Here is a 144,179-nt window from a genome sequence, read left to right on the forward strand (position 1 = left end):
AACCAGCCCTATAGGCTACCATCAACGGGGGGAGATGCGACATGAAATATGTCAAAATGCAGCACTATCATGCACAGATCAGCCTTATAACATGTAATTTATATATATATATATATATATTAGGGATGCACGATATTATCGGCGCCGATATTTATCGGCCTGATTATGGGAAATTAATGTTATTAAATATTTATCGGTTTGATTAAATTTTAGCCGATATAAAGCCGATAATATGAAGCCGGAAATATTTCCGGTTCCGGTTGTCGCGCTCATGATGCTGCGCCTGCGTACAGCCACGCAGTGTAGAGACGAGAGCGAAACGGTGTGGACATTTTTCAGAGTTTCTGAGGCAGATAGTGCGTTTGCAATTTGCAATACATGTTTGGCAAAAGTTCGGAGAGGAGGGCAAAGGTCTACGAGTTACAACACAACGAATCCCATAAGTCACCTGAAGATTCACCATTGCAAGCACGCTGTATGGAAGGAATATGATTTTGGCATTGAATACAGCGATGAGGGAACGAAAACAGTTAACAGAAACGCGTGTCGCAGAAATGCTTCACGCGTGTCGTATATGCACATAATATGCGCACAATGCATATATGGGCTACACCACTCGCATACGTGAAACCGCTATAAATAGCTCTCTTAATATGTATACTTTGAGGAATTCGGTTGTTAAGTCTGACGTCAAACGTGACGTTTAGCAATTTCCGGGTCCAAACCAGAAATTCCCTGCACCATAATACCAGTGTACTACAGCGGTAGAATGACAGTTCAATCGTTTTTTAGACTCTGATCTATTCATACAACAAGGGACGCAGCACTTTCCCGTTTTTCCCATATTTGTCAGTGTCTTTGAGCCTCGGAAAAGCGCTATATAAATATAATGAATTCTTATTATTACTGAGTCATTTCGAAGAGAGCGCCTCCGCCAACGTTGGACCCGGAAACACGTTACGACTTAACAACCGAATTGATTCATTGTTATTGTTGTCCGGAGGTAATCGGCTATCGGTTTACATGGCTTGTAAATAGGGCTGTCCCAAACGACTATTTTTCTAACGATTAATCTAGCGATTATTTGTCGGTTAGTCGATTAGTCTACCGACTAATTTAACGATAAATTTTTTGCTGTTCGATACAAAAATAAAATAATAATAATAATATTATCATGTGTAGGCCCCTTAATTTCCACCTCACTGCTATGTTTAGCCAACTTGAATGCCAACATGGCCATTTAGAAGTCTGTCCATCACCACAACACATAGCTAGCTAGTAGCTACATAGCTAGCTAACGTTACTCTCGCTGCTATGTTATGATTAGCTAAATTGATGCTAACGTAGCATGCGAGCTACGAGCTAGATAACGTACAGTAGGTGCGAGCACCACAATGACAATAGGCTACCGTAGCTAGCCAGCTACATAGCTAACGTTACTAACACCAGAAGACAAGACATACAAACTGTGGTGAGCTACATTGCTTGTGTAACATTAGCTAGTAGCTATCCATTTTTCACTCATACACGGCCGGAAAAGTGAACAGAAATACAACGGTGACTTACGGTGGTGCTATCTTGCGGCTGTCTTCACAAAGAGCTCCAGGATGCTTTCGCTTGAGGTGCTCGTTCATTGCAGACGTACTGCTGTGATAGGCCATTTCATTTTTGCTTTTTTTTGGGGGGGTTATTTTTTTGGTTATTAAAAAAATAAAAAAATAAAAATAAATGTTTTTGATTTACGACGCACCGACGCACATTACGCAAGTCGACGAATCGTAACAGCCCTACTTGTAAATATACTTTCCATGTCACAATCCTACATTTCGTTGTTTGGTACCTGTACTGTAGCAATGACAATAAAGTCCATAAATAAAGTTTTAGGACGTGTTCAAAAGCAAGGACTGTGATCATCTCATTATGTGTAGTTATGTGTTTTTAGCATGTTGATGTTCTATCAGCATGTTGTGATGTTATTAAAATACAGTTTAAACTTTCGTAGTGCTGTGCTTTGTTAGCCGCTAGCTGTTAGCAGCATTTGTTTCCGGTTTCCTGGATGACAGCCTTTCTTACCTTCAGGTGTGCATGAACTACAGGTTATCAACTGTGAAATTATATCTGTTCTCATATCGGTTCTCATATCGGTTATCGGCCACGGGAAGCGGGTAAACATCGGTTATCGGTATCGGTTGGAAAAAATGCATATCGTGCATCTCTAATAAAGATCTGTCGTTACGACAGTCTAGAGTCTCGTTCCCCAAGCCAGAAATCTTGCGTGATCAAACGTGATCTAACGTAGTACCCTGACTAACCTGTACGAGGCAGCCATGTGCGACAGGGCAAATAAAGTGCTGAAGAACGAAAAGAAGAAGTCAGCTCGCTTCTTGATTGGCTACATTCCATCCATGTCACAATCGGACTCGGGAGCAGGGTTGCCAGATGGGATTGACACTCTCTAGGATAACCACAGTCTAAAACCGATAATTCCACACAAAAAAACGAGCCCATCTGGCAACCCTGCTCGATAGTTGTCAGGAGTCGGGAGTTGCCCACACACAAGAGGACTTTTGATCGTAAACATTGAACACGTTTAATATTTACGATTGTCGGCCCCGACCACTTTCCGAGCAGATTGTCGGGAGAAATTGAATCTTAAAACACCTCACACCACAGGATAATCTTGTAGGATAATCTTAAGAGCCATCCGATAATCGGGCATTTGCTGTCCTTGGTCGGAAGGGGGGAAATCAGCCAGATTACCTTTATGTGTGTACCAGGCTTTACAGAGAAAATCCCCAATCATTTTTCTTTGTCACTTCACTTGCTTCACTCATACCGAACCGTGGGCCAACTGAAATTAATAATCTTACTTCCCCTTTACATTGTGTGAGTCTCCATTTTTATTACGGCCAAGAGACGGTTATGATAATTTTGATATGTTATGATTATGATCATTTGTTGTCGTCATTCGAACATTTTCTTTTTTCATTGGCAATTTTCATTGTGCTATTGAAATTCTTGGTGTGCTACCAAATTTTTCAACATGGTAGCACAGTGCTACCTGGGGGAAAGGTAAGCGTCAAGCCCTGCTAAGCTAGCCAAAGCTTTTGTTACGGTACGTTTACAGGGTTTTTCCTGGCTCAAAATGAGGCGGAGGTGGTACCACAGGCGTTTGACATCGGGGGGACCCATGAAGCGGGGCTGTCTGGGGGTCCTCACACGAGCGTCAAACACTTAATTTCTTGCATTCTGGTGAATTGATATGCACCAATTTGTGCCTTTTCTGCATCAATTTATGGTGGAAATGCCATTATTTATGTAAAGGAAAACACAATATTCAGGCACCAGATGACCATTCAAAATATAATGCAATATAAGGCACTCAGGCATTCTGTACTTCCAAAGTCGAGAGCTAAAGCAAATAATATTAATAATTTAATTTGACAGTATACATGCTACTGAAAACAGCTGGTTGACTGTGCGCTGTGAAAAAGCTTGTCCGTAACGTCCGTAACACTTTACGGAGCTCCTGTAAACAGCTGGTGGGGAACAGCGCTGGACCGGAAGCTAACCAGCCGTATTAGTAGAAGTGAAGTGATTGTGCATGTAGTCTGATTATCATTATTCATGATCGCAGAGAATTCAGCTACATTTTCAATTATTAGTTCTATTCTGTCATGAGCATCAGAGAATGACTGACAGGCCGGTAGAATATGAGAATGGGATCATTTGAATAATATATTCTAATATATTAGCCTATAAGCATGTGTGTTTCATGCAATACCATTATTGCATGAAATGGTCAACATTTGAATGTTGTCAGCTACGAAGCGGATGTGTTTACTAGAACATGGAAATGCAAACGCTAATCACATTATTGCATTACAATTGTCATATTGACTCAAGTAATGCAGGAAAAAGTGGAAAATGCTATTGTGGGATTGCATAGTAATTTTCAGTTCAGAATGAACTTTTTTCAGAATGAACTTGCATACCAGCTGCATGAAAATGAAAATGCAAATCATATGATTGCATTTGATTTCGAATATTGACCGAAAGAATGCGTGCAAAAGTGGAACATGCAATTGCAATCTCAAATTGCATTAACATTTCAATTTAGTCCACTATATGCTTCCATACACTGGTAGCACTGATTTTACAACAGGGCAATTACACTCACCAATAACAAAGACTTACCATCCATCTCACTGTCTTTCATCCCCACTCTTCCTCTGTCCTCTTCTTTTACCATCACTCCCTCCTCTCTCATTTGGTCTCCTCCATCCTCTTCTTTTACCATCACACCATACTCCTCTACATCTTCTTCCTCCAGCTTCACTGCCACCATCTCTGGACCCCACTGTGGGCTTTTCAGGGCTGGAGAACCACAGCCAGATCCGGGGGACTCGGTGCATTCTGGTCCATAAATGGTTACATGAGCTGAAGAGGACCTGCGGCTAGAAACACTGGAGGCACAAACAACGCAGGGTCGATTAGAAATGACAGACAAACAGTTCACTAAACTCCCATCTAGACTGACAGGACACGTCCTGTAAATGCAATAATCTATGGATTACTGATTGCATTTGTTATAATTAAAGGGTCTGGAAAGTAGACATTAAATGGTTCCAATTGTATTTTGTGTCCAGGAAACATGTTAACACAAAATAAACTATGGAAATAAGCTTCTTGTTAGGCTCAACTTCCTGGTCAGACAGTTCTGAGGGCTGTATGGTTGTGGACTTTGCACGCTTGACTGGCAGCTCCCTTTCAAGCTAGCTTGCTGCGATATCATACATGACATTCATCTATTAGATGTGCTTATAGTTCTGCCCTTTAATTACCAACTGTTTAGCTACTGTTGAAATGTGTTACTGAGCTAATTCAATTACAAATCGACTTATTAGTCATGCAACTGGCAGTATTATTCACCATATCAATTCAATGACCATCATTTGCATACTTGACACCTGGCAACCTATGGTGAATTATTGAACACAATACTTGTGGACAGGATTCACAGCATGTGTGTGACTTACTGATCAGTTGGAGCACAATGGTGTTGCTCTCGTCTTCTAATTTGCTGCTGTATTGTCACAATATCCGCCATGTTTACTTTCTTCCCACACTGGACGTAGCACTGGCGCATGTCGTCATGACCACAACCATGTTTCGTTTGCCCAGAGATTTGCCCTGCCGCTGTCCTTCTCTGCTGTTCCTGTAATCCAATCACTGAGCTGCTCTTGTGACCACCTGACTCACATCCAGCAAGTGATTGGTCCGCCCTAGCGTGGCCTGTGGTTGGCCTTTGTTGAGAGGAATTCCTACCATAGCACTCTTCGATCTTGACCTCTTGACCTCTAGTCTTGACCTCTGAACTGGCGTTACTGTCACTATCCATGTCATTCGCTGCTTCAGAGAGTCGATGCCTCTCTTTAAGAGCATGTGCATCTTGCCCTGAGGCATTTGTGCTGAGCATCTCATCTTTGGCCTTTTGGTTTTTGATGTAGTCCCGTAAAAACCTATCCCATGGTGTGTCGTACTCTTCTTTAATGTTGGGAGAGTGATGGTTCCTACTGTGGGTGGGAGTTGGTGGTAATGGTGGTGGCTGGAGCCTAATAAGATTGTCCTTCCGGTGGTTCTGTCCTTCTGTCTCTGCATCAGGGGACCCAAGGTGTGTCCTCTGGCTCTCTGACACTGAATAAGCAGAAGCATCCATCTCACTGCCCAGATGGAGAGTTAATAGTGCAGGGAATCCTACGAATAAAGATGATCAAAATATTAAAACAAGAGTGAAGAAATGTATCAAAAGGTCTATCAGACATCAAAAGGCTTGCGGACATTTTTTAAAAGACATTTAGGCCGAGGCCTCTCTTTATCAGATGCTCTAAATGTTAAATGTCTCATCCACACTCATTTTAGTTTTTATTTTGATTCATATTTATTTATTAGCCTATTAGTATTAGGCTATTATTTGATCGGTATGGGCAGTAGCCTATATCGGTCGATATTGCTCATAGATTGTAGGTGATCCATATCAGTCGCAAAAAAACTGTGTGGGGGCATCCCTAGTCTGTCTGTTGTTTGGTTAAATCTGACCATGACACGTATCACAGCCTGAACACCAGAGGATAATCGTGATAGCAGTGAATTGTAATAAATCCGCTACAAAATATTAGTATGAAAAAAACGGAAAAGTTTGTGCCATTTATCTTACATGGAATAGTACTGCTCTGCTGTTGTCCACTAGTTGTTACGAAAACCACCATTGTGAATGTCTAGGAACAACTAACTAGATTTGACTCATTGTATTTGATTGTAATTAATAATTATCTATTATACAACAGTTAGATCCGATTAAGTAATTTGATTGGACAAGAGGCATTCCATGAGTGCCAATACACAGTATAACAGCACTGGGACTTTTAACTATCTGAATCATTCCGCCGTACAGGTGTTCTATTAAATGACCGTTAATTAGACGACATTAACAGTCGTTATCTATCAGATTATCTATGTGTGTTGGTTTCAAACAAAGATGGATATATTTCCAAATATAACATTTGAGTTAAATAATTAATGGTCATCAGAAGAGGGCGAATGTGTTTAGGTCTGAAAGCTCGCAGATGGAGCAATGTACTCAGTGGTGTAGTCTACGTGATACGCAGGACTACGCCATATACCCACTAGGAAAGGCCAAGGATTTCCGTATACCCACTTTAAAATGTGTGAGGATACGTAACAGCATTTTGTGACAGAACTTTCACTTTCATTCATAAAATTCACCCCGTCTGTGTTACGAAGCACTTGACTTTTGGACCATTGGGAGTGACTATAGCGTCATATAGGCTACCATCAACGGGGGGAGATGCGACATGAAATATGTCAAAATGCAGCACCATCATGCACAGATCAGCCTTATAACATGTAATTTTATATATATACACAGCAAAGGCCTAAGTTCTGGGCCCAGGACAGTCCGGACGGATTGTATGGCAGCTAGTGCTGAGGCACAAACATGTACATTTCAAGCCTGCAAACTGTGACACTTTAAAATAACGTGAAAAAATACTTTTGTGCAATATGACAACCCTAGTTGACTATCTGTGCAGTATAGTACAGTGGATTGTGTACATAGCCTTTATTTATGTAAACCAGCTCCTTACCTTCTTGTGATTTTATTCTTTTCCTAAATGTGTTTTTTTCCCCTTTCCTAACACCAGGGGAGCCACCCCTCCTAAATTTCGTTGTTTGGTACCTGTACTGTAGCAATGACAAATAAAGTCCATTCCATTCCATTCCATTCCATATATTAGGGATGCACGATATTATCGGCCTGATTATGGGAAATTAAAGTTATTAAATATTTATCGGTTTTATTACATTTTAGCCGATATAGAGCCGATAATATGAAGCCGGAAATATTTCCGGTTCCGGTTGTCGCGCTCATGATGCTGCGCCTGCGTACAGCCACGCAGTGTAGAGACGAGAGCGAAACATGGCTTCCCCGGTGTGGACATTTTTCAGAGTTTCTGAGGCAGATAGTATGGAGGGTGTATCATGCCGTATTTAAATACAATACAAACATCGGAATGCAATACACACATCGGAATGGAATACACGTGTAACACCAAATACAATGCAAAAATACGGAATGTTTGTGCCAAAATAAAAGCAATGTGTATTACATTTGAGCGCAGCGTATTCCATTCTAGCATGTGTATTGTATTTGGTCACGAGTGTATTCCATTCTGCATGTGTATTACATTTGAGCGCAGCGTATTCCATTCGGTCATGAGTGTATTCCATTCTAGTGTCGGATACTAATTTGCATTGTATTTGCAAGTGCCATAATACCTACATCGGAATGGAATACAATGCAAATTACACCGGATATCGAAAAGCAATGCAAATGAGTATCCGCCCATATGCAAATTAGTATCCGCCCATAGGTTCTGCCCTTTCCGGCCATAGGATTCGCGATGCCAACGATGACGACAGTTTCTGTAATAGCTTATTAATAAAGATTCGAAAAATTATGCTGACCATCGTATTATCTTAGTTTAATGTCATTTCAATGAATCATATAACTTTTATTTACAACAAGCACAACACAAAAATCGCTATAATGTACCGTCTTTGTCCGCGAATAACACCGGCTGTGGAGGTGGTACACACTTTGCTAACTTCACCATCTGTCTACGGTCATTTTGAGCCCTTAACCACCGCGCTGACACCCCGAGAAGTTATGCTTTTAACCGTAAACTCGATGAACCGGGAGTTGTCCAGTTGACAGCAGGGGAAGAGAATAATTCTACCCCGGAATTCCATTCAAATGCCCGCGTCAGTCAGCCTTTTCCGTAGAAATACATCGCTCCGTTATATATCTAACGTTACATGTTTTAAGGCTGATCTGTGCATGATAGTGCTGCATTATGTTGATCTATTTATATCGATCTATAAACGCGGAGATTGGAGCCCCAGACAGCGCTGCACTCGTATCTATCTTGAATGCCGATGCTGTGGTACTGTGCTGAATGAACCATTCGCTGACTGTCTTAATAAATCAAGTACAGAGATTCCAACCCGTGTTGAACATTCTATTTCCTTGTCAAATCGTGTATGCTGTCATTGCTGTGCACCATGAGATGACAACGCATTTAAGATCACAATCCTCAATAGATTGATTCCATCGTTTTACCGACAAGAAGATTCTACAATCTATCAGCCTTTCCGTAGAAATACATCGCTCCCTGTATAACGATATATATCTAACGTTACATGTTTTAATAGTAAGGGCATTTTACCAGATATTTGACCAATCTGCGAAGTAAATCGTTACCAATAAATGTCTTCACCAATGTGTTTCTAAAGGTGTGTAATAACATGTCCTAAAAGGTTGAAATTCAACTCCTGTGGGAAACCTCATAAAAAACTGCTCAAAGTTGGGGTACCGATAACCGATTTTCGAAAATTCGAAAATGCTTAAATTGGACTTGAGTAACTTTTGAGGGGTCAAACTAGGCATTTTTCATGATTCTGAGTTGATTGCAAGCATTTATTTGTCACCAAGAGCACTTCCTGGTGCAACCCCCAAACCCCCCCCCCACCCCCATTGGTGGTTGGCATTCAAAGTGAGGAAGTTTGGAGGTAACAGGTAACATTAGACAACATTAGACAGCACCAGCAGAGAGGCACTATCATGGGCATGGACACTTAGTCATAGGCCTCACTACATGTGGAACAATAGAACCAGGCTGCTTGAGCTACTCACACAGCCCAGCAGAGAGGCACTATCATGGAGGTCATAGCTCCAGAAGAGGGGTGACTGGTAGACAGCTAGGCCCAGTGAGGGCTCTCCTAATCGGACTGGCAGTGTATCACATAGTACCTGGAGGTCAGAGCTCCAGAAGAGGGGTGACTGGTAGACAGCTAGGCCCAGTGAGAGCACTCCTAATCGGACTGACAGAGTAGCAGTTAGGCCCTGGAGGTCAGAGCTCCAGAGGAGGGGTGAATGGTAGACAGCTAGGCCCAGTGAGAGCACTCCTAATCGGACTGACATAGTAGCAGTTAGGCCCTGGAGCTCATGTGACCTCCAGCATAGGGCCACAGGCCTAGTCACAGCACCCATGGAAGGTGTGTTGTCTCTGGGCTGTGTGTCTAGCTGAACACCTCTGGTAGTCCTTGGTACATCTCATGTTGGTACATCTCTTCCACAATGGGAGGTGAGAGCTTCACTTTCATCTCCCTTTTTTTAGGCCTCCATAACAGGTAAGTTACTGCCCATGATAGTGTCTCTCTGCTGGGCTGAGTGAGTAGCTGAAGCAGCCTGGTTCTATTGTTCCACATGTAGTGAGGCCTATGACTCTGTTTCCATGCCCATGATAGTGTCTCTCTGCTGGGCTGTGTGAGTAAATGAAGCAGCCTGGTTCTATTGTTCCACATGTAGTGAGGCCTATGACTCTGTTTCCATGCCCATGATAGTACCTCTCTGCTGGGCTGTGTGAGTAGCTCAAGCAGCCTGGTTCTATTGTTCCACATGTAGTGAGGCCTATGACTAAGTGTCCATGCCCATGATAGTGCCTCTCTGCTGGGCTGTGTGAGTAGCTCAAGCAGCCTGGTTCTATTGTTCCACATGTAGTGAGGCCTATGACTAAGTGTCCATGCCCATGATAGTGCCTCTCTGCTGGTGCTGTCTAATGTTGTCTAATGTTACCTGTTACCTCCAAACTTCCTCACTTTGAATGCCAACCACCAATGGGGGTGGGGGGGGGGGGGGGTTGGGGGTTGCACCAGGAAGTGCTCTTGGTGACAAATAAATGCTTGCAATCAACTCAGAATCATGAAAAATGCCTAGTTTGACCCCTCAAAAGTTACTCAAGTCCAATTTAAGCATTTTCGAATTTTCGAAAATCGGTTATCGGTACCCCAACTTTGAGCAGTTTTTTATGAGGTTTCCCACAGGAGTTGAATTTCAACCTTTTAGGACATGTTATTACACACCTTTAGAAACACATTGGTGAAGACATTTATTGGTAACGATTTACTTCGCAGATTGGTCAAATATCTGGTAAAATGCCCTTACTATTAAAACATGTAACGTTAGATATATATCGTTATACAGGGAGCGATGTATTTCTACGGAAAGGCTGATAGATTGTAGAATCTTCTTGTCGGTAAAACGATGGAATCAATCTATTGAGGATTGTGATCTTAAATGCGTTGTCATCTCATGGTGCACAGCAATGACAGCATACACGATTTGACAAGGAAATAGAATGTTCAACACGGGTTGGAATCTCTGTACTTGATTTATTAAGACAGTCAGCGAATGGTTCATTCAGCACAGTACCACAGCATCGGCATTCAAGATAGATACGAGTGCAGCGCTGTCTGGGGCTCCAATCTCCGCGTTTATAGATCGATATAAATAGATCAACATAATGCAGCACTATCATGCACAGATCAGCCTTAAAACATGTAACGTTAGATATATAACGGAGCGATGTATTTCTACGGAAAAGGCTGACTGACGCGGGCATTTGAATGGAATTCCGGGGTAGAATTATTCTCTTCCCCTGCTGTCAACTGGACAACTCCCGGTTCATCGAGTTTACGGTTAAAAGCATAACTTCTCGGGGTGTCAGCGCGGTGGTTAAGGGCTCAAAATGACCGTAGACAGATGGTGAAGTTAGCAAAGTGTGTACCACCTCCACAGCCGGTGTTATTCGCGGACAAAGACGGTACATTATAGCGATTTTTGTGTTGTGCTTGTTGTAAATAAAAGTTATATGATTCATTGAAATGACATTAAACTAAGATAATACGATGGTCAGCATAATTTTTCGAATCTTTATTAATAAGCTATTACAGAAACTGTCGTCATCGTTGGCATCGCGAATCCTATGGCCGGAAAGGGCAGAACCTATGGGCGGATACTAATTTGCATATGGGCGGATACTCATTTGCATTGCTTTTCGATATCCGGTGTAATTTGCATTGTATTCCATTCCGATGTAGGTATTATGGCACTTGCAAATACAATGCAAATTAGTATCCGACACTAGAATGGAATACACTCATGACCGAATGGAATACGCTGCGCTCAAATGTAATACACATGCAGAATGGAATACACTCGTGACCAAATACAATACACATGCTAGAATGGAATACGCTGCGCTCAAATGTAATACACATTGCTTTTATTTTGGCACAAACATTCCGTATTTTTGCATTGTATTTGGTGTTACACGTGTATTCCATTCCGATGTGTGTATTGCATTCCGATGTTTGTATTGTATTTAAATACGGCATGATACACCCTCCATAAGATAGTGCGTTTGCAATTTGCAATACATGTTCGGCAAAAGTTCGGAGAGGAGGGCAAAGGTCTACGAGTTACAACACAACGAATCTCATAAGTCACCTGAAGATTCACCATTGCAAGCACGCTGTATGGAAGGAATATGATTTTGGCATTGAATACAGCGATGAGGGAACGAAAACAGTTAACAGAAACGCGTGTCGCAGAAATGCTTCACGCGTGTCGTATATGCACATAATATGCGCACAATGCATATATGGGCTACACCACTCGCATACGTGAAACCGCTATAAATAGCTCTCTTAATATGTATACTTTGAGGAATTCGGTTGTTAAGTCTGACGTCAAACGTGACGTTTAGCCATTTCCGAGTCCAAATCAGAAATTCTCCGCACCGGAGTACCTGTGAACTACAGCGGTAGAATGACAGTTTAATCGTTTTTTAGACTCGGATCTATTCATACAACAAGGGACACGGCACTTTACCGTTTTCTCCATATTGTCAGGGTATTTGAGCCTCGGAAAAGCGCTATATAAATATAATTTATTATTATTATTATTTCGGCATCTCGAAGACAGAGCCTCAGCCAACGTTGGCCCCGGAAATACGTCACGACTTAACAAGCGGAAGCGCTATAGGCCGTTACCGTTAGCAACACATTCCAAGCGCTAGCTAGCTAGCAAGCACATCAATGTTTGTTTGCAACAATGAACCATGTGCTTGCCAACCAACATTGATAAAGCCACATTTAGAACAGCCACAGACAGTTCCAAGCCAACTACTTAAATTATTAAATGTTTTAGAAAGCCTATCACATTTTCCAGGACAACACAAGATTTCCATGTTAATGTTCAGTTTTGCTCAGTTTCCATGCCTTTTCCAGGTATGGAACAGGGCTCAATAATTTCCATGTTTTCCCTGTTTTCCAGGTAGCGTGGCAACCCTGAATGACTTACGCCAAATTGGTGCAACCCAGCTCTGTACTGACCATTGTATCTAGCAGCTCTCTGCTTCATTCATCAATCACTCCAACTCCTACCGTCAGGTCGGCCCTCCGTTGTTGTTCAAGCTAGTGTCGCTTTCCCAGTCTTTGTGTAATAAGTGAACATACTGTAATGTTTGCCCTCTGGCACAGTTATAAACGTCATAAATGACTCGTGTTGTCTTCGGTCTCAGCACTGTGTGCGTTTACTGATCCGCCATCTTTGTTTCACATCCGGTTCCTTCTTCTTCTTCTTCTTCTGTTGGGTTTAACGGCAGCTTGCATACTTCGCGTTGCACTACTGCCATCTTCTGGATTTATCCAATTCCTACATTGTCCATTTCGTCACAGTCTCCCTATCAGGCCAGTTCTCATGAGAAATGTGACCAGACACTTCCTGCCCTGTCCACTCCCACCACACTCCAATACTTTTATTTATTTTTTATTTAACCTTTATTTAACCAGATAAGTCAATTGAGAACCAATTCTCATTTACAATGACGATCTGGCCAATTGGCAGAACAGAGGCAAGTCTATACACAAAACACAACACAGTATATACGATATAGAACACAACCCAATATATACAATATAAAACATGAATGCCATACACAAGTATCAAAAACATCTATATATCACAACACAATATGTAAAAGACAGCAGGGACCAGGGGGAAGTTAACTTAAAAGCAGGTGCAGTGATCCGAAACAACATCTAAAAGTGAGTGTTTAAAAGTGGGTAACGTGATTAGAGTGGTGAGTTTTAGTGTTAACTGCAACATATTCCAGTCAGTGGGGGCAGCAAACTGAAAAGAATGACGGCCAAAGGAGGTGCGGACCTCCACACCTTCTCTCGTCAGTCCCCATCTGTTCAGTCCCTCCATCATTTCCTGTCTTTCTGACGCATATTTCCTGCAGTTAATAAGAACATGCTCTACTGTTTCTATTACAGGACAATAGTCACATAAACCTGTCGGGTGTTTTCCTATATTGTGTAGAGTTCCATTCAGATTACTATGCCCTATTCTTAGTCTGGACATTACCACCTCCTCTTTTCTATTCCCTCCCCTGATTCTCACACCACCCACTCTGTTTTGTAATGCATATAATTGTCTTCCCCTTGTCTCCTGGTTCCACTGTTGCTGCCACTTTTTATTTGCTTCCCTCCACACAATACTTTTTCCCTCTGATTTTGATATTTGGATGTCAGTGTCTGTTTCCTTTTTTTACCGCTTGTTTAGCTAGTTTGTCTACTCTTTCGTTTCCCATGATACCCATATGTGCAGGGACCCACATGACCACTACCACCACTCCCTGCTTCACCACCCTTGAATGTACATCCATTATACTGTGCATTATCAGCAGTGACAGTGCCTCATCAGCACCCAGGTCCTTTTTCCTGTCAACACAAATCTCAAAACACGAGTATGGTGTAATGGCCTAGTGTTCCTAGTTCTATAATGTCCAATGTCTCCCTTAGTAGCAAAAGGCGACATTGAATAAGTAGGTTTTGAGGTCTTGCTTAAAAATGTCCTGAGTTTTAGACAACCTCAGGCCCTCAGGTAGGGTGTTCCACAATCTAGGAGCATATATGCTAAAAGCTGATCCTCCAAATCTCTTAGTCCTAGCCTCTGGCACTATTAGAAGTTCCGTGCCACTAGACCTTAGGGGTCTAGCTGGTGTGTATCTTATGAGCATGTCCACCATGTAATTGGGTGCATCGCAGTGGAGTGATTTATAGACTAGTAAAAGGATCTTAAAGTCTATTCTATAACTGACAGGGAGCCAGTGTAGTGATCTCAAGACAGGTGTGATGTGCGCTCTTCGTTTGGTCCTAGTAAGGACACGAGCAGCAGCATTCTGAACCATTTGTAGTCTATTAATCATTTTTTGGGGGAGACCTGTCAGGAGAGCATTACAGTAATCTAGCCTACTAGTAACAAACGCATGCATTCATTTTTCGGTGTCTGCCTGGGAGAGAAATGATTTTACCTTAGTGATGTTTCTTAAATGGTAGAAGGATGTTTTAATAGTATTATTAATATGAGTTTCAAAATGTAGATCTGGGTCAATTATGACACCAAGATTCCTAGCCTGACACTTAGTGTTAAGAGCTAGTGTTTTCAAGTGTGCAGATAATTTCTCTCTCCCAGTTTTCTCGCCAATGATCAATACCTCTGTTTTTTCTTGATTGAGTTGGAGAAAATGTTGTGTCATCCAAATATTAATATCAGCAATACAATCTATCAGGTGGTTGATCATCTTGTAGTCGTTGGGAGTTACTGAGATATAAAGCTGAGTGTCGTCAGCATAGCTGTGGTAGTTAACGCATGTATAGGCTAAAAAGCAACGGTCCTAAAATGGACCCCTGGGGAACTCCACAGGTTGCGCTATAATTTTTTGACTTATGGTCACCAAGGGCTACAAAGTAGTCTCGGTCAGCCAGGTAAGTCCTGAACCAGTTTAAGACCGGACCTGAGAGGCCAACCCAGTTTTCAAGTCTCTCAATAAGTATGGAATGGTCTACCGTATCAAAGGCTGCACTTAAGTCTAAGAGTACAAGAATCGAGAGGTTTTTCGAGTCTGCATTTATCCTAAGGTCATTAGTTACCTTAAGCAAAGCGGTTTCTGTGCTGTGGTATGATCGGAAACCTGACTGAAGTGGGTCATACCTATTATTTAAGACTAAGAATTCATGAAGCTGTTTGTACGCTGCCTTTTCAAAAATGTTGCTTAGAAAAGTGAGATTGGATATTGGTCTACAGTTTTTTGGATCAGAAGGATCTAGGTTACTTTTCTTCAGGGTGGGTCTAACCAGGGCAGTTTTTTAAGCACCGCTGGAAATATCCCTTTAAGTAGGGAGTGATTTACAATGCCTAGTATGTCATCAGACACAGATTCAAAAATGTCCTTAAAAAAGGTGGTAGGAATAGGGTCAAGAGGACACGTAGACGGTTTAAGCTGTGACACAATTTTACCTAATGTTTCAGTACTAATCATGGTGAACATGCTCATAGTCATGTTCTGTGGTGGCGGATCTACAGTGTTACACAAACCTAGTCTTTCCTGAGTAATACACATTCTAATATTTGTTATCTTATCCCTGAAGTGGGCTGCAAATTCCTCGCATTTGGTGACAGAGGCTGCGCCGTCTAGAGTTCTAGGAGCAGGGTTTACAAGGCAATCAATTGTCGAGAACAAGACCCTGGGGTTATTCTTGTTTGTAGATATTATATTTGAGAAGTGATTTTTCCTAGCATTTCGCATTGCCAAGTTAAAGGCAGATAGATGTTCTTTAAAAATATTCTGATCAACCTGTAATTTGCTCTTTCTCCATCTGCGCTCAGCTTTCCTACATGTTCTCTTAAGGAGATTTATTTCACTGTTACGCCATGGTGCTCTCCTCTTGGCTCCAACCTTTTTGAGTTTGGTAGGTGCCAGGGAGTCTAGGGCCATTTTTACTTTATTGTTAAAGGTAGTTACTAAGTCGTTTCATATAACGTGGGAGTTGTGTGATTACTGTTCATTAAAGCTTTGAAATTCTCAGCCACTGCAGGGGTAAGATAACGTTTTTTAACAACACGTTCAGCATCGCTTTCAGCTTTACGTGTTACAATGGTAAAGAAAATACAGAAATGGTCAGAGAGGGCCAGGTCGCTGATACCTGATATTGAGACCTCAAGACCCTTTGTAATCACAAGATCAACGGTATGGCCATGATTGTGAGTGGGTTCATTGACATGTTGGATAAAATCCATAGATTTCAAGAGGTCAATAAAATCCCTAGCCCTCAAGTCAGCCTCATTATCAACATGAAAATTAAAATCTCCAGTGATAATAATCCTATCATAGTTGGGATGGATAATGGATAGGAACTCAGAGAAGTCAGGTAGGAAGGTAGGGGCTGGTTTCGGCGGCCTGTATACAGTTACCGTTAGAATAGGTGGTTGGCATGCCATAACTGTGGCATGATATTCAAAGGAGGAGAATATATCAAAGGATATGCTCTTGCAGTTTAGATTATTTGAAGCTATGGTAGCTGTTCCTCCCCCCTTTTTTCCATTTCTGATTGATTGGAAAAAACTGTAGTTGGGGGGAGATGCCTCAATAAGGGCTGCTGCTCCATTTGTATCTAGCCAGGTTTCTGTGAGTAGCATACAGTCGAGTTTTCTATCACAAATGAGCTCATTTATGATAAATGTTTTTTTTGTTCGACAGGGACCTGATATTCAAAATTGCCATGGAGATGTCATTTTGACACTGGGACTGACTCGAGGGAATACTTAATGAAATGGGTAATAAGTTTCTCATATTTGCGCCATGTATTACCTTATTTGTGGTGGTGGGAGTCCGATGGGAGACAATAGTCTGGATGGCATGTTTGGTGTTAGAGGAATGGATCGGACTCATCCCACATCAGGTTCGACTGGGCACCGGCCAGGTCCAGGGCTGGACAGCGAGGTCCATGGACAGGGACAGCAGGCGGGCACCATACCTGTTTGGGTGAAACCTACCTCTCGCAAACAGATCTCTACGGTTAAAGAATGTGGTGAAATTGTCTATAAATGGGATTTGCATACGACAGCAGTATCCCTGTAGCCAAAGGTAAAGACTTCGAATTCTACTGTATTTGGTGTCGCCATACCTGGGACTCGGGAAGGGGCCCGAAATGATGCAGGTCTTACCTGTGTCTTTGACGGTGGTGATGAGGGCTCGGAAGTCGTCCTTCAGCTCCTCCGACCTCTCCCGTCCGATGTCGTTGGCACCCACGTGGATGATGACGGAGGTGGCCTGGGGGTCTTCTTCCACCATCATCGGGACGACCGCGGCGACGTCCCTCACCTTGGCACCTGGGATGCAGAGGGTTCTGGCCTTCGGGACTGCAACATGGCGGACCATGGACGAGCCTATTACAAGCACAGAGGGGGGGGGGGGGGGGGGGGAGAATAGCGGGGGCGGGGGGGGGAGGAGACACGAACTGTAGTTTCCTCTGCTGGCGGCGTGATGGACCTGTAGGGGGCACAGGGTGGGAGAGGGGGAGAGAGAGGGAGGGGGGGACGTGGTGCAGGCCCTGGCTCTCTTCGCCTTCGGTGTGGACTGGTGGCTCTGCAGCGCCCCGAAGCTGTTCCGCAGCAGGAGGGGCTCAGGGGGGTTGGTGCCAGAGGAGTCGAAGGTACGACTCCTCTTCCTGACGGTGGTCCAAGTCCCTAGTGATGTAGGGACAGAGTGAGTTTCACCTAGGATGGGGCTTACAGGTGGAGGTGGAGGCTTTGATGTTGATGTTGTGGTCTGTGTGCTTTCTGTGTCTGTAATAGATAGTATCCGTTGTGTCCAGTATGTATTTTAAATATATGATATGAAAATGAAATGATAATGTTGTACCTTCATGTACCGTAGGTGTATGTACTGTATCAGACCTTTTGGGTCAGACCTTCAGCCTTTAACTTCTCTTCAAAAAAGGAGACAGTCAAAAATGTATGCTCCAGTCTCTCTCCCCGTTATGAGTGACTCAATTAATTTAGATAGACCAGTTGAAGTTTTCCCAATTGTCCCATTGTGATGCAATAATCCGTCACACCACAAACGTTTACAAAATTTGCTAAATTTGACAGTGCGACAAAAATCGGGGCCGTGTGCATTGGGATGAGATTTTCTCTGAGACTTCCATTCAAACTTCAAAATCGAATTTTGTCCGGCGACAAAAAATGCACGCCGTGTGCATTGGCCTTAAGGACGTGTCTATAGACATGGGTCTTAAGATGTCTTCAGATGTCTTGGAAATATGAAGATGTCTTATAATGTCATAGTACTCAGCATTTTATTATTTAAAAAACAACATATACAAATACATAATCATACTGTGGATTACTAATTGATAAAGACATTTACAGGATTGCAGGAATTATTATAAATAGGAACAAAATGATTATGTGTACAACATTATTATATGAACAAAATTATTATATGTACAAAACCTTTTGTAGGTAGGACACTATTGGACCTCGGCCCAAATCTAGTACTGAACCTGACCCCCCATGCTAAACCATTTGGAAGTACAGTATACTAGGACTCCAATTCAGACACACTGGGGGGCTGTCACAAATCTACTAACTCTAATTATGTAAAATACAAATAAATAAATAAACAAGAATGTGTTGTGTAACAACTCCCCCAAGATTCCCCTCCACCACAGAGAGACTCAACTGACATGTCCTTCTGAAAGAGACTACACTGACATCCTCCATCCCAGACAGACTACAATGACCACCATCACAGTGTGACATGGGAGAGTTACTCCATATGAGAGTGGAGAAACCTACTCTTCAGGTAGCATGTGTTCCTGATGTTGTGGACTACTCTTTTATCAAAATTTCACAGTATTGCCCATTGGTGGCAGTTGACTTCATACCTATCCCAACAAGTTGGCGTGGTTCCCAAAAACATTTATGATGTAGGAACAGGAGGGTGTCAGTGATGGCTGAGGGTGGGAAGAGAAGCGTTGCTCCCTCCTTGTACTCTTCACAGCCTGTCAGGGGATCTTCTCTGTGGAGTGGCAGGAACACGGTCCCTTCAAACAGGAGCTGTGGATTCTCTGAAAATAAAAGACATCAAGTATTAAGGTAGGCTATAGATTCCCATCAATATTTTTTATACAAGGTCTTTCAGTAAGACTATTTTACCTGACATGGTAGCCCATATGCCTGTGATTTTCACCGGTTGCCTGTGGTTCCTGTCTTCACCAAGTAGGGTTGGGTTGAGTTGGGTTGGGGTTGTCTCCACAAATTACCCAACTCTGATAGTCTTTATATCAAATCTGAGAATGAAATTCAGTATGCTAATTATGAAAGGGGTATGCTATTGATAATAGCATATCATTTAGATTGTTTTTTATTTATTATTTTAGATAATTCATTATTTTAAAATATTATTTTCTTTAGATAAACAACTAAAATAAAAAATCTAAATTAGATGCTATTGATACTGCATAGAAACACATTGATATAATATACTTGTATGTTTCAGGGGACAATGTTGCACTCTGATATTTAGTGTGTCTCTGTGCTGCTTGCCCAGCAAGAGGGTTGTCAATATTTTGGATGACAGGCTTTCCCCTTTTCCAAACCTAGGAAATAAAACAGAATGCATATGATTCAAAGAATGCTCTCTTACAAGAAGTTAAAACTGACTTATTTGATAATAATTGTATTAAATATTGTATTGTAATAATTAATACATTTATGATCAACCCCACCCTACCATACCTTTGGTCCGAGGAAGACCTGTTCCTGTGTCAGGATTCTATTCTCCATCCTCTCCATTAGATCAGGTTGCCGCATATTTTTTGAGACCTGTAGTTTTGACAGCTCTGGCAACACCTCGTTTCCATGCTGCCTTAAGCCTGTTTTGGAACGAGTTATATTTTGGTACCAACATTCTAGATATCTTTGGTATAACTGACATGCAGGAAATAATACTGTACATGATAAATACAGATAATACAGTTACTTAAGTTAATAAACACATTTTGAAGTAGATGTTCCTACCAAGCCCTCGTCTTTGCCGAAGATCAGTGGCCGATACCAATGCGACTGAACCAGATGCTCTGTATACAGGGGCATAGCCTGGCAGCCCGTGTACAGGTGTATTGTCTGCCACATGATTGGGTGCTGACAATGTGGTGATGGAATCCAAGACTGCAATCCTCTTGACCATGGTCTTCTCCATACTAACACCATTCTTGTGAGCGATGACTGAAGTAGTAGGGGTAGTGGTGGTCTAGTGGATAGTGAGTTGGACTTGTGATCGGAAGGTTGTGAGTTCAAATCCCGCCTGAAGCCACACCACTACTAGTGTGCCCTTGGGTAAGGCACTTAGCCCTCAGTTACTCCAGGGGGAATGTCCCTGTAATTCGTAATTGTAAGTCGCTTTGGATAAAAGCGTCTGCTAAATGGCAAAATTATAAATTAAAATTATTAAGTACAACATTCATATAAAACAATTAGCTTTAAGCAGCTATATGGCCTTGCAAATTAAATACTGTATGTGTAGTTACATTTACCCATGTCCTTGACCCTGTGGTGGTATCGTTCAAAGCGGTTGCAGTCTCCAATCATGGGGTGGCCCAGCACATCTGTTTGCTCTCCAGTGTGATAGCCACAATGAATGTTGGCACGGTTTGCAACATCTGCTTTCCATATCTTGAAGAAAATATGACACCAAAATGTACTTACTTCTGCTAAATGGTGTTAATATGAGTTAATATGTTAATATGAATTAATATCTAATCAAACCACACTGTTTTGATGCAAAATCCTGTAAGAAAAATAATAATAATTATATCAATAATAACTCACCCTCTCGAAAAGTTTGTGGTGGTCACATATCTCGACCTGGAGTTGCCTTGCTTCGTCATCCGTCAAACTAGCTGATCGGATCAAAGCCAAGTATCCACTCAGCAAGATGTTGGCTTTAGTCACTAGTCGGCAGGTGTTGCGGCCAATGTATTCAACAGAGGCTGCTGTAAATGCCTCAGGGCAACACATGACATCTCTGGCTATGATGGGCCACATCTGAATGAGATGGAGTACCTCACAGCCAGTGGCACATGCCAAGTGATGAACATCTGGGAGCTGAAAGTATAATGTGGTGTGTAATGCAATTTCATTCAGAGCTGTTCACACTTCTCACAGGACATGGACTTTGATGACAAAAATGTACTATTTAGTGATCTTAAAACAGTTGCTTGTTATAATAAGTGTGTTCTTCACTTCAACTTCCGTAATATGGAGAAAAAAACCAACAAATTCTAGCGCAATTCAGGATTTGCAGAGAAGAGGACCAAATCACCAGCGGCTGTCACATATAACATACAGGCAGACTATTAGAGAGAAAGCTAGTTCCCATTGACTTTGGTTGTTCTTTACTGAAGTCAATGGGGACTAGCTTTCACTCAAGTAGTGCTGGCAACCTCCCTGTGTGTTATATGGACAAACTGCACCTGTGTTTCAAGTGGCATGTCGGTGAGTAGATTTTCATTTTTGGGTAAACTGTTCCTTTAACAATTAAATACACCGGCGTCAAAATGTATAACTGTGACTTACCTGCTTGAGCCAGTGTGGTCTGTCAATTGCAACAATCCGATTGGATACGAACAGTTGCAATTGTGTCTTGATGTTGCCCCAAATTAGACTTATTTGGAGTCTTCCAACACCAAGGGCATCTAAGTGGAAGTGATCGATTCTTGTCTGTAACAAAATACAAAGCCAACAGTTGTATTGCTTTTACATTACATTTACATTATATGCTTTCTATTTGAATCATTTTTAACACAAGGCAGAGCAGGAGATTTTCAGTCCATTAGTATGTTTTTCATAGTTGCAACCATTTCCAGCAACATGGCAAAAACATATACCTTGCTCTGAGCTTCATTAGGCATAGGTAACATGCATGTATAGACAGAGCTTACATTAAAACATTTACCTGAATGTGCGGTTCAATGACAATGTCATCAGAGAAAAGCTGGTTGTTTTGGCTGAACAAGGTCCCAGTCTCTGTTTCTTGTCGTTTCCTCTCCACTACACCCATCTCAGACATGCCAGCGATAATGATGTTGGTGTTGGCCTTTGTTCTGCGGGGTGCTTCACTGCTGGGTGGTGAAAGATCTCCTCCCCTCTCTCTCTCTCTCTCTCTGATTCTCTCTCTGTATAGTCAACTTTTTAAGTGAGACTTAATGCACAATATAATGGATGTACATTCAAGGGTGGTGAAGCAGGGAGTGGTGGTAGTGGTCATGTGGGTCCCTGCACATATGGGTATCATGGGAAACGAAAGAGTAGACAAACTAGCTAAACAAGCGGTAAAAAAGGAAACATAGACACAGACATCCAAATATCAAAATCAGAGGGGAAAAGTATTGTGTGGAGGGAAGCAAATAAAAAGTGGCAGCAACAGTGGGACCAGGAGACAAGGGGAAGACAATTATATGCATTACAAAACAGAGTGGGTGGTGTGAGAATCAGGGGAGGAAATAGAAAAGAGGAGGTGGTAATGTTCAGACTAAGAATAGGGCATAGTAATCTGAATGGAACTCTACACAATATAGGAAAACACCCGACAGGTTTATGTGACTATTGTCCTGTAATAGAAACAGTAGAGCATGTTCTTATTAACTGCAGGAAATATGCGTCAGAAAGACAGGAACTGATGGAGGGACTGAACAGATGGGGACTGACGAGGGAAGGTGTGGAGGTCCGCACCTCCTTTGGCCGTCATTCTTTTCAGTTTGCTGCCCCCACTGATTGGAATGTGTTGCAGTTAACACTAAAACTCACCACTCTAATCGCGTTACCCACTTTTAAACACTCACTTTTAGATGTTGTTTCGGATCACTGCACCTGCTTTTAAGTTAACTTCCCCCTTTTCCCTGCTGTCTTTTACATATTGTGTTGTGATATATAGATATTTTTGATACTTGTGTATGGCATTCATGTTTTATATTGTATATATTGTGTTGTGTTCTATATCGTATATACTGTGTTGTGTTTTGTGTATAGACTTGCATCTGTTCTGCCAATTGGCCAGATCGTCATTGTAAATGAGAATTGGTTCTCAATTGACTTATCTGGTTAAATAAAGGTTAAATAAAAAATAAATAAAAGTATTGGAGTGTGGTGGGAGTGGACAGGGCAGGAAGTGTCTGGTCACATTTCTCATGAGAACTGGCCTGATAGGGAGACTGTGACGAAATGGACAATGTAGGAATTGGATAAATCCAGAAGATGGCAGTAGTGCAACGCGAAGGATGCAAGCTGCCGTTAAACCCAACAGAAGAAGAAGAAGAAAAAGAAGAAGAAGAAGAAGGAACCGGATGTGAAACAAAGATGGCGGATCAGTAAACGCACACTGTGCTGAGACCGAAGACAACACGAGTCATTTATTACGTTTATAACTGTGCCAGAGGGCAAACATTACAGTATGTTCACTTATTACACAAAGACTGGGAAAGCGACACTAGCTTGAACAACAACGGAGGGCCGACCTGACGGTAGGAGTTGGAGTGATTGATGAATGAAGCAGAGAGCTGCTAGATACAATGTAGGGTGTTCACCAGTGTTGGGCACGTTACTTTAAAACAGTAATTAGTTATAGTTACTAGTTACTTATCCCCAAAAGTAACTGAGTTAGTAACTGAATTACTTCATTATAAAAGTAACTATTGCGTTACTTTTTAACACGGTGCAGCGGGCTAAGTTAAGGTCAGTCAGCCAAATGTGACAAGGAAAAGCTTACCCACTGCCATAATAGAAGATAAATGTGACAAGGAAAAGCTTACCCACTGCCATATTAGAAGAGAAATGTGACAAGGAAAAGCTTACCCACTGCCATAATAGAAGATAAATGTGACACGGAAAAGCTTAGCCACTGCCATAATAGAAGATAAATGTGACAAGGAAAAGCTTACCCACTGCCATAATAGAAGATAAATGTGACAAGGAAAAGCTTACCCACTGCCATATTAGAAGAGAAATGTGACAAGGAAAAGCTTACCCACTGCCATAATAGAAGATAAATGTGACACGGAAAAGCTTAGCCACTGCCATATTAGAAGAGAAATGTGACAAGGAAAAGCTTACCCACTGTCATAATAGAAGATAAATGTGACAAGGAAAAGCTTACCCACTGCCATATTAGAAGATAAATGTGACAAGGAAAAGCTTACCCACTGCCATGTTAGAAGATAAATGTGACAAGGAAAAGCTTACCCACTGCCATAATAGAAGAGAAATGTGACAAGGAAAAGCTTACCCACTGCCATAATAGAAGATAAATGTGACAAGGAAAAGCTTACCCACTGCCATATTAGAAGAGAAATGTGATCTTCTTGTGAAGATAGATTTTTTCTGAGCAGGTTTCAGCAGGGAACTTTTCATATTTATTGCACTTCAACAGACCACAGCTGGTAGACATATTGTACTTCAAGTATTTTCTTCATTACAAAAGTTAACAGTTAAACAATATGAAGTGCTTTTAAAGTAGTACTGAAATAGTGCCTGTACTTCCACCGTGAAAACGCCACGTTCACCTCAGAACACTCGGGACTCGCCATTGCTGCGTGTCTCTCTGATAGTTACAGTTACAGTATCATATATATATATCATTGCTGCGTGTATCTCTCTGATAGTTACAGTGTAATATCTATTATATATCATATATATCATTGCTGCATGTCTCTCTCTGATAGTTACAGTGTAATATCTATTATATATAATATATATATCATTGCTGCGTGTATCTCTCTGATAGTTACAGTGTAATATCTATTATATATCATATATATATATATCATTGCTGCGTGTATCTCTGATAGTTACAGTGTAATATCTATTATATATAATATATATATCATTGCTGCGTGTATCTCTGATAGTTACAGTGTAATATCTATTATATATAATATATATATATCATTGCTGCGTGTATCTCTCTGATAGTTACAGTGTAATATCATATATATATCATATATATATCATTGCTGCGTGTATCTCTCTGATAGTTACAGTGTACTATCTATTATATATAGGGATGCACGATATGCATTTTTTCCAACCGATACCGATACCGATATTTACCCGCTTCTCGTGGCCGATAACCGATACCGATATTATTATTATTATTTTATTTTTTCTTTCCTAGCACCAGGGGAGCCCCCCCTCCCAAATTTCATTGTTTGGTACCTGTACTATATCAATGACAATAAAGACCATTCAGATATAATTTCACAGTTGATAACCTGTAGTTCATGCACACCTGAAGGTAAGAAAGGCTATGTAGTAGGGGTGCAACGGTTCAGTTGGCCCACGGTTCGGTACGGTTCGGTATTTTGGGTCACGGTTTTCGGTACGGTTCGGTTCAGAAACAAATGCTACTATTTATTTACAAACTGTTACTTTACTTTATTTTGCTTATACATAATATGGAACTTTAACATACACATGTATATGTATATAATGTATATATAATTGTATATAAACAAAAAACACTTTCAAATGTCCAAAAATAAATAAACAATTTCGAAAGTAAAAGTGCACTTTAGCCTTGACAGCTGGTAGCCCGTATACAAACAGGAGGAAAACAAATTCACACTACAAAAGTAACACTTTCCACATAGCGTTCCAACATGTCATGTGTTGTATTCCAACGAGTTGCGACATCGTGGATTAATTTGTGTTTTGGTAAGTCTAACATATCTTGTTTAATTGTCAGAATATGGTGGGCTGTGGTGCTTTTGTGGAAGAAAGTGACTGCATGTCTGATCTTACCCAGGAGGCGGGACACCGGGGTTATTGCCACTGCCTTCTTGGCGGCGAGATTTACGACGTGCGCAAAGCAGCCGATCTGTGGCCCCAGTCCACCAGCTTCATGGATCGCATTTACGATATTTGCTGTGTTGTCTGTTGTTACGGGAATTGTTATGTTTGGCCTCTCCAACTTCCACTCAGTCACTGCATTTGATAGTTCCTCTGCCAGGTGCGCGCTGGTATGGCTTTCGTATAGTGGACGAGTTTGCAGTACTGCGCTCTTCATCTCCCAATCCGGTGACATGTAGTGGACCGTGACAGTGAGGTAACTCTCCGTTGCCCGGGAGGTCCAACCCTCCGTAGTCAGTGCAAAGCTCTGTGTTTTTGCCAAATCGTCTTCAATGCCTCTGCGCGTTGTTTGGTAAATACCGGGGATTATTTTGGTGCTGAATGATGTACGGGAGGGGACACTGTAACGGGGCTCGAGAGTTTTTATCAGATTTCGAAAACCCAAATCTCCAACCACCGAAAAGGGCTGCAAATCCTTTGCAATGAACATCCCCACTGCATTGGTTATTTTTTTGTGTTTCTCTGAAGTGGTAGTGTACGTCTGTCCGAACGCATCAGAGAGAGACTGCTGTCTGCTCACTGACGCTACCTGACTGGCTTTCCTGCTCCCAGTCAGTGTTATCGTTGAGTGGTAGCGGCGAATATGCTGGTTCATGTTAGAGGTGCAACCATTTGCATATGGCACACGCTTTAAGCAGAGCTTGCAGACAGTAATATTTCTGTCCACTGTTTCCCCCTCTTATTGTCGTATTCAACGGGAAAAGCGAAATGACCCCACACCGCAGACTTGTAGGAATCCGGGGCTTCCTCAAACTGTTGCGGCGCTCTCAGAGCTAATTTACGAACGCAGCCAAATCGCAGCATAAACCGAAAACCGTCACGGTTCACTAGTGAATTGAGCCGTGGAACGCAAACCGTACCGTCCGTAAAAAAACCGAGAACCGTTGCACCCCTACTATGTAGTGAGCAAAGATTGATGATTTAATATTCCATAGTGATCTCACCAAATTTAACTTACATCACTATTGTTAACACAACAAAGAGAACACTTCTGAGTCTTCAAATGTTCATTTATTATTTCCTCTAACAAACAGAATCTGTTATAGACAGTGCACAATGCTTTTTTTAGCCAAAGTTCATAAAGATCTTATGTTAACCGTAGCTTTAGACAGTATACTGTATGTTTACATGTATATGTTAACCATAGCTTTAGACAGTATACTGTATGTTTACATGTACATGTTAACCATAGCTTTAGACAGTATACTGTATGTTTACATGTCATGTACATGTTAACCATAGCTTTAGACAGTATACTGTATGTTTACATGTATATGTTAACCATAGCTTTAGACAGTATACTGTATGTTTACATGTCATGTACATGTTAACCATAGCTTTAGACAGTATACTGTATGTTTACATGTACATGTTAACCATAGCTTTAGACAGTATACTGTATGTTTACATGTCATGTACATGTTAACCATAGCTTTAGACAGTATACTGTATGTTTACATGTACATGTTAACCATAGCTTTAGACAGTATACTGTATGTTTACATGTATATGTTAACCATAGCTTTAGACAGTATACTGTATGTTTACATGTACATGTTAACCATAGCTTTAGACAGTATACTGCATGTTTACATGTACATGTTAACCATAGCTTTAGACAGTATACTGCATGTTTACATGTATATGTTAACCATAGCTTTAGACAGTATACTGTATGTTTACATGTCATGTACATGTTAACCATAGCTTTAGACAGTATACTGTATGTTTACATGTCATGTACATGTTAACCATAGCTTTAGACAGTATACTGCATGTTTACATGTATATGTTAACCATAGCTTTAGACAGTATACAGTATGTTTACATGTATATTCATTACATGTAAGTTCATGAAATCCACAATGGCTTTTTTTTCGCGGCTAGGCTAACGTGTTCTGCTACAACGAGTGCTTGATATTCCTTCCATACAGCGTGCTTGCAATGGTGATTCTTCAGGTGACTTATTAGATTCGTTGTGTTGTAACTCGTAGACCTTTGCCCTCCTCTCCGAACTTTTGTTGAACATGTATTGCAAATTGCAAACGCAATATCTGCCTTAGAAATTGTGAAGAATGTCCACACCGGGGAAGGCATGTTTCGCTCGCGTCTCGTCAAAACAAACTGCGTGCCTGAGCGCGGAAACCGGAAGCAGAGCGCGGAAACCGGAAACCGGAAGCAGAAATATTTCCGGCTTCATATTATCGGTTAAATATCGGCTAAATTTTATAATAAATACCGATACCGATAAACATTAATTCCTCAATATCGGGCCGATAAATATCGTGCATCCCTAATTATATATCATATATATATATCATTGCTGCGTGTATCCAGGGCTCTACGCTAACCTTTTTTACTAGGAGCACATGTGCTCCTAAATGAAAAAATTTAGGGGCACACAAAGAAATTTAGGAGCACAGTGAAAAATGTTATAATAACACATTTTTATTAGTGATTTTGCCATTTTTGCACCGAAATCACACATTGGCCCATGCCTACAGCCCTACTAGACGCAGAGGGTATCAGTTGTCCATATGCTTTTATATGTTGGCCGTCTGGCACGCTTAGAGGTCAGCCAGCGGTCCACGGCAGGAGTGGGATCGAAGTCCTCGACAGAAGGCCCCTCCAGGCTGATCCTCATCAGGTCTTCGGTGGTGGAGACTCCAAGGCTGCTTCTTGTTGAATTCTTAATGCGGTTCTGCGCAGAGAAGCCTCGCTCACACTGGGCGGCTGAAATGGGCAGCACCAGCATAAGCTGCACCAACTCCAGTATGTTCTAGGGAAAATATGATATCTTTCAATTTCATATAACTCCAACAACCATTAACTTATTAAAACCAACAACAGATGGATACCATACATAACCACTCAGTACTGTTGGTCTACCTTGTAATCCTGCCTGTAGGGGTCCTTTGTCAACATGGTCTCCCACACCCCGATCTGCAGGATTGAACAGAGTAAGTGAGTTTGCAAATATGCAAACATAACATTGTCTCATATGGCAAATGCAGTGTCAAATACATTCTTACCTCTCTAGAGGCTCCTTGAAATGCCTCACCAGGTATGCCACATCATCATCAACAAAGGTGAGAAGGCTGGTCTGGTCTTCTGGCCATGTGTCGGGGTTTAGCACTCTAAAAGACACCACTGGCGTCTGGACATCCTCATCCTTCAGCAAACCACCAAACCTGGCTTTGAGATCATTCACTCCAATGTTGATGGCCGTCTCCATGTGCTTCTTCAGCTGGGGATTGGTGAGGTCCGTGAAGCCTGTCAGATTCCCCTTCAGTGTTATTCCCTTTAACAGAAATAGCACACACACACACACACAATTAAATGTATGTTGACTTCTCCACTGCAATTGTTCTATTGTGCAACGCATAGGCCTACATTGATTCTCACACTAACTCTTAATCATAATGGTTTCTCTTACATCCTAACAAACTCTAATCCTAACACACCTGGAATCTCCTCCCATCATCATCCTGCTGCTGAGCAAGCATGGTCTGAATCTTCTCCAGCATGCCTCCTGCCTTTGCCCTAGACTTTAGTGCTTCAAGTCTGGTCACTGTCTTCCTCAACTCTGACGTGGCTTGGGGGAGGATCAGGTCATTCTTTTGCAGGGTGAGGCTAAGTGAGGATAGCTCCTCAAACATGTCTGAGAGAAAATGGCAGAATACACAAAATAGTGCATTCTCCATTTCCCTCTTTATCTGTAGCGAGTAGATACACAATAAGTGTTAGTTAAAATTGTTTACAGCCACCTCACCTGTCAATTACTTGATTCTGAAAGTTAATTTGAGTCTTGAACTCAACCCTAACCCTATTTTTTAAAATGTACTGCGTAAAACTGACCTTCTTTGCCCGCCCCTGAACCTCCGCTGTTGTTGATGCTACGGCCAGGTGCTCCATGTGCTGCAGAACAACGGAGTAATTTAATTAATTTTAATTTTGCCATTTAGCAGACGCTTTTATCCAAAGCGACTTACAATTACGAATTACAGGGACATTCCCCCTGGAGTAACTGAGGGCTAAGTGCCTTACCCAAGGGCACACTAGTAGTGGTGTGGCTTCAGGCGGGATTTGAACTCACAATCTTCCGTTCCCAAGTCCAACTCACTATCCACTAGACCACCACTACCCCTGACTAGTACTGGCCTTCGTCAGTGGCGAGGTCCTTGTCTTGTCCATGCCGCAGGAACACTTTGAGGGCTCTGTGGACATGGGGGATCCAGCGAGTTCCCTTGACGCTAGACGGTTTGCATATATCCACACCGAGCTCTTGCCCGATATGATATAGCTCTCTTTTGGATTTTCCGCTGAAGTGATACGTCTTCCATATCAGATGCAGAAGATCATACACCAGACACACCATTGGCTCTTTCTTTTGGATGGTCAGTATTGCCAGCTCTAGCCTGTGAAAGTCAGAACAGAATCTTACAAACAACTCACCATCTCTTCTCTCCCTCTATCTTGTGCCAACAGAAAACAATAATTCTGTTAGGTATTCCATTCCAGCACTTAAGAGCGTGTGCGCACACACACACACACACACACACACACACACACAGTATTGTTTAACATTCTCTGCTAGCAAATAAAACAATATTTAAAACTTGTTTCAGTTACAAACCTATGTGGCATACAGTGGATTGGGATTATATGCCCCCCTGCCTCTCTTTGCAGGTGGGCAATCACTCCCCCACGGTGGCCCATATTCACAGAGGCGCCATCTGCCCTGAAGGAGATGCACTTCTTCATCCATGACCCTCCATCCTCCTCTGGGCAAACAGTGTGAAATGCAGCCTTGGTTGCATCCAAAACACCTCGAATGACAACACAAAAAACTATTAAACAAAAAGGCTTTTTGACAAACTAAATTATATCTCCATTATGAATAAATGATTAAACTACACAAGTATAAAGCCTATAAAGAGAAACGACTTACCAATGGCATGGGAGTGTTTAAGAGTCTGTTGTCCGACCAGGAGATTGACTGGTTTCCCACCCTCCAACAAGCGCACGTAGACAATCTCGCATTCGATGTTGGATATGTCTGTGTCTCCGTCTATTATAACGGCTAGATACTTAGCGGCTTTCAGCTTCGCTGACAGGTTCTCTCTCATGAGGTCAGCAATTTGACCGATCATCTCAGCACATCTTACATCATTGTCGTATGTGGGATTAATGTCAATTCCGTTTTTTTTGTGGAGACGGATAAGTGGCCCAAATTTGACGAACGGTTCTTCTTCTTTTGCAATGAAGTATGCAATGTTCATCTTTATTTTCAGCTGCCTCCTCTTCTCCTCCTCGGACAGCAGCACTTGTCTCCTCACGGCTGCTGTCACCGTTCTCGATGGTTTGTCCTGTCTCAACAGGTACAGATCTCTGCAAATGATATGCCGCTTCGAGATGTTATGTTTCGTGACGCTATCCCTTTTCAGATGCGGGTTTCCTGATAGGAACGTCGACTTGCCAGCCTGTTTCTGCCCTCTACAATATTTGCAGAACATGACGTTGTCTTTAAACTCTAGCCATGGGAAGATTTCCAGCCACTTTGGATTAAATCTATATGTTTTCCCTCCGCCGGCTGCAATGGACGCTGGGGTGTCGTCTTCGCTAGTAACGTTAGTAGGCCTACTAACGTTGTTTTCAGCCTCACTGTCACTACTAGCCGTCTCACCCCCATCTCTCTCGTTGGTTGAAACAGCTTGCGAATTACTTGGGCCCTCACCGGATTCCTCTTTTTCTTTGTTTTTTTGACTCGCAAAATAGAAATGAATGGGCTTCATTTTCTTCATTTTGAGTCAAACTTTCGATAGCGCAGCTGTTCTTCTCAGGGAAAGTTCACACCACACGTTATCACAGAGAGCTGTGCTGTGGTTGGCGGAATCGGATTGTGGCTTGTGGAATGTGGGACTTGTAGTTTAAAAAATATATATGTTGTAGTGTAGTGACCGCTCGTTAGCAAGCAAAGTATTCAGAATTCACGGCGTATGTTGACTCAATCACCCAGGCTGCTTAGCGGGTGATATGACGGGATATAAGTGGAGAGAGATACGCATGCAGAGAGTGAGAATAAAGCGCACATGATTGTTTTTCTACCGGCAAAGCGACTACATCGTCAAATCTTTCACTCGTGAATTATTTTCCCGGTTCGCGCAGATTTATTTTTAGAATAAAAAAAATATATATTTATTTTTATTTTTTTATAATAATCTGTACTCGCACGTGTGCTCGTGAATTTATTTCTCTAGTCGCACAGATGTATTTTTAGTCGCAAATGCGAGTGAAATGGTCGCACTGTAGAGCCCTGGTATCTCTCTGATAGTTACAGTGTAATATCTATTATATATCATGTATATAATATATCATTGCTGCGTGTATCTCTCTGATAGTTACAGTGTAATATCTATTATATATCATATATATATCATTGCTGCGTGTATCTCTCTGATAGTTACAGTGTAATATCTATTATATATCATATATATATATCATTGTTGCGTGTATCTCTCTGATAGTTACAGTGTAATATCTATTATATATCATATATATATATTAGAGATGCTCCGATCTGATCGGCGCCGATCAATATCGGCCGATATGGTTTTGATCGGAGTTCTCAAAACGGCCGATCAAACACGGCCGATCAGTTTACATAGAGAAATGGCGTCGCCAGTCTGGCAATATTACACAGTGTCGGAAAGAGACAACAAATATGCAGTTTGTAATGTCTGCCTCGCGGAGGAACGCACGCAAGGTCTTTCAATACCACGAATATCATACGGCATTTGCTGCGTTCGTCGATTCGCTCCGAGAGCGAGTGTCATAAAGCGACCGAGTGCTTTGATTGGACGAGAGGCGTTCCACGAGTGCTGGTCAGAGTTCCAGCGCGACTTCACAAGCGTAGTGTAGGTAGTGTTCAGCGACGTCATGTGACCCCGCGAGCAGGAAGTCACTAAGCTAGGCTAAGGCCCATAGCACGAACTATTAGCGCGCGAGTTTTATGTCTTCCTCTGTGCACCTTGCACAAGTGTAGATAGCGAGCAACTTTTCAGCATAGCAGGACATATTTTAGATGATAAGAGGAACAGGCTGAGTGCCAAAAACGATGCTTGTATTTCTCAAGGCTAATCTGCCAGTGATGCTGCTTAAACAGAAGTAAGGTTTCAGTCTGAAATCTCCTTAGGTGCAATGTTTTGTTTTTTTGTTTTATTGATTATTGCTGACTTGCTGTCTTATCTCCTCCTAAATATGACTTGAAACTGACTGACTTGAAACAGTATTTTATATTTGGCTATAGCCTGTTTATGTTGCAGTTTAGTTTGGGTATGTTTATTGTTCCTCAAGTTCTCTAAGAGCCCCTAGTTCCTCTCATTCGAGTGGAATGTTGCACATTTGATGTGACAGTGTACATTTTATTTATTATGATTTTTATTTTCACATTTTATTTGTTTTTCCTGAAGTAAGCTACAGGTGGTTGTGAATTCAATAAAACAGATGGTTGTCAATTCATGATACTTTCTCATCTCCTAATTTCATTTGAATACTTAATATACAATGTCAATGGTGTTAAGAATAATTAAAAACATAAATAATGCTACACAATAAATAGAATGCTTCAATTGTCATTTTCGACGCTGTGATCGGTGATCGGTGATATCGGATCGGCAGATCACTGATTCCAGTGATCGGTGATCGGTGATCTGCACCAAAAACCCTGATCGGAGCATCTCTAATATATATCATTGCTGCGTGTATCTCTCTGATAGTTACAGTGTAATATCTATTATATATCATATATATATATATCATTGCTGCGTGTATCTCTCTGATAGTTACAGTGTAATATCTATTATATATCATATATATATCATTGCGTGTATCTCTCTGATAGTTACAGTGTAATATCTATTATATATCATATATATATATCATTGCTGCGTGTCTCTGATAGTTTGAGTGTGTGTGTGATGCTGTGCGCGTGTGTGGCTTGTGTGTAGAAACATCCGCACAACACTGAACTATGGTTGGCTTACCATGACATTTTCTCTACCATAGCCAATCATGATCACTTAACTCAGGGGTCGGCAACCCGCGGCTCTGGAGCCGCATGCGGCTCTTTTGCCCATCTTCAGTGGCTCCCTGTGGCTTTGACCACAAATGGAAATTAACAACGATTATTTATTTTTTACGTTGCCGCGGTGTCTCTCCTTGAACTACAACTCCCTGCTTGCTTACGCTGTAATGTTGTACGAGGGCCAATAGGATTCGGATATGTTGGCACATGACTAGTATTTTGACTGGACCCAACATGATGTGACAAGTTTTTTTCAAGAGTAGACCTATATCCACAGGGATTGACGAAGTACTGCGGCAGGCAAAGCAAGAAACTATCCTTATTGTCTACCACTTTGGCTAGATTTATAGACGGACATCGGCGACGCACATCGATGAACGGGAGCTTCCCGGTGAGCGCTATTTGCCTACTTTTAAATGCAAAAAGCGGCTTGTCTTTAGCTCAAACCGTTTCAGAATTATGAACTTCTAAAGAAGGTATGATATTTGGGAGTGCCGGCGTTCCTGTGGGTCTGAGAGGGTTTAACTTAAAATAGTGAAAAGAGGACGAGGGAGGCTAGTTTTCATTTGGTACTGGAGTCTACAGTCTGTAGATTTGTCTATTTTTTGGCTGACGATCTCTTGGTTTGCTCACTTCCTCCGGATGAAATTACAAACGTATCCATATTTTTTCTCAGGCTAGTATAGCCAGATAAAAGTATCAACCCACTTGTTAAAAGGCACCCGAATACACGAAATTGCATCTACTCTGTTAAAAAAATGTTTGGGGGGGAACCCCCCAGACCCCCTTTACGCTATCCTAGTGTTTCACTTTTGTAAAGCACAATACGTTTGCATTCGGTTGTATGCATATGTGCTAAGGCTTGTGTATTTGTAGCCTACTATTTTGATAGTAGGCTAATATATAGACACTTACAGCATGTGTTGCCTTCATTATAAGGCTTATATAAGGCTTTACATTTTTTGCGGCTCCAGACAGATTCGTTTTTTAGTTTTTTGGTCCAATATGGCTCTTTCAACATTTAAGGTTGCCGACCCCTGACTTAACTCTACCATAGCCAATCATGATCACTTAACTCTACCATAGCCAATCATGATCACTTAAGCGGTTGTCTCGCCCCTCCCCTCCCCTCCCCAACAAACAAACAAACAAAAACACCTTTGCAGCTGTGACTGAGGTCGGATGACAATGAGAAGCTTCAGTAGTAACGCGCCGCATTGAATTACCGGTAACGGTAACGGCGTTATAACGATGGAAAAAGTAATCAATTACATTACCCGTTACTGAAAAAAATGACGCCGTTAGTAACGCCGTTTATTTTAACGCCGTTATTCACATCACTGGTGTTCACACATATAATTTTGCACTTTAGATTAAAATACATCCATCTCACAGATAATTTCATGAGAAAAACAATGGTCCAAACCCCATGGTGATGTGTCATTTATTAGTTAACAGTAGTGATGTGTCATTTATTAGTTAACAGTAGTGATGTGTCATTTATTAGTTAACAGTAGTGATGTGTCATTTATTAGTTAACAGTAGTGATGTGTCCTTCCGTGTCGATAATTAACCCTGCGTTGTTTGTGCCTCCAGTGTTTCTAGCCGCAGGTCTTCTTCAGCTCATGTAACCATGGTAACCATGTATGAACCAGAATGCACCGAGTCCCCCGGATCTGGCTGTGGTTCTCCAGCCCTGAAAAGCCCACAGTGGGGTCCAGAGATGGTGGCAGTGAAGCTGGAGGAAGAAGACGTAGAGGAGTATGGTGTCATGGTAAAAGAAGAGGATGGAGGAGACCAAATGAGAGAGGAGGGAGTGATGGTAAAAGAAGAGGACAGAGGAAGAGTGGAGATGAAAGACAGTGAGATGGATGGTAAGTCTTTGTTATTGGTGAGTGTAATTGCACTGTTGTAAAATCAGTGCTACCAGTGTATGGAAGCATAGTGGACTTAATTCAAATGTTAATGCAATTTGAGATTGCAATTGCATGTTCCACTTTTGCATGCATTCTTTCGGTCAATATTCAAAATCAAATGCAATCATATGATTTTCATTTTCATTTTCATGCAGCTGGTATGCAAGTTCATTCTGAAAAAAGTTCATTCTGAACTGAAAATTACTATGCAATCCCACAATAGCATTTTCCACTTTTTCCTGCATTACTTGATTCAATATGACAATTGTAATGCAATAATGTGATTAGCGTTTGCATTTCCATGTTCTAGTAAACACATCCGCTTCGTAGCTGACAACATTAAAATGTTGACCATTTCATGCAATAATGGTATTGCATGAAACACACACGCTTATAGGCTAATATATTAGAATATATTATTCAAATGATCCCATTCTCATATTCTACCGGCCTGTCAGTCATTCTCTGATGCTCATGACAGAATAGAACTAATAATTGAAAATGTAGCTGAATTCTCTGCGATCATGAATAATGATAATCAGACTACATGCACAATCACTTCACTTCTACTAATACGGCTGGTTAGCTTCCGGTCCAGCGCTGTTCCCCACCAGCTGTTTACAGGAGCTCCGTAAAGTGTTACGGACGTTACGGACAAGCTTTTTCACAGCGGACAGTCAACCAGCTGTTTTCAGTAGCATATATGCTGTCAAATTAAATTATTAATATTATTTGCTTTAGCTCTCGACTTTGGAAGTACAGAATGCCTGAGTGCCTTATATTGCAATATATTTTGAATGGTCATCTGGTGCCTGAATATTGTGTTTTCCTTTACATAAATAATGACATTTCCACCATAAATTGATGCAGAAAAGGCACAAATTGGTGCATATCAATTCACCAGAATGCAAGAAATTAAGTGTTTGACGCTCGTGTGAGGACCCCCAGACAGCCCCGCTTCATGGGTCCCCCCGATGTCAAACGCCTGTGGTACCACCTCCGCCTCATTTTGAGCCAGGAAAAACCCTGTAAACGTACCGTAACAAAAGCTTTGGCTAGCTAAGCAGGGCTTGACGCTTACCTTTTCCCCAGGTAGCACTGTGCTACCATGTTGAAAAATTTGGTAGCACACCAAGAATTTCAATAGCACAATGAAAATTGCCAATGAAAAAAGAAAATGTTCCTATGACGACAACAAATGATCATAATCATAACATATCAAAATTATCATAACCGGCTCTTGGCCGTAATAAAAATGGAGACTCACACAATGTAAAGGGGAAGTAAGAATATTAATTTCAGTTGGCCCACGGTTCGGTATGAGTGAAGCAAGTGAAGTGACAAAGAAAAACTATGATTGGGGATTTTCTCTGTAAAGCCTGGTACACACATAAAGATAATCTGGCTGATTTCCCCCCTTCCGACCAAGGACAGCAAATGCCCGATTATCGGATGGCTCTAAAGATTATCCTACAAGATTATCCTGTGGTGTGAAATGTTTTAAGATTCAATTTCTCCCGACAATCTGCTCGGAAAGTGGTCGGGGCCGACAATCGTAAATATTAAACGTGTTCAATGTTTACGATCAAAAGTCCTCTTGTGTGTGGGCAACTCCCGACTCCTGACAACTATCGAGCAGGGTTGCCAGATGGGCTCGTTTGTGTGGAATTAGCGGTTTTAGACTGGTTATCCTAGAGCAGGGGTGCCCACACTTTTTTGAACCAAGATCTACTTTTCAAGTAGCCAGTCTGCCAAGATCTACCAGTCTAGTTTAAACATTGCAAACGTACACGCACGTACTACAAACACACACACACACACACATACACACACACACACACACACACACACACAGTTCCCAGCCTGCATAGTACAATACACTTTCTCTCTCTCTGTCACACAGCCACACAGGAGAAGACCATCACAAACCCTCCCTCTTTGCTATTCTCACACACACACACACAGACACAGACACACAGACACAGACACACACACACACACACACACACACACACACACACACACACACACATTTGCCAGTGTGCATAGGGAGCCATAGCACAAACCCTCCCTCTCTCTCTCTCCCCCCCTCTCTCTCTCTCTCTCTCTCTCTCTCTCTCTCTCTCTCTCTCTCTCTCTCTCTCTCTCTCTCTCTCTCTCTCTCTCTCTTACACACACACACACACACACACAGTCACTTTCTCTCACTCACACACTGACAGCCAGTCTGCAGTACCATAGCCAACTACTGATCCAACAAACAGAAAAGTAAACCATATACAAAACAGGTAGTTCCCTAGTTTGAAAGGAGGAAATAAATGCATTTCTCTACCTTAGTGGGAGACCTGGCACTGGGAGGAGGCAGCTAGTTTCTAGTAGTCAGGGCTGTAGGAGCTGGTTGCAAGGTGTAGGCAGGCTGCAAGGTGTCATCAGCCACTGTGGATCTGTCATCGAAAAGGCAATCTGCAGCCTCGAGAAATGCTTTTTTCACAATTTCGCCGTCTTTGTTTTCTTCTTGTGTTTAACAAGAACGCTTTTTTCACAATTTCGCCGTCTTTGTTTTCTTCTTGTGTTTAACAGTGACTGACGCGATAAGAAGCTATCGTTACAGCCGTACGTTTTCGCTCTTTTGCCACATTTCCCTTCTTCGAAACAGCCTTCATAGTCGTACATTTGCAGATCAGACAGACGCACTTCCAATATCACATCGTGTAAAAAAGTCCTCCTCCCATTCTGGATGGAAGTTGTACGTTATTGGTTTCTTACTTGGTCCAGCTTTCCCACTCATTTGTATACCCTTTCTTTAGTATTATATAGTAAATAGTAGAAATTGGAAGGCTAACTAGTTAATTAGTCTCGCCGGTATTTAGTATTTTGTAGTTGGCGCTGTTGACTGCGCATGTGTGGTGAACCGTGTGTTAGGTGAAAAGATCAGATCGCAGACTGGCTTACCTGTATGTCAATCAAGTGGCAAAAGCCATAGTGAGGATGGATGATAGGCGTTTTTTTTTTTTTTTTTCTCCTTTTGGGTTTTGTTCAATGCCATGCGATCTACCCATACTACCTTTGAAAAGACGGTTTGTCCGAGCGAACTGACCGTTCGTGCATTTACGAACGTACCCGGAATAACACTGCTGACAGCTGTTTTTCATGAGAAAAATACTTTATGCGTGACCGCCCCCCAAGAACACCTCAACGCCCCCCTTTTAAAAATATTGGTTCCAGCGCCCCCCGATGTTGTCTGAACGCCCCCGTTGAGAAACTATGGTCTATATAACATGGGTCACCAACAGGCGGCCCGCGGGCCAGATGCGGCCCATCAAAGCTTTCCATCGGGCCCGCTGAATATTCATGTTTTTACGTTTTTTTTTAACGTTTTTTTAATTTTATTTATTTTTTATTAGAAAAATAGAAAAACATATATATTAAAAAAACATATATAAAACATATATCATAGATTCATATAGTTCTTACAATGCAGGAGGAGTCAGACCTACCTCATTCACAAAGCTGCAGCCTTGCTTCTGGTTGGGCACTGAATAGCAGTAGCGAAGCTGAAACTAATTCCCCTCTTTTTTTAAATGGAATGCGGCAGACGTAGCGCTATTCTCATGCAAGAATGAGGACAAATTCATAGCTCTCATTTAACATTTCGTTGTATTTTATTTTTTCACATAGCCTACTCATAGGCCTATTTAACATTTCGTTTTATTTTATTTTTCACTCTTTGTTGCTCTTGTTTAACATTTCGTAACATTAACAGTGACTTAAATAACTAACTTCTCAGTCAGAAAATGAAAAAGATGAACATCACTTAAATAAAAAAAATAGCATGGCAAATGATAGGCCTTCATTGCCAGAAATGTTGTTTTCAAGTCGGTCAGTCAAAAGTTCACCGCGGCATCCTGGTATCGCCTGGCATCTGTAGCCTATATCAAATAAAACGGTAATAACCAGGTCATTAAATTACACTTTAACAATGAATAAACCATGCCATTTAACATAGCAAAAATAAAATCCTATGTCTGCAATACTCACATTTTGTTAATGAGAGAACTGACATCTCCCCTCTGACGCCAACTTCTTAAAATCAGGCTGGACAGTTGTTAGGCTTATGCGCAAGCAGTCCTCCAAAGACTCGTTTGACAGGCTGTTCCTCTCATGCGTCTTGATAGCGTTCATCTTTGAGAACGCAGATTCGCACGTATAAGTTGACCCGAACATGGTGAGCACATACATAGCCAACGTCTTCAGTGTGCCATAGTCTTGGGGACAAGCCACCCAAAAAGTGCTCACGCTTTCAGCACTACGGAGAGCAGCTTTCATTTCGCTGGAGGCCTGGATGTCAACTAGTTCACTTTGAATTGCGGCTTCGTCCAGCAGCATCACCTCTTTCGCATTAGCGGAGAATTCTCCGCCTGGGCTGATCGTGAATGGGTCACGCACAAACTTGATGATATCCCTAATCCCTGGAAATGCCAAAGTCATCAAATCTGTGAGAGAAATTCTCCCGCAGCTGTGTGATGAAGTCCTTCATACTCTCTGTGACGTCGCTCACACCCACTGTCTTCAGTGTTTTGAAGTGCAACAACTTCCCTGATAACAAATCCGCGCGGAATAGATGCAGTTTGTTCCCAAAGGCATCAAGCCTTTCCACCATATCCAGCACGGATTTTCCTTTCCCCTGTAGTTGCAGATTTAAATGTGAAAATATGTCTGCTAAAAATGCAACGTTGCCCATGTATTCTTTGTCTTGAATGATGTGCAGGTGGCCAGCTGCCCCTTGTGATTTGCTCTGCTTCAGAAAGTCCACAACCTGATCCCTGAATAGAATAGAATAGAATAGAATAGAACGTTTATTTCACCATATAGAACCAGTAGTAGGCTACGGGATTCTTGTTCTCGCTTGTCCTTGGCTTATCAGTTATAATTAATTCCTCATTTCAGTTCCTAGGTTCACATCTAAACAGCATAAAGTTCACAGTCTGGTAGTTTACTATACCTGAGTTCAATGAAGCGTTCCAAGGCTTTGCCCTTACTCAGCCAGCGCACGTCACTGTGGAGTAGGAGGTCCTCGTGAATGGCTTCAGATTCCAGCACAAACTTGCGGAACAGGCGATGCTGCGTACTGGAAGTTGCTCTGATGAAGTTAATTATTTTCATTGTTTTGTCCATAACCTCTTTCAGATCCCCACTTAGTTTGGCACACAGCACGCTTTGGTGAATGAGACAGTGAAGTGCATTAATTTTGGGAGCGACATTCTTAATTCTGCTAACCAGACCCCTGTTTCTGCCGACCATGGCAGGAGCACCATCTGTGACGATTAGGTTGACTTTTTCGAATGACAAGCCATGCTTATTAAATAGCTCCTCCAATTTTCCAAAAACTATCTCACCAGTGGTATTACCTTCCAGCGGAATCAAAGCCAAAAGTTCTTCTTTGAAATCTTTCCCATCAAAATATCTGACAAAGACGCACAACTGGGAAATGTCAGTGTTGTCAGTGGACTCGTCAATAGCCAGGGATATGTGTTGCGCTTCCTTGACCCCATCAAGTACACATCGTTCGACGTCCTCTGCCAAGACGTGGACACGGCGGGCGGTAGTTGTGGAAGACAGAGGTATTTGCTTAACAGAGGCGATTATCCTGTCCATCGATTTGTCGGTGGCAAGTTCCTCCAAAACAGTGACCATGCACTCCTTAAAAACCTCAGCATCAGTAAATGGCTTGTTATGCTTGGAGAGAACCCAGACAGACCGAAGAGATGCACTAGTTGCCCTCTCTTGTTCAGTTGACGTTCTGCTAATAATTCCACTAGCATGTCCATATGCAGCTTTTAAGCTCGCAATCTTTCTGTGACGGGCCTCTGACTTTTCAGGGTATGACTCTCTAAAGGCTGCATGCCTTGTGTAATTGTGACGGCGAATATTGTATTCTTTTTCTACAGCTACCGTTTCATTGCAGATGAGGCATACAGGTTTTGCGTTATAAAAAGTGGGCAAGATGAATGCGTACCTTTCAGTCCATTCCTCATTAAAGCTGCGGTTTTCCACGTCAATTTTACGTTTCAGCTTCTTTGAGAGTGACATTTTGTCTGTCCTCACAATTGTGTTCGGAGCCGTTGGTTAGACAGATAGTTAACAGAATGAGATAGCTAACAGATAGCAGAATGAAGCTCCAATTACCAAAGGCAATGAATAATAACTGCAGGTGGAACACTAGAGTCAGAACAATCATTGAAAATTAGGTATGAAGTGAAGCCAAAATATCTCGATTGCCCCCTGGTGGCTGGTTGGATAATAGGTGTCAGGAGTCTGTTCACACTGATAATAGGCTAATAATCATTAATAACATTAATTTAGTAAGAAAATGAAAATATTAAACAGTAATATGCTAATAGTACTATATACAATAGTATGCCTAAATAAAATAATTATATATATATATATATATATATATATATATATTAAAGTCCGGCCCCCACAGTGTATGCTTTGAAAAATTCTGGCACTTGGACAAATATAGTTGGTGACCCCTGGTCTATAAGGTATTGCACTTGAACAGTAGAAAGGTTGATGCAGGCTCACTAGTCAGCTATAGCTTCATGTTGGCATAGCCATTTTATATTAAAACACCTGCTAGCATGCTAATTTCACACATAATTATAACTGCTAATGTTGCGGAGTTGGCTAGTTAACCCACATCACATCAGCCAAAGTAGTGATGCATATAATTCCATAACTGGATGCTACGTTGTTTCCAATCATAGCTAGCTGGCTTACTTACTTAGCTAGCTTACTTACTTATCAAATGTAGCTTTTATGTTTATACATCAGGCGGTCACTAGCCCGAGACCCCTGGACCCCACATACGTACAGTGGTTAGGTCCGTTCAGCCCAATTTATACTTCTGCGTAACATCTACACCGTAGGCCCGGAGCCTCATACCCTTTTATACAGACGACCCATAAACTAATGCCACCTGTGTGCCACCTACCCAGCCAGGGCATGCAGTCGGGGGGTCCAAGTGCAATGCATATGAAGCATTTACATTTAAATGTTTGTAGTTAGTGAATCATCTATCCATCAGTCATAGCAAGAAAAAGTAGCCTAATCTATGTAATCTAAGTTAGAATGCTAGAAGAAGGATTTATTTATTTATTTATTTTATTATTATTTACAATAGAGAAACTGTACAGGGAGGTAGAGGGGATGTAGAGATCTCAGTTAAGGTGTAGCCAGAAGAGATTCAGAGTCTTCAGTCTACGGTGGAAGATAGGGAGTGACTCTGCAGTCCTGACAGAAGTGGTCAGCTCGTTCCACCAGCAGGGTGGCATCACAGTGAAAAGCCGTGACCGGGTAGCGCGACTGCTACTGAATAAACACCGCCTTCACCTGCTCAGTCTCACATATTGGGTCTGATTATCTACCCGCTGTCAGAATGGTGCACTTGTTCATGAACCCCCTGTGCATTCAAAAGCATTGGATTGGTGCAAGCATGAGACTCCACCATGTTGCTTAGACCAGTCTATTCCATTTAAGTCCATGAGGGGGAGTGTAGAGTGCACCATTCAGCCAGAGGGGTAGAGAATCAGGATGCAGACCAGCCAATGTGAAAGACGCTTTACAATAACAATTCATAGTAGTGCATCTATCCTATCTGTTGTTAGGTGTTTGTTAATCTGAATGGTTGTGAAATTAACTCTCCACTATGTGTGGCTCTTCCTTTGTTTACATTACACAGATCCACCTCACAGCCCAGCTACCATGTCTGAAGCCAAGTCCACAGAGTCCCTGGGTTCACAGCAGGGTCCAGACATGGTGGCAGTGAAGTTGGAGGACTGCAGTCAAACACTGGAACATAATGTGGTAGTGAAAGAGGAAGAAGAAGAAATTATGGTGAAAGAAGAGGAGGAAGGAAGAGAGGAAGTGGATGAAAAAACAATGGTGGTGGTGGTGGTGAAAGAAGAAATGGAAGAAGAGGAAGTGGAAGAGAAAGATGTGATGGTGAAAGAAGAGGAGGGAGGAGAGGTTTTACCGAAGACAGATAGTGAGTTGGATGGTAAGTTCATGAATATTATAATTGTATTTATTGTACATTATTGCCCTATGGCAGGGGTCGGCAATAGGCGGCCCGTGGGCCATTGCTGGCCCGTCACCAATAATATTTGGCCCAGCAGATTATTTTGAGAATCCCCCTTTTTTATTTTTTTATTTTTATTTTTTTACAATATCGGACCGACAGTCCAACACCGCGCCTATAATGTCCGAATAGAGAATCTACCTCCACCTGAATAATGCGTATTGTACTTGTATCCATGTTGAGAGTGAATGACACAGGGACAGACAATCAGGCAGCGGGGTGCACCGAAGCGCACTGACGCTGAACCCCTCATAGTGAATCATAAGTAGGTGGACAAGGCGTGGTGCTGAAATAGCCAACATGCGGTGTGTGGTTTGAAAAAAATAACATCAGCTCATTAAATCATTCAAACGTAATGTTTACGTATGTGACTGCAACACACATGAACAGTAACAAAGCAAATTCTGTTTAATTTTCTGAAAAACATTGACAACAAAATCGGCGCAAAGTGGTGGTAGGCCTATGCTCCTGAAACGACAGAGCAAACGCGCTATTAGGGATAATAAGTACAATGAGCCATTCATTCAAAATATACAAAATACAATTAGGTTATTAAATACAATAACGACAGGCTTGGTACTCACTTAATGTGAAAAGTGGCATCTCCCATCGGTCACTATTTGCTTGATATCTGGTGATATTGACGTCACTTTAATCCGCAGGCAGTTTATTTATTTTTTTATGCATCAATCGATTCCTCTCGTGCGTCTTTATCACATTCATTGACGAAAAGGACGACTTGTATAGAAAGGGAACATCGTGAGCACGGAAGATGTGAGTCTCACAACGGCTCTGCATTGATGAAACCAGGTAGGATGAACCAGGGTTTCCGTTAGAAAAAATTGCCGCCGGACATCGTGTCCGGGAAGATTTCGATTTACCGGACAAACGTGATATATTCCGGTCATCATATTAAAATAAAAAAATAAAAAAAATAAAAATAAAAATCTAATATAGCTGTTTGTCGCGGTGATTACTGTTGTGTAGCGGCCTATATATGCCATTTAATGTCTATTTCTCATCCGATACGATTAGATGCGAGCTATATAATATATCATAATATAACATGATTCGCATGCGCGCTATGCCATTATGTCCAGCGCTGAACGGGCGCCTCACTGGGAACTGAACAGACAGCATCGATCAACGAACAGACTCCACATTACGTTAACTGAAGTTTGTTAAATTGTTTGGGATTAATGTGAGTTTTCTATTTTCTCTTTCCAGTTTTACCCTTTTTTTAATCAATAAAACAACGTCATTTCTATAACCAGGTCTCGCTGGTTGGGAAGGCATTTCGTTTAGCTGCCTGTCAAATCATACTTAATCGGACTCGGGAGTATGTCAATGAGGAGAACATAACTGTTTATTGAGAAACAATAGGCAGGCTGGGATACGTATATAAAGAAATACCACAATGTCTAGATGTATAACATTTTATTGAACAGTGCAAGCATGTAGGCTTCTGGCGTGACATCGTACCCCTAACGTTCTTAGGGCTTGTTTGAAAAGCTTAGACTGAAAGTTAGTGCCCTGGTCAGATTGTATAACAAGAGGAAGACCGAATGTGGAAAAAAACGTTGTTAAAGCTTTCACCACTGAGCTGGCTGATATGTTACGCAACGGAACAGCTTCGGGAAAACGAGTAGCAGCGCACATAATAGTAAGCAAATACTGACTTCCACTTTTAGTCCTAGGCAAAGGTCCAACACAATCAATTATTACACGTTCAAATGGCTCCCCTATAGCAGGAATGGGATGCAATGGTGCGGGTGGAATGGATTGATTAGGCTTACCCGCCATCTGACAAGTATGGCAACAGCGGCAGTGCTTGGCAACATCCGCCTTCAGTCCGGGCCAAAAGAAATGTTTCAATATCAGCTGATAAGTTTTAGTTATACCTAAATGTCCTGACCACTGGCTCTCATGTGCTACAGATAACACCTGTTGTCTATAACCCACAGGCACAACCACTTGTTTTACAGTATTCCACTCACAACCATTTGCATTAGGAGGAGACCATTTACGCATTAATATCCCATCGTTAAGGAAATAAACTACGTTGCCCCCTATTTCAGATTCCTCACTAGCTGCATGTAAAAAACATTTGTTTAATGACTGATCAGCTACTTGAGCGACACGCAATCGCTCGCCGGTTACAGGCAGAGATAGGCTGTCAGCGGATGGTATGGTAGGACTCGGGGAGGATGGTAACTCTACCACTTTCTCCCTGGGAGAAGCTGAAACAATCGGGTTCTCATCCCTTTCAGAAAAGGCTTGCATAATCACACTATCACAGAGAGAAACATCACTATCCTCCTCTCTGCCTCGACTCGATTGTGCACGAGTTATAGCGCACACCGGAAACAACCGCTGTTTCGCATAGGCAGCCTACACATTAGGAGTCATCATCATGCCGGTGTCAAATCATATCATAATAAAATAAATACATAGCCTATATATTCGTCTTTTTTAAAATAGAAGGAATCAGAATGTGAACTTTAGCGAATTGTATTCAAATTGTGCTTAGAGGGAATTATTTTCACCGGACATTTATGTCCGACGAGTTTTCAATTTGTCGGACTTCAACAACTTTTACCGGACAAAGTCCGGGAATTACCGGTTAACGGAAACCCTGGGATGAACGTATAGTTCGCTGTCCATTCCTCTTTAAATGCCCTGTTTCCACCGTCAACTTTCCTCTTTAGACCTTTGGAGAGTAACATGATGTTTCTCTTGCTAGCAGGTTAACTGTTTAGCTAACTTCACCCGGCACGCAAACAACCAATCCAATAATAAATAATGTGACCTTGTCTGGGAGGAGGGGGGAATAATTCAGAATAAAACGATGTTAAATAATTATTAGAATAAGTTAGGCTGCGATACATCGTCAGTCCACATATTTATTATTCAAAACTATGGAAAAGGGTGAAACTACGTTTCAACGTTGTTGAGAATCACAACATAAACTTGCTAGTCAAGCCTAATACTGCAACGTAATGGATTGGACTGCTACCTAGTTAACTAGAACACTACTTTACATTGTTAGCAGGTTCACAAAACAAGCTGTGTTAGTTGACTAGCGATGTGTACATTTTTCGAAAGAAAAGTCAAAGCATTAGAACGTGTCACATTTTTTAACAATCAATTACTTAAATTAGCCTTTGATTTTGTTCTGGCCCGCCATCTAGTGGCTCAAAAAAAAATTGGCCCGAGGCCAAACCTAATTGCCGACCCCTGCCCTATGGTGTTAATTGTGTATTAGGGATGGGTCCTTATTTATTATTACCATCACCTACTTGTTCAGAGGTTATCTGGATCAGGTTCATGTAGCTGTATTGAATATTATTTAACAGACAGAACGCAGTGTGTCGTAACTGATGGGGTTAAATCAGGTTTTTCGCACATAACAAAGGATCGATTCTTGGTCAGGTTCTTTTTTTGTCTATTGATCAGAAGCTTCTAAAGCCGTTTTTGTTTTTTTTTTACAAGCTGTTTAAAAGCACAGTCAACTTAGTGTATGTACACTTATTTATAATCTGTTTGTAAATTATTGTTCGGAAACGTTACATGTGTCATGCACAAAGAATATGTCCTAACCTACTTGCCAAAACTATATTTTGTTAACATGAAATCTGTGGTTAAAATAGTTTTTATTAAAATCTGTGGAGTGTTTAAGAAATGAGTTTTAATGACTTCAACCTAAGTGTATGTGAACTTCCAACTTCAACTGTACATGCCATTGTTGTATATGTGACGGCGATTGGTGTGCGTAGCAACAACCTGCAAATGACAAAGCCTCGAAAATTAAAGTGAACGTTCTTTTGTCAAGAAAATCTGTTTTTCTTTTTTTTTCATGATACGCAACTTGAAGTTTTGAAGTACCCACTCAATATAACAAATAACAGTTTTAGGATCACTAAATACTTATCATTTGTGAATTGGATTCACTGTGTCATCTGCATGGCTTGTAAACAAACTTTAGTTTTAAGACGTGTTCAAAAGCAAGGACTGTGTGATCATCTAATTATGTGTAGTTATGTGTTTTTAGCATGTTGATGTTCTATCAGCATGTTGTGATGTTATCAACATGCAGTTAGATGTTTGTAGCGATGTACCTTCTTAGCTGCTAGCTGTTAGCAGCTGTTTTGCACGTGTTGATTCAGAGCGAGGTTCTCCCATTCTCCGTTGGAGTCAACATTTAAATACGCATATTGTCTTCACCTTTTTTCCGATTTCAATGTATGACATTTGAAAGCTTACAATCTGTCGTTTCAGAATATGTAAAAAACTGAAAATGACCTTGGCTACTGGTTATTCAAAACACATACAGTCTGCATTCATTGTCCTATAAAAAGCTTTTAAAAATTGGTACTTAATGCTGGAAAAACCAAAAATGTGTTATATATAGGGCTGTCAATGTTAACACGCGAACGCTCGCGATTAATCTGGAAACCTTAATGCGAAAAAAAAATCTTAGACCAGGGGGGTCGAGAATCGGGCCACAGCCCAGCCAATATGAAAGACGCTTTACTATAATAATCATAGTAGTGCATATTCCTTGTTAGGTGTTTGGTAATCTGAATGTTTGTGTAATTAACTCTCCACTATGTGTGGCTCTTCCTTTGTTTACATTACACAGATCCATCTCACAGCCCAGCTACCATATCTGAAGCCAAGTCCACAGAGTCCCTGGGTTCACAGCAGGGTCCAGAGATGGTGGCAGTGAAGTTGGAGGACTGCAGTGAAACACAGGAACATAATATTGTAGTGAAAGAGGAAGAAGAAGAAATTATGGTGGAAGGAAGAGAGGAAGAGGAGGAAAAAGATGTGATAATGAAAGAAGAAGAGGAAGTGGAGGAGAAAGATGTGATGGTGAAAGAAGAACTGGAGGGAGGAGATGATTTACCGGAGACAGATAGTGTGTTGGATGGTAAGTTCATGTACTTGGTTAATATTATAATTGTATTTATTGTACATTATTGCTCTATGGTGTTAATTGTGTATTAGGGATGGGTCCTTATTTATTATTACCATTCTGAATCAGACTTCATGTAGCTGTATTGAATATTATTTAACAGAGAGAACGCAGTGTGGCCTTTTATTGTGACCAAGCTAAGGCACACCTGTGCAATAATCATGCTGTCTAATCAGAAACTGGAAATGCCACACCTGTCTGGTGGATGGACTAACTCTGCAAAGGAGAAGTGCTCACTAACACAGATTTAAACACATTTGTCAACACAATTTGAGAGAAATGGGCCTGTTGTGTACATAGAAAAAGTATTTGGTCTTTCATCTCGTGAAAATTTGGAGCAAAAACAAGTGTTGGGTTTATATTTTAGTTTTTTTGGACATAACAGAGGGTGTCCCACACGTAATATATATAATACGTAGCCTAATAATAATGTATACTACAGTTGAAGTCCGAAATGTATATACAGTGTTGCTTGAAAGTATGTGAACCCCTTGTGTAATTATCAAAAAAAAAAAAATCATCATGAAATCTTTATTTAATCAGAACCAGTCTTTTTTAATTGACATAACAGGTAGTGATGCTCCGATCTGATCGGCGCCGATCGGTATCGGCCGATATGGCCTTGATCGGTTTTGATCGGAGTTCTCAAAACGGCCGATCAAACACGACCGATCAGTTTACAAAATGGCGTCGCCAGTCTGGAAATATTACACAGTGTCGGAAAGAGACAACAAATATGCCGTTTGTAATGTCTGCTCAAAAGAAATACCTCGCGGAGGGACGCACGCAAGGTCTTTCAATACCACGAATATCATACGGCATTTGCTGCGTTCGTCGATTCGCTCAGAGAGCGCCGAAGCGCACACTGGGCTCGACGTCATAAAGGGACCGAGTGCTTTGATTGGACGAGAGGCGTTCCACGAGTGCTGGTCAGAGTTCCAGCGCGACTTCACGAGCGTAGTGTAGGTAGTGGTTCGTCGATTCGCTCAGAGAGCGCCGAAGCGCACACTGGGCTCGACGTCATAAAGGGACCGAGTGCTTTGATTGGACGAGAGGCGTTCCACGAGTGCTGGTCAGAGTTCCAGCGCGACTTCACGAGCGTAGTGTAGGTAGTGTTCAGCGACGTCATGTGACCCCGCGAGCAGGAAGTCACTTGGCCCATAGCAACAACTATTAGCGCGTGAGTTTTAGGTCTTCCTCTGTGCACCTTGCACAAGTGTAGATAGCGAGCGACTTTTCAGCATAGCAGGACATATTTTAGATGATAAGAGGAACAGGCTGAGTGCCAAAAACGCTGAGATGCTTGTATTTCTCAAGGCTAATCTGCCAGTGATGCTGCTTAATCAGAAGTAAGGTTTGAGTCTGAAATCTCCTTAGGTGCAATGTTTTGTTTTTTTGTTTTATTGATTATTGCTGACTTGCTGTCTTATCTCCTCCTAAATATGACTTGAAACTGACTGACTTGAAACAGTATTTTATATTTGGCTATAGCCTGTTTATGTTGCAGTTTAGTTTGGGTATGTTTATTGTTCCTCAGGAAAGCTACAGTATAAGCAAGTTCTCTAAGAGCCCCTAGTTCCTCTCATTCGAGTGGAATGTTGCACATTTGATGTGACAGTGTACATTTTATTTATTATGATTTTTATTTTCACATTTTATTTGTTTTTCCTGAAGTAAGCTACAGGTGGTTGTGAATTCAATAAAACAGATGGTCGTCAATTCATGATACTTTCTCATCTCCTAATTTCATTTGAATACTTAATATACAATGTCAATGGTGTTAAGAATAATTAAAAACATAAATAATGCTACACAATAAATAGAATGCTTCAATTGCCATTTTCGACGCTGTGATCGGTGATCGGTGATATCGGATCGGCAGGATCGGTGATCGGTGATCGGCACCAAAAACCCTGATCGGAGCATCTCTAATAACAGGTTTATATTTACCAATTCCATATGTTGGTTTAGAGCAGGGGTGCCCACACTTTTTTGAACCAAGATCTACTTTTCAAGTAGCCAGTCTGCCAAGATCTACCAGTCTAGTTTAAACATCGCAAACGTACACGCAAACACGCACACAAACACACACAGTTCCCAGCCTGCATAGTAAACTCACAATACACTTTCTCTCTCTCTCTGTCACACAGCCACACAGGAGAAGACCATCACAAACCCTCCCTCTTTGCTATTTTCACTCACACACACACACACACACACACACACACACACACACTTGCCAGTCTGCATAGGGAGCCATAGCACAAACCCTCCCTCTCTCTCTCTCTACCCCCCTCTCTCTCTCCCTCCCCCTCTCTCTCTCCCTCTCTCTCTCTCTCTCTCTCTCTCTCTCTCTCTCTCTCTCTCTCTCTCTCTCTCTCTCTCTCTCTCTCTTACACACACACACACACACACACACACACACACACACACACACACACACTTCCTCTCACTCACACACTGACAGCCAGTCTGCAGTACCATAGCCAACTACTGATCCAACAAACAGAAAAGTAAACCAGATACAAAACAGGTAGTTCCCTAGTTTGAAAGGAGGAAATAAATGCATTTCTCTACCTTAGTGGGAGATCTGGCACTGGGAGGAGGCAGCTAGTTTCTAGTAGTCAGGGCTGTAGGAGCTGGTTGCAAGGTGTAGGCAGGCTTGCAAGGTGTCATCAGCCATTGTGGATCTGTCATCGAAAAGGCAATCTGCAGCCTCGAGAAACGCTTTTTTCACAATTTCGCCGTCTTTGAATGACTTCTTGTGTTTAACAAGAACGTGACTGACGCGATAAGAAGCTATCGTTGCAGCCGTACGTTTTCGCTCTTTTGCCACATTTCCCTTCTTCGAAACAGCCATCGTAGATTTGCAGATCAGACAGACGCACTTCCAATATCACATCGTGTAAAAAAGTCCTCCTCCCATTCTGGATGGAAGTTGTACGTTATTGGTTTCTTACATGGTCCAGCTTCCCAACTCATTTGTATACCCTTTCTTTAGTATTATATAGTAAATAGTAGAAATTGGAAGGCTAACTAGTTAATTAGTCTCGCCGGTAATTTGTAGTTGGCGCTGTTGACTGCGAATGCGTGGTGAACCGTGTGTTAGGTGAAAAGATCAGATCTCAGACTGGCTTACCTGTACGTCAATCAAGTGGCAAAAGCCATAGTGAGGATGGATGATAGGCGAATTTAAAAAAAAAAAAAAACTCTTTTTTTTTCTTTTTCTTCTCCTTTTGGGTTTTGTTCAATGCCATGCGATCTACCCATACTACCTTTGCGATCGACCGCGATCGACGTATTGGGCACCCCTGTCCTAGAGAGTGTCAATCCCATCTGGCAACCCTGCTCCCGAGTCCGATTGTGACATGGATGGAATGTAGCCAATCAAGAAGCGAGCTGACTTCTTCTTTTCGTTCTTCAGCACTTTATTTGCCCTGTCGCACATGGTTGCCTCGTACAGGTTAGTCAGGGTACTACGTTAGATCACGTTTGATCACGCAAGACTTCTGGCTTGGGGAACGAGACTCTAGACTGTCGTAACGACAGATCTTTATTAGGGATGCACGATATGCATTTTTTCCAACCGATACCGATAACCGATGTTTACCCGCTTCTCGTGGCCGATAACCGATATGAGAACCGATATGAGAACAGATATCATTTCACAGTTGATAACCTGTAGTTCATGCACACCTGAAGGTAAGAAAGGCTGTCATCCAGGAAACCGGAAACAAATGCTGCTAACAGCTAGCGGCTAACAAAGCACAGCACTACGAAAGTTTAAACTGTATTTTAATAACATCACAACATGCTGATAGAACATCAACATGCTAAAAACACATAACTACACATAATTAGATCATCACAGTCCTTGCTTTTGAACACGTCCTAAAACGAAAGTATATTTACAAGACATGTAAACCGATAGCCGATTACCTCCGGACAACAATAACAATGAATCAATTCGGTTGTTAAGTCGTAACGTGTTTCCGGGTCCAACGTTGGCGGAGGCGCTCTCTTCGAAATGACTCAGTAATAATAATAATTCATTATATTTATATAGCGCTTTTCCGAGGCTCAAAGACACTGACAAATATGGGAAAAACGGGAAAGTGCTGCGTCCCTTGTTGTATGAATAGATCAGAGTCTAAAAAACGATTGAACTGTCATTCTACCGCTGTAGTACACTGGTATTATGGTGCAGGGAATTTCTGGTTTGGACCCGGAAATTGCTAAACGTCACGTTTGACGTCAGACTTAACAACCGAACTCACATATTAAGAGAGCTATTTATAGCAGTTTCACGTATGCGAGTGGTGTAGTCCATATATGCATTGTGCGCATATTATGCATATACGACGATTCTGCGACACGCGTTTCTGTTAACTGTTTTCGTTCCCTCATCGCTGTATTCAATGCCAAAATCATATTCCTTCCATACAGCGTGCTTGCAATGGTGAATCTTCAGGTGACTTATGGGATTCGTTGTGTTGTAACTCGTAGACCTTTGCCCTCCTATCCGAACTTTTGCCGAACATGTATTGCAAATTGCAAACGCACTATCTGCCTCAGAAACTCTGAAAAATGTCCACACCGTTTCGCTCTCGTCTCTACACTGCGTGGCTGTACGCAGGCACAGCATCATGAGCGCGACAACCGGAACCGGAAATATTTCCGGCTTCATATTATCGGCTCTATATCGGCTAAAATGTAATAAAACCGATACATATTTAATAACATTAATTTCCCATAATCGGGCCGATAAATATCGGCGCCGATAATATTGTGCATCCCTAATATATATATATATATATATAAATTACATGTTATAAGGCTGATCTGTGCATGATAGTGCTGCATTTTGACATATTTCATGTCGCATCTCCCCCCGTTGATGGTAGCCTATATGACGCTATAGTCAGTCCCAATGGTCCAAAAGTCAAGTGCTTCGTAACACAGACAGGGTGAATTTTATGAATGAAAGTGAAAGTTCTGTCACAAAACGCTGTTACGTATCCTCACACATTTTTAAGTGGGTATACGGAAATCCTTGGCCTTTCCTAGTGGGTATACGGCGTAGTCCTGCGTATCACGTAGACTACACCACTGAGTACATTGCTCCATCTGCAAGTTTTCAGACCTAAACACATTCGCCCTCTTCTGATGACCATTAATTATTTAACTCAAATGTTATATTTGGAAATATATCCATCTTTGTTTGAAACCAACACACATAGATAATCTGATAGATAACGACCGTTAATGTCGTCTAATTAACAGTCATTTAATAGAACACCTGTACGGCGGAATGATTCAGATAGTTAAAAGTCCCAGTGCTGTTATACTGTGTATTGGCACTCATGGAATGCCTCTTGTCCAATCAAATTACTTGGTCGGATCTAACTGTTGTATAATAGATAATTATTAATTACAATCAAATACAATGAGTCAAATCTAGTTAGTTGTTCCTAGAAATTCACAATGGTGGTTTTCGTAACAACTAGTGGACAACAGCAGAGCAGTACTATTCCATGTAAGATAAATGGCACAAACTTTTCCGTTTTTTTCATACTAATATTTTGTAGCGGATGTATTACAATTCACTGCTATCACGATTATCCTCTGGTGTTCAGGCTGTGATACGTGTCATGGTCAGATTTAACCAAACAACAGCCAGACTAGGGATGCCCCCACACAGTTTTTTTGCGACTGATATGGATCACCTATAATCTATGAGCAATATCGACCGATATAGGCTACTGCCCATACCGATCAAATAATAGCCTAATACTAATAGGCTAATAAATAAATATGAATCAAAATAAAAACAAAAAAAAACTATTTAGAGCATCTGATAAAGAGAGGCCTCGGCCTAAATGTCTTTTTAAAAATGTCCGCAAGCCTTTTGATGGCTGATAGACCTTTTGATACATTTCTTCACTCTTGTTTTAATATTTTGATCATCTTTATTCGTAGGATTCCCTGCACTATTAACTCTCCATCTGGGCAGTGAGATGGATGCTTCTGCTTATTCAGTGTCAGAGAGCCAGAGGACACACCTTGGGTCCCCTGATGCAGAGACAGAAGGACAGAACCACCGGAAGGACAATCTTATTAGGCTCCAGCCACCACCACTACCACCAACTCCCACCCACAGTAGGAACCATCACTCTCCCAACATTAAAGAAGAGTACGACACACCATGGGATAGGTTTTTACGGGACTACATCAAAAACCAAAAGGCCAAAGATGAGATGCTCAGCACAAATGCCTCAGGGCAAGATGCACATGCTCTTAAAGAGAGGCATCGACTCTCTGAAGCACCGAATGACATGGGTAGTGACAGTAACGCCAGTTCAGAGGTCAAGACTAGAGGTCAAGAGGTCAAGATCGAAGAGTGCTATGGTAGGAATTCCTCTCAACAAAGGCCAACCACAGGCCACGCTAGGGCGGACCAATCACTTCCTGGATGTGAGTCAGGTGGTCACAAGAGCAGCTCAGTGATTGGATTGCAGGAACAGCAGAGAAGGACAGCGGCAGGGCAAATCTCTGGGCAAACGAAACATGGTTGTGGTCATGACGACATGCGCCAGTGCTACGTCCAGTGTGGGAAGAAAGTAAACATGGCGGATATTGTGACAATACAGCAGCAAATTAGAAGACGAGAGCAACACCATTGTGCTCCAACTGTTCAGTAAGTCACACACATGCTGTGAATCCTGTCCACAAGTATTGTGTTCAATAATTCACCATAGGTTGCCAGGTGTCAAGTATGCAAATGGTGGTCATTGAATTGATATGGTGAATAATACTTCCAGTTGCATGACTAGTAAGTCGATTTGTAATTGAATTAGCTCAGTAACACATTTCAACAGTAGCTAAACAGTTGGTAATTAAAGGGCAGAACTATAAGCACATCTAATAGATGAATGTCATGTATGATATTGCAGCAAGCTAGCTTGAAAGGGAGCTGCCAGTCAAGCGTGCAAAGTCCACAACCATACAGCCCTCAGAACTGTCTGACCAGGAAGTTGAGCCTAACAAGAAGCTTATTTCCATAGTTTATTTTGTGTTAACATTTTTCCTGGACACAAAATACAATTGGAACGATTTAATGTCTACTTTCCAGACCCTTTAATTATAACAAATAGATTATTGCATTTGCAGGACGTGTCCTGTCAGTCTAGATGGGAGTTTAGTTAACTGTTTGTCTGTCATTTCTAATCGACCCTGCGTTGTTTGTGCCTCCAGTGTTTCTAGCCGCAGGTCCTCTTCAGCTCATGTAACCATGTATGGACCAGAATGCACCGAGTCCCCCGGATCTGGCTGTGGTTCTCCAGCCCTGAAAAGCCCACAGTGGGGTCCAGAGATGGTGGCAGTGAAGCTGGAGGAAGAAGATGTAGAGGAGTATGGTGTGATGGTAAAAGAAGAGGATGGAGGAGACCAAATGAGAGAGGAGGGAGTGATGGTAAAAGAAGAGGACAGAGGAAGAGTGGAGATGAAAGACAGTGAGATGGATGGTAAGTCTTTGTTATTGGTTAGTGTAATTGCCCTGTTCAGTGTTTCCTCCAGGAATTTTTACATTAGTGGCGGAGAGCCCTGTCCGCGCGCGATGCGTGCAATTTTTTCCCGCGTGCACGGGCGCTCAAAACAACGACCTAATTTCAACCAAAACTAGAGGGAGGATGGCAAAAAATAAAATAAAATAATATACAGAATATAAACTGATACCGGTTTCCATCCATCAGCTCTGAAGGTTTACGTTACTCACGGATCCAATGTCCTTCCAAACGAGCAGTCTTGGCTCTGTCTCAAACACAACAGGAAAAGTATGTTCAACTTGGCGAAAGTTTCCGAGTATTTCCAACTTGCGCAATCAGCGCCTTTTTACATACAACCCTATGGGAAAAGGGAAAAAACGTGCCGCCGTCTTTTTCAGTTGAATTTATTTAACTTTTCAGAAAGACGCTGTATGTCGTCAAGCGCCTTTCTGACAGCTGACCAATCAGGACGAGGAGAGTACCTTCCCTAGTAACCAACTTCCCAACAACCGGTGCTCCAAGATGTCAGACCCATCACAGGGGTGCAAACTTGTCACCTTTCTGCTAAATTAGCCGTTTTTATCTCAAAATATGTCATCCATGTGAATCGTGTAGATCTGCAAAATAAATATTTTGGGTGGGGAGGGGGGGGGGGGGTCTAAGTCTCATCCAAGTCACATGATGCCCGAGCTAACTAATCTCCCTGTTTGCTAAACTCTGCTGCTGTTGAAATAACTTAGCTTCAGGGAGCTAGGTACAGTTCCAGACAGCATAGAGAACACAGTCACAGTAAACTGTTTTTGAAGTAATTCTGCAGGTGTTAAGGTCAGTGCTGCCGCTACTTACACATGCATCGTTGTTAGACCACCGTTCGTGCTAGCGATATCTATTTAACACCATTAGTGCTAGCGCTATCCCCCCTAAGGTTAGCCACAAAAAAATGTATGTGTCACCTTTTTGGGCCATCACCAGTTTGCACCCCTGCATCAAGATGTAGCACAATGTAGCACATGTTGTAGGATGTAGAACAACTTGTGATTGCTACTGGTGTTTCATAACGTGGTTCAAGTGTTAGCAGCATTCGGCAGAAATCTTCATTTTCCACAACACTGTTGCAAATATACCCAGTTCAACACAACACACCTTGCAAATATACCCAGCGATAGACTTGGTAATAGTCGTAGCCTCGGGGAGTAAAAGGGAAGCCTTGTCTGCCTCTTAGACATGACTACATCGTAATGATTACAAAGATGCCACTTGAAATGCATGAAATCCAAGTTTATTACATATTCACCTAGTATTTGACTGACTGTCAGTCACGAATGGTCCCAGTATTGTGGCTTCAGTTGGGTTGTAATTGTGCTTGCTGCAGAGCACAATGTTATTGCTGATATTTTTGTTTTAATCCTGTTCTTTTACCAACTGTTAACAATAAAGTAAACTAGTTACTTTAGCTAGCTAAAGATATTGGCCCCCCAAATCATTTTACAACTTGTTATAATTATGTTACGATGTTTCTCCGCATTGAAGGGAGCAACGCAGGGTGCGCTCGTAAATCCGCTCTGAGAGCGCCGGAGCGCACACTGGGTTCAACGTCATAAAGGGACCAGGTAATTTGATTGGACAAGAGGCATTCCATGAGTGCTGATCAGATTTCCAGGGCGAATTTACGAACGCAGCTAGCGAACAAAAACCGTCAGATCATATATACTGTATACAGGTTATTTTGATAAACTGGACACATTTTGGGAATATATATGGTTACTTTCTCGCCTGAAAACATATTAAAACTTCATAAAATGACATGTTAACACTTGTATTGCCAAAATTACAGCTTTTAGCCAATGGAGGTTAAAATGGACGATTTAAATTGCCCGCTGCTAGCCGGTGCGAAATGCATTCTGGGAAAAAGGCGGTGAAGGCTGCGCTTTTTTCCCGTGGGTTGTACCGTATGTAAAAAGACGGCGAAAAGGCGCTGAAGGCGGCGCTTTTTTCTAAAAAAGACGTCAAGTGTGAACACCCCCTTAGATGGTTCACATTTAGACCAATCAGGAGTAGCCCTTGTGTCACGTCGTCAACTGAATGTTTAATGTCATTAATCTGATTTTGGATCAGCGGTTAGAGAGAGATGGGTGTGGATTTAGGTGCACTTTTAGTCAACATCCATTATAGCGCTGATCTAGGATCAGATATATTTTAATCAGCTAAAATGTTCAGAGGTGGCCACCAATAAATGCATATAGAGGAAACACTGCTGTTGTAAAATCAGTGCTACCAATGTATGGAAGCATATAGTAGACTTAATTCAAATGTTAATGCAATTTGAGATTGCAATTGCATGTTCCACTTTTGCACGCATTCTTCCGGTCAATATTCAAAATCAAATGCAATCATATCATTTGCATTTTCATGTAGCTGGTATTTAAGTTCATTCTGAAAAAAGTTCATTCTGAACTGAAAATTACTATGCAATCCCACAATAGCATTTTCCACTCTTTCCTGCATTACTTGAGTCAATATGACAATTGTGACGCAATCTGATGTAAATGGACACCTCTCGGAAATGAGAAAGACGTCAAATTCGTCTTTAAAGTATTTTTTTTTTTTTTTTCAGATTTCCGTTTTTTTAGCTAACATTCAACTCGAAGATGTGAAGTACCCACTCGTTATTTTTCCGAACAGTTTTACGTTCATTAAATAAGTGTAATCTATAACACAATGACTTCGTTTCTTGTTGTTTGATGGGGATTCATTATCTTTGATGGGGATTTTCTGTGCTTAGTGATTTCCGGTGTAGCAACTTTCAAATACTCATGTCGTCTTCAATTTGTTTCCGATTTCAATGTATGATGCATCATTTGAAAGCTTACAATCTGTAGTTTAAGCACATGTAAAAAACAGAAAAATGATTTCGCCTACAGGTAGCCCTTTTCATTGGGCTGTGTCACAATTGTAATGCAATAATGTGATTAGCGTTTGCATTTCCATGTTCTAGTAAACACATCCGCTTCGTAGCTGACAACATTAAAATGTTGACCATTTCATGCAATAACGGTATTGCATGAAACACACACGCTTATAGGCTAATATATTAGAATATATTATTCAAATGATCCCATTCTCATATTCTACCGGCCTGTCAGTCATTCTCTGATGCTAATGACAGAATAGAACTAATAATTTAAAATGTAGCTGAATTCTCTGCGATCATGAATAATGATAATCAGACTACATGCACAATCACTTCACTTCTACTAATAAGGCTGGTTAGCTTCCGGTCCAGCGCTGTTCTCCACCAGCTGTTTACAGGAGCTCCGCAAAGTGTTACGGACGTTACGGACAAGCTTTTTCACAGCGGACAGTCAACCAGCTGTTCAGTAGCATGTATGCTGTCAAATTAAATTATTAATATTATTTGCTCTAGCTCTCGACTTTGGAAGTACAGAATGCCTGAGAGCCTTATATTGCATTATATTTTAAATGGTCATCTGGTGCCTGAATATTGTGTTTTCCTTTACATAAATAATGACAGTTCCACCATAAATTGATGCAGAAAAGGCACAAATTGGTGCATATCAATTCACCAGAATGCAAGAAATTAAGTGTTTGACGCTCGTGTGAGGACCCCCAGACAGCCCCGCTTCATGGGTCCCCCCGATGTCAAACGCCTGTGGTACCACCTCCGCCTCATTTTGAGCCAGGAAAAACCCTGTAAACGTACCGTAGCTACAAACAAAGCTAGCGTAGCTAACAAACAAAAGCTTTGGCTAGCTAAGTGCACACTGAACATAGTGGTTTCAGCTCACACTCACAAAGCTAGCTAGTTAGTAGGGGTGTAACGGTACACGTATTTGCACTGAAATTGGACTGTAAGTCGTTCAGTACACGTGTGTACTAACATATAAACAACTTTGGCTACTTCCCCAAAACACCAGCAGCTGTTACACATGTCAAAACATCTTTCGATGTGCAAGCTGTGAGCAGTGGAGGTTAAATTTAGTGGAAACACCACAAATCTACGGAACCACTTATTGAGGCATCACCCTGACGTGAAACATCCACGCCTGCGCCCCCCAGTACCTAACTGACCCCCCCCCCCAACATGAATGAATGAATGAATGGACTTACTTGTCATTGCTACAGTACAGGTACCAAACAACGAAATTTAGGAGGGGTGGCTCCCCTGGTGTTAGGAAAGGAAAAAAAAAAAAAAAACTTTTTAAAAAATCACAAAGAAGGGAAGGAGCTGGTTTACATAAATAAAGGCTATGTACACAATCCACTGTACTATACTGTACAGATAGACGACTAGGGTTGTCATATTGCACAATAGTATTGTTTCACGTTATTTAAAGTGTCACAGTTTGCAGGCTTGAAATGTACATGTTTGTGCCTCAGCACTACACCTGATTTTTTCAGTCCAGCAGCTGCCATACAATCCGTCCAGACTGTCCAGGGCCCAGAACTTAGGTCTTTGCTGTGTTCAGGGCCTGGACGGCCCTGTGGTAGAAGCTATTCTTCAGTCTGTTTGTCTTAGCGGCCAGGGTCCTGAATCGCCTTTTCGAGGGCAGCCTGGTAAAGTGTACGTGCCCAGGGTGGGTCGGGTCCCTGGAGATCTTGGAGGCCTTCCTGAGACAGCGTGTGTTGTACAGCTCTTCCAGAGAGGGGAGGGGGGCGCCGGTGATCTTCTGTGCTGTTCTCACGACTCTCTGTAGCGCATTTCTCTCCGCTGTTGTGCAGCTGGAGAACCAGTTACAGATGCCGTAGGTGAGGATGCTCTCCACTGCGCCGCGGTAGAAGGTCACCAGTATCTCCTGCTTGCTGTGTTCCTTCCTGAGGCATCTCAGGGTGTATAGCCGCTGTTGTGCCCTCTTGATGGTGCCTTTTGTGTTGTCCTTCCTGGTCAGGTCATCCCGCATGTGATGTCCCAGGAATCGGAGGGTTGAGACTCTCTCCACGCTCTCTCCGTCGATGAGCAGGGGCTGGATCTCGGACTTTTTCCTCCTGAAGTCTACGATGATTTCCTGGGTCTTTGACTTGTTCAGCAGCAGGTTGTTAACCTTGCACAGCTTGCTCAGTTGCTCTACCTCATCCCTGTACGCCGCCTCGTCCCCCCCCGAGATACATCCCACCACGGTGGTGTCGTCTGCAAACTTTACGATGTAGTTGCTGGGGTGGACGGGGGTGAAGTCGTAGGTGTAGAGGTTGTAGAGGATGGGGCTTAGCACGCAGATCTGGGGGGACCCAGTGCTGAGGCTGAGGGCTGTGGAGGTGTGGGGGCCCACCCGCACCCTCTGGGGGCGGTTGGTCAGGAAGTCCTTGATCCACGCACATATAGTGTGATAGACCCAGGTCTAGTAGTTTGGTCACTAGCCTGTCTGGAAGGATGGTGTTGAAGGCGGAGCTGAAGTCCACGAAGAGCAGTCTCGCGTAGCTGTTTCCCCTCTCCAGGTGGGATAGAGTGGCGTGGAGAGTCGTCGCGATGGCGTCCTCTGTGGACCTGTGGGCTCTGTAGGCGAACTGGTATGGATCCAGGTTGGGCGGGAGGCGTGTGAGTATGTGGGCCCGGACTAGTTTCTCGAAGCACTTCATGATGATTGGTGTGAGTGCCACCGGGCGGTAGTCGTTTAGGCAGCTCACCGTGCTTTTCTTCGGGACTGGGATGATAGTTGAGCTTTTCAGGCAGGGTGGGACGGTGGCCTGGGACAGGGACTGGTTAAAGATGTTGGTGAAAACCCCGGCCAGCTGGTCGGCGCAGTCTCTCAGCACCCGTCCCAGGACGCCATCCGGCCCCGAGGCTTTCCTGGGGTCCACCGCCTTCAGTACGCGTCTCACTTCATGCTCTGTGAGGGTGAGGCTGCTGAGAGCTGGAGAGAGTGGTGTTTGTGTTGCGGTTACCTCCGTTCGCCCCTCGTCGAACCGGGCGTAGAAGGTGTTCAGCTTTCCCGCCAGCAGGGGGTCGTCCTCTGCGGCTGTGAGCCTGTTGGCTCTGAAGTTTGTCATCTGCTGAACCCCCTGCCACATCCGCCTGGAGTCGTTGCTCAGGAGGCATTCCTCAATCTTCTCTCTGTGCTCTGCCTTAGCCGCTTTGATTCCGCGCTTTAGGTTGGCCCTGGTGGAGCTGTACAGCGGTGTGCTCTTCCCTGCGAAGAAGGCGTTGTCCCTCTCGTTGATCAGTTTTTGGACCTTCCCAGTCATCCATGGCTTCGTGTTGGGGTAGACCCGGACCCGTTTGTCCACGGTGACTGAGTTGGTGCAGTTCACTATGTGGTTCAGAACCGACGACGTGTACTGTTCCAGGTCCTCATGCTCATATTCCTGCCATAGGGTGTCATTTAGGCAGATCTGCAGTGGAGCGGACCCTTCTGGCCAGGTTCTGACAGTCTTAGTGGTGATGGGAGCACTTTTCCCCATGGTAGTGTATGCAGGGATCAGGAGGATTGACACATGGTCAGACATGCCTAGATGAGCTAGCGGACTAGCCTTGTAAGCACGTTTGATGTTGGTGTATACCTTGTCCAGTGTTTTTTCTCCTCTTGTTGCACATTTCACATGCTGATAGAACTTGGGTAGTACTGCCTTCTGGTCGACATGATTGAAATCTCCTCCTATGATGTGAATAGCCTGTGGATCAGTGCTTTGTTGGCCACTGATGACGTCATATAGCCGCGCCAATGCTAGGCTGCCGTCCGCGCTAGGCGCTATGTACACACATGTTATAAACACAGCGTTAAACTCCCTCGGGAGGTATGTGGGTCGGCATTTAACAGTCAAGTATTCCAGGTCTGGGGAGCAGTGGCTACTTACAGTTTTCGTGTTTAAGCACCAGCTATCCTTCGTCGATATTATGATCCCACCCCCGCGGGACTTGCCGCTAAGCTGCGTTCGGTCCGCGCGATGTAGGGTCCGTCCCTCCAAGCTAACAGCTGAGTCCACAATAGTGTCATTTAGCCAGGTTTCGGTCGGAATAATCACACAGCTATCCCCCACGATGTTGTTTTTAGCAACCTGTAGTCTCAGTTCATCCATCTTGTTCGTCAGGGACCTGACGTTGGAAAGGAAAATACTCGGCAAAGCAGGTTTGTCAGGGCTACGTCTTAGCCTTGCTAGCAGGCCTCCCCTTCGTCCTCGGCGTTGTTTACGGTCTCGCCTCCGTCGCTTACGCCTTAGTGTTGGGATCGCGTAGTACTTTTCACCCGGCGACCGCGCGAGGTCTAATGGGATCCGTTGTTGTTCCAAGAATTCCGCCGTTACAGTCCCCTCGTTTTTCGCCCCAACTTCTAGTAAGTCTAGTCTGCTGTAGGTACTATTTACACAACCGTTCCCTATAAGTACTAAAATAAAAATGTACATACAAATGTACTTAAAAACACTAAAGAACACCAGCGGTGAAGCCACTCCAAGCCTCGCGTCTGAGCGCGACGCCATCTTGAGATACCCCTTCCCGGAACCTGCGGTCCGCAGACATGGGCCTGCTGTCCACCCCCCGCACCAACCTACGGACCTTTGGGGACAGAGCCTTCAGCGTGGCCGCACCTACTCTCTGGAACTCCCTCTCCACAGTGATTCGCAATGCCTCCACCCTGGACTCCTTCATATTAGCCCTCAAAACCAGGGCTCGACAGTGCGACTGTTTGTCGCATTTGCGAGTGAATATATTTCTGTGCGACTTGGAAATACATTCAATCGCACCAGTGCGACTAAAAGACTGCTGAACTACTGTCATGCGCAGTCAAACTTATGTGTGTAAGCGATGAGGGAATGAAAACAGTGAACAGAAACGTGTGTCACAGAAATGCTTCACGCGAGTCCTATATGCGCTTAAAATGTGCTCGTAGCGCTGTGTTTTGTTAGCCGCTAGCTGCTAGCAACGTTTGCTTCCGGTTTCATTACAAAGAGGTTAACCCCATATGTGCCTGACGTCTAACAACATTCAAATGACTCTAACGTCATATTTTTTCGGATTTCAATGTATGACACATAATTTGAAAGCTTATGATCCGTAGTTCCAATCCACAACACGTCACATTTGAAAGTGTTTATGTAATTTTTTTACATTTGAAAGTGTTTTTTGTTTATATATATTTATATTATACAATATACCAGTCATATTCTGGAATGTGTCTAAATGTTAAAGCAGTGATTTTCAACCTTTTTTGAGCCGCGGCACATTTTTTACATTTACAAAATCCTGGGGCACACCACCAACCAAAATGACACAAAATGACACTCTAACACAGTACATATAATACATATAGTTTTTTATGTATTTATACTCACTTAGTGTGAAACCTGGGGCTGTTTCGATGAACACAAAATGGATATCCTGGCAGTAATGGTAGAAAGACACACACAAAGCTCTTCCTCAACAGCTCTCAGTCTCTCTCTGTTTTTAGTTTTTATCGCAGTCAAGCTTAAGAAGCTCAGCTCACACAGATATGTGGTTGAAAACGGGAGCAATGTCAAAATAGCTTTGTTGGCCAGAATGGGGAACTCCTTGGCAACAGATAACCAAAAACTGTCCAAAGGAAGATCAGCAAAGTTTAGCTTTAAACCACGATCTTGTTTCAGTTCAATGAGTTCCTCTTGCTCCTTTAAAGTCATGTCCTTTCCAGCAACGGATGCTGAGCTGTATGGGTCCCTAACCCAGTCAAGGCATTCTGTGAAGGCTGAATAGAAATAAAATGACAACTTCTCCTCAAGAGTTTTCAAATGTGTGCCAATCACCTCGCACATTGCAGCAGTGTTGCCATCATGCAGTTTCTCAGTGATTGGGAACATCTCAAGGTTGCCACGCTGCACATGTTTATTGCCAGAGCTGCACCTTTAAACGGAATCCGTTCATTTTATCAGTGCTTGTAAGCAGGTTTTCATTTCGGCCTTGCATCCGTGTGTTCAGTTCATTCAGATGATGAAATATATCAGCCAGGTATGCCAGCTTTGCACACCACTCATCACTTGCAAGCAGCTTTGAGTAATCGGACCTCTCGTTTGTCAGAAAAACTTTAAGTTCCTCTCGCAGCTCATACACACGGGCCAGCACTTTGCCGCGCGACAGCCACCGGACCTCCGTGTGGAGCAATAAGACTTTATGTTCCGCTCCCATTTCCTCACACAAAGACGCAAATAAGCGACATTTCAAAGGTCGCGTCTTCACATAGTTCACTATGCGCACAACATCATCCAACACAGGAGCTAGATCTGCTGGTAAGGTCTTTGCAACGAGGGCCTCACGGTGCAAAAAACAGTGCGTAGCAATAACATTTGTTTTTTTTTCTTTGACCCTACTTACGAAGCCTTTGATGCGCCCGACCATGGCTGCGGCTCCATCAGTGCAGACACCTGTGCAGTTTTCCCACGTAAGCCCGCTTTTGTCAATATATTCCGACGTGACCCGAAATATTTCCTCTCCTGTTGATTGTCCTGGCAGTGCCTTGCAAAATAGGAAGTTTTCCCTAATGCTTTCTCCATCCACAAAACGCACGTTGGCCAAGAGCTGACAATGTCCACTAATATCCGTCGACTCATCAAGTTGCAAGGCACATTTTTTACTGATGCGCATCTTTTCTAAAACAACAGTTTCGATATCCGATGTCATCAATACGTCTGGCAATTGTGTTATCTGAGAGAGGCACTTTAGCGATCTCTTTGGCCGCGTCAGGGCCGAGCATCGCATTTACAATGGCTTTACAAGCTGGCAGTATTAATGTTTCTGCCACAGTGTGGGACTTTTTTGATTTAGCTACGAGTTCAGCAACAAGGTAGCTAGCTCTTAGGGCTCTCTCGTTAACCTTTGTGGTTTTTCTCAAAAAAGTTGCCTGTTTCTCATTGTTTGTACGTAAGCGTACAAAATAGTCCATCGGCTTGTTTTGAACGGAAGGGTGTTTCGTTTGGAGATGGCGTTTAAGCTTGCTTGGCACCATGGCGCTATTGGATAGCTTCTCACCACACACCAAGCACAGCGGAGTCGGTGCCGTTGCATCCCCGGTGAAAGTAAATCCAAATGAAAGATAGCTTTCGCTGTATTGCCTCGAGCTCACCGTCTTTTCTTTTTTCTTTTGTCGACCACTCATACTAGGGCCTTCATCTGGGTCAGAATTTTTCTCCAGGGCCCTGTTCGGCATTTGCATTTTCCCTTCTCAAAAACTTCTCCATCACTGTCACTTGGCGCCATTTTATTTTTTTTCTGTAATAAACGTGCTTAACGCAACTCTTTCACGTTGCGTTCAGCCAATCACTCAACCCGTTAGTTTGAAACATTATTACATAAAGGCCAATGATTGGTGTTTACGTCACTGTCTGTCACTACTGTAAATACATTTGATTTGATTTGACCTGTCACTCATTTGATCTTGATTTCTGGCGCTGAAGCGTCTTCAGCCTATCAGGAAACAACATTAATATTCCCATGGCAACGGACATTGCTTCACGTGGACATAGGGAGCTGGCTGCATGTGCGAACCACCCGCTGACTCAAAGGGGTCGGAAAGTGAAACTTTATTGTGTCAACACATAACACCAACTTGAAGTTTTGAAGTGGCGTTGGGCTAGGGTTGGGTATCGTTTGGGTTCTATCCGGTACCGGTACCTAACCGATACTTTAAAAACGGTACCGGTACCGAAACGGTACTTAGTTCGGTACTTTCGATTTTTAAAAATCGTGATGATATCATAATAACACGGTCGACAACATTAAACAGCTTTTCACTTTTTTATTGCTGAGGCACAATATATATTAGTTAAATATACACTCAAATTAAAATAAATGAAAATAAAACTCCTGCTGACTGAGGCACAATATACATATATATATATAATATTACAGTTAAATATACACTCAAATAAAAATAAAACTCCCATCTCAGCAATTCTTTTGCAAAAAGATCAGCATATTTGCCTTCTCTGGCAAAATACGACACCTCTCTTGACTAATTGCATGACCTGCACATGAGACATGAACCAGGGATCTCCGGAGTCGGGAAGAGTTACTCTGAAACTCTTATGTCTTCGACCACTAGTTCGTTTTGTGGCGCTCTTCCGACTTTTAGTACTTCAGCAAGCGGAGAAGTAGTCTCTGAAGACTAGAAGAAGTCTGACATGAAATTTAACAGGCGATGTCACGTCACGACTCAGTGACGTGTGGTTGACTCTTGCATGACACTGGACACCACAGGGGGAAAAAAAGTAGAAAAGTACCGAAATGAGGTACCGAAATCTCCTTTGCAATTCGGTACGGTAAATACCGAATGTAAAGTAACCGGTACTTACCGGTACCGATTTTCGGTACCCAACCCTAGCGTTGGCGCTGTCTGGCGAACGATACAGTGGTATGAACGCGGGCTCGTTCGCCAGACAGCGCCAATGTTCAGAGGTTTCCGAATGCGAACGCGAACCGGCACGGTTCTTTGCCGGTGTGAAAGCCCTATGAGCGTACTATGAAATTTAATCCTGCCGACGCCACTGTCACGCAGCACTAACTCTATTGTCTTTACAGGCATTTATAGCCCTCTGCTGCCACCCACTGAAATAGAAGAGTATTACATTATCTGCCACACTTTATTACAGCACAGACACCCGACAATGGTTAATTAGGTGACATTAGATAATTTCCCACGGCACACCTGATGATCTCTCGCGGCACACTGGTTGAAAATCACTGTGTTAAAGTTCCATAAGTATAAGCAAAATAAAGTAACAGTTTGTAAATAAATAGTAGCATTTAAAAAAACACGAACCGTGAACCGTGACCCAAAAAGAACCGTGGGCCAACTGAAATTAATATTCTTACTTCCGTTTACATTGTGTGAGTCTCCATTTTTATTACGGCCAAGAGCCGGTTATGATCATTTTGATATGTTATGATTCTGATAATTTGTTGTCGTTGTTTGCGCAATTTGCGCAATTTTCATTGTGCTACTGAAATTCAACATGGTAGCACAGTGCTAACTGGGGAAAAGGTAAGCGTCAAGCCCTGCTCAAAACACATCTGTTCTCCAAGGCCTTTGGCCCCTAGTCAATGTTTCAGTGTTGCTTTGTTTGTTTTCTGTTTTGTCTGATCATTCCCTTGAATTGTAAATTGAATTGTAAAGCGTCCAGTCGGTGGTTGCCAGCGTTCTGTTCTTCGCCGTGGCCTGCTGGGGTGGAAACATCTGTGCCAGGGATGCTGCGAAGCTAAACAAACTGGTGAAGAAGGCCAGCTCTGTGGTGGGGACCGGGCTGGACAGCCTAGAGGTGGTGGCAGAACAGAGGATGGGGAAAAAACTGGCGGCCATGCTGGCCAATCCCTCCCACCCGATGTACTGCGAGCTGGCGGGGATGAGGAGCAAGTTCAGCCACAGATTTGTTCTCCCCCGTCAAAGTACAAAAAGATTTGGACAGTCCTTTGTTCCAGCTGCACTCCGACTCTACAACCAGGCCCTGCAGGGTGGGGGAGACCTGGAGCTGGAACTTTTGGAACTTTTTACTTATTGAGCCTGCACTGTTTTATGTATTTTATTGAATGTTTTCTGCTTTCCGTATTGAATGTTTTCTGCCCTAACTGAGCTGTTTGACAACAAAATTTCCCCATTGGGGACAATAAAGGTTTTCAATCAATCAATCAATCAATCAATCAATTAAGTTTTTTGAAAGGCGCTATATAAATTAAAGTTATTATTATTATTATTATTATCTTTCGACGCAACATGGGCTAAAATTACAGGAATGCCATGTTGCCACGCTGGCACAAATATACTATGCTAATAATGTTAGCACCACGCAGGCAGGCTTAGCATATTTATTTATTTTTATTCATTTAATCTTTATTTAACCAGAAGGTCCCTTGCAATTAAAATCAATTTTTCGAAGGCAGACCTGGCCAACAGCACAACAGTTCAAGTACAAGTTTACACAATTGGAGAATAAAACATAATAAAAACAAACAAGGGACGAGAGATAAATATGATAGAAAATCCATTTTAGGAATAGCAACTGTCTACTAGCACTCTACTGCACTCTACTGTCACACAATTAATCAGAGCTTTTGAACTCCCCCAGGGAGACGAGATTATTAACTCGACAACAGCCATGGGTGGGGTCATTTGACCTAGTAAGTCAAAAAAAATAAAATAAAATAAACTCACCTTTTCAGGACCCTCCTTTCATGACTTTTCCTAGATGCGTTCTACCACCCAGTATCCTTACATTTTCTAAGTCTACCTTGTATAAAGCTATTTCTACAACAGGGTTTACCCAAGTTTCATACGCAATATTGATAGGATATTGTATGTCTATGTACAGACAATTATGAATGAGAGACTGTACAGTAGGTCTCCCAGTTGAGTGTTGCACGCTATAGCTACCGCAGCAAAGTAATTGCAACAACCTACATTTGATTAATTTAATTTTAATTTTGCCATTTAGCAGACGCCTTTATCCAAAGCGACTTACAATTACGAATTACAGGGACATTCCCCCTGGAGTAACTGAGGGCTAAGTGCCTTACTCAAGGGCACACTAGTAGTGGTGTGGTTTCAGGCGGGATTTGAACTCACAACCTTCCGATCACAAGTCCAACTCACTATCCACTAGACCACCACTACCCACCCTATGATTATGTCTGTAATCGTCAACGAATTTCCATGCAACATTGAACAAATACAATTCAATTTATAATACAGTATATCATGTAATCAAGTGTATTTTCGCAGCTTGATAATGTATTTGATAGTGAGTGAGTGTGTGTGTGTGTGTGTGTGTGTCTGACATGGGTTTCAAACGATGCGAAAATTTCCCCGGTACCTCCCCGCTCCAACATGACAGGTTGTCGGGTCAACAAGGTTCGGGAAGTAGGCCTGTTCCGCTAGATAGTATAGGTATGTAGATAGTATACAGGGTTTTTCCTGCATAGAGAATTATGAGGCGGCCGCCTCCGTCATATTTCTAGCCGCCTCCAGCTCTCGACAAAACTCTGACGGTCGTATTTTCTACAAGGGTTGCACTCTGTGGATTTCTGTCATTTCTAACTGCAATTGCGGCATTGCGCCGACGTGGTGGCGGGGGCGCTATTTAGCAAATAAGTTAGCTTTCATTTTTGCTAGCGGAATAGCCGATAGTTGATGTTGACTGCTCAAGGAGAATACATATTTGAAAGTACAGAATGCCTGAGAGCCTATATTTTGAATGGTCTTCTGGTGCCTGAATATTGTGTTCTCCTTTACATGAATAATGACATTTCCACCATAAATTGATGCGTCTAAATTCACCAGAATGCCCCGTTTCAGGGGTCCCCCTGATGTCAAACGCCTCTGGTACCACCTCCGCCTCATTTTGATCCAGGAGAAACCCTGGTATAGGTATGTAGATAGTATAGGCATGTAGATAGTATAGGTATGTACAGGGGTGCACATAACTTTTTTGGGCCAGTGCTCAGAGGAGCACCTAGGGATGCTGCTTGGTGCTCCCCGAGCTCGCGAGTCACGACCCGTCCCACAGGATGGATAAAAAAGGGATACATGGATAACTTATATTAGCAAAACGACATTTATTAATAAATAAAGATGAACGAACAAATTATTGTGTGCAAAACAAAAGAAACAAATGCAAAATCAAATGACTGCTCTTTAAGCATGAAAGTCTGTCAGACTCCTTTAAACACAATGAAATCAACTGACATCTCTTTAAGCACTGCTCTGTTCTGTAAACACTGAAATCAACTTTTCAACAAAAAGTTACAGCCTAAGCATTTATTAATGCTACAAGCTTAATCATCATCATCACTGCTCTCTTGACTGCTGTTATCACTGTCCTCAATTTCAACCATGGTAGAGGATGTTGTAATGTAGGCTATCACTTTAAATAGCTCATTATGTTGATTGTGCAACAACGTTTTTTTTTAATGTTCTAATAGAATTCCCAACCATATTCCCTGGGTCAGGGGTCGAGGTGCGATAATGAAGCTGTAAAACAAACGTCTGAACGTTTGAAAGCTTCAGAGAAAAGAAACGTGTCCCTTGGTGTTGTTTTTCCTTTTAGCGACGAGTCGTTCGGGACAGAATTTTCACGTGGCGGCGTGATAACCGTGCGATACGCGATACGCGGAATGAAAGTATGAGTTACGATACTTTCCGAATGTTTTCGTGAGGGGAGTCGCTGTGGTCGTCGTCGGTCGACTGTTGTGATGGATTACTCGTCGGTGGGGGACGGCAAATAGTTACTTAGTTGGGCTTGCAGTGATGCAGCAGTTGGATTTTGAGGAAGTAAATTCCTCTCCCAGCCCTTCCAGCTGTTGGTGTGCAAGAGCGCCTTCATGCGGCTGATCTGCCGCGCAGCATGCTTTTTGGCGACGCATGCGCACTGGCGCACCAGTTATGTGCACCCCTGGGTATGTAGATAGTATAGGCAGGCAGGGAGAAGGGGCATGCTCACTTCCCAGGGGGCTAACATCAAAATACACACATCCCCGTGTTTACCAGGGCCAGGGGAATCTAGCAGGGGTGGGATGCAAACGGTGGGTTGTTCCAATCAAATGCGACACATGGGTGAATGGGTGTATGGAAATAGCGTTCCACACACCCGGAATATTTGCATATTCATGACTATTGTTTTTTAATAATGATAATCAACTTCTTCTGCATCATACATGGAGCCACTACCCGTGATAATCTGAGACCGTAATCCTGTATCAGGGCACGATACTTGAACAAGGTGCAGAGCTTTATATCTCTGAGAGACATACTTGGATAGAGAGCACTTTTATCTATGTCTTTTTATTCATTGTTTATTATCTTGTTAAATGTTTATCTATTTAATTTCTCTCTTTATTCTTGCTGTATTTTTTAATGCTGTATGTAAAGCACTTTTAATTGCCCCTGTTGTATCAAATGTGCTATACAAATAAACTTGCCTTGCCTAAACTTATATATTAAAGTTAAACTTGCCTATGTAACCCTGTATATGTTCCTATTCTTACAGACCAGCAGAGCTACAACCCAGGTTCAGACAGCGAGCCCAACTCCACCACATCAGGAAACCATAAACCACACAGGAGCTCAAGGCGGAAGAATCACCATAAAACACACCCACAGACTTATACAGGAGAGAAGATCTACCGTTGCCCACTGTGTGGAAATAGTTTTAGTACTGCAGGAAACCTGAAGATGCACCAGAGAATACACACAGGAGAGAAACCATACCACTGCTCCCAGTGTGGGAAGAGTTTCATTAATGCAGCAGACCTGAAGAAGCACCAGAGAATACACACAGGAGAGAAACCATACCACTGCTCCGATTGTGAGAAGAGTTTTAGTCGAGCAGGAGACCTGAAGAAGCACCAGAGAATACACACAGGAGAGAAACCATACCAGTGCTCCCAGTGTGGGAAGAGTTTCAGTCAAGCAGGAAGCCTGAAGAAGCACCAGAGAATACACACAGGAGAGAAACCATACCAGTGCTCCCAGTGTGGGAAGAGTTTTAGTCGAGCAGAATTCCTAAAAATGCACCAGAGAATACACACAGGAGAGAAACCATGCCAGTGCTCCCAGTGTGGGAAGAGTTTCATTAATGCAGCAGACCTGAAGAAGCACCAGAGAATACACACAGGAGAGAAACTATACCTCTGCTCCGAGTGTGGGAAGAGTTTCAGCAAAGCAGGAAACCTGAAGAAGCACCAGAGAATACACACAGGAGAGAAACCACACCACTGCTCTGATTGTGAGAAGAGTTTTAGTCGAGCAGGAGACCTGAAGAAGCACCAGAGAATACACACAGGAGAGAAACCATACCAGTGCTCCCAGTGTGGGAAGAGTTTCAGTCTAGCAGGAAACCTGAAGAAGCATCAGAGAATACACTCGGAGATAAACCATACCAGTGCTCCCAGTGTGGGAAGAGTCTCATTCATGCAGGAAACCTGAAGAAGCACCAGAGAATACACACAGGAGAGAAACTATACCACTGCTCCCAGTGTGGGAAGAGTTTCAAGCAGGCAGAACATCTAACTAAACACCATAGAATACACACTGGGCTCACCGCAAGTACCCACTCAATATAATAAACAACAGTTTAATGATCATTAAATATGTATCATTTGTGGATTGGATTCACTATTCTCATTTGCCGGAGGCTACCGGTAAGGGAGACGTTTGTAAATACTTTCGTTTTGGGACGTGTTTGTGTTTGGGGCTGTGTGATCATCTAATTATGTGTAGTTTTGTGTTTCTAGCATGTCGATGTTCTATCAGCATGTTGTGACGTTATAGAAATTAAGAAGATGAATGGCTGAAATGGAAAAACAAATATAACTGTTAACTATGTTAAACCTGAATTCAGGTTTCTGCTGAATGCTGCTAACACTGAAACCACGTTATGAAATACCAGTTAACACAGATATCCTGACGTATCGTTGATGAATTGTCTTACAATGTATAGATCATTGCAAAATCCATGTACTGTGATACTATCGGTACGGGTGGCAAAATATCATACGGTTATCGTATCGTGAGTTACCTTGTGATTTCCACCCCTACTAACTAGTTTTCATTTCCAATATTTTGATTTGTAAAGCTGTTTTTATCTTTGTTTCTCAGTCCAAAGTGATGATATATTGACCCCTGTTAGGGACGTATAGCCTTACAAAAAGAGCTCAGTGAGAAATATGTTTAAAGTATGTTTTGATTTATAAAGCTTAGTTCAAACTGACTGTTTAGTGTATGTTATGTTTGGGGTAAGAAGCACACAACACACGGCAGCATAGCGTCACCGTTTTCTTTACTGAGTATCAACAACCAGACAGGAGCAATACATCACAGATATATAGGCACTATATCACTTAGGCTTCACATCACAATCACAGAGCAATCGATCATACATGCATCACCATAGTAACAAGCAATCCAACCCCCGAGTATCCCAATTACCCCTATGTGTGGACACAACAGTGTCTTCTGGCCTATCCCAATACAGATATTTAAACAGATATTTTTATGGTTAAACTAACAGATAATTACGTCTCGTTACACCCCTGCTACTGAACCAGTCAAAGACCCAGGAAATCATCGTGGACTTCAGGAGGAAAAAATCTGAGGTCCAGCCCCTGCTCATCGACGGAGAGAGCGTGGAGAGAGTCTCAACCCTCCGATTCCTGGGGGTGCACATACAGGATGACCTGTCCTGGAAGAACAACACAGCAGCCATCATCAAGAAGGCACAACAGCGGCTCTTCTTCCTGAGAGTCCTCAGGAAGGACCACAACAAGCAGGAGATACTGGTGGCCTTCTACCGCTGCGCAGTGGAGAGCATCCTCACCTACTGCATCTGCAACTGGTTCTCCAGCTGCACAGCCGCAGAGAGAAATGCGCTAAAGAGAGCCGTGAGAACAGCCCAGAAGATCACCGGCGCCCCCCTCCCCTCTCTGGAAGAGCTGTACAACACATGCTGCCTCAGGAAGGCCTCCAAGATCTCCAGAGACCCATCCCACCCTGGGTACGAACACTTTGCCCGGCTGCCCTCGAACAGGCGGTACAGGACCATGGCCGCAAGTGTAACCCCTCACAATCCGGACAGACCAGGCAGGCACACAGGTTCACTTTCAAGCTGTTTATTTATCTGAATGTGCAAACAAAATGGTGGTTATTTAATGGTAGGCTCCAGCACAAAACAGCTCTCGCCCCATCTCAACAGCTCACAAAGACGAAAGGGCTGATCTTTGTCATAACATCAAATAATTATTAGTTATCATACCATTCATATCATTATAACACACAAGACTAAACCATACCCATGGATACAACATACATACAACATACCTGAATGTGCAAACAAAATGGTGGTTATTTAATGGTAGGCTCCAGCACAAAACAGCTCTCGCCCCTGCATGTCAGCAAAACAATACATTCAGAACACGCTACATTGCCGCCATCTTAGCTCACGCTAAGATGGCTGTTAGCTAGCTGTTAGCTAGTTAGCTCACAACTTTATCCATCCATAAAATACAAATAAACAAAACATAACTCAAAAGTAATGCCATAAAAACCAATGGTAAACATTAATCTCAAATAATACATTCGGTTTATATTAGTGGCAACTCTTTATCAAAGGAAATATAAAACGGGACCGGAGCACAAAATCTAACCTACCATCTCAACAGCTCACAAAGACGAAAGGGGTGAGCTACGGTGGCCTTCGTCAAAACATTAAATGCGGCCAGTCCAACCACCACTAGGGGCACTACACACCGTATGCAGCCATGGGTAAATCAATTCAAAACACTTAACCAAATGATAAAAAGCAAACGATTTTGATGAACTTCAACCTATAACTTAAATATAATGTATAACCCTGTTACACTAGGACAAACAGACTGAAGCTCAGCTTCTACCCCAGGGCCATCCAGGCCCTGAACACAGCAAAGACCTAGGTTCTGGGCCCTGGACAGTCTGGACGGATTGATGGCAGCTGCTGGATTGAAAAATCAGGTGTAGTGCTGAGGCACAAATGTGTACATTTCAAGCCTGCAAACTGCGACACTTTAAATGAATGTGCAATAACACTATGTGCAATATGACAACCCTAGGGTACATAAGGTGGCAGAGAAATAGGAAATGTTAGAATAGGTATAGCATAGCATAGAGTACAGCACAGTGTTTTATATGTACAGTATAGTATAGTGGATAGTGTACATAGCCTTTATTTATGTAAACCAGCTCCTTTCCCTTCTTGTTTTTTTAGTTTTTTTTTCTTTCCTAGCACCAGGGGAGCCACCCCTCCCAAATGTCGTTGTTTGGTACCTGTACTATAGCAATGACAATAAAGACCATTCATTCATTCATTCATGGAACGGAACTTGAGCTGAAATTATCGTTAATTGTCAAAACTAGTCTATCTTAGCTCTAATTGTGCTTGGAGGAACAGCCCCTAGTCCGGGGAAAGCTGGGCTTTTACGCGGCCCAGGAGAGTCTTCTCCAAGACCTCCATGGGCCGGACGTGAGCAAAGTTAAGAAGGGCAGTTTGGTTATTTTTTGACAGCAGAGGCTTCTTCCGAGCAACCCTCCCATGAATGCCATTTTGATTCGTGTTCTTCTCATTGTTTAAGCATGCACAGTTACCTGAGATGCAGCAAAATATTATGTTTGGGTTGGTTTTTACCAGATTTGGGGGGGGGGTTTGTGGCTCTTATTTTTTATTTTTATTTTTTTCTTATATTTTGGAAGGGTGTCCACTTCTAGGCCCAGTTGCTGTCATGTTAAATGCTCCCCATTTGTAAATGATTTGCCTCACAGTGGATTTGCCTCACAGATATGGAGTTCTTATCTTATATAGCTTTCCGCAGACTGATGTGCTCGTTCTAACCTCTTCCTGATGTCCTCTGAGATCTCCTTCCCTCTCGGCATGGTTACATTTGGAAACCTAGCAGTGAATTCATCTCTCTCTCCACTCTGAGTAAGTAGACTATCTAGTAAGCTGGACTTCTGATAAGTTGATACCTGTCTTGTTATTAGTAATAGAGTAAATAGCTGTCTGTTTTAAGGCTATCTAGTTAAAATTGGACTACTGATACCTGTCTGTTCATTAGTAATAGTGATAGGAAAAGTAATAGGGTGATTGCTGTCTGTTTTAAGATTATCTAGTTAAGCTGTCTGTTTTCAAAACAAAGGCTTCAGAGTCATTCTGGTGAAACTAACCAGTTTCTGACCTAAGTAGGTGTTAACTTGTAGTAGGAGGAGACTTCTAGCTCCCCTATATAGTGGATAGACCAGGGAGGTCATACAGGCGACTTGTGAGAACACCTGTCAGTCGTTGTCATTAGTGCTCGTTAGTGGGGAGTGGCTACAAGCCTGCTAGAGTCCATAAATATCTGGCCTGTCTGAGAGCGACAGCCCCTGCGACAGCCACCTGGCACTAAGACTCATGACAACAAGACAAGGGAGTCTATCTGTGGGAGTCAAGACTCGTGACAACAAGACAAGGGAGTCTATCTGTGGGAGTCAAGACTCGTGACAACAAGACAAGGGAGTCTATCTGTGGGAGTCCATCGAGGAAGGCCTGAGAGGAAGCCAGGGTACTTAGTACCTTCTCTTCCAGTGTTTGTAGTGTTGCTGTCTTCTCTTGGCACATCGGTCTACTGATAGGGCTTTCACACCGGCAAAGAACCGTGCCGGTTCGCGTTCGGAAACCTCTGAACCTTGGTGCTGTCTGGCGAACGAGCCCACGTTCATACCAGTGTAACCTGAACCATCCGCGTCATCAACGCTGGGTGATGAAGGGGCGGGATAAACAAAACAATTCACAACTAGATGGCAGCTACTTCACTGGAAAAGAGGATAATATCTTCCACTACTACAGTATCTGAAATAAACAAAATTTTCTGTGAAACAAAACAAAAGACACTTTCTATATGCGTTCTTTTACTAATCAGCTGCTCCATTACTGGAATAGAAATGGCTTACGAAATTCGCGTTCGCGCATGTCCGCACGCGTGTGCGTGTGTGTGTTTGCTGAGCATGTGAGGAAGATAGAGAGAATAATGACACTTTTGATATTGTTTTTGATCACTAATGATTAGATTTAGATTAGATTACATTTTGTCTACTTCCTCCTTGCTGGTCTCTGCAGCCTAGAATAGGACACACCCACTGACGACGTGACTGTCTCTGGACTGTTGCCCGCTGCGAACCAACTTTTTAGGTTCCGAACCAATTGAGCTTCGGTCTGAACGCGCAGGCCGGTTCCAGACTTGGTTCGCGAACGCGAACCGGCACGGTTCTTTGCCGGTGTGAAAGCCCTATCAGTGCACTTAGCTACCCCTACTTCTGTTGGTTCATTAGCCCTCTTCCCCTCTACGGACCTATATCCCAATGTGCTTTCTCCCTATTCCTGTTCTTCTGACACTCAGGAGGACACCTAGATGCTACACCCCCCCTCGCAACCCTTCCAATCTCATCTACCCACCTTTTTCTACTGACCATGACTTTATCGCCGCAGGCGGCCTCTGGAATTGCCAGTCGGCGGTCCGGAAAGCTGACGCTATCTCAGCTTATGCATCTCTTATGGCCCTCAATTTCCTTGCTCTCACTGAAACCTGGATCACACCAGAAAACACAGCTACACCGGCAGCCCTCTCTGCCGCCTTCTCCTTTTCTCATTCCCCTAGACCCTCTGGTCGAGGGGGAGGCACAGGACTCCTCATCTCGCCCAAGTGGTCACATACTGTCCTTCCCCTGGCACACTTGTCTATATCCTCCTTTGAATTTCATGCTGCTTTCGTCTCCTCCCCGGTCAAACTCCACATTGTTGTCATCTATCGCCCCCCAGGCCAGCTCGGTGACTTCCTAGGCGAGATGGATGGCCTTCTCAGCTCCTTCCCTGATGATGGCACTCCGCTCGTACTACTAGGTGACTTCAATTTCCAATCTGAGAAGCTTCTCTCATCTGGAGTACTTGACCTTCTCCTCTCCTTCGGCCTTACCCTGTCCCCCTCTCCTCCGACTCATAAGGCAGGCAATCAGCTCGACCTTGTCTTCACCAGATCTTCCCACACTTCCAACCTTACCATTACCCCTCTTCCAGTTTCTGATCACACTCGGAGCATTGGTATGGTTTCTCTCCGGTGTGTATTCTCTGATGCCTCTTCAGGACCCCTGCATCAATGAAACTCTTCCCACACTGGGAGCACTGGTATAGTTTCTCTCCGGTGTGTATTCTCTGATGAATCTTCAGGTGTCCTGCTTGACTAAAACTATTCCCACACTGGAAGCACTGGTATGGTTTCTCTCCTGTGTATTCTCTGGTGCTTCTTCAGACTTCCTGCTTGACTGAAATTCTTCCCACACTGGGAGCACTGGTATGGTTTCTCTCCTGTGTGTATTCTCTGGTGCTTATTTAGGGAATCTGCTCGACTGAAACTCTTCCCACATTGGGAGCACTGGTATGGTTTCTCTCCTGTGTGTATTCTCTGGTGCTTCTTCAGGCTTCCTGCTTGACTGAAACTCTTCCCACACTGGGAGCACTGGTATGGTTTCTCTCCTGTGTGTATTCTCTGGTGCTTCTTCAGGTTTCTTGCATCAATGAAACTCTTCCCACACTGGGAGCACTGGTATGGTTTCTCTCCTGTGTGTATTCTCTGGTGCTTATTTAGGGAATCTGCTCGACTGAAACTCTTCCCACACTGGGAGCACTGGTATGGTTTCTCTCCTGTGTGTATTCTCTGGTGCTTCTTCAGGTTTCTTGCATCAATGAAACTCTTCCCACACTCGGAGCAGTGGTATGGTTTCTCTCCGGTGTGTATTCTCTGATGAATCTTTAAGTGTTCTGCTTTACAAAAACTCTTTCCACACTGGGAGCACTGGTATGGTTTCTCTCCTGTGTGTATTCTCTGGTGCTTCTTCAGGTTTCCTGCATCAATGAAACTCTTCCCACACTGGGAGCACTGGTATGGTTTCTCTCCGGTGTGTATTCTCTGATGAACCTTCAGGTGTCCTGCATGAATGAAACTCTTCCCACACTGGGAGCACTGGTATGGTTTCTCTCCTGTGTGTATTCTCTGATGGTTCTTCAGGTCTCCTGCTTTACTAAAACTATTTCCACACAGTGGGCAACGGTAGGTCTTCTCTCCTGTGTAAGTCTGTGGGTGTGTTTTATGGTGATTCTTCCGCCTTGAGCTCCTGTGTTGTTTATGGTTTCCTGATGTGGTGGAGCTGGGCTCGCTGTCTGAACCTGGGTTGGAGCTCTGCTGGTCTGTAAGAATAGGAACATATACAGGGTTACATAGGCAAGTTTAACTTTAATATATACGTTTAGGCAAGGCAAGTTGATTTGTATAGCACATTTGATACAACAGGGGCAATTCAAAGCGCTTTAGATACAATATTTTAAAAAATACAGCAAGAGGAGGATAGTAAGATTTTTTTTTTTAAATAGATAAACATTTAACAATATAATAAACAATGAATAAAAAGATATAGATAAAAGTGTTCTCTATCTAAGTATGTCTCTCAGAGAGATAAACCTCTGCACCTTGTACAAGTATCGTGCCCTGATAGAGGATTAAGGTCACAGATTATCACGGGTAGTAGATAATCAAGAAGTTGGGTAGTAGATAATCACGGGTAGTAGATAATCAAGAAGTTGATTATCATTATTAAAAAACAATAGTCATGAATATGCAAATATTCTGGGTGCGTGGACCGCTATTTCCATACACCCATTCACCCATGTGTCGCATTCGATTGGAACAACCCACCGTTTGCATCCCACCCCTGCTAGATTCCCCTGGCCCTGGTAGCCCTGGTAACCACCCTAGTAAACACAGGGATGTGTGTATTTTTATGTTAGCCCCCCGGGAAGTGAAGCATGCCCGTCCTGCCTGCCTGCCTATACTATCTACATGCCTATACTTAGGGCTGGGTATCGCCACTGATTTCCCAAAACGATTCGATTCCGATTCACAGCTCCCGATTCGATTCGATTCACGATTCGATTCCGATTCGATTTAGTTACAATATAAATTTTCCTTGAATATGAAGAGATTCTCAGAACTAATGCTATAAATGGTTCAAGGAACCCTATAACATGTAGCATTGTTAAACATATCAATGTTTACATTAAGAATTGACTCCAAAGCAGTTACATGAATGTACTTCTTATTGGAACATAAATTAACATCATTGACCAACATTTTGCTAAATCAGACACTACAAAAAGTGATTTTTGGGGCTACAAACATAGCCTATCGGTAAACAAGACATCACATGTCCCTCAGGACTGTCTCAAATAGCTTATTTGCATAATATATATATATATACAAAATAAAAATGTGCAAAACTTAAACGAAAATAGTGCAATAGATGAGGGTATTTTGGGGAACAAAAAAACACATTGTAAACCATAATGTCCATGAAACTAAAGCCCTTCATTACTGCTTTCTCACTTTTTGGAGATTGGAAGATTTTATTCAGGAATAAACATAATTGGAAAATCAATGATTATTAAAATACTGTAGTATACAGTAACAATAAGTTAGTGGAAACACCACAAATCTACGGAACCACTTATTGAGGCATCACCCTGACGTGAAACATGGAAAAGAGGATCCGAAACAAGCCTCGCTGATAAAGTGGCAAGTGATTGTCAGGTACGAGTCCATTGCTCTGGATGTCCAGCTGTCACACGTTATGGCAACTCTCTCTGCTGGCTGGAGTGAAGTTGCAATGTCACGTTTCACCTGCGCGGACATGTCTGGGACTATCACTTCACTCAACTGTTTGCGTGTCGGTAACACGTAGCGTGGTTCTAGTACACTGACGACGCTGTAGTAATTTGTTGGGCACGCGGAGAATTTGATTGTCATTTGCAACCAAACGTCTTTATCAGCGAGGCTTGTTTCGGATCCGCCTTTCCATGTTTCACGTCAGGGTGATGCCTCAATAAGTGGTTCCGTAGAACTATACTATCTACATACCTATACTATCTACATACCTATACTATCTACATACCTATACCAGGGTTTTTCCTGGATCAAAATGAAACAGGGCATTCTGGTGAATTTAGACGCACCAATTTGTGCCTTTTCTGCATAAATTTATGGTGGAAATGTCATTATTTATGTAAAGGAGAACACAATATTCAGGCACCAGATGACCATTCAAAATATAATACAATATAAGGCTCTCAGGCATTCTGTGGGAGGCGGCCGCCTCATAATTCTCTATGCAGGAAAAACCCTGTATACCATCTACATACCTATACTATCTAGTGGAACAGGCTTACTTCCCGAACCTTGTTGACCCGACAACCTGTCATGATGGAGCGGGGAGGTACCGGGGAAATGTTCGCATCGTTTGAAACCCATGTCAGACACACACACACATACACACACATACTCACACTCACTCACTATCAAATACATTATCAAGCTGCGAAAATACACTTGATTACATGATATACTGTATTATAAATGGAATTTTATTTGTTCAATGTTGCATGGAAATTCGTTGACGATTACAGACATAATCAAATGTAGGTTGTTGCAATTACTTTGCTGCGGTAGCTATAGCGTGCAACACTCAACTGGGAGACCTACTGTACAGTCTATCATTCATATTTGTCTGTACATAGACATCTATGGGACAATATCACTATTGCGTATGTAACTTGGGTAAACCCTGTTGAAGAAGTAGCTTCATACAAGGTAGATTTTAAAAAATTAAGGATACTGGGTGGTAGAACGCATCTAGGAAAAGTCATAAAAGGTGGGTACTGAAAAGGTGGGTCTTGAGTTTTAAAAAATATAGATTTATTTAGTTACTAGGTCAAATGACCCCACCCATGGCTGTTGTAGTGTCAATAATCTCGTCTCCCTGGGGGAGTTCAAAGCTCTGATTAATTGTGTGACAGTAGAGTGCTAGTAGACAGTTGCTATTCCTAAAATGGATTTTCTATCATATTTATCTCTCGTCCCTTGTCTGTTTTTATTATGTTTTGTTGTCCAATTGTGTAAACTTGTACTTGAACTGGTGCTGTTGGCCAGGTCTGCCTCGAAAAAATTATTTTAATCGCAAGGGACCTTCTGGTTAAATAAAGATTAAATGAATAAAAATAAATAAATATGCTAAGCCTGCCTGGTGCTAACATTATTAGCATAGTATATTTGTGCCAGCGTGGCAACATGGCATTCCTGTAATTTTAGCCCATGTTGCGTCGAAAGATAATAATAATAATAATAATAATAATAATAACTTTAATTCATATAGCGCCTTTCAAAAAACCCAAGGACGCTTTACAATTCAAGGGAATGATCAGACAGACAAAACAGAAAACAAACAAAGCAAAACTGAAACATTGACTAGGGGCCAAAGGCCTTGGAGAACAGATGTGTTTTGAGGGCTAATTTAAAGGAGTCCAGGGTAGGGGCATTGCGGATCACTGTGGGGAGTGAGTTCCAGAGAGTAGGTGCGGCCACGCTGAAGGCTCTGTCCCCAAAGGTCCGTAGGTTGGTGCGGGCGGTGGATAGCAGGCCCATGTCTGTGGACCGCAGGTTCCGGGAAGGGGTATGCTGGGGGAGGTCAGTTAGGTACTGGGGGGCGCAGGCGTGGAGGGATTTGTAGGTGAGGAGGAGGATTTTGTAAGTGATGCGGGACTTGACCGGGAGCCAGTGGAGATGAATGAGGGTGGAGGTGATGTGCTGCCAGGGCTTGGTGTGGGTGAGGACCCCGGCAGCTGAGTTCTGCACGTACTGGAGCCTGTCCACGGCTTTGTTGGGAACCCCGAACAGGACTCCATTACAATAGTCCAGACGGGAGGTGACAAAGGCGTGAATGAGGGTTTCGGCAACGGAGTCAGTGAGGGAAGGTCGTAGTCTGGAGATGTTTCTGAGGTGGAAGAAGGCGGATTTGGTGAAGGATTTTATGTGGGACTGGAAGGAGAGGGTGGAGTCCAGGATGACGCCCAGGTTACGGACTGGATGGGGAGATGGAGCAGCCGTCGAAGTCCCCAACCTTCCGTAGCAGCGCCTTGGTTGCCAGAACCATGAGTTCTGTTTTCTTACTGTTGAGTTTGAGTGTAGCACCCTATAATGTCATAATTTCCTGATAATGTAATAACACCTGATAATGTAATAAAATGTCCACTCCATCGAAAATGTAATAAAACCCAATAATGTAATAATTGACCAATAATGTAATAAAATAACCTGACTGATATTGTAATAAAATGTTTACTGATAATGTAATACCTTATTACATTATTGGGTGTTATTACATTATCAGGAAATTATTACATTATAGGGTGCTACAAGGAGGTTAGATGTCATCCAGGTTTTATTTCGAGCAGGCAGTTGATGAGGAACTGGGGGGGGAGCGGAGAGGATGGGGTGGAGCTGAGGTAGATTTGGGTATCGTCGGAGTAGCAGTGGTAGTTAAAGCCGTAACGACGGAGGATCTGTCCGAGTACAGAGCCTTGCGGGACGCCTTGGTTGACTGGGGCTGGGGGGGAGCTTGAGCCGTGGATGGAGACAAACTGTTCCCTGTTGGAGAGGTATGATGTGAACCAGGAGAGGGCTGTACCAGTGACACCCAGGTGAGTGGAGAGGCGGTTGAGGAGGATGGTGTTGGAGACAGTGTCGAAGGCAGCAGAGAGGTCCAGGAGGATGAGGATACTGATTCCATTGTGTGTGTGGTGTGCGCCGATATTCCCAATACAGCACACCACATACATAAAGATTAGGGATGCACAATATTATCGGCGCCGATATTGGGAAATTAATGTTATTAAATATTTATCGGTTTTATTACATTTTAGCCGATATAGAGCCGATAATATGAAGCCAGAAATATTTCCGGTTCTGGTTGTCGCGCTCATGATGCTGCGCCTGCGTACAGCCACGCAGTGTAGAGACGAGAGCGAAACATGGCTTCCCCGGTGTGGACATTTTTCAGAGTTTCTGAGGCAGATAGTGCAATGTAGTGCAATTTGCAATACATGTTCGGCAAAAGTTCGGAGAGGAGGGCAAAGGTCTACGAGTTACAACACAACGAATCTCATAAGTCACCTGAAGATTCACCATTGCAAGCATGCTGTATGGAAGGAATATGATTTTGGCATTGAATACAGCGATGAGGGAACGAAAACAGTTAACAGACACGCGTGTCGCAGAAATGCTTCACGCGTGTCGTATATGCACATAATATGCGCACAATGCATATATGGGCTACACCACTCTCATACGTGAAACCGCTATAAATAGCTCTCTTAATATGTATACAGGGCTTAAAGTGGGAAAAAAATCCTGTGCCTGAAACGTTTTCTTGGGGAGGGGGGTCACAGTTTGAAATATTGGGAGAGCGGGTACAGAAGACAGCTTCTTGTCTCAATGTTTAAATGCATTAATACTATTTTATATTCAATACAAAATATATGTCTCAATGTTAAAATGCATTAATACTGTTTTATACTCAATACAAAATAAAATAATATATTTAGATGTCTTTAAAAGGCCAAACTGATTGCATCCCTTATTAAGCCACTATCACTATAACAATACAGAATAAAATATATACATGTCTTGTATTGTATCTTGGCACCACGTCCCATAAGGCTTCCCGTCACTACTCAGGGTTTTTCCTGGCTCAAAATGAGGCGGAGGTGGTACCAGTGGTGTTTGACATCGGGGGGGGACCCATGAAGCGGGGCTGTCTGGGGGTCCTTAAACGAGCATCAAACACTTAATTTCTTGCATTCTGGTGAATTGATATGCACCAATTTGTGCCCTTTCTCCATCAATTTATGGTGGAAATGTCATTATGTATGTAAAGGAAAAAACAATATTCAGGCACCAGATGACCATTCAAAATATAATGTAATATAATGCAATATAAGGCTCTCAGGCATTCTGTACTTTCAAATATGTATTCTCCTTGAGCAGTCAACATCAACTATCAGCTGTTTCGCTAGCAAACACGAAAGGTAACTTATTTGTGAAACAGCGCCCCGCTACCACGTCGGCGCAATGCCGCAATTGCAGTTAGAAATGACAGAAATCCACCGAGTGCAACGCTTGTAGAAAATACGACCGTCAGAGTTTTGTCGAGAGCTGGAGGCGGCTAAAAATATGACGGAGGCGGCCGCTCCATAGTTCTCTATGCAGGAAAAACCCTGCTACTCTCCTCTATCCATGCCCAGCGCCATTTATTCCTTACTCCTCGTTCTAGTATAGCTGTGTCTTCGCCAGGTTTAAGAAACTTGGCTTCCATTTTAATAGACTCTTACTAAAGTTAGCGAGATAGCGGGCTGCTAAAAGCGAACGTCTCTACAAGCTAACATTACACTCATTCAACTTCTTAAGGCCCGCCCCACTACTCTGCCTCCGATTGGCTAGAAGTCGTTGGTTGGCTTGAGCAATGTGATACCATTGGTAGGCGGAACTGTCTCTTTGCTGAAGATGACTTTAAATTACAATGTAAACAAATAGCATGTGATTTTACATTTTATTTTTTCTCAAAATTCCCCCGCGCCGGAAATCCGGCACCGTGCCGGAGAACTTTAAGCCCTGTGTATACTTTGGAATTGATTCATTGTTATTGTCCGGAGGCTATCGGTAATCGGCTATCGGTTTACATGGCTTGTAAATATACTTTCGTTTTACAGCTACGCGAGACTGCTCTTTGTGGACTTCAGCTCTGCCTTCAACACCATCCTTCTAGACAGGCTAGTGACCAAACTACTAGACCTGGGACTATCACACTCTATATGTGCATGGATCAAGGACTTCCTGACCGACCGCCCCCAGAGGGTGCGGGTGGGCTCCCACACCTCCACAGCCCTCAGACTCAGCACTGGGTCCCCCCAGGGCTGCTTGCTAAGCCCCATCCTCTACAACCTCTACACCTACGACTTCACCCCCGTCCACCCCAGCAACTCCATCGTAAAGTTTGCAGACGACACCACCGTGGTGGGCTGCATCTCAGGGGGGGGACGAGGCGGCGTACAGGGATGAGGTAGAGCAACTGAGCAAGCTGTGCAAGGTTAACAACCTGCTGCTGAACAAGTCAAAGACCCAGGAAATCATCGTGGACTTCAGGAGGAAAAAGTCCGAGATCCAGCACCTGCTCATCGACGGAGAGAGCGTGGAGAGAGTCTCAACCCTCCGATTCCTGGGGGTGCACATACAGGATGACCTGTCCTGGAAGAACAACACAACAGCCACCATCAAGAAGGCACAACAGCGGCTCTACATCCTGAGAGTCCTCAGGAAGGAACACATCAAGCAGGAGATAATGGTGGCCTACTACCGCGGCGCAGTGGTACGGCATCTGCAACTAGTTCTCCAGCTGCACAACCGCGGAGAGAAATGCGCTACAGAGAGTCGTGAGAACAGCCCAGAAGATCACCGGCGCCCCCCTCCCCTCTCTGGAAGAGCTGTACAACACACGCTGTCTCAGGAAGGCCTCCAAGATCTCCAGAGACCCAACCCACCCTGGGTACGAACACTTTACCCGGCTGCCCTCGAAAAGGCGGTACAGGACCATGGCCGCAAGGACAAACAGACTGAAGCACAGCTTCTACCCCAGGGCCATCCAGGCCCTGAACACAGCAAAGACCTAGGTTCTGGGCCCTGGACAGTCTGGACGGATTGATGGCAGCTGCTGGACTGAAAAAAATCAGGTGTAGTGCTGAGGCACAAATATGTACATTTCTAGCCTGCAAACTGCGACACTTCAAATGAATGTGCAATAACACTATGTGCAATATGACAACCCTAGTCGTCTATCTGTACAGTATAGTATAGTGGATAGTGTACATAGCCTTTATTTATGTAAACCAGCTCCTTCCCTTCTTGTGTTTTTTTTTTTTTTCTTTCCTAGCACCAGGGGAGCCACCCCTCCTAAATTTCGTTGTTTGGTACCTGTACTATAGCAATGACAATAAAGACCATTCATTCATTTAGGACGTGTTCAAAAGCAAGGACTGTGTGATCATCTAATTATGTGTAGTTATGTGTTTTTAGCATGTTGATGTTCTATCAGCATGTTGTGATGTTATTAAAATACAGTTGAAACTTTTGTAGTGCTGTGCTTTGTTAGCCGCTAGCAGCATTTATTTCCGGTTTCCTGGATGACAGCCTTTCTTACCTTCAGGTGTGCATGAACTACAGGTTATCAACTGTGAAACTATATCTGTTCTCATATCGGTTATCATATCAGTTATCGGCCACGAGAAGCGGGTAAACATCGGTTATCGGTATCGGTTGGAAAAAATGCATATTGTGCATCCCTAATAAAGATCTGTCGTTGCGACAGTCTAGAGCAGGGGTGCTCACACTTTTTGGAACCAAGATCTACTTTTCAAGTAGCCAGTCTGCCAAGATCTACCAGTCTAGTTTCAACATCGCAAACGTACATGCACGTACTACAAACACACACACACACCAGGGTTTCCGTTAGAAAAATTTGCCGTCGGACATCGTGTCCGGGAAGAATTCGATTTACCGGACAAACGTGATAGATTCCGGTCATCATATTAAAATATATATTAAAAAAAAATATATATATATTTTTTTTTTCCAAATCTAATATAGCTGTTTGTCGCGGTGATTACTGTTGTGTAGCGGCCTATATATGCCATTTAATGTCTATTTCTCATCCGATACGATTAGATGCGAGCTATATAATATATAATAATATAACATGATTTGACGCATGCGCGCTATGCCATGCGTCAAATCCAGCGCTGAACGGGCCCAGCGCTGAACGGGCGCCTCACTGGGAACTGAACAGACAGCGTCGATCAATGAACGGACTCCACATTACGTTAACTGAAGTTTGTTAAATTGTTTGGGATTAATGTGAGTTTTCTATTTTCTCTTTCCAGTTTTACCCTTTTTTAATCAATAAAACAACGTCATTTCTATAACCAGGGGGGTGTTCCATCAACGTCGCTAAAGGAAAACAGGGTTTCTGCAGGTTTCAGCAAGTTCAATTTAAGACTTTTTAAGACCTTTTAAATGCCACTTTAAATGGAATTTAAGACCGAAAAAATATATATATGCGATGGTTAGGGGATTCCACTGTACTACAATACAAGCATAGCATGTCAATCAATGAGACTCATTCAAGTTTACTTGTTTTGTTTATTGAACATAAAAGCTCTGGTTCAATAACTTAATTAAATTAAAAGTGCAATTAGTTGGTCGGAAACATCTAACAAAAAAACCCCATCTACTTAACACACTCACGGCATGAGCCTCAATTCTGTGGCCTTACTCTCCAGTTCTGCCTCTATTTTTTTCAAATCACACATTTTTTCTTTGTATCTCTTCCTGAGGACGTTAGACTTTGTGATGAGCTGAGCCATCAAGGTGCCGGACTTCCCCTCAGCTTGCTCAGCAAACTTGTCTGCATCCTTCTCCAGAGAATCAGATACCACTAGAAGAGTTTGCTTCTTCCTTTTCAGCTCGATGATGTGCTCTTCTGCTGCTTTTCTTTTCTGCCCTTGTGCAGCGCTTTGCCTCTTCCTCTTCTCCAGGTCTAGGTGTTCTCTGTACTTTGACCTTGCTGATCCCACCGAAGTTAGCAGCTCCTTGGTGAGAGGGACATTGGCAACCCCCCCACAAACTGCAACATAGTCACAGACCAGTCTCTGGGCAATGACAGTGTCCTCCTGAATGTTAACGGTCTCCACCTCCTTGTTAATGGAGAAGCCTCTCTCGACTGTCGCCTGCCCATGGGATAGGAGAAGAAGCTTCTGACAGAAACCCCAGAGCTCAGGGTAGGGTTGGCTGAGGTAGCCATGCAGGAACACGTCAAGCCTGGTTTCCATGGGCCGGAAGGACAGGAAGTGCTCGTTTTTAGCCTCAACAGACAGGAAGTTCCCAAACTGTTGGATAATCACATCACCTATAACAAAACAGATGAAAGGAAATATGTGAAATATTATTTACATGATTAATCCTGATTAGCAGACAGGCTTATGTCCAATTGTCCATTGGCTAATAATCAGGGACAACATTTCCAGCTTTTCTATTAACTATTCATACCAGCAGAGACACCTCCAGACAACTGCTTGTCTTGCAGTAACTTCTGCACTAGACTTTTCATTCTTCCCTGGCATCCGTCTGGGTTGGCGTACATGACTGTGGGGTCCAGACATGCCATCTGTCTCACGATGGGGTACTTCAGGGGGCTCCTGTCCTGGACTTTCTTTAGGATATTTGACATACCCGTCATGCAGTCCTTCCTAAACTCTAGGGCAGTGAGCTCCCCTACGGTCCCCTTTCTCTGGAGGTCCTGACAGATGGGTAATGTGTTTTAAATACAACTGAATGGCCTAACACAGTATTCTCTCCTGCCTGTATATGGACCATCATTTGATATAAAGTTAAGTAATACATCTAAATTACCTTGAGGGCTGCCTCAGCACCCAGGCCTATGTCGGCTTCCTTCGGGTTGACCCAGCTCTTCTGATCAGCGACATCCAGCCTGACCAGCTGCAGTGGAGTGATGTCATTGAGATGCTCCCTCTTGACGAAACGCCTCAGCACACTCTGAAAGGGTAACAAGAAAATGCATGATGATTGTAAAGCAAGTACCTTTGATAACCACATTAACCATGAAATGCATTTCTATATAGTTATTTAAAATAATATCATATCACATATGCAATATATCAATAACAGTATGATAAGTAACCTTTACTTAGCCAAAAAAATCTTTCAGTAATTTTATGTATTGACTAAGGACGAGTTTAATTAATCAAGCCACCCAGTAGCATCTGCCATTTCTCCCTGCTCACACACACATTCAGCATGCCCACACACACTCAACTTGTTTTGCTTTTGTTGTTGATTGTTCATTATTAATTTGATTACCTTGGACAAGTCAGCCAAATCTTTGCCAAGGAATGGCATGACTGGTGTGTCAGTCTGGTACTTTGTGAGAAAGGGAGTGAAGGTCCTTGAGATGGCCATGAAGAACTGTAGCTTGGGCAAGATGAGCGGATCTCCCTGGGCTGCTTCGATGGTGTCAAATGACGCTGTCCCAGGGTTTGGCAACTTTTTTGTCTTCACTGCATCCACATACTTCACCAGTGATGGCCATACCTTTAATTCCACCATGTGTATGTATTATTTTATCATGCATGTCTATTTTATCATACATTGTGCAGCACCTTGTAACTTTGTTTAGAAAGGTGCTATATAAATCAAGATTTTAATTACCTCTATAGCCCTCTCCACAACTGGCAGGTTCTCAATCCACCGATGGCCACAGAATGGTAATGGGAAGACTGAGGATTTGGTGAGGGCAATGAAGTCATCCCTCCTCGCTGGTGTATTGTGGAAAACAAAGTGCATTGCTCTCAACACCTTGGTGGGAGAGAGGAGAATGCTGAATTAGCCATCATCTCTCATGGGGAATGACACAAAGTGTGTAAGGGAGCAATACTGCAGGTCCTTCCTCACTGCCCTATCAGACTGCTCAACCAGCAGCGCTCCCCAGTAGACCACACACACACAGACACATACCAGAACTAAACTGACAGAATGACTGAACTGTACACATAATGTGTGCAGACACTTTTGATTGCATAAACCCTTAGAAAAATAACTTAGGAGTTAATAGTATGAAACATCTGTAAATTCATGCTCTCTTTAAATCCTGTCAAGTGTCCACTTGCTGTAATATTCCAATTTGCCTTGTGGGACAAATGAAAGATTACTTCTCATAGTTATAATCATCTTACCTTCTCCAGTTGCCACATGGAGAATCCACACTTGAATGCGTTGTGTAGGGTATGGAGCCCACAGCTACCCACAACAACCAGCTGGGCACCACCATACTGCTCAGCATGCTCTTGCTGTAGAAGCTCCAGAAACTTCCAGTTAACATTGGGTCCATCCATGGAGATGGACACCATGTTCCTCAGGTTCAGTCTCTCCACACACTCCTGAGAATGACATGAATATGATGAGAATAATAACAATAATAATAAATGATGATGATAATGATGATTATAATAACAATAATAATAGCATGATTGCCAATGGTTCAATGTACTTTAACATTCTGTCTGCACACATCCTCAGTTAACAAACTATAACTCATCCATCTACTCCCTCTCCCTACGCCCTTAGATACTCTCTCTCCCCACCATCCCCCCGCCCGCTCCCGCGTCCCCTCTCCCTCTCTGTGGCTCTCTATAACGTGGAAATGACTAGACTACACCGCATCATTCCCTATGGTACGCCTACTATTATACTGAATCTACATGACATTGCCAGTATCTGCCAAAATTAATGTAAAGCTAATACTTTGTCATTGACAAAATGCACTTACCTTGAAGTGTTGCAGTAAATCTTGAGCTTTAGCGTGTCCCATGAACTGCGAGCCCAGGTAACGCGACTCCACTTGATCGCCGACCCAATACCGCACGTGCACGTCGAGTTGCTTGTTTTTTGTGGCATGATTCAAACTCTCGTCAAACATTAGAACAAAAACTGACTCGTTCACATTCGCGATCAGCTCGTTTCTGACGTAAGGAGCTAATCCGAAACGTATTATGTATGACGCCTTGTCCTTTCCACAAGCAAATGTAGTGGCGATTTGGGAGTCGGGAAACATAATCCGAAAGATATCTCCAATCCCCTCGTTGGAGGAGTAGGACTGGTGCTTTACCACTGTATTGAGAACCCACACAATCTCCGATTTCAGTGTAGGTGTTCCACCAAACGTTGCTCTGAGATCGCTAGCAGTGCTGCTAGCAGCGGCAGCCGTTGTCTGGGGCGCTGAGCCCGGGGCAGACACGCAGAACTGGGAGATTCCTGGCGTCTGCTGTTGGCCTTTAGCAGCCGTTTTATGCCTCTCGCTTTTTAGGTGGCTCTCAACCGCCTTAATGCCCATGGTGCCGAGTTTGAATGTTTTCCTACACACAGTGCATCTTGCTTCTTCTGGGTAGCCGGTGGACTTAAGCCAATCGCAAAATCTTCTGTCGTCAAGCCACCTCTCGTTGAACTTGCACTTCCCCATCTCGCAGACTGGCTAATGCTAGGTAGCAAGCACTGCAGCTGACTATAACCAAAGGAACGCAAGGGGGAGGAGTCTGCGCGCTACTCAATGAAATTAAACGTTTGCTCAATAGAAAAATGCCGCGAGAAAAAGTAAAATTAAATAGTCCTGCCCCGACAATTTTAAGACGTTTGGGTAAAGTATTTAAGACCAGTTTAAGACATTTGTAATGAATTTAAGACATTTTAAGGCATTAATTTTATATACATGAATTTAAGACTTTTTAAGACTTTTTAAGGATCCGCGGAAACCCTGGAAAATCTAGGCTTATTTCGTTAAGTCTCGCGAGACTCTTAAAAAGATCCAGGCATATCTTGATAGATATCGCGAGACTTGTCAAAATAAGCCAGGATTTTCCTTTAGCGACGTTGATGGAATACCCCCCAGGTCTCGCTGGTTGGGAAGGCATTTCGTTTAGCTGCCTGTCAAATCATACTTAATCGGACTCGGGAGTATGACAATGAGGAGAACATAACTGTTTATTGAGAAACAATTGATAGGCAGTCTGGGATACGTATATAAAGAAATACCACAATGTCTAGACGTATAACATTTTATTGAACAGTGCAAGCATGTAGGCTTCTGGCGTGACACAGCTAGCCTAATTTCCGTTCATATGCCTTTTATCAGATAAGATAAAATAGAATAAAACTCTTTGAAAATAAATAGGCTTTAAATTAACTTGCAATGCGTATAGGCTAATTTCCGTTCGATGTTACAGCCTAGGCTATGCCTTTTCTCAGATAGATAGGGGATAGCCCTGTAAGCTCATACGGGTCTGTATGTCGTCCTGAAGACCGGCTGTTAGATCATATCGCTGAAGTTTGTCTCCATCTTAGTGTAAATGTTGTCCGTTTCGTTTGTTATCCTTGTTATTGTGCGATAAAGTTAAGGCGCTCCGCTTCGGGACACCATTTTCAGCTGAGCACCAAACACACACGCAACACTGCCCGAGAGAGAAGGACCCGCCCCCTTTAGTTAGCCTATAGCCTATAGTGTGTGTGTTTGGTGTGTGTTTGGTGCTCAGCTGAAAATGGTTAGAGGGAATTATTTTCACCGGACATTTATGTCCGACGAGTTTTCAATTTGTCGGACTTCAACTATTTTTACCGGACAAAGACCGGTAATTACCGGTTAACGGAAACCCTGACACACACACACAGTTCCCAGCCTGCATAGTAAACTCACAATACACTTTCCCTCTCTCTGTCACACAGCCACAGGAGAAGACCATCACAAACCCTCCCTCTTTGCTATTCTCGCTCACACACATACACACACACACACACACACACACACACATTTGCCAGTCTGCATAGGGAGCCATAGCACAACCCCTCCCTCTCTCTCCCTCTCTCTCCCCCTCTCTCTCCCTCTCTCTCTCTCTCACTCTCTTACACACACACACACACACACACACACTCACTTTCTGCAGTACCATAGCCAACTACTGATCCAACAAACAGAAAAGTAAACCAGATACAAAACAGGTAGTTCCCTAGTTTGAAAGGAGGAAATAAATGCATTTCTCTACCTTAGTGGGAGACCTGGCACTGGGAGGAGGCAGCTAGTTTCTAATAGTCAGGGCTGTAGGAGCTGGTTGCAAGGTGTCATCAGCCACTGTGGATCTGTCATCGAAAAGGCAATCTGCAGCCTAGAAAAACTTTTTTCACAATTTCGCCGTCTTTGAATGACTTCTTGTGTTTAACAAGAACGTGACTGACGCGATAAGAAGCTATCGTTGCAGCCGTACGTTTTCGCTCTTTTGCCACATTTCCCTTCTTCGAAATAGCCTTCGTAGATTTGCTGATCAGACAGACGCATTTCCAATATCACATCGTGTAAAAAAGTCCTCCTCCCATTCTGGATGGAAGTTATACGTTATTGGTTTCTTACTTGGTCCAGCTTCCCCACTCATTTGTATAGCCTTTATTTAGTATTATATAGTAAATAGTAGAAATTGGAAGGCTAACTAGGTAATTAGTCTCGCCGGTATTTTGTATTTTGTAGTTGGTGCTGTTGACTGCGCATGCGTGGTGAACCACGTGTTAGGTGTAGGTGAAAAGATCAGATCTCAGACTGGCTTACCTGTACGTCAATCAAGTGGCAAAAGCCATAGTGAGGATGGATGATAGGCGAACTTTTTTTTTTGTCTTTTTTTTTTCCGTTTTGTTCAATGCCATGCGATCTACCCATACTACCTTTGCGATCGACGTATTGGGCACCCCTGGTCTAGAGTCTCGTTCCCCAAGCCAGAAATCTTGCGTGATCAAACGTGATCTAACGTAGTACCCTGACTAACCTGTACAAGGCAGCCATGTGCGACAGGGCAAATAAAGTGCTGAAGAACGAAAAGAAGAAGTCAGCTCGCTTCTTGATTGGCTACATTCCATCCATGTCACAATCGGACTCGGGAGCAGGTTTGCCAGATGGGATTGACACTCTAGGACAGTGGTTCTCAACCCTCTCCTCGGGGACCCCCAGCCGCTCCACATGTTTGATCTGTTCCACCACCAGCTCACCTGATTCAACTGATCAAGTACAAACCATAATTTGAATCAGGTGTGCTGGTGGTGGAACAGATCAAATATGTGGAGCGGCTGGGGGTCCCAGAGGAAAGGGTTGAGAACCACTGCTCTAGGATAACCACAGTCTAAAACCGCTAATTCCACACAAAAAAACTAGCCCATCTGGCAACCCTGCTCGATAGTTGTCAGGAGTCGGGAGTTGCCCACACACAAGAGGACTTTTGATCGTAAACATTGAACATGTAAAATATTTACGATTGTCGGCCCCGACCACTTTCCGAGCAGATTGTCGGGAGAAATTGAATCTTAAAACACCTCACACCACAGGATAATCTTGTAGGATAATCTTTAGAGCCATCCGATAATCGGGCATTTGCTGTCCTTGGTCGGAAGGGGGGAAATAAGCCAGATTATCTTTGTGTGTACCAGGCTTTACAGAGAATCCCCATTCATAGTTTTTCTTTGTCACTTCACTTGCTTCACTCATACCGAACCGTGGGCCAACTGAAATTAATATTCTTACTTCCCCTTTACATTGTGTGAGTCTCCATTTTTATTACGGCCAAAAGCGGGTTATGATAATTTTGATATGTTATGATTATGATCATTTGTAGTCGTCATAGGAACATTTTCTTTTTTCATTGGCAATTTTCATTGTGCTATTGAAATTCTTGGTGTGCTACCACATTTTTCAACATGGTAGCACAGAGCTACCTGGGGAAAAGGTAAGCGTCAAGCCCTGCTTAGCTAGCCAAAGCTTTTGTTACGGTACGTTTACAGGGTTTTTCCTGGCTCAAAATGAGGCGGAGGTGGTACCACAGGCGTTTGACATCGGGGGGACCATGTTCGCACAGACAAATAGACTGAAGCTCAGCTTCTACCCTAGGGCCATTCAGGCCCTGAACACAGCAAAGACCTAGGTTCGAGGCCCTGGACAAATTAGATGGCAGCTACTAGATTGTAAACATAAGTGCAATATTGAAATACAACTGTGAACATTTCAAACCTGCTAACTGCGACACTTTAAATGAATGTGCAACAACACTATGTGCAATATGACAACCCTTGTGTACATAAGGTTCAGATATAGGAAAAGTTAGGATATTTATAGCATAGAGTACAGCACAGTGTTTTATTGTATAGTATAGTAGTATAGTATAGTAGATAGTGTACATAGCCTTTATTTATGTAAACCAGCTCTTTTCCCTTTTTTATTTTACCCTTGGCCCTCTTGTTTTTAGACTTTTTTCCAAGCACCAGGGGAGCCCCCCCTCCTAAATTTCGTTGTATGGTACCTGTACTGTATTAACTCATTGACTGCCAAAGACGCCAATTGGCGTCTTATAGAATAGTAACGTTGACTGCCAAAGACGCCAAATGGCGTCTTTTTATTTATTTATTTTTTCCCGCGGGGATCGCGTTATTGACATGTTCTACACCTAGTGTGTGAATTTCAGACTTGGGTGTAATGTATTTCGGTCCCAGATGGGGGCAGTAGTTCGATTTAGCTCAGCTCTAAAAGCCTGGAGAAGGAAGTGGCTTGCTGTGGGTTGTAGTAATGGCGAAACGGATCAGGGTATGTGCCAAACGCGGCGCGGAGCATTGCGGCGCGGAGCATTGCGGCCATCGCGCGACTCTTCAAACAGTTCAGAGTTGGACGATACAGAAAAAGTGCAGAAAAAAAAAAAAAAGTTCTGCAGAAAAAAGCTCGTTTTCTCTGTTTATTGGTCAAAATCAGGTGTTTTTGCTGAAACCACCCTATGTTCTACGGCCGATTTCTAAACACTCAAAGAGGCTAGAAACAAACTTTCTTTTTCTGATGAAAGAAGAGAGTCTAAAGTTTTGGTAGATATGTTCAATGTTTATGTAGTCCGAAAAGTCAATATTTGGTGGGTCTTCAAAGTTCAGCGAAAATGCCCCAAAAGTCTGGCAGTGTAGAGCTCTCCGCTCTGAACATGGCTGGCAGTCAAACAATAAAGACCATTCATTCATTTATTCAACAGGGCAATTACACTCACCAATAACAAAGACTTACCATCCATCTCACTGTCTTTCATCTCCACTCTTCCTCTGTCCTCTTCTTTTACCATCACTCCCTCCTCTCTCATTTGGTCTCCTCCATCCTCTTCTTTTACCATGACACCATACTCCTCTACATCTTCTTCCTCCAGCTTCACTGCCACCATCTCTGGACCCCACTGTGGGCTTTTCAGGGATGGAGAACCACAGCCAGATCCGGGGGACTCGGTGCATTCTGGTCCATACATGGTTACATGAGCTGAAGAGGACCTGCGGCTAGAAACACTGGAGGCACAAACAACGCAGGGTCGATTAGAAATGACAGACAAACAGTTCACTGAACTCCCATCTAGACTGACAGGACACGTCCTGCAAATGCAATCATCTATGGATTACTGATTGCATTTGTTGTAATTAAAGGGTCTGGAAAGTAGACATTAAATGGCTCCAATTGTATTTTGTGTCCAGGACATTTTTTAACACAAAATAAACTATGGAAATAAGCTTCTTGTTAGGCTCAACTTCCTGGTCAGACAGTTCCGAGGGCTGTATGGTTGTGGACTTTGCACGCTTGACTGGCAGCTCCCTTTCAAGCTAGCTTGCTGCGATATCATACATGACATTCATCTATTAGATGTGCTTATAGTTCTGCCCTTTAATTACCAACTGTTAAGCTACTGTTGAAATGTGTTACTGAGCTAATTCAATTACAAATCGACTTATTAGTCATGCAACTGGCAGTATTATTCACCATATCAATTCAATGACCACCATTTGCATACTTGACACCTGGCACCCTATGGTGAATTATTGAACACAATACTTGTGGACAGGATTCACAGCATGTGTGTGACTTACTGATCAGTTGGAGCACAATGGTGTTGCTCTCGTCTTCTAATTTGCTGCTGTATTGTCACAATATCCGCCATGTTTACTTTCTTCCCACACTGGACGTAGCATTGGCGCATGTCGTCATGACCACAACCCTGTTTCGTTTGCCCAGAGATTTGACCTGCCGCTGTCCTTCTCTGCTGTTCCTGTAATCCAATCACTGAGCTGCTCTTGTGACCACCTGACTCACATCCAGGATGTGATTGGTCCGCCCTAGCGCGGCCTGTGGTTGGCCTTTGTTGAGAGGAATTCCTACCATAGCACTCTTCGATCTTGACCTCTTGACCTCTAGTCTTGACCTCTGAACTGGCGTTACTGTCACTATCCATGTCATTACTGTCACTATCCATGTCATTACTGTCACTATCCATGTCATTCGGTGCTTCAGAGAGTCGATGCCTCTCTTTAAGAGCATGTGCATCTTGCCCTGAGGCATTTGTGCTGAGCATCTCATCTTTGGCCTTTTGGTTTTTGATGTAGTCCCGTAAAAACCTATCCCATGGTGTGTCGTACTCTTCTTTAATGTTGGGAGAGTGATGGTTCCTACTGTGGGTGGGAGGTGGTGGTAGTGGCTGGAGCCTAATAAGATTGTCCTTCCGGTGGTTCTGTCCTTCTGTCTCTGCATCAGGGGACCCAAGGTGTGTCCTCTGGCTCTCTGACACTGAATAAGCAGAAGCATCCATCTCACTGCCCAGATGGAGAGTTCACAGTGCAGGGAATCCTACAAATAAAGATGATCAAAATATTAAAACAAGAGTGAAGAAATGTATCAAAAGGTCTATCAGCCATCAAAAGGTTTGCGGACATTTTTTAAAAGACTCTTAAAACATTTAGGCCGAGGCCTCTCTTTATCAGATGCTCTAAATGTTAAATGTCTCATCCACACTCATTTTAGTTTTTATTTGTATTCATTTATTTATTAGCCTATTAGTATTAGGCTATTATTTGATCGGTATGGGCAGTAGCGTATATCGGTCGATATTGCTCATAGATTATAGGTGATCCATATCAGTCGCAAAAAAACGGTATGGGGGCATCCCTAGTCTGTCTGTTGTTTGGTTAAATCTGACCATGACACGTATCACAGCCTGAACACCAGAGGATAATCGTGATAGCAGTGAATTGTACGTTTGTGCCTGCCATTTATCTATCTTACATGGAATAGTACTGCTCTGCTGTTGTCCACTAGTTGTTACGAAAACCACCATTGTGAATTTCTAGGAACAACTAACTAGATTTGACTCATTGTATTTGATTGTAATTAATAATTATCTATTATACAACAGTTAGATCCGACCAAGTAATTTGATTGGACAAGAGGCATTCCATGAGTGCCAATACACAGTATAACAGCACTGGGACTTTTAACTATCTGAATCATTCCGCCGTACAGGTGTTCTATTAAATAACCGTTAATTAGACGACATTAACGGTCGTTATCTATCAGATTATCTATGTGTGTTGGTTTCAAAGAAAGATGGATATATTTCTAAATATAACATTTGAGTTGAATAATGAATGGTCATCAGAAGAGGGCGAATGTGTTTAGGTCTGAAAAATCGCAGATGGAGCAATGTACTCAGTGGTGTAGTCTACGTGATACGGAGGACTAGGGCTGCAACTAACGATTATTTCAATTATCGATTAATCTACCGATTATTTTTTTGACTAATCGATTAATCGGAGAAATGAAAAGGACAGATTTCTTTTGATAAAAAATTTTTTATTTAAACTTTTTTTTTTTTTGTTTTTTTACATTTGTTTTATACATATACATGTGCAAAATAAATAAAAAATATAAATAAAAAAGGCTTTGCTACATCAAATAGGTTTAACAACCTAGATTGTTTCAATAGAAGTAGTTGAACGTAGTTGAACTCTAGCTAGAACAAGAAAATGCTAGTTTAAAAATAAAAATAAAGTGTTCTTGTGTCTCAGTGGTTTTCAAAGTGCTTTCAACGAACAATTTCAACAGTCTCAACTGCACAACTTGAACCTCAAGTCTGTCTAATCCACTCTCCTCTTTCTACAGGAACTTTGCATTGCAATGCAGAAAGGTTAGCATGTCCACATGCTCCTGGCTAAGACTAGCTCTCTTCTTGGAAGCTATGTTGCCTGCTGCGGAGAAAAGCCGCTCAGATGGTGTTGAGGTGCCAGGGATGCATAAGTAGGACTTTGCTAGCATAGCCAAGGTGGGATATCTATCCTGGTTAGCCTTCCACCAATGTAATGGACTTTGTTCCTTGGCAAGGGATTTCTCTCCAAAGTATGCGAGGACTTCATTCTTCACTTGGCTGGTGAGATCTTCATTTTCCCGCTCTCTACTCTCTTCTTCACTGCTGTTTTCAGAATCGAGGAGTGAGTCAAGTAAAGAGACATTTTTAGGTTCAGCAGCTGTAGTAGAACTGGTGGTGGAGGAGGCAAGGGTTTGGTCGCTGAGACTGTCATGCTGCTCCTGCTGCTGCTGCTTCTCATCCATCATCTCCCTTCTCACTAAGAGTGCCAGTGTTTGGACTTTGCTTTGCACATTCAGGACTTCTTCAGGTGTTAAAAACTTAAGTCTCTTGAACCTCGGGTCCAGGGCAGTGGAGAGGATCACTGTGTTTGGTGCCGTGCCTGAGAAAGAAGTCTCCCTCTGCCATCGCTGTTGGAGCTGCTCTGTAGCAGTGCGTTGGAAAGCCTGCACCGGAGCTGACTCGATGGTTGCACTCTGGGTGGACTTCAACAACCCCTTCACAAGTGGAGGTACTGCAGAGATGGTGATGTACTTCTCCCCACTCATGAAAACTGTGGCGCATTCAAAAGGCTCAAGGGCTGTGGAAAGCTCTCCCAGCAGGTTCCACTGTTCTGGTTTCAAATCCAGGTACCTTTTGCCCCTCTGAGTGACAGATGAGTCCGACAGCGTTGCTGTGACAGGCCACCTTTGCTCAAGCAGTCGGCTTATCATGTAGAACGTGCTGTTCCATCTTGTGCTTATGTCCTGGACAAGCCTGTGCTCAGGTGCGGCCATTTGTTGCTGTTTCTCTCTTAGCTTAGTGCAGGCTAGCTCGCTTCTTTTAAAATGCTCCACCAGACACCTTGCAGCCCCAATAGCTTTGTCAATGCTTGGGTGCTTCAATGCAGAATTGATCACGAGTTGCAAGGTATGGCCAGTGCACCGTACGGACATCCACCCATGCTTCTCCTCCAGTATGTTAGCTGCAGCCACAACATTGGCTCCATTGTCATGCACAATGGCGATGATTTTGCTAGGAGGAATTTCAAACCTGGTGGCTACTGCCTCCTCCAACCACTCTGCAATGTTGGATGCAGTGTGTCTGTCATGCAGTGGCATGGTGGTGAGGCAAATTGACTCCATCTTCCAATCATCTTTGATGTAATGACATGTGATGCCGAGGTATGCTTCAGTGGCTACACTTGTCCACACATCAGTGGTGAGAGCAATTTTGCTTTTGTTGGCCTTTATTGCAATCTTCACTTCCTGGGATGTCTCTTCATATTTCTTCTCCATCAGCTTGGTAAAATGGGTCCTAAATAATAATAATAATAATAAATGTATTTGTAATGCACTTTACATTCTAAACAAATCTCAAAGTGCTACAGAGAAAAAATGTGAAAATGTAAAAGTTAAAAGTTAGAAACCCTACCTTGAGGGTAGAGTGTAACCAGGGTGGAGGGTCTTGACCATTTCTCTGAAGCCGTTATCTTCCACCATTGATAGTGGCCTCATGTCAGTCACTATCATCTTGAGGACAGATAGTGTCAAATAAGCTGCTTGCTGTGGTGTGCATGGAGCTTTATTCCCAGTCAAGTAGCCAGTCATAGTGAGTTGTTTTTTTCTGAAATGAGACAGTATGCGTATGCATAATATAGCATATTTTAAAACTCAATGCATGCATTGTTTTAGTTTGTTGTATAGCATGCAATGTTGAATTCATGAATGCGAGCAAACACTCACTGGCTATCGCATTACATTAGTCATTTAGCTGACGCTTCGCCAGACCTCACAAGTGCGTCTCCTCCATACTAATACAAGTGACTATGAGCATACTCCGGTGCTGAAGGCATAGAATGCGAATAGCAGCAAGCTAAAAATACAATAGGTCATTAAGAGGGAGAATCTATTAGATAAACGATAAGAACTAACAGCCTACAGCTGTGCCAGTGAAACGAACGATCCTCACTTCAAAACGCAACGTAATATAATTACCCTGCTGAGGCTGAGCTGTCTTCATCCATCACTGTCACGTGCTTTCTTTTGAGGTGTTCTCGCATCACCGTTGTGCTCCCGTGCCATGAAAGGTCGGTTTTGCATATGTTGCAGCAAACACATTTTTCTGGAGCTTTTAAAGTGAAGTGCTCCCACACCTTGGACGTCTTCGTTCGAGTAGTTTTCTCCGCCATGATTTAAATGGAGCCGGGTCGAAAACTCCGGTACTTACACCGCCGCGACACACCTGGCACTGATTGAGATGAGATCACTTCTTCTTCAGGGCAGACTACGCAGTACGCAGGCTAATGTCGCGCAGCTGCTGCCTCTCTGTTGGACTCCGCTACTGCACGTTACTCACGAGACAGCTCCGCAAGACACAGGAAGTAGGTTTGAATGAATGAATGAATGGTCTTTATTGTCATTGCTATAGTACAGGTACCAAACAAGTTGAAACAACGAAATTTGGGAGGGGTGGCTCCCCTGGTGCTAGGAAAAAAAAAAAAAAACGAAAAAAAAAACAAAAAAAAAGTTCTGTTATGGAACAAGACCCAACGAATCGATAATGGAATTCGTTGCCAACGAATTTCATTATCGATTATTATCGATTTAATCGATTCGTTGTTGCAGCCCTACGGAGGACTACGCCGTATACCCACTCACTGGTTGCACAATAAATGGAAACGTACAGATACATGTACACGATACAAAGTAGCTAGCCTGCGGATGTTTGAATACATTACTTGAGAAGTTACAAAGCCACTTTACCTAACTAGTTTGCAGTGTAGCTTCATGTTCATTCCATTCGATGTTCACACAAATGTAGCTGTGTTGTACCATTAGATGACGTCATTCTATCTATTTCTAGGCTTCCTGCCTAATCTTCCCATAATGCATTGCACCGTGCTTGCTGCTTACGTCAGAGGCGCAAGCTCAATAAACAAACAAATCATAATCTGTAGTCGCTTATTACTGTTAACTAATAAATGGCGCTGCCAGCGGCCTCGCATCTACGACCGAATCACAGCCGTGCTGATGTTCAGTATAACAGCACTCCCTCTCGTGTGATATGTGTTAAATAATGACCGTGTGTCACTAACGCAGCTCCACCTATGAGCGGCTGCAGCTCAGGGGTCATTCTTTGTTTTCCACTTTCATTCTTTCTTTTCCACATTCATTCTTTCTTTTCCACTTTATCAGACCTGTATGCAAATATCTGGGGGCGTATCTTGCATGTTGTCCACGCCCCTACGCATTTTCATTGGTTGATACCGCGTGTGATGTGTGAAAGCAGCGACGCAGTTATCATCACAGACGGGTAGAGTCTATAGCCCGTTCTCACACAGCCTCTTTCTCCCTATAATTTCCATGGAATCCCAAACTATGTCGACATCCCAAGCTATTCCCGTGTTGTCCCCTTTCACACATGTCAGCAATGGTCTATACTAGTGTATATTTATTGTTAATTTTGACAGACTTGGTCCTCCATAGCCCTTGGTCAAATCAGAGAAATCATAAACATAACATTACACACTTGACTTATTGTACTTTACACTATTATTGTGATTTCGTATCTTGCTATAATGCCACGGCTGAGGAACTAAGCCAAGGAATTGTGCTCTGTACATTGAGATGTAATAAAAAGTGCTATACTATAAAAGTATAAGAAAGGTGCTATACAAGTAAAAGTTATTATTATTATTATTATTATTATTATTATTATTATTATTAAAAGCAATTCTGATTCTTATTCTGAGCAACGTTTTATTCCTCTGAGCTGTTACTGTTACAGTCTGCAGCTGACATCAGTAGGTAAAGACACATTGAGGTAGAGAACAGGTGAGGTAGAGGAACAGGGGAGGTAGAGAACAGGTGAGGTAGAGAACAGGTGAGGTAGAGGAACAGGTGAGGTAGAGGAACAGGTGAGGTAGAGGAACAGGTGAGGTAGAGGAACAGGGGAGGTAGAGGAACAGGTGAGGTAGAGGAACAGGTGAGGTAGAGAACAGGTGAGGTAGAGGAACAGGTGAGGTAGAGAACAGGTGAGGTAGAGGAACAGGTGAGGTAGAGAACAGGTGAGGTAGAGAACAGGTGAGGTAGAGAACAGGTGAGGTAGAGGAACAGGTGAGGTAGAGGAACAGGTGAGGTAGAGAACAGGTGAGGTAGAGGAACAGGGGAGGTAGAGGAACAGGGGAGGTAGAGGAACAGGTGAGGTAGAGGAACAGGTGAGGTAGAGGAACAGGTGAGGTAGAGGAACAGGTGAGGTAGAGGAACAGGGGAGGTAGAGGAACAGGGGAGGTAGAGGAACAGGGGAGGTAGAGGAACAGGTGAGGTAGAGAACAGGTGAGGTAGAGGAACAGGGGAGGTAGAGAACAGGTGAGGTAGAGGAACAGGTGAGGTAGAGAACAGGTGAGGTAGAGGAACAGGTGAGGTAGAGGAACAGGTGAGGTAGAGGAACAGGTGAGGTAGAGGAACAGGTGAGGTAGAGAACAGGTGAGGTAGAGGAACAGGTGAGGTAGAGGAACAGGTGAGGTAGCGGGCTAGGCTAGCTATGGAGTAGGGCTGCAACAAGCTGCAACAGGCTGCAACAGGCTTCGTTGGCGACGAATTCCATTATCGATTCGTCGGGTCTTGTTCCATAACAAACCTACTTCCTGTTGACGCACGCCACGCTTGTGTAGGCATCGCGAATCATAGCGAATCATAGCGCTACCTATGGCCGGAAAGGGCAGAACCTATGACCGGAACCGGAAAAGTGGGAAAATCCGGTACCTACACCGGCGCGGCGGCTACATTTAAATCATGCTACTCAAAAGCCTTGAGAGTGAAGCTGTCTGCTGTCTGGACATGCTACTGAGTTAGCTAGCAGGGTTAGCTCGCTGCTGCCGCTAGCTGACTGTCACTACGCTGCTCGTCCAGCTGTAGTCTGCGTAGCTGTGCTGATAACCAGAGCACTAACTATGTTTCTATAGAGGAGGGTTACAGCTAACTTCCTATTGTTTTATTATATAAGTACTGCTGGGCTCAACCCTTCCATGGTCTCCTGCTCTCCATGCAAATGCGTTAGTGTGAGTTCTGGCGTCAGTGGTAGAGCAGAGGTGATAAGCTAAAGGCTAGCTAGTGGTAGCCTACCAAGCTACCCGTGAGTTAGAGTGAGGCACTGACCAGTGTTTCCTCTACATGCATTTATTGGTGGCGGGCCGCCACGAATGAATTTCCTCCGCCACGAATTGATTGTCCACAAAAAAAAAAAAGTTCTAAAAAAAAAAAAAAAAAAATTATCTGAACATTTTAGCTGATTAAAAGATATCTGATCCTAGATCAGCGCTATAATGGATGTTGACTAAAAGTGCACCTACATCCACGCCCATCTCTCTCTAACCACTGATCCAAAATCAGATTAATGACATTCAGTTGACGACGTGACACAAGGGCTCCTGATTGGTCTAAATGTGAACTGTGGTATTATTGTTATTGTGTACAGGCCACCGTAGTGACATCAGGGGGGTATTCCATCAACATCGCTAAAGGGAAAATCCAGGTTTAGTCTGATAAATCTCGCGAGAGTTCTTAAAAATATCCAGGCATATTCTGATAGGTCTCGCGAGAGTTATCAAAAATAAGCCAGGATTTTCCTTTAGCGACGTTGATGGAATACCCCCCAGGTCAGGTGGGCAGGTTACGACGAGACAACAAGAGACCGGTATTGTAGAGCTTACAGAGCGAGTTAAAATAAAGACACTTACATTGAAATACAGAAGGACTCACGTGTATGTTTAATAGAATAACACGACATGGTGTCAGAAGTCCTGTAAGTGAGTGTTAAGAGTTAGATCGGCCGACAAGTGTCATTTGAGCTCGTGACGGTGAGAAGGGAGAAGAAAAGATGGATGCTAATGCTAACGCGGGAGCAGCTGCAGTCCAGAGAACGGCGCCAGTTTCAAGTGCTACGTTAGCAGACATTAGCAAGTCAAAAAACGATTCTTATGTGCCGTCACTTTAGCAACGACACAGTATTGTCAAGGGGGAAAGAAGGGGAGACGATTTTTTTATTGACAACGGAATTACATGCTGGAAAAACATGCAGCTAAAATTCAGGGAACATTTGGACAATAAGAGACACACGGGAGAAGTACGGGAAAACAGGGCTCATGTGGGTCTCATCAAAGGTAAGAGTTTGTTTTCTTTAACTCAGCTGATACTCAGCTGTTTACCGAATGCTCCATCTGACTGTGATTTTACTTCTGTAAGGTTGAGAGTATTGTTCCGTCCGCAGTTGATTGCGTAGTACCCAAGTTGTTTAGACTGTTCTATTTACTGCTTGAGTGTGTTGTTGACAATCGTTCATGTCCTTCATTAAACGTTTAGCTTTGTCATTTGATACGCCGCCTACGACTACCATCTCTCTGCACTACAGTAAACAGTTAATCAGTAACGTTAGCCGCTTTTGTGCTCATGTAGGCCTACTTCGTATTATATTATAGCTGATGATCTTTGTGTGTGTGTATGTGACTGTCAGTCACAAGTTTATATTCAGTATATTCATTAAAAAAAATTTGGCCATCCTCTAGTTTTGGCTGTGTTTTGAGCGCGCGTTGTTTTGAACGCGTTGTTTTGCGTTGTTTTGAACGCCACCAATGCAAAAATTCCTGGAGGAAACACTGCTGACTGTAGCCTAGCCTATTGTATGGAGTGAGAGGACACATTGCATTGTTTTGGAGCATATCTGTTATATAAAAACATTAGTGTCTTGTCTGTAGCCTATATTGCACTTTGGGTTACTGACCTTTACATTAAGCAAAGTTATTACCTAAAACAATGCATGTATTGAGCTAGAGTTCAATTACTTTATTGAAACAATCTACCGCCATAGTCCATGGTCTGTTGTTAAACCTATTTGATGTAGCAAAGCCTTTTTTATTTATATTATTTATTATTTTTTATTAATACTTGTTCATTTTGCACATGTATATGTATAGGCCTGGCTGATTTAGAAAACATAAAATAAAATTAGCAAAATCAATCTTTTTTTTCTTCTTTTTTTGTATCTTAATCGAAAAAATAATCTGCAGATTAATCGATTATCAAAAATAATCGTTAGTTGCAGCCCTACTATGGAGCTGCTAGCCAACAACGTTATCCGCTAGACAGCTGGTTAGCCCCACACACACACACAGACACACAGACACACAGACACACACACACACACACACACACACACTGCCGTTAGATAGCTGGTTAGCCCCACACACACACTACCGTTCAACATCAACATCAACTCCACATTAACTGAACGGAAGTTATATATATATATATATATATATATATATATATGATATATTGGTTATCTGTCACGTGATCAAGTAACGGCTCACATGTTGGTAGTTTGTTACCTGCCCGGTGAAAATAAAGACACACACACCCACACACAAATAAACACACACACACACACACAAATAAACACACACACACACAAATAAAGACACACACACACACACACACACACACAAATAAAGACACACACACACACACACCGATCCCTGCCAATTTTAGTCAGCAGTCTGGTATTGCCAGGGGTAGTTTTGGCTGCTGGTAGAATCTTGTTATCTTCTTATCCATGCTTATGCCCTAGGGTTCTGATGACAGAGAGACAGGAAGTTAGGAGGGTTCTGATGACAGAGAGACAGGAAGTTAGGAGGGTTCTGATGACAGAGAGACAGGAAGTTAGGAGGGTTCTGATGACAGAGAGACAGGAAGTTAGGAGGGTTCTGATGACAGAGAGACAGGAAGTTAGGAGGGTTCTGATGACAGAGAGACAGGAAGTTAGGAGGGTTCTGATGACAGAGAGACAGGAAGTTAGGAGGGTTCTGATGACAGAGAGACAGGAAGTTAGGAGGGTTCTGATGACAGAGAGACAGGAAGTTAGGAGGGTTCTGATGACAGAGAGACAGGAAGTTAGGAGGGTTCTGATGACAGAGAGACAGGAAGTTAGGAGGGTTCTGATGACAGAGAGACAGGAAGTTAGGAGGGTTCTGATGACAGAGAGACAGGAGAACAGGAATCAAAATTCATAGGCTTCGGTTCCTGACATGGCAGCACAAGACATAAGGCAATAGGCATAATACAAGATAACGGTGACAATATTACAGCTAAGACAGGATACACTAGTGATGCAACTAGTAATAATAGATAGTTCAGTAATCTGTGCGCTTAAAGTTTTCGTAGTCCGTATACATAGGGATGGGGTGTAGGCCTACTTGGGGATGATAGTCAATTGTCTACAGTGGGCCTGTTCATGTTCTTCACTGTATGGATATTGCAATCATTGGACTTATCGGGAACGTTACCCTTATGAAGACGTACATTACTGTGAAGTCAATGCGGACGGTGGTCAACCTCGCGCTACGTGCAATTAATATTTATGTAAAAAGTAAATATATTTGCATGAATATCAATATGATATGTACAGTAAAGATATATGTATATAGTGTGATGCGTACAGGACAAGGACGAATAAGATATGTGCAGTGTGCACGTATCCTTTGTGTGCACTCCTTCATAATACGTGAGAGGCAATATTTATTATGTCGTTGGAAATGGTATCCATTTCAAAGCGTTTCTCCTCTTTCATCCTTCTGCCAGCCGAGTCGCAGTTGCTCATTTCTCCAGTTTCTATGCGTACGCATGGGTCCCAGTGTGCTTAGAGGTGTGCACAGTTTCACGCCAAGTTCCTGTTTTATAAATCCCAAATTTGCGGGAGGATTTACGTACGCATGTACGTACGCAAGTCACAGAATCAATCAATCAGATTCTAACCTCTCCATCATGGGCAAGACCAAAAAGTTGTATAAGGACGTCAGGGACAATATTGTAGACCTGCACAAGGCTGGAATGGGCTACAAGACCATCAGCAAGCAGCTTGTTGAGAAGGAGACAACTGTTGTGCGATTATTTGAAAATGACAGAAAGACAAAATAACCATCAATCGCCCTCGGTCTGGGGCGACGATCATGAAATGCATCTGCGTTTCCTTGTCTTAGTACTTCTCAATGACAATAAGGTTGAATCTAATCTAATCTAAAAGAGAAATGATTTAGTATAATATCTACAAAGCGAGGTATCTGTTTTTGCAAAACAACCTCTCAAATGTTGTAGTTTAATCGGGAATCATATTTAATTGGATCTGTACTAGGCTAATTATTATACATATTATACCAATACTGATGTTATGACATTATCATTAATAATAAGGTAAACAGTAGGACGAATCACGTTTAAACTGATTCCGTTGTCGATGCAGTCTGGAACATGTTATATATGGTCTGGCGAGAACGTTTGTTGCGCGGAAATTGACTGATTGGGTGAAAAGTAAAAAAAAATCGGCGTTCTGTCGGGCGTTTGACTGACCATTTAGAGTGCGCACCGTTTTATAAATCCGAATGTTGGCGAAGTAAATGTTCTTGCTTTGCAAAGGTGCGTAGGTACGCAAAGCTTTATAAATGAGGCCCCTGTACTGACCATTGTTTCTAGCAGCTCTCTGCTTCATTCATCAATCACTCCAACTCCTACCGTCAGGTCGGCCCTCCGTTGTTGTTCAAGCTAGTGTCGCTTTCCCAGTCTTTGTGTAATAAGTGAATATACTGTAATGTTTGCCCTCTGGCACAGTTATAAACGTCATAAATGACTCGTGTTGTCTTCGGTCTCAGCACTGTGTGCGTTTACTGATCCGCCATCTTTGTTTCACATCCGGTTCAAGTATATCCAGCTGTGGACATCACGCGCATCACCCGGACGCGAATTTGCGAAACCTAGGATGGTAGGGGGAGGCAGGGCAATACCGCTACCTGATTGGTTGGCGAAGCACTCCCTCATTGGCTGGCGAGTCTACCATCTAAAGCCAGACTCCTTGCTATAAGCTAGCAATATTGGGCTAACGTAAACGCTAGCATGCGGCGTGTGAACTGGTTGAAATGCACGCCCAGAGAAGTTAGAAGTCATATGGAAACATGTTTATTGACTGGGCAACACAGTGTAAAAATACACAGCTTCATAAAATAAACCAGAAACACTCATTCTGCAGTCTGCACGTTTTATTCTGATATTTGATTGATTGATTGATTGAAAACTTTATTAGAAGATTTGCAGAAGTAGGTACATGAAAGTACATATTACATACAAGGTCAACTAACAGGATAAAAACCCAAGAAAGCCACTGGCTTATATCAATTGGGGTCCTTGATTCTCAATTCATCGTTACATGTAAGACCGACAAAAATATTAACCAGCTATACCCACAAACCATATTACTGCATAAGCAACCACACAGGGGAAATACAATATCAAAGGAGCAGTACATTTCAGGAACATTTCAGAACTTTAGGAGTTGTTTAAACTTGAACTCTCAGATTATATTCAAGCCGATCTTCAGCTACTGGCAAACATCTCCACGTTCAGCTGCGTCTCCACGTTCTGCTCCCTCCGGACTCTTCATGACAAAGCATTATTGGATGTGTACACACACACACACACACAATGTAGAAAAAGAACATAATACATCGATTGCAATTCAATTGTTTCTTTTATTCCTTTTACAATGTGAACCACGTAGAAAAAGAACACCCAAATGTAAAAGTCTGTTTTTGTCTTTAATTAAACATAATACATCGATTGCAATTCAATTGTTTATTTTATTCCTTTTACAATGTGAACCACATGTATCATACCAACACCTAAATGTTAAGTATATAGATTAGCCATTTATTACTTTTTAAACAAATAATTATATAGGTATCAGGAAACAGTATAATAGTGTTGGCTCTAGAGAGATGGAACACCAGGAGGAGGAAAAGAAGCAAATGAATGTGTGTATAACAGGGGCCTATTCACAGGGTTCAACTCACCACCCGCCCCCCCCACACACACACACACACAACTTGGTTGATTCTGACTTTTTAGAGGGGGACCCTCATTGATACTTAAATTCTAGTGGCAGGGCCCTGATCTGTTATGGGGGCATCTAACCCCCCCCCCCACACACACACACACACACACACACACTCGAACCCTGCCTATTCAGTGGAGCGATAGAACTGTAGTGTACGGAGAGAACACGCTTCCCTATTCTGCACGACCGACAGAGCACAGTGTCTGTTCTAGACAGCACATTTCTATCTGAACGTAACTTTGTTGGGCGTCCCCACTGAATAGGTCCAAGTTGTTCCAAGAACTGATCTAAGGTTGCGTTGCATTGTGACCTCCTACAGGTTTAGGTTAGTATTGGGTTTGGGGGTTAAAGGTAAAGTTCGCAGAAACCAGACCAGTACTTAGGAACAACCTCTAGGCCAGCCAGTCGAAGCTTTCCACATCAACACATTTCAGTAATGCACACCCCTTTATGAAAGGCTATAGAGCAGTGGTCACCAACCTTTTTAAGCCCAAGATCCCTGACCTCGGCCTTGGTGAAGGCAAGATCTACCTATTGAAGCGTTGAGAGAAAAAGACAGCCAAGATAGTACTTTAAACTTACCGTAATGACGTTTATTTGCCTGTATTTTAATTAGATGCAATGCATTGGTCCAACATTAAAATTGATGCAACAACAACAAAAAAGACTGTATCAAGCATATCAGGCAGCTGTCTTGCTTTAAGAATTGTACATAACTGAAATTCAATTCAAAGTTTGATTATGTCATTTCATTACAACACAAAAAAATAAAGGCATGGAATGGAGGAATGTATGATAAAATCATTTTGTTCATAGTAACATTAGCCAACGTTAACAAATTGACATTCTTGACATTTTGACACTTGACTGACTTAATTATTATTCTTACTTATTAACATTGACAAACATATTTACAATTAGCATTTTATAAAGTAGAACTGTAATGTGTACTTTCTCAGTCAGTGCTAAGTGCAGTCATCTTATGCAGCATCACTTTTCACATCAAAACAAAAGTAAAACTAATGTGTACTTTCTCATATTATTAACATTGACAAACATATTTACAATTATAGCATTTTATAAAGTAGAACTGTAATGTGTACTTTCTCAGTCAGTGCTAAGTGCAGTCATCTTATGCAGCATCACTTTTCACATCAAAACAAAAGTAAAACTACTGTGTACTTTCTCATATTGTTTGGCTAATCCATGGGAGGGTAGTCATTTGGAGGTTATTTTATTTGTTTGATTTGTGATTGGTTAAAAGTATGCATGCGGAGAGTGATTGGCTTAGATAGAAATGGGGGCGGGCTTAATGAATGTAATCGGGGTGACAGGGGAAACGGAAGGTTAGTTGTAGAGAGAGATGGGAGTTGGTGAGTTGAGCTCTGAATGATTGTGTTTTGTTAAATCTTTTCTGTTAGTTCGTTCACTGTTTGGTTGTTATATGTACTAATGGATCAATGTGTTTTGTCAGTTTTACAATCTGTTTAATAGAGGAAGAAGGAAAACCAAATCGAATTGTGTCAAGTCTCATCATTTCACCCGCACTGCCGGAGTAAGCAGAAGATTCACCCATTCAGCTAACTAGAGGGAGAGCTGAACACATATTATTAACATTGACAAACATATTTACAATTATATCATTTTATAAAGTAGAACTGTAATGTTGTGTCTCAGTCAGTGCTAAGTGCAGTCATCTTATGCAGCATCACTTTTCACATCGAAACAGTCATGTTACTCACTCAAGTCAGTGTGATGGTTGTGACTGGATACTGTCTACAAGTGCTTTGTAGTTTGGCTCATAGCTACTGACTGCCAGTCTGAGACAGTCTGTGAGGTGTCTGTCAGTAAGGCGGCTCCTGTACTTTGATTTGATTATTTTCATCTGTGAAAATGACATTTCACAGAGATACGTGGATCCAAAGTAGGCACTCACTCTTAGTGCACATGCAGTGAGAAGAGGAAACTTCTCTCTGCTGACAAGTCCCCAAAAGTCACTGTCCCTTGGTGTCCCTTGGTGTGGCGTGACAGTTGGATGTCTGAGGCCATCTTTTTCAGTGTTTCATTTGGAGAAAATATTTCCATCACATCAGTGATGCATTTCTTAATAAACTCTCCTTCATTGTATGGCTTTTTAGCACGTGCAATGTTCCAGGCCACTTGATAGGACGCAAGTGTCACTGTCTCTGATTGCTTAACCAATATTTGGAACAACTTGGTCTGTGTTTGTGTCTGGCTTTTCAAGCTGTTTAATTTACCATTGCGAAGTTCGGTGTCTTTTGGAAACTCCTGGTCAATGTTAGCATGCGTTGTGCTGAAATGGCGCTGGAGATTGGAAGCTTTGTAATGTGCCAACGATGTTTGGCATATCAGGCAGAATGGCTTTCCATTGCGCTCCACAAAGAAATATTCACTCTCCCACTCGGCTAAAAACTTCCTGTGCTCATCTCCATATTTGCGTTTAGCTGTACATTTTTATTTTGTTGTTGTTATCCGTAATTTGTCAATAAATGAACTGTCAAAAAGCTGTGTTACGTGACAGCTTCTCCTCAGAACGGACAATTAGGGAACAGTGTTGCCTGATTTGGCCGATTCCAGCCCAATCGAGCTACTTATGATCACTCTGGGTGGGTTTTTAGACTCTGGTTGGGCTGAAAAATCAATCCAATCTGGCAACACTGTTAGTGACTCGAGATGATCCTTGAAAAGGGTTACAGCAGCGTGCAGCAAGACAGAGGCCGCGTTCGTAAATTCGCTCTGAGAACGTTGGTGCCTCCACGTCTCTTGTCCAATCAAATTACTTGGTTCCATTATGACGTTAAACCCAGTGTGCGCTCCGGCGAATTTACGAACGCGGCCTGTCAGAGAGAGCGCTACACCAACACTTTTAATGAATGGATTGAAGAGCCGCACACAGACAGCCAAAGAGCCGCCGCGGGTTGGCCACCCCTGATCTACAGGGAAAGTCTCAAAGATCTGGGTTGGTGACCACTACTATAGAGTCTACGTCCCAATGTCCAACACTCGCACACTACCGAGTACGAAGCGAGCTGGCCGTGCCCACTTAATAACAGCACGCCAAGTGTGGACAGTGGGATGTAGGCTCTGGAAGAACAATTATGGGTAGAATCCTAACACGGCACACGCAGATGTAGAATTCCACCCTCTGTGAACAATTCCCTCCTAGGACAAGAGGCATTCCGATATACAGTATAACAGCACTTGGACCTTTAACTATGTGTATCGCTCCGCCACACAGGTGTTCTATTAAATGACCGTTAATTAGACATACACAAACTGTCTGATGTTAATTACACATACAGAAACTGTCCGATGCGGGAATCGAGGTGAGGGAGATCATGGCAGTGAGCGGGCATAGGTGAGATTACGATCTGAATTGTGATTTATATTCATTTATAATGAATGAGTAGCGGAGCATACACATTTAAACAAAAAACCAACAGGACAGCTACAGTGTGTGTTGACGCAACTTCAGGGGAGTGTGTTCATTTTCTGCTGTGTTGGCCACCCAGGGACACACCATCAGACACACACTGAGAGAGGGAGTGTGGTGCAGATCTTTTGGGCAGTGCACCGCTCCCCTCTTTCACTTTCCCATAGTCATGCTCCCTCCGGACTCTTTTAGGAGGCCGCCCGGTGATCAGTGCCCGTCTGGCCCCAAGTGGTGTCTTCCGACGAGCCACAGCTGTAGGCTGGACTACAATCTGCGTGCTTGTTTGCAAGCCTTTTCTTGGTCTAATTTTGATACGCTTGGCTGCAGCACCCCTTGTCTTACCGAAAGTGGACAGCGCTGAGATCAGCCCACTGTCTGTAGTGGTCTTTTCGTAAGAAGAGACGAGCGATTGGATGGGGGCTGTCATCCCGTCTCAGCTTGTCCATCAGTCCGTCAAACATCATTTTGAGGCGATCTCCGAGATGCTGATTGGCTGACGCTTCTCCAGGTGCGGGGGCTTCTCCAGGTGCGGGGGCTTCTCCAGGTGCGGGGCCAGTTTGCTCTCGGGTGCCTATTTCGCAAGAATACACAGTGTTAATATCAGTATGTTAATGCAAGCATGGTGTTTTATGCATTTTTCCAATAGGTACACATATGTATGACGTAAGTATATCATACTGTAAGTGGGCCCACTGTTCAGTTTAATCAGCTGGCCTGAGGTGGCCTTGAATGTGATAATGTCCTGCTGAAAAATACTCACTTGCATTGAGTTGAGTTTCCTCAAAGTCTTCCTCCCTCTCAAACTCCAAACCCTTAAACCAGTTGTCTGGTACGTTGAGCTTTCCTTTTTGACAGACAAGAGGTACACAGAGTCATGAAGTAAGCAATACTGTTCATTTTTGAGAGACTGTGTATAATATATCAGGCGAATGGACAAGTACTATACCTGTGGCAATCTCATAAAAGCACTTCCTTGCAGTGGATGACATCACTGGAAAGGAGTGGCTGCCTTGCACGTTGAAGGCCTGCATTACCGCATGCTGGTGCTTGCAGAGAGCCCCATTGTTGCCAACTGGACAATTTATAATTTTAATTTTGCCATTTAGCAGACGCTTTTAATCCAAAGCGACTTACAATTACGAATTACAGGGACATTCCCCCTGGAGTAACTGAGGGAAAAGTGCCTTACTCAAGGGCACACTAGTAGTGGTGTGGTTTCAGGCGGGATTTGAACTCACAACCTTCCAATCACAAGTCCAACTCACTATCCACCAGACCACCACTACCCCTGGTGCACATGCCCACAGAGACATTCACCAGGTACACAGCTTCTCCAGATTCACTGGGAACCGCATAGTTGGATTCATCTTCCTAAAATATGAAAAGAGATGAACGTTGAAGATAATATTACAAAAAAATAAGCTCAGGCGTTACAAAATAAATGTAAAATACTTTGTGATCAACATTTTGTCTTTATGTACAGTCCCTGACAAAAGTATTGCAAAGAATACCTCTGTGTCATTGGCTGCTATAGGCATAAAAGGAGAGAAACTCATGGTGTGGCCCCCATCTTTCCTGACCTCAACCCTATTGAGAACCTTTGGAGCATCCTGAAGCAAAATATATATGAGGGTGGGAGGCAGTTCACATCAAAACAGCAGCTCTGGGAGGCTATTCTGGCATCCTGCAAAGAAATTCAAGCAGAAACTGTCCAAAAACTCACAAGTTCAATGGATGCAAGAATTGTGAAGGTGATATCAAAGAAGGGGTCCTATGTTAACATGTAACTTGACCTGTTAAGATGTTTTTGTTTGAAATAGAGAATATGACCTCCTAATATGACCTCCTAACCCTAAATTCATCAAATTACCATTTTTAGTTCTTTACAACCTATAAAATGTTTTGAAACTCTGTTGTGCATAATAATTTGGAACAGTGCATTTTGAGTTTTTTATTAAACCTCATTGGGAGGTTTGTTCAATAAAATTTGAATTATGCTCTAACGGTTGATGACTTGAAAATTATACTGATTGTCATTTGCATCGACTATTTAGGAAAATCTGAGAAATATATAATTTGCATAATAATTTGGAACGAGGTGTATATATTTGCCACCCTCCCTCCCAACCCCCTTTTTGGTGAAATTACGTCTTTGTTTTCATGCGCGTGCACGTGACAAAAATGCGCGCACTACGCGCACCAAAACTCACCAACCCGCCACTAATGTAAAAAATCCTGGAGGAAACACTGAACACAGTACTCAACCAACAGCTGCACTAAATCGGTGATCCCGTGATCCCTAAATCGGTGATCCCCATAAGCGATTTTCGCAGCATGGTCTGGTCCTGACGTCATATAAATGTGCTCACACAACTTTTACAACGTAGACATACTTTACCACAATCGTACCGTAGCTACAACAATGCTAGCATAGTTAACAAACAAAAGCGTTGCCTAGCTTAGTCCAGACTGAACATTGTGGTTTCAGTTACTTGCTAGTGGGTAAATAATAAAGAAATGTCTAAATACACGAACACACTGGTTTCAACTAACTAACAAAGGCGCTATGTAGATACATAGAAGACCCTTACCTTATGAGATCGCCGTTGGTAGAAACTTTCTTTGTGGAGTCAGAGTAAACGAAGAGCATGCTGCCTGCTGCCTCCTATAGGCCTCCTATAGGTCACACATCTATCAACCAATGAAACAAAACAATGAAACCATTCGCCCCCTCCCCCAAGCCGGGAGAAATCAGGCTAAAAGGAAGCTTATTTTGCTGATCAAGTACACATATATAATTATCGTGAAACAGTTTTAAAAAACCGATTTGACCACTTTATATTCTGCGCCAGTAGCTCCAAAGACCAGCTGCCACCACATTGATTTCTTTTTGTTTTTACATTCGTCAGACAACTGCAGGAGGAATTTCACTTGTCCGAACATAAAATGCACTAACAAGCCTTAGTGTGGGACCCTGCCCAAACCCCCCTGTACAGTTTCTCAACTGTAATCATTAAACACATCTTCCTTCCTCCAGCATTATGACTGCCAATGGCCCCTGGCCCGAGCAGAGATGTTTTTGTCTTGTGATGCTGATTCATAGACAATTCACTTACTTAGAAAAATGTATTTATTTGTAAATGCAAGTCGCGTTAGATCAAATAAAATAAAACATGTAAATATAAGTAAATCTCCCTAACTACAGTCACAGGATCAGTATTTGCAAATATGCAACCACTTGGATAGCCCATTCAGAAGCTAATATTCACAGTATTAAAAGCTACAGTATTTTGATGACGTAACGGTAATGCATTATGGGTTTACATTTGAATACAAAACCACACAAAGAAAAGTATCTTTTTCGAATATAAGTTATTGTATTTTTTTCATTACAGATGATCATTTTAATAACAATCAAGCAACATTTCAATGACTATTCATTCAGGGTAGACAACACAGTGATTTTTTACAATGACTTCACCAAGCAGGTCTGCTCTGTGGTAAAATAAAACTTTTTTCACCTCAGACTCCTCGCTAAGACAAGGGCCTATCTTCCGGAGAAGGACCAAGAGAAAGGGATCCATGCCTTCATAACAACCCGGCTGGATTCCTGCAACTCCCTGTATGTTGGCATCGACCAGTCTCTGCTCCGCCAACTGCAGCTGGTGCAAAAGCGTGCACCAAGAAGCGTGACCACATCACACCCATCCTGACCTCCACTGGCTCCCCGTCAGCTTCCGCATTGATTTTAAATCACTAAGAATTTGAAAAGCACAATTCATTGTGAACGAAAAGAAAAATACATAGGCTTCAGCTTGACTTCCATTAATCACCCAAATCCACAGCAAGTTTCCATTAAACAGAAGCTGTGGAACCTGAACAGCAATTGGACTTAATGCAGAACAAAAGCAAAGCACATGGGTAGGACATCCACTGTTGGAAAAGCAAGCTTGTGACTGTTCAAAGTGATTTACCCAATACACAAAGTAAGAGATGAGAACAAACCATGTGGGGAGCCCTGCAAAAAAAATACAATGCATATCATACTATATGCACAGCAAAAGCTTTGTATGGACAAAGAGCCTATACAAATTAATCAAACAATTACTTAAAACTACTAACTAACTACGACTAAAACTCTTCCCACACTGGTATGGTTTCTCTCCTGTGTGTATTCTCTGGTGCTTCTTCAGGCTTCCTGCTTGACTGAAACTCTTCCCACACTGGGAGCACTGGTATGGTTTCTCTCCTGTGTGTATTCTCTGGTGCTTCTTCAGGTCTCCTGCTTGACTGAAACCCTTCCCACACTGGGAGCACTGGTATGGTTTCTCTCCTGTGTGTATTCTCTGATGGTTCTTCAGGTCTCCTGCTTGAATGAAACTCTTCCCACATTGGGAGCACTGATACGGTTTCTCTCCTGTGTGTATTCTTTGATGAATCTTCAGGTTTCCTGCTTCACTAAAACCCTTCCCACACTGGGAGCACTGGTATGGTTTCTCTCCGGTGTGTATTCTCTGATGAATCTTCAGCTTTCCTGCTTCACTAAAACTCTTCCCACACTGGGAGCACTGGTATGGTTTCTCTCCTGTGTGTATTCTCTGATGCTTCTTCAGGTCTCCTGCTTTACTAAAACTATTTCCACACAGTGGGCAACGGTAGGTCTTCTCTCCTGTGTAAGTCTGTGGGTGTGTTTTATGGTGATTTTTCCGCCTTGAGCTCCTGTGTTGTTTATGGTTTCCTGATGTGGTGGAGCTGGGCACGCTGTTTGAACCTGGGTTGGAGCTCTTCTGGTCTGTAAGAATAGGAACATATACAGGGTTACATAGGCAAGTTTAACTTTAATATATACGTTTAGGCTAGGCAAGTTGATTTGTATAGCACATTTGATACAACAGGGGCAATTCAAAGCGCTTTACATACAGCATTAAAAAAAATACAGCAAGAGGAGAATAGTAAGAAAAAACCTTGTACAAGTATCGTGCCCTGATACAGGATTAAGGTCGCAGATTATCACAGGTAGAATCACTGTGGGGAGGGAGTTCCAGAGAGTAGGTGCGGCCACGCTGAAGGCTCTGTCCCCAAAGGGCCGTAGGTTGGTGCGGGAGGTGGACAGCAGGCCCATGTCTGCGGACCGCAGGTTCCGGGAAGGGGTATATTGGGGGAGGAGGTCAGTTAGGTACTGGGGGGCGCAGGCGTGGATGTTTCACGTCAGGGTGATGCCTCAATAAGTGGTTCCGTAGATTTGTGGTGTTTCCACTAAATGTAACCTCCACTGCTCACAGCTTGCACATCGAAAGATGTTTTGACATGTGTAACAGCTGCTGGTGTTTTGGGGAACAAGTAGCCAAAGTTGTTTATATGTCAGTACACACGCGTACAGAACTGAACGACTTAGTCCAATTTCAGTGCAAATACGTGTACCGTTACACCCCTACTAACTAGCTAGCGTTGTGAGTGTGAGCTGAAACCACTATGTTCAGTGTGCACTTAGCAAGCCAAAGCTTTTGTTTGTTAGCTACGCTAGCTTTGTTTGTAGCTACGGTACGTTTACAGGGTTTTTCCTGGCTCAAAATGAGGCGGAGGTGGTACCACAGGCGTTTGACATGGGGGGGACCCATGAAGCGGGGCTGTCTGGGGGTCCTCACACGAGCGTCAAACACTTAATTTCTTATATTCTGGTGAATTGATATGCACCAATTTGTGCCTTTTCTGCATCAATTTATGGTGGAAATGTCATTATTTATGTAAAGGAAAACACAATATTCAGGCACCAGATGACCATTTAAAATATAATGCAATATAAGGCTCTCAGGCATTCTGTACTTCCAAAGTCGAGAGCTAGAGCAAATAATATTAATAATTTAATTTGACAGCATACATGCTACTGAAAACAGCTGGTTGACTGTCCGCTGTGAAAAAGCTTGTCCGTAACGTCCGTAACACTTTGCGGAGCTCCTGTAAACAGCTGGTGGAGAACAGCGCTGGACCGGAAGCTAACCAGCCTTATTAGTAGAAGTGAAGTGATTGTGCATGTAGTCTGATTATCATTATTCATGATCGCAGAGAATTCAGCTACATTTTCAATTTTAGTTCTATTCTGTCATGAGCATCAGAGAATGACTGACAGGCCGGTAGAATATGAGAATGGGATCATTTGAATAATATATTCTAATATATTAGCCTATAAGCGTGTGTGTTTCATGCAATACCATTATTGAATGAATGAATGAATGGACTTTATTGTCATTGCTACAGTACAGTACCAAACAACGAAATTTAGGAGGGGTGGCTCCCCTGGTGTTAGGAAAGGGAAAAAAATAACACTTTAAAAAAAAAAGGAGCTGGTTTACATGGTTGCATGAAATGGTCAACATTTGAATGTTGTCAGCTACGAAGCGGATGTGTTTACTAGAACATGGAAATGCAAACGCTAATCACATTATTGCATTACAATTGTCATATTGACTCAAGTAATGCAGGAAAAAGTGGAAAATGCTATTGTGGGATTGCATAGTAATTTTCAGTTCAGAATGAACTTTTTTCAGAATGAACTTAAATACCAGCTACATGAAAATGCAAATGCAAATCATATGATTGCATTTGATTTTGAATATTGACCAGAAGAATGCGTGCAAAAGTGGAACATGCAATTGCAATCTCAAATTGCATTAACATTTGAATTAAGTCCACTATATGCTTCCATACATTGGTAGCACTGATTTTACAACAGCAGTGTTTCCTCTATATGCATTTATTGGTGGCGGGCCGCCACGAATGAATTTCCTCCGCCACTAATAGGCTAGGTGCACGATCTCCCTACTTCCTGAAAGGCAACTGGGATGAACATATCCTGTCTCACTCTATTGGTTTAATTGATTAATCAGCTGTGCGGTAAACTGTTGGAACACACAGTGCACAGCTGATTAATCAATTAAACCAATAGAGTGAGACAGGTTATGTTCATCCCAGTTGCCTTTCAGGAAGTAGGGAGATCGTGCACCTAGCCTATTGATTCGGTCCACTAAAAAATAAATAATAATAATAATAAAAATTCCACCTATGAACATTTTAGCTGATTAAAATATATCTGATCCTAGATCAGCGCTATAATGGATGTTGACTAAAAGTGCACCTAAATCCACGCCCATCTCTCTCTAACCGCTGATCCAAAATCAGATTAATGACATTAAACATTCAGTTGACGACGTGACACAAGGGCTACTCCTGATTGGTCTAAATGTGAACCATCTAAGGGGGTGTTCACACTTGACGTCTTTTTTTTAGAAAAAAACGCCGCCTTCAGCGCCTTTTCGCCGTCTTTTTACATACGGTACAACCCATGGGAAAAAAGCGCAGCCTTCACCGCCTTTTTCCCAGAATGCATTTCGCACCGGCTAGCAGCAGGCAATTTAAATCGTCCATTTTAACCTCCATTGGCTAAAAGCTGTAATTTTGGCAATACAAGTGTTAACATGTCATTTTATGAAGTTTTAATATGTTTTCAGGCGAGAAAGTAACCATATATATTCCCAAAATGTGTCCAGTTTATCAAAATAACCTGTATATATATATGATCTGACGGTTTTTGTTCGCTAGCTGCGTTCGTAAATTCGCCCTGGAAATCTGATCAGCACTCATGGAATGCCTCTTGTCCAATCAAATTACCTGGTCCCTTTATGACGTTGAACCCAGTGTGCGCTCCGGCGCTCTCAGAGCGGATTTACGAGCGCACCCTGTGTTGCTCCCTTCAATGCGGAGAAACATCGTAACATAATTATAACAAGTTGTAAAATGATTTGGGGGGCCAATATCTTTAGCTAGCTAAAGTAACTAGTTTACTTTATTGTTAACAGTTGGTAAAAGAACAGGATTAAAACAAAAATATCAGCAATAACATCGTGCTCTGCAGCAAGCACAATTACAACCCAACTGAAGCCACAATACTGGGACCATTCGTGACTGACAGTCAGTCAAATACTAGGTGAATATGTAATAAACTTGGATTTCATGCATTTCAAGTGGCATCTTTGTAATCATTACGATGTAGTCATGTCTAAGAGGCAGACAAGGCTTCCCTTTTACTCCCCGAGGCTACGACTATTACCAAGTCTATCGCTGGCAGGGGCGGACTGGGATCAAAAAACAGCCCTGGCATTTGCGACACAACAGCCCTATTTCCAAACCCAACACGCAACACGGATTGTTAACATATAAAGCTTGAGATAACCAGACTGACTAGAATCCAATGTAGACATTTGGAACACATAACACACGCAACTGACACACACTACAATCACTGATGAATTCAGAGTGCCGACAGAGCTGGTGCAGTTTTAACAATCTGGAGCTAAACGCTCTAAAAACAGTGGAGATGGTGGTGGACTTCCGTAGGAAAGCAGCCCTGCCCCCTCCCATCACGCTGGGAGGTACCCCGGTGGCCTCCGTGGAGTCATGCCGCTTTCTAGGCATGACCATCTCCCGGGACCTTAAGTGGGAGCGGAACACCGAGGCCCTCACGAAGAAGGCCCAGAAGAGGATGTTCTTCCTCCGGCAGCTGAGGAAATTCAGGCTGCCGAGGTCCATGATGGTCCAGTTTTACACGGCCATCATAGAGTCCATCCTCACCCACTCCATCATCACCTGGTTCCCTGCTGCAACGACCAAGGACAAGGCCAAGTTGCAGCGGGTGATACGTTCAGCAGAGAGGGTGATCGGCTGTCCCTTGCCCTCCCTCAACTCCTTGCATGACACCAGGGCTCTGAGGAGGGCAAGAACGATCATGGCCGACCCCTTCCACCCCGGCCACGGCCTCCTCACCCTGCTTCCCTCTGGAAGAAGGTTGCGGCTGCCTAAGGCACTGAAGGCCCGCCACAGGCTCAGTTTCTTCCCCTCAGCCGCCAGGCTGCTAAATGACTCTGGCTTCCCCCTCCCCCCCGCCTCCAAGTCTGCCCAGGACTGAACATGCACTAGACCTTGAATAACTCTGCACTGCACTTTATGTCTGTCCTGTGTTGTCCTGTTTTTGCCTGTTTTTGCATTTGTATTGTACTTGTTTTGTTCATATATATGTGAAAAAAGCATAAATGCACCTTCTGTAATGCCAAAGCAAATTCCTATATGTGTCAAGCATAATGGCAATAAACGTTATCTGAATCTGAATCTGAACAACAATCCACAGTGACTGACTTAACCTGAACTGTGGCATCTGTCTTAGCCAAAAGGACCTTGAGGTCCAGTTAAGCCTAATAGCTTACGTTAATATAGACTCGGTGTAGCTAAGTGATATGATGCGTTTTTGTGTGACTATGCCAAAATGTTGTGTGCCTATCAAATATTGCAATACTCATTGTTTAACCTTAAACATACTTTAGGTGTGCCCACTCTCAGTAGTACAACATATTTAGGAGCAGGCACACACCATATCAAGTAACAGTGAGACCAGTTTAACTCTAAGGACATAGGAGCCTCACTGCAGTGGTCAGCAAGACAGAACAGCATGAACACAGAATAGCCATGTATGGGAACTAATGTCACTATTGTAAGTTACGAGGTAAAAGCTATTTCCTCTCTGAGAACTGTATATAAGCTGTAACAAACATCAGTACTTTGCTTGGCATCTCTTTATGCCACAGCCAGGCTCGGCACCAGCCATGTCGTAGCCATGCTTGAAGCTTGGACTTAACAGAGCATGCTGCCTTGGAAACATCTGTACATGGGAATGCAACCCAGATCTGCCTAATACAATGATTACGATTCAACCTTCTCTCTGAGTCATCAATATATAATTTCCGGCCACGTGACCAAGAAAGATCTTTATATCAAATGGCGTCACGAACATTATTATCAAATGGCTTCTAACGAACAGGATGCTAGATTCAGCGAAACAGGTAAGGCACAATTATTTGCTTTAACCTGAATTGCTGTTCTAGAATGAATCTAAAAAATTTTCAAAAAGGAGATGTATTGATATTGGAAAGTACTAAATTAAAAATAGTTTGAATAGAAGGCGCTGTATAGTCAAAGACGGTGGTCAAAACACTGAGAGTTAGGATTTATTGAGATTCTGAACTTTGTAAGGAACAAAGCAGAAGTCTATTGTGTATGGAAATACTGTGGACAAACAGTACAGACTGAGATATTTATTGTGTATTAAGTTAGGGACAAGACCTTAAATACGTGATTGAAAGCACAGCACTTTGAGGAAAACTAAGTTTGAAAAGATTCGGCCATAATATTTAAAAGACTCTAAGAGAAGTTTCAATCAACATAATTGATTACTAAAACCGCATGTCTATTAACATCATGGGAAGCAAACTACTATGTATGGCATGCAGAATGTTATCATTAAGAATGAAATGAATAACAACCATATTTCTGAACCAAGCATCACAACAGGGCGAGAGTGTTAAAACTCTGACCCTAGGCTATTAATAGAACGGAGACTGCTCCTGTAACCAAACACACACACACACACACACACACACACACACACACACACACACATCGAGCTACAACATACAACAAATAGACAAATGTGTCTCATATTGAAATTATCATGCAAATCTGTGTTGATTCAGCAGACATATAACATTTTGATTGATTTAGTGAACAGAGAAATACACATTAAGACTCTAAGACTGTGAAACATCAAAGGAGGACATTTCTGATGGAGAAAACACAATTCAGCAAGAAAGACCTGGAATGTATTCTGACAATGCCTGTCGATTCTATTTCCTGACAGAATCAAGGAAATCAAGAGACATTGAGCGAAGGACTCAGAGACCGAGATGCTGTTCAGATCTGGTCTATATTAACCATTGCAGAAGTGGGGAGAGAATGTTGCAGATGCTGAAGGAAGCTATTGCCGGATGAAACAAGAGAAATGAGACAAACTAATGACATTTCAATGTGACAAACAATGGAAATGTTAATTCTTATGATTTAAGACAGAGACATGATGATGACAAGAGAGACTTACACATACTTTTATGTAGTCGTAATTGTTCAATTGTACTGACGCACGCAACTAACAGTGTCATCAGCAGTAAACAGCTGAATTCAACAGCATGAACTTACAAACTTTCTTCTAGGAATTCTAAGGGACGGGAACAACAGTCCAGATAACCCAATTAACAAACTTATGCTTAACATCTGTATTTTTGTTTCCAACTGTTTCTGAGCAGGTTAATTCCACAATCAATTGATGGAGAGCCTAAGATTTTATAGACTTAAGTCAAGAAAAGGAGGGGTGTAGTGTAATGATACTGCTAAAATTGTTTTAAGTTAATAAAACCTATTAACGCTGTGAACAGAGGCAAGAACACGTGCAAGACTGATGACCATCAAAGAATCAAATAGCACTCCTTGTTACCAGAAACACAAGGCCGTTCCTTTGATTGAAGATCTACTTCCAGACATTGTTATATTGACATATAATGTACTTTGTATGATGGAACCGATGCCTAATTTATTTCTGATGTGGTCATTTATTGACTTTATTAAGAACACCACATGTTTTTCAATAGAAATAATTTACCAGTCAAATTAATCTTACATCATGGGGGAAAAAAAGAGTGAGCTGATATGATGCGTTTTTGTGTGACTATGCCAAAATGTTGTGTGCCTATCAAATATTGCAATACTCATTGTTTAACCTTAAACATACTTTAGGTGTGCCCACTCTCAGTAGTACAACATATTTAGGAGCAGGCACACACCATATCAAGTAACAGTGAGACCAGTTTAACTCTAAGGACATAGGAGCCTCACTGCAGTGGTCAGCAAGACAGAACAGCATGAACACAGAATAGCCATGTATGGGAACTAATGTCACTATTGTAAGTTACGAGGTAAAAGCTATTTCCTCTCTGAGAACTGTATATAAGCTGTAACAAACATCAGTACTTTGCTTGGCATCTCTTTATGCCACAGCCAGGCTCGGCACCAGCCATGTCGTAGCCATGCTTGAAGCTTGGATTTAACAGAGCATGCTGCCTTGGAAACATCTGTACATGGGAATGCAACCCAGATCTGCCTAATACAATGATTACGATTCAACCTTCTCTCTGAGTCATCAATATATAATTTCCGGCCACGTGACCAAGAAAGATCTTTATATCAAATGGCGTCACGAACATTATTATCAAATGGCGTCACAAACATTATTATCACTAAGAGAAGCTGCTCTGACACAAATACAATAACGTTAGCAAAAAAAAGCTACAGTTACATGAATCATCACATGTATGAGCCTAAACAATACACCAGCCACAGTGCACATTACATTTAGCTTCACCAAAGCAGAAAAAGAGCACTGCACAGCCACAGTGTAATAAATGTGTCTTACATTCATGTAGTTAGCAGACTACTAAGTAGTTTGTTTTTCTCTACAACCCTGTCAATCATTCTCTCCCTCGTCGTCTCCCTCTACCACAAGTTCAATGTTAGTCCTAGTGCTAGTTGAGGAGTGTTGCTAGCACCTGCTTGCTTCGCAAACAGATTTCGTTCTTATATTCTATTCTTCTTCTTCTACTCGAGTTATCTAGCTTTGTGTAGCAACGAGTTGATCATGAAAAAATTCGTTAGGCCCTGGGCATACGCGCAGAACCGCACGGGCGGCCCGGGCCGGTATAAAATGTTTTGGGGCGCGGTCTGCCGAAATAACTTATTTTCAATGAAAATCACCAGAGACAAAATTACAAATATGTTATTCATTTATTTTTTATATAATACATTCTGAGCGGCCCAGAGTCTCGCGGCCCTCCTCCTCCCTCCTGGCATTTGCCAGGCTTGCCCGATGGCCAGTCCGCCACTGATCGCTGGGTATATTTGCAAGGTGTGTTGTGTTGAACTGGGTATATTTGCAACAGTGTTGTGGAAAATGAAGATTTCTGCCGAATGCTGCTAACACTGGAACCACGTTATGAAACACCAGTAGCAATCACGAGTTGTTCTACATCCTACAACATTGCAGGGTTTCCGTTAACCGGTAATTACCGGTCTTTGTCCGATAAAATCTGTTGAAGTCCGACATATTTAAACCTCTTCGGTCATATTGTCCGGTGAAAATAACCGCTAAACCCAGTCGCCCATTCGGCGGTAACCCGCCCCATCTGGCAACCCTGTCTCTCAACGGCGCGAGTAGTTTAGTCAGTTAATTGAGTTTGATCTAGTCTAAATAAAACCACTGCAGTGACCGGAGTCAAGGTTACTGTTCTGCGTGTTTTGGATGTGCTAGAGCACAGTGAATGACCACCGAGGGCCGTGAGATGCGGCTAGTAGAGGACGCTAGCCATCTCAACCCCGTTCATTGATTGAGCCTGCCGTGCCCGTTCCAACCCTGAGTCGGGAGAAGTACTACGGGAGTAGATTCGAACTACAGTCTGCCCCCTCTACTACTGCCCCCCCTCCCCCCCCAACCTCCCCTCCTCCTCCCTTCTCTCCCCTGAGCCCCACCCCCTCTGCCCACCCACAGTCTGCCCCCTCTACTACTGCCCCCCCTCCCCCCCCCTTCTCCCCAACCTCCCCTCCTCCTCCCTTCTCTCCCCTGAGCCCCACTCCCTCTGCCCGCACACACCTCTCTGTCTCAGAGAGAGAGGTGAACCGCCTGTTCAAGAGACAGAACCCCCGGAAGGCGGCCGGTCCGGATGCTGTCTCACCCTCCATGTTGAAGTTCTGCGCTGACCAGCTGTCCCCTGTGTTCAGCAACATCTTCAACTCCTCCCTGGAGTGCTGTCAGGTACCAGCCTGCTTCAAGACCTCCACCATTATCCCTGTCCCCAAAAAGTCGAGGATCACAGGCCTGAATGACTACAGACCCGTTGCCCTGACCTCTGTAGTCATGAAGGTCTTTGAACGCCTCGTCCTTGCCCACCTAAAGTCCATCACAGACCCTCTCCTAGACCCCCTGCAGTTCGCGTATAGAGCCAACAGGTCCGTGGAGGACGCGGTCAACATGGCCCTACACCATGTCCTAGAACATCTGGACACGGCCGGGACCTACGCCAGAATCCTGTTCGTTGACTTCAGTTCGGCATTCAACACCATCTTGCCACCCATACTGGAGTGTGGGCTCTCTGCACTGCAGGTGCCTGACTACACCTGCAGGTGGATCACGAACTTTCTGTCCAACAGGACCCAGCGGGTGAAGCTCGGGAAGTCCATCTCTGAGCTGAGGACCATCAGCACCGGTTCCCCGCAGGGCTGCGTCCTGTCTCCCCTCCTGTTTTCCCTCTACACCAACTGCTGTACCTCCAGCCACCAGTCGGTCAAGCTCCTCAAGTTCGCGGACGATACCACCCTGGTAGGGCTCATCTCCAGGGGGGATGAATCTGCTTACAGGAGCGAGATTGACTTGGTGGTCTCCTGGTGCACCCGGAACAACCTAGAGCTAAATGCTCTTAAGACAGTGGAGCTGATAGTGGACTTCAGGAGGAACCCACCCCCTCCCTCTCCAATCATACTGGGAGGCACTCCAGTCACCACAGTGGAGTCATGCCGCTTCCTTGGGGTGACAGTCTCTCGGGACTTGAAGTGGGGGCCCCACATCGACGCCCTCACAAAAAAGGCCCAGAAGAGACTGTTTTTCCTGAGGCAGCTCAGGAAATTCCACCTTCCTAAGACCACGCTGGTGAACTTCTACACGGCCATCATTGAGTCCATCGTCACCTCCGCCATCATCATCTGGTTCCCCGCTGCAGCGGCCAAGGACAAGGCCAAGCTGCAGCGGGTGATACGCTCGGCGGAGAGGGTGATTGACTGCCCTTTGCCCCCCCTTGAGGCCCTGTTTAAAAGTAGGGCTTTGGGGAGGGCCAGGAAGATCATGGCTGACCCCGCACACCCAGGACACGGTCTCTTCGCCCCGCTCCCCTCAGGCAGGAGGGTGCGGTCCATAAATACTGTGAAGGTCCGACATACAAACAGCTTTTTCCCCACAGCCATCCGGCTCCTAAATGCCGCTGGCCCCCCCCCTGACCTGACCCCTATCTATCTACCCTCCCTCCACCCCCACCCAGAGAGCTTTGCACTGTCTGGATATGAACACTTGAACACTTGAACACTTGATCTCTGCACTTTATATTTATATTAATTATGACTCTTGCACTATGATGTTGGTTTGCACTGTCTTGTCCTGTCTTGCACCTGTCCTGCTGTAAACCGTGCTCCATGGTACCAAACCAAATTCCTAACATGTTTACATGTCATGGCAATAAAAGTCTTCTGATTCTGATTCTGATTCTGAGTAGTGCGCTACTATCGACAACCTGGGCTACTGGTACCATTAATTAGGATTGATTAGATTAGGTTGACAATACCACACTACATTTGAGTTTAGGGATATCAATGTTATATATTTGTGTATGTTTTATCTTTATGTATTAAATGTTATAATTGTTCCACATTTGAGACCTGTCTTCCCCCCACTCAGTTATTCAGTCGGTGTCCATCATTTAAGTTCAATTTAGTCTATCTATAGTGTTAGAGTTGAATTTGTGCCACTAAGGTGAAATAGTCCACGGGTGTGTATCCCCCCGATACATCCTCCCCATTCTCATACTCCCGAGTCCGAGTAAGTATGATTTGACAGGCAGCTAGACTTAATGCCTTCCCAATCAGCGAGACGTGGTTATAGAAATTACGTTGTTTTATTGATAAAAAGGATAAAACTGGAAAGAGGATATAAAAAACGTACATTACTGTTTTGAAACTATTTAACACACTTCAGTTAACGTAATGTGGAGTCCGTTCATTGATCGATCGATGCAGTCCGTTCAAATGAAAAAGTTCAAATCAAAAGCTAAACTAGGCATACTTAAAATTACCAATTACATACTCAAATCCCATTAATGCAATCATGAAAGCCTATATTATTATATAGTTCGCGATCTAATCGTATCGGATGAGAAATAGACATTAAACGGCATATATAGGCTACACAACAGCTAATCACCGCGACAAACAGCTATATTATATTTGAATATGATGACCGGAATATCTCACGTTTGTCCGGTAAATTTAAATCTTCCCGGACACGTTGACCGGCACAACATTTTTCTAACGGAAACCCTGCTACATTGTGCTACATCTTGATGGGTCTGACATCTTGGAGCACCGGTTGTTGGGAAGTTGGTTACTAGGGAAGGTACTCTCCTCGTCCTGATTGGTCAGCTGACAGAAAGGCGCTTGACGACACACAGCGTCTTTCTGAAAAGTTAAATAAATTCAACTGAAAAAGACGGCGGCAGCTGCGCTTTTCTCACGCTTATTAAAAGGCGGACCCTTTTTTTAAAAAGCGGCAGTTTTTTCCCTTTTCCCATAGGGTTGTATGTAAAAAGGCGCTGATTGCGCAAGTTGGAAATACTCGGAAACTTTCGCCAAGTTGGACATACTTTTCCAGTTGTGTTTGAGACGGAGCCAAGACTGCTCGTTTGGAAGGACATTGGATCCGTGAGTAACGTAAACCTTCAGAGCTGATGGATGGAAACCGGTATCACAAGTTTATATTCTGTATATTATTTTATTTTATTTTTTGCCATCCTCCCTCTAGTTTTGGTTGAAATTAGGTCGTTGTTTGTAAAAATTCCTGGAGGAAACACTGAACAGGGCAATTACACTCACCAATAACAAAGACTTACCATCCATCTCACTGACTTTCATCTCCACTCTTCCTCTGTCCTCTTCTTTTACCATCACTCCCTCCTCTCTCATTTGGTCTCCTCCATCCTCTTCTTTTACCATCACACCATACTCCTCTACATCTTCTTCCTCCAGCTTCACTGCCACCATCTCTGGACCCCACTGTGGGCTTTTCAGGGCTGGAGAACCACAGCCAGATCCGGGGGACTCGGTGCATTCTGGTCCATACATGGTTACATGAGCTGAAGAGGACCTGCGGCTAGAAACACTGGAGGCACAAACAACGCAGGGTCGATTAGAAATGACAGACAAACAGTTCACTAAACTCCCATCTAGACTGACAGGACACGTCCTGCAAATGCAATAATCTATGGATTACTGATTGCATTTGTTATAATTAAAGGGTCTGGAAAGTAGACATTAAATGGTTCCAATTGTATTTTGTGTCCAGGAAAAATGTTAACACAAAATAAACTATGGAAATAAGCTTCTTGTTAGGCTCAACTTCCTGGTCAGACAGTTCAGAGGGCTGTATGGTTGTGGACTTTGCACGCTTGACTGGCAGCTCCCTTTCAAGCTAGCTTGCTGCGATATCATACATGACATTCATCTATTAGATGTGCTTATAGTTCTGCCCTTTAATTACCAACTGTTTAGCTACTGTTGAAATGTGTTACTGAGCTAATTCAATTACAAATCGACTTATTAGTCATGCAACTGGCAGTATTATTCACCATATCAATTCAATGACCACCATTTGCATACTTGACACCTGGCAACCTATGGTGAATTATTGAACACAATACTTGTGGAAAGGATTCACAGCATGTGTGTGACTTACTGATCAGTTGGAGCACAATGGTGTTGCTCTCGTCTTCTAATTTGCTGCTGTATTGTCACAATATCCGCCATGTTTACTTTCTTCCCACACTGGACGTAGCACTGGCGCATGTCGTCATGACCACAACCATGTTTCGTTTGCCCAGAGATTTGCCCTGCCGCTGTCCTTCTCTGCTGTTCCTGTAATCCAATCCCTGAGCTGCTCTTGTGACCACCTGACTCACATCCAGGAAGTGATTGGTCCGCCCTAGCGTGGCCTGTGGTTGGCCTTTGTTGAGAGGAATTCCTACCATAGCACTCTTCGATCTTGACCTCTTGACCTCTAGTCTTGACCTCTGAACTGGCGTTACTGTCACTATGCATGTCATTCGGTGCTTCAGAGAGTCGATGCCTCTCTTTAAGAGCATGTGCATCTTGCCCTGAGGCATTTGTGCTGAGCATCTCATCTTTGGCCTTTTGGTTTTTGATGTAGTCCCCTAAAAACCTATCCCATGGTGTGTCGTACTCTTCTTTAATGTTGGGAGAGTGATGGTTCCTACTGTGGGTGGGAGGTGGTGGTAGTGGTGGTGGTGGCTGGAGCCTAATAAGATTGTCCTTCCGGTGGTTCTGTCCTTCTGTCTCTGCATCAGGGGACCCAAGGTGTGTCCTCTGGCTCTCTGACACTGAATAAGCAGAAGCATCCATCTCACTGCCCAGATGGAGAGTTAATAGTGCAGGGAATCCTACGAATAAAGATGATCAAAATATTAAAACAAGAGTGAAGAAATGTATCAAAAGGTCTATCAGCCATCAAAAGGTTTGCGGACATTTTTAAAAAGACTCTTAAAACATTTAGGCCGAGGCCTCTCTTTATCAGATGCTGTTATGTATGTAGACAATAACATCGCTAATTCCCGATCAAGAATGGAGGCAGAGACGGCGAAACACTTTGATTATCCGTAGTAGCTTTACTGAACACATCGCAGGTATACAGGCATAAATCACTTCCGCATTTACCTATCCGCTTTTTATCACTCCAACTACGGTGGTCCACATAGCTCAAAATTACACTTCAATACATAACATATTTCCTCCCCCCTTAAATGATAATGTCCACATTAGCATCATACACATTAAATGTCAACTAGGGAGAGATGGTAGACAGGGTTAGCACCAGGCGCTCAGGAGGTTTCCTGTCTCTTGGGGGATAGCGCCTCAGCACCGGAGAAGGGCTGGGTTCCAGCTCGATCACAGGGCATTCGATCACCGAGGGGTCTGGAGGTGCTGGCTCTACTGCAGGCGGCGAAGGTGTGGCCGCTGCAGGTACCGGCATGCTCAGGTGTGGTGTCAGCTCGTCCGTGAACGTGAATCCTGATGCCCCGGATGTGGGGCTGGTCACTCCTAGCTCTCTAGGCAACAACTGGTCCACGTGCCTACGCCATGTCTGATTGTCTTTGGTGTGAACATGATAGGAAACAGGTCCAGTCTTCCGGAGGACCGTGGCAGGGGTCCATTTCTCCTTAGTAGTGTAATTGCGTGCGAGGACAGAGTCTCCAACATCAAACTGTCTGTCTTTAGACCGCTTAGCTCGCTGATTCACTTGTTCCTGCTGTTTCTCGTGGACTGATGTTTCCGTTGAGGTAGGTCGCAGCAGATCAAGACGTGTCCGAAGCTGCCTCTTCATTAGAAGGTAAGCTGGCGAGGTCCCAGTCGTTGCATGAGGGGTATTACGATACTTGAATAGAAAAGTATCAAGGCGTTGCTTCAAGGGAGCCTCACTCTTGGATGCTTTGAGGGCATGTTTTACAGTTTGCACCATTCTCTCCGCCAATCCGTTGCTGGATGGATGGTATGGACTTGAAAGGATGTGCTTAATTCCATTGTTCTGTAGGAAGTCCTCCATCTCTGTTGATACAAAAGATGGCCCATTATCAGTGACGATCTGCTCAGGGAGTCCAAATCGACCAAACATCTCCCTCAATATCTGAATGGTCTTCCCCGAGGTGATGGTGGACATGACAGCCACCTCAGGCCACTTTGAGTGTGCGTCCACGGCCACCAGCAGCATAGCTCCATCAACTGGTCCTGCAAAATCCAGATGAACTCGTTGCCAGGGACACGCTGGCCAGTCCCAAGGATGCAGCGGAGCCAGGCTTGGTGTGTTTCTGATGACTTGACATGATGGGCATGATCTGGCTTTAGATTCAATGTCATAGTCTAGCCCAGGCCACCAGAAGTAACTGCGTGCAAGCTCTTTCATCCTGACGATGCCACAATGGCCTGAGTGTAGCTCTCTCAGGACTGGTTCTCTCAGCTTTGTCGGGATTATGACCCGCATGCCCCAGAGCAAGCATCCAGCCGTCACCGTCAACTCCTTCCCCCGCGAAAGGTAAGGCTGAAGATCCGGTGGTGCGTCAGGAACCTGTGACAGATCCCCTCTCATAACGCGGTCAAACACCCTGGAGAGGATGGGGTCCCCCTTTGTTTCCTTCCTGACACGGTGAGCAGTCACCGGGGCACTCTCCACCATGTCAAAGTAGAAAATGGTTTGCTCCTTGCTCTTAGGGTGATCAGGAAGTGGAAGGCGTGACAAAGCATCCGCATTGGCGTGTGCCCCTGACCTCCGGTACTTAATTTCATAGTTGTGAGCACTGAGGAGCAGTGCCCAGCGCTGCATGCGGCTTGCTGCCAGGGTCGGTATCCCTGCATACGGACCCAAGATGGATGTCAAAGGACGATGGTCGGTCAGCAGGGTGAACCTCCTTCCGAACAGGTAAGTGTGGAACTTTTTAATTCCAAAGATAATGCTTAATGCTTCTTTCTCTATCTGTGGATAGTTCCTTTCTGCTGTGCTCAGCGTACGTGACGCAAACGCGATGGGTTTGTCTTCTCCAGTCGGTGTGATATGGGACACCACGGCGCCCACTCCATATGGCGATGCGTCACATGCGAGTTGGAGAGGCAAGGACGGGTCGAAGTGTGTTAACACCCTCTTGTCGGTCAATGCTGCTTTGGCTATGTTAAACGCTGCGTCACATTCTTTTGACCATGACCATGTTTTGCCCTCCCTCAGTAGTTCGTGCAACGGCTTTAGCCGCGTAGACAGCTGTGGAATAAACTTGCCATAATAGTTTAGAAGCCCAAGAAAAGATCTCAACTGGCTCACATTCTCGGGAGCAGGAGCCTCTGAAATGGCGGTCACTTTAGAGGGCGCTGTGTGGAGCCCGTCTGCATCGATGACATGGCCCAGGTATTCCACTGCTGCCTTGAAGAAGTCGCATTTTTCCTGGCGAACACGTAAGCCATATTCTTCAAGTCTTCCCAGAGTTTTATCCAGGTTCAGCAGATGTTCTTCATCATCCTTTCCAGTCACCAAGATATCATCCAGATAGCATTGCACACCAGAGAGACCACTCAGGATCTGATCCATGGCCCTCTGGAACACTGCCGGGGCGGAGGTGATGCCAAACGGCAGACGGTGATATCTAAAGAGACCCTTGTGGGTGGTGATGGTGAGGAGCTCCTGTGACTCTTTTTCAACATGCATCTGTAGGTAGGCCTGGTTCAGATCGATTTTACTGAATTTCTTACCACCAGCCAACCCAGCAAACAGGTCCTCAATCACTGGAAGAGGGTATTGTTCAACAGTCAGCACCGGGTTAACAGTTACCTTGAAGTCACCACACAGGCGAACTGATCCATCTCTCTTGATTACCGGGACCACGGGGGTGGCCCAGTCGCTGTATGGTACTGGCTCAATGACCCCAATCTTCACCAGCCTCTGTATATCAGCGTCGACCTTTGGCCTGAGTGCATAGGGAACAGTCCTGGCTTTCATAAAGCGTGGTTTGGAATCAGGTTTGACCTGCAGCTTGACTGTGATGCCTTTCATGCTCCCCAGCTCGTCTTTAAACACAGCTGCATGTCGCTTTAACACTGCTGATATGCCGGTGGTATCTTCTGATACTGCATTCACCTTTCTCCAGTTCAGACGCATCACCTCCAGCCATGGTCTGCCCATCAGTGCTGGATAGTCCCCTCTGACCACATAGATCGGAAGCCTGACTTTTTGTCCATTTAATTCAACTAGGACCTTAGCCCTCCCAACCATGGGGACGGTTTCACCTGTGTATGTTTTTAGAATGAGCTTTGCCTGAGTCAATGGCATATGGTTCAGTTTTTTCTTGAACAGTGTCTCTGACATTAGTGATACAGCGGCTCCAGTATCGATTTCCATCGTAATGGGATGTCCTTCCAATAACGGGGTGACACTATAGGCTGCCGAGCCTCCTTTTACAGTTAACACCTTTATTGGTAACTCCTCTTCTGAGTCTGTTCCACTGCTGCTTGTCTGTCCCTGCTTAACACTGTGCAGTTTCTTCTTTGACCGCCAGTTGTCTGTGTTAGCCTTGTCTGACTTTTTCCTATCTTTAAAGGTGTCCTTTGTTGACTTCTCTCTCTTAGCTCTACAAACCCGCTCAATGTGTCCCCTCTTGTCACAGTGATGGCATAGGAGCTCCCTCGCCCAGCATTCTGATGACAGGTGATCACGTTTCCCACAACGATAACATTCCAGGGTACCCCCTCTCTGTCTATCATGTGTGGCTGCTACCCCATGCACTCTTGAGGCAGCCCCTAGCTGCAGTGCTTCCCTGGCAGCTAGCTCCATTGATATTGCAATATCCACAGCTGTCTTAAATGTGAGGTGCTCCTCTGTGAGCAGGCGCTTCTGTATTGCCTCACTCCTTAATCCACACACAAGTCTGTCACGCAGAGTGTCACACAGTGATGTGCCAAACTGACAATGTTCAGTCAATTTCCTCAGTATTGCTACATATTGAGTAATGGATTCACCTTCCTCTTGATTCCTCTTGTGGAACCTGAACCGCTCTGCAATCACCAAAGGCTTTGGGCAAAAATGTCCATTTAACGTTGTCACAATGTCCGTGTAAGAATAGGCACCTGGCTTGTTTGGTTGGAGTAAGTCCCTTAGCAAGCCAAACGTTTTAGCTCCTATTATACTGAGGAAGGTTGCCACCACCTTGTCATTTTTAATGTCATTAGCAATAACAAAAAACTCAAACCGTTCAGTGTAAGCATTCCAAGTCTCTAAAGTGTCATCAAACTGTCCAAATGCTCCAGTCATCGGCATTTTCCCACTTTAAGTAAGTCCGTTTCACTTACTTGTGTACTCTCCTCCAATATGCGCAGTGTGAGTTTCTCTTTTCCCGAACTTCACAGCACGCACACCGCCCTGGTCATGACTCCCGCCGGTGATAATTTGTAATCCAGGGGGAAACAAAACCGCCGCACAAGTTCGTCGATTCTCGTCGCCAATTGTTTTGTTATGTATGTAGACAATAACATCGCTAATTCCCGATCAAGAATGGAGGCAGAGACGGCGAAACACTTTGATTATCCGTAGTAGCTTTACTGAACACATCGCAGGTATACAGGCATAAATCACTTCCGCATTTACCTATCCGCTTTTTATCACTCCAACTACGGTGGTCCACATAGCTCAAAATTACACTTCAATACATAACAGATGCTCTAAATGTTAAATGTCTCATCCACACTCATTTTTGTTTTTATTTTGATTCATATTTATTTATTAGCCTATTAGTATTAGGCTATTATTTGATCGGTATGGGCAGTAGCCTATATCGGTCGATATTGCTCATAGATTATAGGTGATCCATATCAGTCGCAAAAAAACTGTGTGGGGGCATCCCTAGTCTGTCTGTTGTTTGGTTAAATCTGACCATGACACGTATCACAGCCTGAACACCAGAGGATAATCGTGATAGCAGTGAATTGTAATAAATCCGCTACAAAATATTACTATGAAAAAAACGGAAACTTTGTGCCATTTATCTTACATGGAATAGTACTGCTCTGCTGTTGTCCACTAGTTGTTACGAAAACCACCATTGTGAATTTCTAGGAACAACTAACTAGATTTGACTCATTGTATTTGATTGTAATTCATAATTATCTATTATACAACAGTTAGATCCGACCAAGTAATTTGATTGGACAAGAGGCATTCCATGAGTGCCAATACACAGTATAACAGCACTGGGACTTTTAACTATCTGAATCATTCCGCCGTACAGGTGTTCTATTAAATGACCGTTAATTAGACGACATTAACGGTCGTTATCTATCAGATTATCTATGTGTGTTGGTTTCAAACAAAGATGGATATATTTCCAAATATAACATTGGAGTTAAATAATTAATGGTCATCAGAAGAGGGCGAATGTGTTTAGGTCTGAAAGCTCGCAGATGGAGCAATGTACTCAGTGGTGTAGTCTACGTGATACGCAGGACTACGCTGTATACCCACTAGGAAAGGCCAAGGATTTCCGTATACCCACTTAAAAATGTGTGAGGATACGTAACAGCGTTTTGTGACAGAACTTTCACTTTCATTCATAAAATTCACCCCGTCTGTGTGACGAAGCACTTGACTTTTGGACCATTGGGACTGACTATAGCGTCATATGTGACGCGATCTGGTGGAATGATCAAAGAGGGGGCAAAGTCATTTTTCTGTTTTTTACATATGCTTAAACTACAGATTGTAAGCTTTTAAATGATGTGTCATACATAGACATCGGGAAAAAATGTAAGACAACATGAGTATTTGAAACTTGTTAACCCTGAAAACTAAATCCTGAGGAAACGGCTTTGAAAGATTTGGGACTTTTTCACACCTTCACACCGGCAGGTAATGGGCGGTAACAATAGCTGGTCAACCCCACCCCCAACCACTCCCCCTCTAGATTGACAGCTATCAGCTGTCAATACTGGTCACTGGGTCAGACAGCTATAGTTATACAGCTATAACATTATTACCTAGCAAGGTATTACCTAAGCTAATTACCCAGCTTATTATTATTTATGGTTGTTGTAACTGTTATTGTTAGTCTTTTAATGATACAAAAAAGTCTTCAATCAGAATGAGAATTTATTTTACAGTACACAAGAATAAAAATATTTCGCTTTGGTTCTTCAACAAGGTACATAGTCACAATAATAAGTAATAAAGTGATAAGTATAAGTGATGGTAGTCGCACTACAGCAGAACAATAGTGCGACAAGCTGTGCAAAGTACAATCAGTGTGCAAACATTAGTGTTAGTCACTGGGTCAGATAGACTTTTCAAAGAGAAGTTTACAGTACTTAGCTAGATATTGCTAACATTATCACCTATCAATGTTATTACTGTAGCTAATTAGCCAGCTTATTATTATGGAGGCATTAAGAGTAATTTGCTGATGTCTTGTGCTGGAAATAGTGTAGTGCTCAGTAGTCAATGTCCAGCCTTATAGTTCAACATACAACAGACTATACATTCTGTCCAGCAAATGTCAGCCTTATAGTTCAACATACAACAGACTATACACAGGTAAGCATGCAAGGTCTGTGAATTGACTATCAATAGCTAATAAATCATGACACAGTTCAAAATGCTGTATCTATGCCCAACTGTTCTTGTTATTCAACAAAATATTGCCAGAGTGTGTGGTGTACTTCAATGAGCACTCGGCTCTGAGTTAGACAGTCATGTTCTGAGCTGCTGTGTCTGGTGGGGTGGGGGGCATCAAAGCTGCAACAGAAAGAAGATAGTACATTAAAATATTGCCTACAGTTACTGGCACTCCATGTTCATAAAATACTACCATACCATGTTCATAAAATACTACCATACCATCATACCATGTTCATAAAATAGCTAGCCTAACATGACAATGATAATTACCTAAAGTGCTGGTAACTAAGTATGTTTGTCCAACTCCATACTTCCATAGTAACTCCAGGTAGTAGATGAGAGTCAGTGGACCGAAGGGAGAAGGTAATAATAGAAAAAAGAGGAAGAGAAGAAAAACATTACATGTATTGAAAATCATCAGAGTAGTGTGTTTGGCATTAGCCAACTAGCGGCTAGCTCGTTTCTAACAAAGAAAGCACATGTTTTTAAACTTTTAACATTTCTGTAATCTATTACACTTGACATGTTACAGTATTCCAGTATTACACACTGAACATGAGTCTTACAACTTTTACAACGTAGACATACTAACCGTACTTACAACATAGACAGAATACCGAGCTACAATGCTAGCATGCTAACAATCTTCAGCTTGCAGACTGAACTGGTTTCAGTTAGTTGCTCGTGGGTAATAATAAAGAAATGTCTAAATACACGAACACACTGGTTTCAACTAGTAACTAACAACTAACTTAACTAACAAAGGTGCTATGTACATACATAGAAGATCTTACCTTAGAGTCTAGTCGAACACATTCTGGTGTAAACAAACAAAGCAGCGCTGCTTCCTGCATGTGGCTTTTTATCCCTCCCCCTCGCCCAGCTATTCATGTGACGTCACAGCATAGTGGAAACGCCCACCTGACGGGCAAAAGGCACTTTTTGCGGGCAAAACCCACTTTTTGCGGGTTAATAACTTTGATTTCCTGTGGGTTAGGAAAATAATTCCAACGTGTCCGGAAAGAGGAGAGGCCAGGGAATCCAAAAGTTTTTGAATGGAGTCGATCCTCCACTCCTATCACCGTGGACACAGCAAGGAGCGAATTCCCGGATAGAAATATTCCCTCGCCCCGCTAACAGCGGGAGTTGGGAGTTTCCTCCAGCAGCGGTAGAACTCCCGGTTGATCGAGTTTCATATTAAAAGTATATCTTCTCGGGGTGTCAGCGCGGTGGTTAAGGGCTCAAAATAACCGTATACTGATGGTGAATTTAGCAATAATAGTGTTGTTTTTGTACCACCTCCATAACCGGTGTTATTCACGGACAAAGCCGGTCAAGGAAGCACCTTTTGCGGGTTAATAACTTTGATTCTCCGGGGGTTATGAAAATAATTCCAACGTGTCCGGAAAGAGGAGAAGCCAGGGAATCCAAACGTTTTTGAATGGAGTCGATCCTCCACTCCTATCACCGTGGATACAGCAAGGAGCGAATTCCCGGATATAAATATTCCCTCGCCCCGCTAACAGCGGGAGTTGGGAGTTTCGTCCAGCAGCGGTAGAACTCCCGGTTGATCGAGTTTCATATTAAAAGTATATCTTCTCGGGGTGTCAGCGCGGTGGTTAAGGGCTCAAAATGACTGTATACTGATGGTGAATTTAGCAATAATAGTCTTGTTTTTGTACCACCTCCATAACCGGTGTTATTCACGGACAAAGCCGGTCAAGGAAGCACCTTTTGCGGGTTAATAACTTTGATTCTCCGGGGGTTAGGAAAATAATTCCAACGTGTCCGGATAGAGGAGAAGCCAGGGAATTCAAAACCATTTGAATGGTGTCAATCCTACACTCCTATCACCGTTGTGTATCTTGATAGTTCTTCATGGGTGAGGTGGTCTAAATAGTAGGCAGCCGGTAAATTGCGTCCACTCGCCATTTTGAGCGATGTTGCTATGATACTTTTTGCCCGTCAGGTTGGTGGTTGCTAGGGAAGAAACCACGTGACTGAAAGCTATGAATTGGCTACGTCGATTGAGCTCACAGCCATTCACACCGATTGTTGTTCTTAGCTGCGCTCACGTTCCCGCCCCCAAGCTTCTCAAACTCATCTCATAAAACAAGCTTATTTTGAAGACTTATTACACGTATTTAATTAAATGAAAACTGCTCGAAAAAATAACGAGTGGGTACTTCACAACTTCAAGTTGCGTCTTATTACAAAAAAAGTAAATCAGATTTTTTGCATTGAAAATTTTGAACGCAGATTTAAGGCATTCGCACTTTGCGCCCACATCGCACTTCGATGACGTTTAGTCACATATAGGCTACCATCAACGGGGGGAGATGCGACATGAAATATGTCAAAATGCAGCACTATCATGCACAGATCAGCCTTATAACATGTAATTTATATATATATTAGGGATGCACGATATTATCGGCGCCGATATTTATCGGCCCGATTATGGGAAATTAATGTTATTAAATATTTATCGGTTTGATTAAATTTTAGCCGATATAGAGCCGGAAATATTTCCGGTTCCGGTTGTCGCGCTCATGATGCTGCGCCTGCGTACAGCCACGCAGTGTAGAGACGAGAGCGAAACGGTGTGGAAATTTTTCTGAGTTTCTGAGGCAGATAGTGCGTTTGCAATTTGCAATACATGTTCGGCAAAAGTTCGGATAGGAGGGCAAAGGTCTACGAGTTACAACACAACGAATCTCATAAGTCACCTGAAGATTCACCATTGCAAGCACGCTGTATGGAAGGAATGTGATTTTGGCATTGAATACAGCGATGAGGGAAAGAAAACAGTTAACAGAAACACGTGTCGCAGAAATGCTTCACGCGTGTCGTATATGCACATGATATGCGCACAATACATATATGGGCTACACCACTCGCACCCACTCTCTTAATATGTATACTTTGAGGAATTCGGTTGTTAAGTCTGACGTCAAACGTGACGTTTAGCCATTTCCGGGTCCAAACCAGAAATTCCCTGCACCATAATACCAGTGTACTACAGCGGTAGAATGACAGTTCAATCGTTTTTTAGACTCTGATCTATTCATACAACAAGGGACGCAGCACTTTCCCGTTTTTCCCATATTTGTCAGTGTCTTTGAGCCTCGGAAAAGCGCTATATAAATATAATGAATTATTATTATTACTGAGTCATTTCGAAGAGAGCGCCTCCGCCAACGTTGGACCCGGAAACACGTTACGACTTAACAACCGAATTGATTCATTGTTATTGTTGTCCGGAGGTAATCGGCTATTGGTTTACATGTCTTGTAAATATACTTTCGTTTTAGGACGTGTTCAAAAGCAAGGACTGTGATGATCTAATTATGTGTAGTTATGTGTTTTTAGCATGTTGATGTTCTATCAGCATGTTGTGATGTTATTAAAATACAGTTTAAACTTTCGTAGTGCTGTGCTTTGTTAGCCGCTAGCTGTTAGCAGCATTTGTTTCCGGTTTCCTGGATGACAGCCTTTCTTACCTTCAGGTGTGCATGAACTACAGGTTATCAACTGTGAAATTATATCTGTTCTCATATCGGTTATCGGCCACGAGAAGCGGGTAAACATCGGTTATCGGTATCGGTTGGAAAAAATGCATATCGTGCATCCCTAATAAAGATCTGTCGTTACGACAGTCAAGAGTCTCGTTCCCCAAGCCAGAAATCTTGCGTGATCAAACGTGATCTAACGTAGTACCCTGACTAACCTGTACGAGGCAGCCATGTGCGAC

General features: G+C 43.0%; 3 protein-coding genes across 3 annotated transcripts; 1 reads left to right on the plus strand and 2 right to left on the minus strand.

The window, feature by feature from the left end:
* Window positions 1-36,045: 36,045 nt before the first annotated feature.
* LOC308159654 (uncharacterized protein) lies at window positions 36,046-79,525 on the plus strand (the record flags this gene model as incomplete). The annotated part of the gene is made up of 5 exons (XM_080533470.1): window positions 36,046-36,196; window positions 43,983-44,300; window positions 49,024-49,314; window positions 55,339-55,518; window positions 79,509-79,525. The coding sequence occupies 5 exons, from the start codon at window positions 36,046-36,048 to the stop codon at window positions 79,523-79,525; spliced, it is 957 nt and encodes a 318-aa protein (XP_080389596.1).
* Window positions 79,526-89,429: 9,904 nt separating this feature from the next.
* LOC308161133 (uncharacterized protein) lies at window positions 89,430-93,505 on the minus strand. Its single transcript, XM_080535087.1, has 6 exons — window positions 92,106-93,505; window positions 91,582-91,728; window positions 91,234-91,464; window positions 90,766-90,909; window positions 90,403-90,652; window positions 89,430-90,262 (listed from the first exon to the last, which is right to left on the minus strand). The coding sequence occupies exons 1-6, from the start codon at window positions 92,277-92,279 to the stop codon at window positions 89,598-89,600; spliced, it is 1,611 nt and encodes a 536-aa protein (XP_080391213.1). The 5' UTR covers window positions 92,280-93,505; the 3' UTR covers window positions 89,430-89,597.
* Window positions 93,506-100,891: 7,386 nt separating this feature from the next.
* LOC308159655 (E3 SUMO-protein ligase ZBED1-like) lies at window positions 100,892-102,376 on the minus strand (the record flags this gene model as incomplete). Its single annotated transcript, XM_080533471.1, has 1 exon — window positions 100,892-102,376. The coding sequence occupies one exon, from the start codon at window positions 102,374-102,376 to the stop codon at window positions 100,892-100,894; it is 1,485 nt and encodes a 494-aa protein (XP_080389597.1).
* Window positions 102,377-144,179: the final 41,803 nt, after the last annotated feature.

This window comes from Nansenia antarctica, assembly GCF_963989245.1.
Source record: "Nansenia antarctica genome assembly, chromosome: 6".
Lineage (NCBI taxonomy): Eukaryota > Metazoa > Chordata > Actinopteri > Argentiniformes > Microstomatidae > Nansenia > Nansenia antarctica.

Coding starts and splice junctions, on each gene's coding strand:
- LOC308161133 (XM_080535087.1), bottom strand. CDS start 92,279: ATGGTGTCCATCTCCATGGATGGACCCAATGTTAACTGGAAGTTTCTG. Junction 91,465..91,581: donor TTGTGGAGAGGGCTATAGAG/GTAATTAAAATC, acceptor GTGGAATTAAAG/GTATGGCCATCACTGGTGAA. Junction 90,653..90,765: donor GTGCTGAGGCAGCCCTCAAG/GTAATTTAGATG, acceptor CCCATCTGTCAG/GACCTCCAGAGAAAGGGGAC.